This window comes from Gadus chalcogrammus, chromosome 23 (assembly GCF_026213295.1).
Source record: "Gadus chalcogrammus isolate NIFS_2021 chromosome 23, NIFS_Gcha_1.0, whole genome shotgun sequence".
NCBI classification, from domain to species: domain Eukaryota; kingdom Metazoa; phylum Chordata; class Actinopteri; order Gadiformes; family Gadidae; genus Gadus; species Gadus chalcogrammus.
Window position 1 is genome coordinate 1029049 of NC_079434.1, and position 144179 is coordinate 1173227.

Genomic DNA, 144179 nt, shown 5'->3' on the forward strand with positions numbered 1-144179 from the left:
AATACATCTTCAATCTCTCTTTGCTTCAGAGTATCAGTTTACCATACCGAAAATACTTTATACAAATAAAGTCTCTTTAAAGCTATTCCTTTGGATTCGAATACTTTCCCTGAAGAATTACGCAATACCGCTTCCTCAAACCTTCAAGAAGAGCATCAACAAGTGGCTTGCAAAATCTGAGTGACGGTCTGGACTTTTCAAGCTTGGTTTTGAGGGTGGTGATTGTCGGGAGCAGCCAGCCCATCTGAATGTTGACTTCACCTTGTAGTATGTTCAAGGACTTCGCAACTGGACTCATGGTGGTGACATATTCCCCTAAAAAGGCTATGTCAGCCGGACTGTACCTAATAGAAACAGAAGAAAATAAACAAACACATATTTCCACAAAATGTATACAGAACCACTGTGCAATGCTGGACATTTATTAATTTGTTTAGGTACCTACAGCAGATAATGTGGTAAGCATTATTCTAACAAATAAAGAACACAATTATACATTAACATAAGCTACTTACATTGGAACATTGAGTGCAGCACAGACCGTTCTCACAGACCCCTGTCCTTGGTCTTTAATGATTCTGACCACACGTTCCACGGCCATGAAAGACGAGTTCCATCGAGTTGAATTAGGCTGTACCAAGTGAAGCTTACAGTGTTCCTCTACAAGGTTGCCTATGTCAAAACATGGCAACTTTTGCATTCCTGCTATAACCACTAAGAGAGTAAACAAAGGGAAACGTAGACACACTGCTAACCTCACAAATCTCTTACATATTTCCTCCAAACCAAAAACAACCTTAAAGCCTATCAACAACACCATCAAGATGGGTCTACTTAATGTTAGGTCTCTTAATAACAAATCATTTTTAGTTAATGATTTTATTACCACCTCTAAACTGGATTTTATGTTTTTAACTGAAACATGGCTGGAACAAAATAACAGTGCAACCGTTCTGATAGAGACAGCTCCTCCCAACTATAACTTTTTTGATGCATGTAGATCTGGAAAAAGAGGTGGAGGGGTTGCTGTTATATTTAAAAATGATTTTCAGGGGAAACAGATGTTATTTGGTGATTTTCCATCATTCGAATACCTTTGTGCTGTATTGAAATGCTCCCCCAGAGTTCTCCTATTAATTATTTACAGGCCACCCACATACTCTGCAAATTTTTTCGATGAATTCACAGAATTATTGTCTAGCATCTCCACAGACTTTGACTGTCTAGTTATAACTGGTGACTTCAATTTTCATACTGATGATTTGAATGACAAGTGTGCAAAAAAACTTTTTACCATTTTGGACACATTTGAACTGTCCCAACATGTGAAAGAGACTACTCATTGTAAGGGCCACACTCTAGACCTGGTTATCACAAAGGGCCTCAATGTTTCTGATCTCTCTGTGACTGATCCTTCCTTGTCTGACCACTTTTGTGTTTTCTTTAATATATCGTTTATTCCCGACATACAGACAAAATCAAATACTGTCAAAAAACGGTATATCAATGAAGAATCGTATGTACTTTTTAGAAAGGCCATCTCCTTACTACCGCCTCTCAACCCATGTTCTGCTGATGATCTTGTAGAAAACTTTAATTTGAAAATTTTGAAAATCATGGATGTCATTGCACCTTATAAGGTTAAAACGATTTCTGGAAAGCAAAAGGCACCCTGGAGAAAAGCTGCCTCTGTAACAGCACAGAAAAAAGAATGCAGGAAGGTTGAACGCATCTGGCGTAAAACAAAACTTCAAATTCACCATGATATCTACAAAGAGAGCCTCCGTGCCTACAATTCTGACTTAAAAAGTGCTAGAGAAACATTTTTCTCCAATATCATTAAATCCAATAATAATAATGCAAAAACCCTATTTGCAACTGTTGACAGACTGACCAACCCCCCAACACAAATTCCACCTGATCTCCATTCCACGCAGAAATGCAATGAGTTTGCAGCTTTTTATACTGATAAAATTGAAGGCATCAGACGCGCCATCAATATCTCCACTTCAAACAAAAATGTTGGACTACCACCCTGTTCAGGCAAAAGTAACGTGGCAGGGATGGCATGCTTTAATGTTATTGACTCTAAAACTCTTGTGGAAACTGTTACACAACTAAAGCCATCCACCTGTTGCCTTGATTCTTTACCTACCAACCTCTTTAAGAATGTTTTTGACTGCCTAGCAATAGACATATTGCAGATAGTTAACAACTCTCTCCAGTCAGGCAACTTCCCAAAAGCCCTGAAAACTGCAGTTATTAAACCCCTTTTAAAAAAGCGGAGCCTAGATACCTCTATTATTAACAACTACAGACCAATATCAAATCTGCCCTTCATAAGTAAAATCATTGAGAAAGTTGTCCTCCAGCAACTTAATCACTTCCTGGCATCAACTGGTTGTTATGACACCTTCCAATCAGGATTTCGACCCCTGCACAGCACTGAGACCGCCCTCATTAAAGTTGTAAACGACATCCGTCTTAACACAGACTCTGGCAAAACCTCAATACTAATGCTACTAGACCTCAGTGCTGCATTCGACACTGTAGACCATACAATACTCTTGGACAGGTTAGAAAACTGGGTGGGGCTTTCAGGCACAGTCTTAAATTGGTTCAGATCCTACCTACAAAATAGGAACTACTTTGTTTCCATCGGCGACTTTGTATCAGAATCAACCAACGTGATGTGTGGAGTCCCACAAGGTTCGATCTTAGGACCCTCTTTATTCAACATCTACATGCTCCCACTAGGGCAAATCATGCATAATAACAATATTGACCATCATTGCTATGCTGATGACACGCAAATCTATGTATCGCTATCACCAAATGACTATCGGCCCATAGATCTGCTGTGCCAGTGCATTGAGCAAGTGAAAGACTGGATGTGCCGAAATTTCCTTCAGCTAAATGAGGATAAAACAGAGATAATTGTATTTGGTGCTAAAACGGAAAGGCTTAAAGTAACCCAACACCTTCACTCTCTGTCCCTGAAAACCTCAATCAAAGCCAGAAACCTAGGGGTTATCATGGATTCTGATTTACATTTCGAAAGTCACATCAAATCAGTTACAAAATCTGCATATTATCACCTTAAAAATGTAGCAAGACTTAGAGGGCTCATGTCCACAGAAGACTTACAAAAACTTGTACATGCCTTTATCACTAGTAAGCTTGATTACTGCAATGGTCTCCTTACAGGTCTCCCAAAACAAACTCTAAGGAAGCTTCAGCTTGTTCAGAATGCTGCTGCTAGAGTATTAACAAAGACCAAAAAATTTGAACATATTACACCAATTCTTAAATCGTTACATTGGCTTCCTGTAGGTCAGAGAATTGATTTTAAAATCATGTTGCTAACCTATAAATCCCTACATGGTTTAGGCCCAAAATATTTAACTGATATGCTTCCACTACATAAGCCTTCTAGAACACTAAGATCTTCTGAGACCATCTGTTAATTATCCCCCGAGTAAACACGAAACATGGGAAAGCAGGATTTAGTTACTATGCAACAAATAGCTGGAATAAACTCCCTGAGGATTTAAGACTTGCCCCAACTCTGAGCACCTTCAAAACAAGATTGAAGACTTTTATGTTTGCTTTAGCTTTCTGCTAAATCTTAAATACTTTAGCTTTATTTTACTAAAATGCCTTTTTAACTCACTTTCAATTTTACTTACTAAAAAGCCTTTTTAACTTTCTATTTTACTCATTTCTTTGCATATGTTTTCTTTTCTTTTTTTAATGTATAACAATGTTTATATGTGAAGCACTTTGAGTCTGCCTTGTGTATGAAAAGTGCTATATAAATAAAGTTGCCTTGCCTTGCCTTGCCTTGCCTATAAGCTCAGCATTTTGAGGAGACCTTGATGCTTTATTCCAGAGTGCCTGACACTTAGAAAAGGCTGATCTGGACAATTTCTTGTAAGCTTCTGTCGTATTAGCCTTATCAACATCGACTGTGGAAACTAAATTTAGTAAATGACATGCACACCGATGATGTTTCGGCAGCTGATACTGAAGCCCATCATCTTCCTCCAGAATGGCTTCCACATCAATGAGTTCCACCTCCTCTTCACCATCAGATGCATCACAATCTTCTCCTACTTCTTCGATTGTGCCTTCTGCAACTAACTCTTCATTGTTATTTTCGTCCTGCTGACCAAAGACACGGAACGCTTTGACGAAATTTGACCCGTTGTCTGTTGTAGTTCTAACAACCTTTAGACTTATTTCATACTCGGCATGAATGTCGGTCAAAACAGCTGCCAAGGCATCGAATGTGTGGGATTCTCTTAGTTGACGGCAAGCAAGGGCAGCTGAACGGCGTTCAAAACTGCAAGGATCGAGCCAGTGGGCTGTTACACCTATAAAGCTTCTTCTCCTGGCCGTCCAACAATCAGTAGTGGTGGCAATGTATGGTACCTCTTTCATTACGTTCTTGAGACTTTCTTTCATTTTAGATGTAGCTGAATCAATCTTACGCCGCACAGTTGTGCGGGACATGACAGCACTTCTCGGTTGCAATTCTACAATAAGGTCTTGAAAGGATGGTTTCTCAACCAGGGAGAAGGGCTGGAGACCTTGAACGATGAAGCGGAGGATAGCCTGATCAACCGTCTTCTGAGACACCTGCTTGGTCTCCAACAGCTTCATTTGCTTCCCCTTGAAGCCTGTTCCACCATCCGATGGCCTCTTGCAGGCTGTTGAAGTCAGTTTGGAGTATTTCTCCATATGTGTCTCATGCCTTCTCTGTAAAACAAAGTATAATATTTCAGTTTACACTATATAAAACTAATAAATATTAGGAAAGATTCCCATCATATAGCCTACATAGCAGTATTATTAATTATGAAGTGCTGGTTGTTCATAATTTTCCGATGGTTCCAGACTAACTTTTTAATTGGTTTTACTGGTGCAACTAACTTTAATTTACGGGGATCAGCAAACAGGGATGCAAACACATGTATAGTCAAAAAAGAGAGAGGTAATTGAAGCCCTCGCCCCGCAGATATCCATATAATCAGGATGCTACTGAGGCACACATGCACACTGCCTCACACACGCACAGTCTCTAGGTCCCTCTACCTCGTGCGCGCGCTACACAAATGCTAAAGCAAATATAATGAGCATACTGAGCCAATTTTCATACGGTTAAATCAATTAAAATTAGATGATATCTACTGTTGCATGTTCTTGAAGAAAGTTGTCCAATCCCGGGTTGCTTTGAACTCACTTCATTTATTATAAAGTCGTCGGCATGTTTCGGCATGGTAAGTGAAGCTATACGGAGGGAATTCTAGGAATTGTGTAGAACACGTGTGAGAGATAATAACTCTGGCTACTATGGGCCACGAGCAGAGGCCCGTGACCCTTCGCGGGTGTCGCTGAAAATCTCTCTCTCCTTCATTTCACCTTCGGTCCTTAGGTAGAGACCGTCAAGTGGGAGTGGGCGTGGTGGCTTCGGCTTCTTCAGGTGATGCCTTCTGTGGTGGAGCCGCCTTCAATAAGGTCTTGCTCCCATAGTGGCTATGTATAGTATTTACGGCTTATATGTTTGGCCCTGCTTCATTGGGTCTATGTGTGGGTAACTTAGATTCTTAAAATACGTAACAGGTTTGAGAGCATGATGTCAGAGCCAGAGCTAATTGCAGCAGCCATACTTGTTCCAAGGTTCAAAACCTCCTGGACCAGCAATGACACAGTCCTACAGCTTGGTAAGGAAAACGTTTTATTTTTGTTTGTTTGCTTGTTTTTTCAAAAACCTTTACATCCAACAATGATTCTATGCAGTTGCTTACTTACAGAGTAATAATAACAAAAATGTGTGTTTGTTGGTGTGATTCTGCTGTTTCTAATCAAGGCCTTAGTTACATCAAGACACATCTGCCAGAACATGATGAAGGTCTTCGGTCTCCTGATACCACAGCATCCTCTTCTGAAGATGATGACTTCTTCTCCAATGTCAAGCCGACACATTCCAATGAGATAAGTCAGCAACTTGATGGATACCTAGCCGCTACAGCTGATGGAGTGAATACACTGGCCCCCTATCCAGCTGTGCGTAACCTCTCACTAAAGCTCAACACAGCCCTGACCGCTTCAGCAGCGTGTGAAAGGCTTTTTAGCATTGCCGGTTTGCTTTTCACCCCAAGAAGGGGATCAATTCATTCACAGAATTTTGAGAACCAACTTCTCCTCAAGTTGAACAAGGAGTTCATGAAATTTGATTGAACTGAAGTACAACACACACACACACACACACACACACACACACACACACACACACACACACACACACACACACACACACACACACACACACACACACACACACACACAAATAATAATAATACAAATAATTTGGAGGTGTGGATGTTAGCCTTTCCACTTTTAAAGCATACTATGTCATTGTGAATTATACTAGTGTTGTCAATTATTTGATTTGAATGACGGCAGTTTTCCTAATTTTCAGCCTAATTAGTTTTCATACCAATCATTTCTATATTACTTTTCATATATCAGTGTACAGTGTTATAAAACTATGCCCATGCTGTTCTCATAACTGAAATCATTTACTTAATTACATTGTTTTGGAATTGTTTCTTGGGTAAGTAACATAGTTATTTTTCAGTGAGCAGTACTTGAGAGGTATGTTGAATGCAGTACTGTGCTGTATATCTTTGATATGTTGACACTGTAGCATAGTAGTCATTGAGTCATGAGTTGCTGTGTTTGAAATGAGTGTCATTCCCATGTGGTGAGCCAATTATTGTGTCCGATGAGATATAGTGCGAGTAGACACCACGCATTATCCTTTGTCACAACATGTGAAGCCTTGTGTTACGCACTTGTTAGGCAAGTGAGATGCTAAATAAAGCGTAAAAAGATAAATTACTTGATTTTACTTTCAATTCCTTTTACATTCTCCAAGGTATTAACATAAACATTTTTCATAACTCCATGTAGGACATTTCTATACATAAATGTACTGTAAGCACCGTGGCAGTAGTAATGCAATATTTAGAAAATGTACTCTTTTACTCATGATACTCAAGTACTTTTAAAAACAAGTACTTTAGTACTTTTACTTAAGTAGACATCTGACTGTAGTACTTTTACTTGTACTTGAGTAAAATTTAGCAAGGGGTATCTGTACTTTTACTCAAGTAAGGAATCTGTGTACTCTGTCGGCCTCTGATCACATCATGGTCACAAGCTTCTTCTACTGCATTAAAACCTATCTTTTCAATATACAAACAGACAATAAAAGTCATGGACCGGAAACCCATGAGATGGCATCAATGCGGCAATCTAAAAAAACACAACCTTTTCACCTTTGATTACTTTATTAATTTTAGTAATCTTCAATTGTTTTTCAAGTATGTAAATAACCATGTGTCACCACTGTTGTCTGAATTGGCCATCAGACGTCAGAGCTCTCGTCGGGCAAATACACGAGCCTCCATCAATGGTGATTGTCTTGTTCCCATGTACAGGACATCTTTCGGTCAGTCTGTCTTCTCTGCAAAGGGGGCAAAACTATGGAACCTCTTGCCCACTAGTCTAAAACTAGAGACTAACAGCAACACTTTTAACAGAGAACTTAAACAACGGCTCAAATCAAATAAACAGTGCTCACACAAATAATTTACAACTGGTTTATTGTTTGATCATGCTGCCTTTGTTTTTCTCTACGTAGCCTATGTATATATATTCGACTCATTATATTGCTGCTCTGTACTCAACTGCATTTTTACTCTTTTTAATTATCACTATCAGTTTTTTATCAGTATTTGATCTTGTTTCTGTCTTGTTTAGTTTCTTTTGTTGTTTTCAAAAAGCCTCCTGTGGACAGGTGTTGTAAACTAGCATTTATGCTAATACACTGTAAACAATGCATCTGGTTCGTCCAATGACATTGTCATGTCCATGTCCAAATAAAATCTACTATACTAAGGAGGCCCACCAGCATCCCATAGCCACTAGATGGCAGTATTGGACCGCGTAGCAGGACGCGAAGTGACAGTACCCCCCCCTAAGGACGTCTCTCGGCGGACGACCAACAGCCGACGGATGGTCCCAATGGAAATGCCGAACCAGCGAGGCATCCAGGATACTCCTCCGGGGAACCCAGGAGCGCTCCTCGGGCCCGTACCCCTCCCAGTCGACAAGATACTGGTGACCCCGGCCGCGGCGACGTACCTCCAGGAGGCGACAGACTGTCCACGCCGGATGGTTGTCGATGACCCTGGGCGGAGGTGGAGGTGGAGCGGGGGGAGACAACGGGCTGGTGGAGACAGGCTTGACCTGGGAGACATGGAAGGTCGGATGGACATGGAGAGATGGAGGGAGTCGGAGACGAACGGCACAGGGGTTGATGACAGACTCCACTTCGAAAGGCCTGATGAACCGGGGAGAGATCTTAGGGGAGATCCCCTTCAAGGGAAGATCCTTCGCCCGAAGCCACACCGACTGTCCGGGAGCGTACTGGGGGGCAGGCAGACGGCGCCTATTGGCCTGCATTTGGGAGCGGGAGGATGCGCGGAGCAGTGCGGTGCGTGTGCGCTTCCAAGTGCGCCGGCACCTGCGCATATGAGCCTGGACCGACGGGACAGAGATCTCCTCCTCCAATTCGGGGAACAAGGGCGGTTGGTAGCCCAGCGAGGCCATAAACGGGGACAAGCCGGTGGATGCGTTGACCAGCGTGTTGTGGGCATACTCAACCCAGGGAAGCTGAGAGTTCCAGGAGGAGAGATTGGCGTGGGAGACACAACGGAGCGCGGCCTCCATTTCTCAGATTGTCCATTGGACTGGGGGTGGAACCTGGAGGACAAGCTGGGCGTGGCCCCTAGAGCCGCACAGAACGCACGCCACACCTGAGAGGTGAACTGGGGGCCCTCCAGCCAATGCCGGCACTCCTCCAATGCGAGCTTGACGGCCAAGAGCTCGAGGTTGCCGACATCATAATTCCTCTCCGGCAGGGACAACCGGCGGGAGAAAAAGGCACAGGGGTGGAGCTTGTGGTCGGAGGGAGAGCGCTGGGAGAGGACCGCGCCCACTCCAGTGTCCGAAGAGTCGGCCTCCACCACGAACTGAAGGGCGGGATCAGGCTGGACGAGGATGAGAGCGAAAACAAAGCGTCTCTTGAGGCCCCGGAATGCGGTCTCCGCCTCTGGCGTCCACGAGAATGGGCTCTTGGTAGAGGTCAGCGCTGTGAGAGGTGCCGCGACCTGACTGTAGCCCCGAATGAACCGTCGATAAAAATTTGCGAATCCCAAGAACTGCTGCAGCCTCTTGCGGGTTGGAGGGGAGGCCCACTCGGCCACCGTTGAGACCTTGGAAGGATCCATCCTTATCTGGCCTTGACCGATTATGTAGCCCAGGAAGGAGACGGATGAGACGTGGAAGTCGCACTTCTCCGCCTTGACATAAAGTCGATTCTCCAGCAACCGCTGAAGCACCTGCCGGACGTGAATCCTGTGCTCCTCCACGGATCTCGAGAAGATCAGGATGTCGTCAATATATACGAATTCGGAGCGGTTCAACATGTCCCGGAGGACATCATTAACCAGAGACTGGAAGACAGCGGGGGCGTTGGTTAGTCCGAAAGGCATGACTAAGTATTCAAAATGACCCAAAGGCGTGTTGAACGCGGTCTTCCACTCATCCCCCTCCCGGATGCGGACCAAGTGGTATGCGTTGCGCAGATCGAGCTTGGTGAAAACCACGGCTCCGTGGAGGGGAACGAAGGCAGAACTAATCAGAGGCAAAGGATACCTGTTCTTCACGGTGATAGGGTTCAGCCCCCGGCAGTCAATGCAGGGACGAAGCGAACCGTCCTTCTTCCCCACAAAGAAGAACCCCGCTCCAACCGGTGAAGAGGAAGGGCGGATGATCCCAGCGGAGAGGGACTCCCCGATGTACTCCTCCATAGACTCACGCTCGGGCCGGGAGAGATTGAATAGACGACTCCCCGGAAGAGGAGCTCCGGAAAGGAGGTCGATGGCGCAGTCATAAGGACGGTGGGGGGGCAGGGACAAGGCGTGGGATTTACTGAACACCTCCCCAAGGTCGTGGTAATCATTCCGGAACGGAGGACAGGTCAGGAGGAACGGCGGCAGACTCGAGCTCCGGCGCCCGTGGTGACTGGGCGGACCGCAAAAGACAGTGTGTGCTCCAGGACACCACTCGACCGGTTCCCCAATCCATCTGGGTGTCTTGAGCCAGGGGTAACCCAGAACCACCAGAGAGAAGGGACTGGTAATCACTAGAAGCGAGATGGACTCGTGATGATTCCCCAAAACGAGCAGGTTGACCGGAACGGTGCGGCGCTCCACCCGCGTGAGGGTCCTCCCGTCCAGGGCCTGGGTCTCGATAGGAGGATCCAGAGGAACATTGTCGATCCCAAAACGAAGAACCAGCCCCCGATCAATAAAACTCTCTTCCGCTCCGGAGTCCAGGAGGATAGAGAGCGGAAGTGTCTGATCCTGCCACAGGAGAACGGCTTCCAGGAGGGGAAGGGACACCGAGGGGTTACAGGAGCGGCTCGCCAGGATCCCTCAGGTTACTGGCAAGCCCGATCTTTTCCCGAGAGAGCGGGGCAGCCAGACCGGAGATGGCCTGACAGGCCACAGTAGAGAGGCTCCGGAGCGCATACAGCGTTCCCTCTCCTCGGAGGAAAGATGTGTGCGTCCGATCTGCATGGGCTCGGGAGAGAGCCCCCGCTCGCGGCGAGGTGGAGCGGAGAACGAAGGAGAGGACCGAGGCGTTGCCGCTGACTCGAACGAGGGCGTGGGTGACGGACGTGAGCCTCTCTCTCTGCGGCGCTCACGTAAGCGATTGTCCATTCTAATGGAGAGAGCGATCAACTGATCCAGACCCACCTCCTCCTCCCGAGAAGTCAACTGGTCCTTAACCTCGTCGGAGAGCGCGCCCAGGAAAACCCCCTGTAGAGCCTCCTCGTTCCAGCCACTCTCAGCAGCATGGGTGTGGATCTCAACCACGAAGGAGGCGACGCTGCGGGATCCCTGGTGAAGGCGCAGAAGACGCTGAGAAGCCTCTCTTCCCCGGACCGGATGATCTAAAACCCTCTGCATCTCTTTGGTGAAGGCGGAGTAGTTGCACGAAACCGCAGAACCACGTTCCCACACGGCCGCCGCCCACGCGAGAGCCTCCCCTCGCAGGGAGCCGATCAGGTAAGCGATCCGCGACTTATCGGTGGGGTACGTCTGGGGCTGAAGTTCGAAGACCAAGGAGCACTGAAGCAGGAAGGACCGACAGGTTCCCAGGTCCCCCTCGTAGCGTTCCGGGGCCGGAATGAACGGATCCCGGGACGATGGCGCTGGGAGTGGTGGTGCCGGAGAGACGGGGCGCTGGGAGTGAATCGAAATGGTTAAATCCCGGAGGCTGGAAGTGATCTCCTGCAGGGTCCGATCGTGCTGCGTCAGGAGATCCACCTGACGGGAGACGACCTGGCGGAATACCTCTGCGTCAGCTGGGTCCATGTTGGCTAGTTCGTACTGTTAAGGAACAGTCGTGGGGACCCAAATGCTGGACACAGGGAGACGGAGACGGAATAAAGGAAAGGGGTTTTATTCCGTAGACAGGCGAGTAGTCGGGCAGGCAAGGGTCCGGTAACAAGCAGGTAGTCAGACAAGCAGGGATCAGGAACCGGCAGGAGAGTCAGACAGGCGGGGCTCGACGATGGACGGGTAGTCAGGCAGGCAGGGGTTCGGTAACAGGCAGGCAAGGGGACGACGGCAGGCGGTTATTCAGGCAGGCAGGGGTTCGGCGACCGGAGAATACTAGAGAGGGAAGGAGAGGGTTACTACAAGGACAGGCTACTGCTAATGCTCGAGAATGCTGGTTGGACCGATACTACCTAGGTAGACGTAACGACGAACTGGCGACGGCTGATAGGAAATCCCCGGCTGAAAAGGGACGATCAATACGGATAATTACGTCCAGGTGCGGGAGAAGGAGGCCCACCAGCGCCCCATAGCCACTAGATGGCGGTATTGGACCGCGTAGCAGGACGCGACGTGACAGCACGGATCCACAATGCATTGCGTGTCCGTCCCCATCCAAAGTCAATGGGGATCAGTCAACGGACGGAGGCAGTGGGCACGAGGCGTAACACAGATTTGCGTACTCGTAGACCCTATTTTGTGTTTACAATGGTAGAAAAAATATTAACGACTTCAAATGTACTGTTACACATTTGTGACTTTAGAGTACACATGCAAAATAAATATATACGACTTCAAATTTACTGTGACTTTAGTGTACTGTCAAATTCTGCAGTTACAGGTGCTAAAGACTTTTGCTACAATCATACCTTCATATAATACCTTCATAGTTGCCAGGCAGGTTTCAAAAAACATTTACGCTAATGTTGCCAACGAAGAAATAACGTAATACAGATAACACTTGTTTTTACTTTATATTTGTATTGTATTGAATTGATCTAGTAAACTGAGTGTTTAAAGTGTATCATAGTCTAGCTAGCTTGTGTTAATACACTCAGTTTACTAGATAAATGCGACAATTAAATACAATACAAATATAAAATTAGCAACGCTAATAAATGTAATTTGTAAAATAAGTTTAATCTGTTTAATGTTATTTCGTCTTGTGACGCTCACAAAGACGCGAACGTCCGTTGCCAGGCAACGTTCGACGCGATCGTCCGTTGCCAGGCAACGTTCGACGCGATCGTCCGTTGCCAGGCAACGTTCGACGCGATCGTCCGTTGCCAGGCAACGTTCGACGCGATCGTCTGTTGCCAGGCAGGTTTGGAATTTTCGAACGCAGATTACGTAGGCGGTACAATTTTCGCCCCCGGCACAATTTTGGTGTGACAGCACCCCAGGAAAGACACCTACTTCACCAAAATGATAAGTTGAACATGAAAGTGAATGAAGATATAATGATGGAGGATTCTGAATTATTGAGGTGGCCTTACCACCATGGACACGCCTGATCTTGTCTGATCTCGGAAGTTAAGCATGGTCGGGCCTGGTTAGTACCTGGATGGGAGACCGCCTGGGAATAGCAGGTGCTGTAAGTGGTGTCGGGTGGTGGCCTTTAGGTGGTACTCTTCCCTCTGGCCCCTTCACTCATCAATCCCGATGCCCCAGTGCAGTGACGGGGACACCGTCCTTTGGAGGAGACATAAAACCGAGGTCCTGACTCACTGAGGGCATAAAAAGATCCCAGGGCACTTATCGCAAAGAGTAGGGGTTTCCCCGGTGTCCGGGCTCATTCAATCTGGCACCCTAATCACCCTCCTGTATAATTGGTTGACTCATTAATTCCCTCACTCTCAAGCTGGTGTGTGGTGAGCGTTCTGGCGCAGATGGGCTGCCGTGCATCACCCAAGTGGGTGTTACACACTGGTGGTGGTTAGTGAGGTTCCCCCTTCCCTGTTAAATCCATTATTACTATTATTAAAGATATTCTAAAGTAAATTCATTATTGGAATGCAATTAACATAGATTCTTTCTCAAAATGAGAAAGATTATTAAAAATAGAAATGAAATAACAGGGAGGCAGGTCGGTGGGAGGGATGCAACCGCCTTCCTTTATGGAAGTAAATCGGATTTTGAAAATAAAAAGTCATTGAATTCTAAGCACTGAATACTTATGCATGGAAATGACATATCCAGATTTTTGCCTCTGAATTTAACTCAAATCAATTCAAAATCAAATATTCATATTTTCAACATCCCCAAATTCAACATGCAAAATTCAGCTGCAAAATTCAATGTCGGAAAATTCAGCGTTAACATCCTGGGACCCAAGGAAGAGCAATCGTTCCTAGATGCTAGATTGTGTCATGCAAGGCGAGCGGGAATAAGAGCGTCACTCGATTCTTCTATCTTGATATTAAACGTTAATTCTAAACAGCATTTTACCCAGAAGCCCATAATAGGAAATGCTCAAAGGTAAATCAACGTCAATAAACACTGACTGTAGCTTTTTATGGGGAGATAAGACACCAAAAAGTGTCACCCTAGGGGGCGCTGTTGCACATTTTCTGCAACATGCACGAGTTTGAAGCGTAGACAGGCATGAAGTTGTTCATGCCTGGAAACATGCCCAAGCTTAAAACTTAACGTTTGCATGTCACTCATCGATCACTCGGTTGAGTTGAATATTTGATTATGAATTTTTAACATTGAAAAATAAAGCAGAATATGATTTATTAAAAAATGTTAGGAGTTAAATTCAGAGGCAAAACATCCAGATACGTTATTTCAATGCATAAATATTCAGTGCTTAGAATTCAATGGCTTTTTATTTTCAAAATCCGATGGCACAGATTTACTTCCATATTCCTTCACCTTGCATACCGCCGGGAACCTTCCCATAGTTTATGCTATAAGATGTCTATGATCCTTCCCATATAACTTCTGCTCACCCCTTTCTGCTCGTTGTCTCTCCCACCTCTTTCCTTTTCCGTGTCCGTCATGCGCCTAAAAGGCGCAGTCTATTTGTACCCGTTACATGTATGAAGACAATCTATTCTCAATTTTACTTTACATCATTGGTAAAGCAAACTCGCAAATCAATTTGCAAAAATATCGTCCCTTTTCTAAAATGTTCGTGTGGCATAGGATTTCCCCTTGTTAATTAGGTTTGTGTAGAACCGAAAATCGGTTGCCATGGAACGTGATTTTACACTTTAGTAGCCTACTCTATAGTGAGACTCCGCACACGGGCTCTGCCGGTCTCAAATAAAAGCGGACATAAGACACTCCCCACAACATATCAAAACATTGCCCGGTTGGAATTACAACTTGATGTGTTTCTGACCAGTTCCGGCAGATGTTCTGAAGTCTCATGCATGCATGCGTTCCAATGCAGACGATCTGAAATACGCCTAATAGGCTACTTGCACAAACACTTCCTGATTCGCCGTAATACAGCTCACCAGCTTCCGGTTCCAAGATGGCAACGTTCTACACCCGGTGTTTACAGGAGCTGCCGACAATAAATATCACAGATTTGCATCGTTTATGTCGGGAAACAAAAACTCAGACAAGCAAATTGGAGAAGGGGTTTAGGCTGTTGCTTCGACCTACATTCACAGTTACGAAGGTAAGAAAACGACGTCTAACAGACGCTAGCTACTGTCAAAGTCTAATCTGTCAGTTAACTGTCACTGTCGAACGTGTATTACGATGCAGGAACAGCAAACGCCAACAAGATTTCTTAACGAGTGTTTTATATCAGCCTTGATGTTTGCCTGTTGTGTTGAGTAATAATAGTTTAAGTACAGCCACGGTTTTGTGTATATAAAAGTAACATTACTTAGCTACCTAACGTTTCTTTCCATGTAGTAACATGTTATAGATTTGATGATGCGAGTAACCCAGTACAATTGAAGCTTAATGAATTTGTATGTGTTATTTCATTCAGTGTCCAATAAAGACAAGCTGACAGTGCAGGTCAGCGTGAGAGCCTTGTGCTACAGGTCGATGGGGAAGAGCGAGGCACCACAGTTTGAGTCTAGGCAGGAAGCTGTGTTCATCCCTGTTCAGTGGTGTTTGTTTGGTTAAGCAGTAGCTAAGTGTAGTCCTCAAGGGCCACCAACTTGAATGTTTTTCATGTCTCCCTGTTTTTCACACACAATTTAATATAGTCAAGGTAATGAGTACAAGGCTACAACTTTTCAATAAACAAGATATTTATTGTCGTTTGCACAGCAGAAGTACAGGTACATTGGAATAATTGTGATTATAGGAGTCCGCTTTAAAAAAAAACACATCTTTATTTTAAGAGGGAGAGAATATAACAGTAAGCATTCAGGGTGTTAGGCTTTTTCTAGCACAGTTGAAGTACTTACCTTCATAAGAAACAAGTTGTTTTTGACACCCATGATGCTGAGGTTATATTTCTAATGATTTACCTTTTTCTCTTAGATCAAGCTTTGTGATTCATCAGCCAAGGGATGAAAAAAGAAAGAGTTAATCTATGGGCTGGAGCAGCTGTCTCTGAGAGGAAAAGAAAAAAAGTATAGCTCAAAAACAACAAATACAAATGCAATGGCATCACGTATAATTACATCTGTAACTACTTATAAAGTACTGTTGATGCACGTGCAGGTGCGACCACTTCTTTTTTCTGGGCAGCTGATTTGGTCTGGAAACACGGACCATCTTGTAGAGAAGGCTCAATCAAAGACCAAAAAAGCTATCAGATGGTTGTAGCTGGCAAATCTATTCACAAAAGACATCGCATAAAAAATTTCAATTAGAATTGTACATCAAAAGTATACATTGTTACCAAAATAATGTCAACAGTAACTAAGATTAAGATTTTATCGTATTTATAATATATATATATATATTATGTAGCAGGGTGACCTGTATTTCTCCCATATATCTGTTTCAGCATCAGTCACCTCCCTTTTACCTGTATTGTGACTTGTGCCACTACGCAACGGTTGCTCTACCGGATGGCGTCGTAACTAATCCCTGGCACTCAGCTGACAGGTTTGTTTAGTTTCCTCTTTGGGTGCAGTTCAATAACTGCACCAACTTCCTGTAAGACAACCTGATGTGTGTGGATATCTAATGCCCTAATGTGTTCTCTGTGCTCTCTTTTTAGAGTAGTGTTCTTGTCCGGGCCATATCTTTGGGAGGCGCGGTTTGGTGGTTTGCCGTGTACTTGTGTGTAGATAAGTAGGGTGTTACCTGCTCAATTCATACATTTTTACAATTGTTTATTAATAGTATTTTGTTCTAGGACCAGCATTGGTGGAGTTGGAGACGGTCACATTCTGGCGCTGGCGCTTCAGTGCTCCTATTTTCATCTCATAGAATAATAACACGACTTTTTTCAACCATTTAAAAATAAACTTTTGTAGACTTGAACTGGAAACACGTCTCTGTAAGTCTTTACACAAATCTGTATTATAAATGTTGTTTGTTTTTGTACTATTGGTGTGGTCACATTCATATATATAAATTCTGATAAGACATGGACATCCCCAACTCCAATTACACCATCTCTCAACATGCCACTACTTGTGTCCTATTAATCATTCACATTCACATTCACGGATGTCTGCGTCGGAGCCAGCAAACCGCTGCAGTCCAAACTCTCGCTGGAGACGTAACTCCTGTAGCTCCTTTCTCAGCTCCTGTACTTCATTTGAGACGCTTTCAGCAGCTGATGCGGACATATCCATGGCAGTCGGTTCAGAGAGAGCAGTAGTCTTGATCGTTGAATAGGAGATCAACTTCATCTTCCGGAGGGGCAGTTTCGACGAACCGATCAACTCTCTCCCACACGCCGCCCCTTGGGGTTTCGACTGTATACTGGTTCCACTCAAAAAGGGTCGCTACGGCACCTTTTGCAAGTCTCCTTCGACCCTGAGGAGTAGTTGGCTCAATCAACTTGTCGGGACTAAAGTGTCTGCTACAGACCTTGGAGTGAGTGGTGATGACATATGCATCCCGGCGTATGTTGACAATCCATCGACTCCTCACGTCAGTTTGGCTCGGAAAGCCATGAAAACTTAATACCCCGTTGAATTTTGCTGACGCTGTACAGTTCGGGACACATCTGTGCTCTGTATAGGTTGTCTCCTGCCTCTGAAAAGGTCCAGTTTTTAGATGTTTGCGGTCTTTATCCATGTTTACAGTATCAAAGTCAGCAGGCTAGCGCAATAAACACACAGACCGGAAGCAACCGAGCTGTATTATTTGAAACAGGAAGTACGTCACACAGCTTAGTGCATACACCCTATAAGATCCGTCGATGGACGCATGTGGGGGCAGGCGATCCAACAGGAGGCTCTAAACTCCTGACCGCTAGGGAGCAGAGAACCATTAGGAGGCTCCAAACTCCTGACCACTAGGGGGCAGAGAACCAACCGCACTGTTCTAAATTTACTCGACCACCATAGAGACACTGGTGTCGAATGGGCGGGTTTTTTGTGTTTCGTAAACATTCATCGCAAAAGTTAACAAGTGGATCCGTTTACAACGTGAACGTCGATGAGTAGCTTTGTTTCAGTGTAACGTGTATGAGGGTAAACGGATGGATCCACAGCCCTTCAGCAGTGTGCTGGTGCGGCGGCTCACTTTAAGCCGTTAAACTCATGGATTCGAAGCACCTCAAATCGGTAAGTAAATGTGCAATGTGTGCGTCACCTTTTTGTACGTGTAGGAAAGAAGGACTATGTGAGGTGGCTCATCCACACTAAAAACATGTCCTCTGTTGTGATTACCGTCATTACGGTACCGCTCGAACTAACAAACTTTAACCACAACAGCTATGGAAACCTCAACATGCCTTTCTACTTACTGTTTTAAATTGGATTGTTATCAGCCTTGCCCTAATTTGGCAAAACTGACTTAAATTGGGACTATATGACAACGAAACGAGACGAAAGGGTCTTTGCAGGACTATTCTGTGAACTTCACCACAACAGTGAATGGGAGGGTCTTCAGTCGAACATTTTAAACGTGCTGACGGTCCAGCATCACGACCGCAATGAAGGGTCAACTCAGTTCACTATCATACCCTGTGTCTCATCTCTCTACACATGTGTGTTCACAGAGCGGAGCATCTAGGAAACTCAACTTCCTGCCCAACAAGGAAATGTATGCTTTGATTTGCTTCCTTGTGTTCTGGTCAAATGTAATTTCAGGCCGTCCTAGTAATTGGGCTTTCCTAATTCGCCACCTGGCTTTCAGATCACCCAAGCAACGGGGGAGGGGGGTCCCTCTGGACGCGTTAGATGGGCTGCTTGACAATCTGGGTAAGTGTGGTGTGTGTGTGTGCACTTACACCAGACCAGCGGTTCTTTAAAATTGCAGTGGTTTTCAAACTGACGACCGTACCGTTTTAACCACTTAATCGTCAAATTCCGCCGGCGGGCAAGTTTTCGTTACACCAGCCCTTCCCCCCCATCATGCTGGGTCAATTTTCGGCATCATACAGTTGAGTGTTATAGTCATTTCATACACCGTTTGAAAGCTTAGAATCTCAGGAATGTCATCCAATGTCAACCATGTGGTGGAATAAATATGTTTAGCGAATATAGATCAAACATATCCTAGTGCAGGGGTACTCAAGTAGAAATGATGAGGGGCCACAATTTCTTTTTTCAGTGACTCAAGGGGCCGGTCGGTATACGTGTGACTGAGGCCGATATATGCTCTGTTTTAGACGTAACGCGCAAGCACGTAAGATACATAACCCCCCCTTGCGCGGTAAAATATCCCCCCTTACGTGCGTCGGCCAAAATTCCTGACTATGCGACTAAAACACTACGGCCCTACGCAGCTCGCAAAGACTGTGATTGGCCAGCTAACCACATCCTTTCAGGAGTCTCACATTTCCGGTTTTACAGCATAATAGCGCCATTTTTAAAAGGCTGTGACAGAAGCGAATGAAGAAGGAGAAGAAGAAAACACAAGAACGAATTATGATAATTATAAATATAAACAAGCCAGCGATTTCCACTTCCACGCCCACAGATTCGTTCGTTGCTCCCCCTACTGTTCTGGCGGAGAATCCCCTTGCAACACGCGCAATCCTTAAGGAACCTTAAAGGAACCGTAAATCAAAACTTGTCTAAAACAAGTCCCTTGTGTAAATTACGTGCTTACGTCTCTGCGTCTAAAACGACCCTAAATCGGCCTTGACTGCTGCTGAGATGGACTGTCTGCCTCGAGTTTGGGAGGGCTGGAGCGGTCTGTGGGCTGGAGTGCTATCTGTTTATCGTTGCAACCCCCAGCCTCGTATTGAGATCGCGGCGCGCGGTTTCAAAATAAGAGCGCCCAGCACGATTATTATTATTATTATTTTTTTTTTTTAATAATTAAAAAAACTTTTCAAAACAGCTCGAGGGCCATTAATAGACACCCCGCGGGCCACAAAAGGCCCGCGGGCCGCTACTTGAGTATGACTGTCCTAGTGTCTTAGGGCAAAATAGCCCCCCTCACCCTCCTCCTCCCTTGGTGGATTCTAACTTTATCGTCGTTGTGGATATCCTTAGCAATGAGTTGATACTTCATGTTGGGTCTTGGAATGTTCATAAGAGTCCGCAGAAATCGAATATCAATATTATTTTAGTCTAATTACATTATGTATATGCACAAGCCATCTTATACAAAGCAGCCGAAAAATAGAAAACCGAAACGCTGCAATGTTTTTTTGTAGAAAACTGCGATTCAGGGTTTGAATTCATTCAGCTATTGTCGTGTGATTCATTGAATCCACTGTGCTCGCCAGGGTCTCACGGTGACATAGAGCCCTCCCACATGTCTGTAAGACTTCCTTGTTTACAAGCCTTACAAGCCAATGAGGCGATCACTATCTACACGGGGCATGTATACTTTGACAGCTACACCAGCAGACAGCAAGGGTCGGGGACGGGCCTTAGATATCATAATAGCCAATGAAAAGACCTTTCTGACGATATCCAGCATGTCAAACCACGTCTCACGTGTGGTTGTGAAAACAAATGCGCAAGGGGTGTGCGTAAACTAGCAGGCTCTTCCCCCAGAGTGCGAGTGTGAAGCAAGTGGTTGATTAGCGCGCTCGTGTGTGGTTTTATTTTTATTTACTTTTGTGAGTTTGGTTTTATGAATATTTTGAAAGATGCCTAAACGCCCGGAGAATAAAGGAAGGGGAGGGAGGGAGGAAATCATGTAAATAGTTATTTTTGTTTATTTTCACATTGTTATTGTAATTTTACTTATTTTTGTTTATTTGTACATAGTTATTTATAGTATTTTTAATATTTCAGTTTTGGTGTTCATACAGTCTTCACTTTTTAAGTAAAGATAATAGCCAAAACACTTTGTTTGAGCTTTTTTTGGTCAAAATTGCATAGGCGGAATAGGCTAAAATTTTTAATTTTTGTGTCTGATTATACCTGTCTCATTACATATCAGAACATTTGGTATGATATTTAAATGGTTCACAAGAAAGCCCACAGGGTAACCTTTCATTTTAGACCAAGATTATGCTTCTACATGTTTGGGTTCACTTTTGTTTACAGTATGCATTTTGGGTAGCCAAAGCCCTTTTTTGGAGTCTCCAAAAGGACCCTGAACAGAACGAATGGACATATCATTACATAATCATAATAATATCATTGGTTGCCATGGTGACGGCGCGGCTGTGTCCAGACGCCGTCAGGGTCTCTATGTTTAGACTGTGCATTTTACCTATCTTTTTTACTGATGTGACTTTTAGTATGATCACATATGATCACCAAATGCTTTTAGAAATAAGGGATCAGTGCGGCATATTTTATGTTAGCACGTCTTTTGACAGCAAGTCGGCGTTTCCAGCTGAGATTCTCCGACAAACTGACAAACTGACGTTCATAACAGTAATAGCGACAAGCCCTGGAAACGGTCAAAACACAGAGGGAGAAGAGGGGGGATCCGGGACAGACTGAGGAGGAAGGACGCAGGCGGAGATGGCGCACACGTGTCGCGGGACCATAAACCTGGTCACGGCGCACATCGACACGGAGGACGCCTGCAACATCGTGCTGAGCAGCGGGGGGCGCACGTACCACCTGAAGGCCAGCACGGAGGTGGAGCGCCAGAGATGGGTCACAGCCCTAGAGCTGGCCAAGGCTAAAGCCATCCGCATGATGAATGACCAGTCAGCTGAGCGGACTATCAGAGCGTCCCTACCCAACGTGAAGGACATCTACCACAAGAGGGTGGAGTCGAGGGCAAAAAACATCAGGAGGGATGACACACACCCCAATGCCAGCCTCTTCACCCTGCTGCCGTCGGGTAGACGCCTACGAAGCCTTAACTCAAGGACTGAGAGACTTAAGAGAAGTTTTTATCCACAGGCAGTGAGAAACTTGAATTCAAATTTTTAATTCAACACCTTATTTTTAAATTTGGTTTTATTTACATTTTTTATTTTATCTAAATAAATTAACTAATTTATTTTATTTTATATTTTTATTTATTTTTGCACAGTGTGGAGCATTGACCCTTTAACATTTCACTTCAATTTATTGTATGTGACAAATAAAAACACTTGAACTTGAACTTGATAAAAGGAGCTGGAGACTTCATCTTTTATGCTTTGTTGATCTGCTTTTACACACAGCATCACAAGACCTAGGGCTAGGGCTCAGTAGTGTTTCCAAGGGATATGGAGTTACCCAGGGTACTACAATCAGCTTGGTTTTGGAGTTGTGTGTATGCGGCCGGGAGGAAAAACAATATTGTGGTCTTCCCAGCACTGTGAGAGTACATAATACAGTTATTCTGATAATGTCATAAGATTCTACAGGTTCTCAGCTTTCCAAAGAGACGAAGCATGTTATTAGTGGTCATACTATTTAGGAGCAGTTCTCTCTAGAGTAGGCGCAGTGCAAAAACAAAAAAATTGCAAAAAAATGGCCCGAAGACTAAGTGGTAGTAAGGACTTATTTTACTGCACAACCTATTTGATTGTTGGGCCATGGGGAGTCACTGCATGAACATTTTTACTCACCCCTGCCTGACTTTCTGCCATTCTTCAGATTCCTCCTTGGATGGCTTCAATATCATAATTCCGATGCCCATCACCACTTCTGGAGCGGAAGAGAAAGAGGAGGCCCCTTCTTCAGGAAATATCCAACCTTTCTCCGTGGTAGGACACTGTCCACACAGCAGTCTGGAGAAAAAAGCGTATTTTATGTTCCTATCTGAGAGCTCTTGAAATGTGTGAATATACCTCACCCGTTTAGGGCAGTCAAGTTGTTGACCGTTATGCACTTGTTCGACCAAATCACATTGTTTGGACAATTGGAGGGAAATATGCAGACATATATATTTTATTTTTGAGTGATGGGCTATATTGTGTCAGTAATACCATTTAATTATGAATTCAGAAACATATGGCATGAGTTAATATTTTTTGTAATATTTTGTGTAAAATATCGCGTTTACCGCTCAATAGACTTGAATGGGAACATTATAATGGGCCCTTTGTCCCGCAGCCTCATCCATAGTTAGCCATTAAGCACAAAACCAGAGTCTCACATGTCCGTCCACCACACTGTCCAGCTCAGCGCTCTTCCTCTGGTTCTGGGAGCTGCTTCACACTGAAGCTCTGCCCTAACCCAGCTGGACTCAGAGCCAGAGGTGATCTGAACCCAGCTGGAATCAGAGCCCGAGTGAGTCTGAACCCAGCTGGACTAAGACCCAGAGTGGGTCTGAACCCAGCTGGACTCCCCCCCATCGACCAATGGGTTGGATGAATATGTTGGTAGAATGTGAGTTAACCAAGATCTTCTTTGGTTGACTACAGCCCTATACTAGCCTTCATGTGCTGCGCTGTCTGATTTCATTTATGTGACCTGTTGTTGTGGTCTTTATAGGGTCCCAAAGGAGAACCTCAACCACCAGCGGGACCGGTGAAGAACAAAGAACATAACTTGGGTAGGAAGTTACATTACCAGCACTGTTGGTAATGTTTTACTTTTTCTTATGAAGCAATTGCACATGGCAGAACAGAGCATGTGTCTTCTACTGATTATTGTCTAGTTTGTGGATGGAAGCTGTCTTCAGTGTTGTATTGAATTGCTCTTCCCCTAGTTGGTCTAGAGGCCAGCAGTCTGTTGGTAGAGCACTACCCGATCAACACCTCCAGTCCCTTAGAGGCGAAGCACCAAAGGGTCATGGAGGCTTCCCCCGATCGCTTCCTCTGGGACCATGAGGGAGACCCTGAAGACCAGCCAAAGACCAGCAGGCCCTCCATGGCAAGGGACCACTCCTCTGAGCCTTTCCAGCAACCGTAAGCAGCATGTTGGGTTCGGCATTGGGGTTTTCACTGTGTTGGATTGGGCACTGGAGGTATTAAACAAAATCAGTTTAATTTTTTTAGGAAAACCATTGTTTTTAAAAAAATTATTTTTTAGTAATAATAAATATTAATTAATTGAACAGATGCATTTTTCCAGAGAAACCTATTAAATTATAAAATGTCTATTTGGAACGTGTATGATTGTTTCATAAGAAGGTTTTAAACATTTGTGTTTTCAGTGTGTTGATAAATGAGGGTGCACCTAACCTAAGGAGATTATATAATGAATATAATTAAGTACCGGTAATATAATGAATAAAAAAATAATTCATCATTCATAAGATTCAACAGTAGATTTAGCTTGGCTACTAGTTAACATTTCTTTTTTATGTTTGTTTTCTTATAAAAAAAACACATTATATTGTCTACTTAGCACTGTTTTTCTGTGAACGTACTTTGTCTGTTTGTGTATGGTCAACACTATAAACAAGGTCCACTTTTAATTACAACTGTGTTCGAGTGTGTGGCCTCGATGCTCTTACCGCTCTCCTTCCTCCATCTCAAACCACATCTAGTGCAGCCAGTTCAGAGCCGCCAGTGTGGAGACCGGGGACTAATCTCCCGTCCTCCTCCTCGGGGTCCAGGGCCTCCTTCATCCAGAAGCTCAGAGCCACCAGCCTCTCTAGAGCACCGCGGTGAGCTCACTGATCAGCTCTTTGATTCAGATTCAGACTCCTTTCAGTTTTTCCGCCTCTCCACGAAACAATCCAGCCATGGTATTGCTCTCCATATCTTTTGGAGTATACTCCCAGCGCGGGGAAGCAGTGACTGTCACCTGAAAATGATATGGCTGTAACTGCAGCTCAAATGCCAGCCACCAGAGGTTGCTAATTGAGACTTGCATAATGAGGGATAGCGTTGTAACAGTATGACAATTTCATATCACGATTAACGGGACCAAAATGGTCACGATATCAGTATTATCGTTATCAGTATTATTCCGGTATTGTTCAAATGTTCTGACATTTCTAAAAAAAACTGATTAACACACCCAAAGTGAATACTGAATACAGTATATCTACTTATTTGATGCCAATAAAGTGAAGTAGAGTAAAGATAGAGGTTTTAGTAGGTTTAGGTGAACCCATGCACATTTAATAGGGGTGTAACGATTCATGCGATGCATCGATGAATCGATTGTCAGTCCTACCGATTCAACTAAATCGATCTGCTAAAATAAATAAATAGAATGAATCGCTTTGGCTTCACCAATAATCGATATAGATGCTTTAAATCGTATGAATCGATTATGATTACCGTAATTTTCGGACTATAAGCCGCGCCTTTTTCCCCATTTTTCGATCCTTAAAAATATTTAAACTTTGACGCGACATTCGCTTGATGACAGCCAATCGGCGTTCAACAGCGTGGCCACTGAGTGACATGTGTGTAACGTAACAGCCATTCAGCGTTCAACCGGCCAACCCGGTGCAGTGCAGTCCGGGGTGAACTGCAGCATGGAGGAGAAACTGATTGTTGCCGTTTGCAACTCCCGGAGCTCTTTATATAATAGTAGGCCTATATAATATAATATAATTGTATAATAATATCACGGCCAAAAGCTCTGTGTGCCTCTGGATGGCCGTAGCGCGGGGAGCTCTCGTAGGGATTGGGCTTCTCAGGTTTGTTTACCGGCGTATGAATAGACTGCGTCAGGTTCTCCGACGTCTCTCCCTCTTCCACAAAAGGTAAAGACATGCAATGGTAGTTATCTCGGCCGGAATTTGGCAGTAATGGTGGAAAAAGTAACAGACCGGGGAACATAGAACCCTTTTTTTGAATAAGGGTCCTATGTTCCCTGGTCACATACATATCGGGGAACATAGGACCCTTTTTGGGAAAAGCGGGGAACATAGGACCTTTTTTTTTTAAAAAGGGTCCTATGTTCCCCAGTCTCGTACGAAGAGGGGAACATAGGACCCGGGAACATAGGACCCGGGGAACATAGACACGCTCCCACAAAATGCTAACCTTAGCTTAGTTGTTTGTTTACATTCGCTGTACAGCGCCGCGCCAATCAACTGTGACTGGCTTGCTGCAGAGCGTGAGCGCCTTGGGAATATCCAGACAATATAATGGATATAATATGGACACATAAGCCAATCAATATTCGGTATTTGTTATGGATTTATTGTACAAATTCCCTGAAAAGATGCACGTTCCAGGATGAATTGAAAAGCTCCCGTAAGGGCTGAGATGGCAGAGGACAGCTGATTTTGAACGGAACAACAGCTGTTCGCTTTCACGGGGAAAAACGAAGGAACTTCAACCTACTTAGGCCTACTAATTAACGTTCAAAAGCTAATAAATATTCGACAAAATATGCAGATACTGTCAAAATCGGTTCCAGGGAGTATATAGGGATTATTAATGTTGTTTTTGATGGTGTTTTTTTCTGGAACGAGTATTCGAATATTCGCTTGGAAAAACCAACGAGTATTCAAAGCCAGAAAAATGGCATTCGGGCCAGCCCTAATGGTAATTAAACATTAAAACACCTGCGGCTTATAGTCCAGTGCGGCTTGTATATGTACACATCATTCAATTTAGCTTAATTTATTTTGTGAAGTGCAGCTCGGTAATCTGTAACTCTGTCATCAGCTAGTCAGCTTGCAAGGAAGTCCCACAAGAGTTTTTTTTCTCCCTCACCCTCTACTGGTGCATTTCAAACATGGCAGAGAGCGGCAGCGAGATTGTTAATGCACCAGCAAACTTGAAATACAAAGTGTGGAAGCAATTTGGCTTCGCAAAGAATAATGGTAAAATTGACAAGGGGTGTCACATTATTGCATGTTTATTTCACGGATATAGAATTTTGGTTTAAAGTTACTGAATCGAATCGTGGTTTACATAATCGAATCGTTCCAAAAAAAATTGTCCTTGAATCGAATCGCCAACTACTGAATCGTTAATCGAATCGAATCGTCTGAAGCCAAAGATTCACACCCCTATCATTTAATAATAATAATAATTGATCCGTTTTTTATAGCCCTTTTCTAAGTACTCAAAGACGCTTCACAAATAAGAAAGGAATACATAGTCAGTACAGACAATCAAAAAAAATAGATTTTGGCAAAAGGTAGACTTGTAGATATCTTCAGAACCCAATGTATGTGTTATTTTTTTAAGTAAATGTACCTATTTCCCTTGAAACCCTCTGTTAGCTACTGAACATTGATTGTAATCACCATGTTCAGTTGTAAAATTGTTTATGGTGGCTTTATGTGATCAGACTAGGGATGCAAATTATCGAGTAATTCATTAATCGATAGTTGTTTCATCTTATTGATCGATGATCGATTAATTGATAAGCGGCAATTCTTCTGAGAAGCTGAATTTCCTTCTGAATGTGACACATTTAGGTGGTAATTCAACGAAGTCGTTTAGTTGTTGTACTTTAAAATACATTTACATTTAGGGCATTTAGCAGACGCTTTTATCCAAAGCGACTTACAATAAGTACATTTGTCAAAATACTTCCACATATTGTGCATTTGGCGTCTTTGTCGTCATTAACCAACTTAAATACCATACTGCACTCCGTTTTGCCCTCTTCATCGTGGTGTCCCGCTTTTCGTTTGTCTTGTTCTGCTTCGCTTGTGATCCCGCTTGTGTTCCCGCGTGTGCGTCAAGTACGTCTGGCGTCAAGCACGCCCTCACGTGGACGGTTGGGGAATTACGGGCTAAAAATGCGATTAATTGCAAGTAATTTATTTTAATCGAGTAATCTCTTATCGACAATTAATCGATAATCGATTAATTGTTTGCATCCCTAGATCAGACACATTTTGAGGACAAAAATAACAAATGCAGGACATAGCTTTGTTTGTGTAAAGAAAAAGACAATTGTTCTTCATTGTTTTTTGCTTCTAGTTCGGCGTCTCAGCTTTTATCATATATATATATATATATATATATATATATATAGTAGATATGATATTTCACATGATTGGTGTAGCTCAAATCACATGAAGAATATTGCTCTCTGCATGAAGTTATGACATTTTTGTTACACAATTAGTTTTTGTTTCGGGTTGGAATTGTCTTTTCGTGTAGCTTACACTGGCGTTGATAATCTAAGCTTTCTAGGGGTGTCTCACACAACCTTCTCATGTACCTTAAATCGTCTTTGCGCTCTACCCGGACACTTTGGGATGTATTAAACATGAGATCTGGCACAATGTGCCACATGTGTCCTTAAGGTAGCTACACTTGGTGCACATTACAGATAAGAGGGCCTTCTGGAAGGCTGATAAATCCCTGTAGTGCTGTCACCACCTTCGGCCATGTTTTTCATTGAATGCAAATAGCCTGGCGTTCCGTGCTGTGCCAGTTTCCGGGACACTGGCTAACTTTGGTTGAAGGGGATGAGGGATGAAAAGGTTACAGTACAGTTTCAACGGTAAACCGCAGTCAGATTATTACCATGGATTTAATGATAATTTGATTTTACACGGTAATAATAACCGTTGTGAGTTTTACCATGGTTGATCGTGGAACTGTTAACCATTTTATCCCTTAATCTTTGTATTTAGTTTCCCTGCAGTTGTATTTGATCTCTTTTTACTTTACTGCAGATCCTTTTATCAAGAAATCAGATAATTAATCGTGGTAATAAAGTCCTTCTAATGATGATTATTATCAGGAAGACCACTTATTTATCATCATTATTATGCCACTTCTCACTTCTCAGGGAGTCTCCGGTCAAGGAGCCAGAACCTTCCTGGGAGCCAGAGGAGGAGCCAGAGGAGGAGTTCCTGATCGGTGAAGATGACCCCCCTGCCTGGATCACCCTCCTCAGGAAGAAGAATCCAAGCAGCTACAAACAGAAATGTCCAGATGCTCTACCGGGTAGGAACGACTACGGCGTTGGCCAGCCGTCCTCTCCGAACTGGGCACTGGAGAGCGAGACAGGGCAGAAGGACGAGACACGGGCCCCCGGGCGCGGAGGGGAACCCGCCGGGTTGGAGGAGGGCAGGGCTTGGAACAAGAAGAAGGAGAAGAAGGAGAAAGCTGCCGCTCCATCACAGCCTTCACCTAAGAAGAGCGCTTGGAAGAGGGCTAAGTCAAAGGGGACAGACAGCCCAACGGAGATGGTAGAGCAGGAGCCCTCGCCCTTGATGGATGTGGTGAACAACGTAGAGTACTGTGATAAAAAGAAGCCGGGTAGGAAGAAGGTGACCAAGGAGAGGGTGCCAGCTCACAACAGGCCAAAGGTTCAACCCCAAAATCAAAGCAGCCCCAGCCAAGCGGTCAAATTAAAAACGGCTCCGACCTGGGAAAACAAGGAGCAAAGTTCTTCTTCTGTCCTGAAGAAGTCCAAATCTACCAAGGGCCCCCAACAAGAAATGGAGGAGAGAAAAAAGAAGACAAAGGCAGGAAAGGCTGTCAAGATGAGGAAGAGGGAAGAGATGCTGTTGTCTGAGTCTCCTGCCAGAAGCACTCAGGAGGAGCAGATCCAGCAGGAGAGCATGAACAATGAGGCAGATCATGTCAGTATTGGTAAGACACTTCGGTATTAACTTGTATGTTGATGTAAAAAGACTAGTATTCATTTGTTTGTACCCGATATGTTTCGACTACTTCCCTCAGTCTTCTTCAGAAGCGTCAGCTGTTGCTGTGACGCGTGTTGTGTCAGGTGATGTTACAGCCAAGTTATAGACTTCGGTATTATCTATCATTATTTCATCCATTCAGTTTAAGGGTTTTCATCCCTAAATCTTTAACTTTCCTGATTTTAATTTATTCTCGATGATGATGATAATAATGCTATCGTGATGATGTTATAATTATTGTCTTGAATATAAAAAAAAAAATAAGATTGGGGACCATTTATTATCAACCCCTCAGAACCTCCCTGGGAGCCAGAGGAGGAGCCAGATGAGGAGTTCCCGATCCGTGAAGAGGACCCCCCTGCCTGGATCACCCTCCTCAGGAAGAAGAATCCAAGCAGCTACAAACAGAAATGTCCAGACGCTCGGTTGGAGGAGGGCAGGGCTCGGAACAAGAAGGAGAAGAAGGAGAAAGCTGCTGCTCCATCACAGCCTTCACCTAAGAAGAGCGCTTGGAAGAGGGCTAAGTCAAAGGGGACAGACAGCCCAACGGAGATGGTAGAGCAGGAGCCCTCGCCCTTGAGGGATGCGCCGAACAACGTAGAGGACTGTGATAAAAAGAAGCCGGGTAGGAAGAAGGTGACCAAGGAGAGCATGCCATCTCACAACAGGCCAAAGGTTCAACCCCCACATCACAGCAGCCCCAGCCAAGCAGTCAAATTAAAAACGGCTCCAACCTGGGAAAACAAGGAGCAAAGTTCTTCTTCTGCCCTGAAGAAGTCCAAATCTACCAAGGGCCCCCAACAAGAGATGAAGGAGAGAAAAAAGAAGACAAAGGCAGGGAAGTTTGTCAAGAGGAGGAAGAGGGAAGAGATGCTGTTGTCCGAGTCTCCTGCCAGAAGCACTCAGGAGGAGCAGATCCAGCAGGATAGCATGAACAATGAGGCAGAACATGTCAGTATTGGTAAGACACTTCGGTATTAACTTGTATGTTGATGTAAAAAGACTAGTATTCATTTGTTTGTACCCGATATGTTTCGACTACTTCCTGCAGTCTTCTTCAGAAGCGTCAGCTGTTGCTGTGACGCGTGTTGTGTCAGGTGATGTTATAGACAAGTTATAGACTTCGGTATTATCTATCATTATTTCATCCATTCAGTTTCTTAAGGGTTTTCATCCCTAAATCTTTAACTTTCCTGATTTAAATTTATTCTCGATCATGATAATACTATCATGATGATGTTATAATTATTGTCATGAATATAAAAAAAAATAAGATTGGGGACCATTTATTATCAACCCCTCAGAACATGCAACATACAATAAGTGCGTAAGAGGGGTGTTTTAAGGAGTAAGGGAGGAGAAGGGGCGGTGGGGGGCCGAATCCAGGTGAACTCTGAACGAGTGAGTCTTGAGGCTCTTGCAGGAGCTGGTGAGCCACTCTGTGGTCCTGACATCGGCAGGGCGCTCGTTCCACCATTGCGGTGCCAAATTAGAGGGGAGTTTTGACTTTGTTGTTCGACCTTTGGTTGGTCTTAGTGATGGCGGTACTCTAACTTATTTTACCCTCATAAGGTCTGGCAATCCCTAAGGTTGGACCCCTGCTGACCTCTGAAGTCTCCAGCCATCCCCCTAGGAAGAGGCCTTGGGAGCGGGGCCTTAGCCTCCCCTCCAGCCCAGAGGAGCCAGGGGGACTGCCCGCTCTAAAAAAGCAGGCCCACAAGCAGAACCCAAGGAGACCCAAACCCCTCCTAGGTAAAATCCCCAAAGATTGTGTATGTGGACCTCCACCCCTCAGATGACCAGAATAAATCATTATTCATCATTATTCATTCATATTAAACTAACCCTAATTATTTATTTGCTGTACTTCAACCTGCCTAGTTTCTCTCTAAAGTGGCTTGATGACAGGGAGATACATTTGATTTAGCGGATGTCATAAATGTATGGTGGGCAGCATGGTGCATAAGGTCTACACATGTTGACATGCAACATGTATATTGAACTGTATATAAAAGAGTGCCTTTCAGCTGAGCCACTGAATCATTCTTCATGTGGTCTTTTGAAGGCTCCCCTGAACCGGCTCCAGACTGCGGGACTGGGAGGTGCCCCAGGATCAGAAACTGTCCTGGGGAATTGTGGAAGGTCTCAGACGCTCTCCCAGACGGGGATATCCTGCCACCAGTACCACTACCACCACCACCTGGCAGACCTCAGTCCAAGCAGCGAGGCAGACCGCAGTCCAAGCAGAGGAAATCCCTCAACCCGCCCACGGCCCCAGAATCCACCACCACGGCTGAGTCCAAGCCCGTCAAACAGGGCAAAATGTTTTCGGCTCCAAAGACCATCCGGCGCTCTCTGGCCACGTTCCATGACATCTTTAGCCAGTCAGCGGTGTCTCCTCCGGACAACACCCGGGAAGAGGCTGAGGGCGGCAAGAGGAGCCGGAGGAAGAGGTCCATTGGGGACTCCAACATCGGGCCCTTGGATGCCCTGAACAGCAGCGGGCCACCGCTGATCATAGAGGCCCCTGCAGGCCCCAGCTGCAGCACCAGGCTTAGTTGGCCCCCCAATATCGCACCCCCCCAGCCCACCAAGAGGCCCTCATCCAGCATGTAAGCAGGGGTTCAAACGCAGGGGGGGGGTAGGGGTGGACCCTCAGCCAGCCGGGTTCAGACACAGGGGGGTAGGGGTGGACCCTCAGCCAGCCGGGTTCAGACAAAGGGGGGTAGGGGTGGACCCTCAGCCAGCCTGGTTCATACACAGGGGGGTAGGGGTTGGTACCTCGCTCCAGTGCTCTGAAGCACAAGCTCTAGCAGGCTGCTGTTATCTTAGCGGCCAGAGGGGCCAATATTGAGATGAATTCCTGCTTCTTCCCCATGTACCCTTTAAAGGAACACTTCATCCATTTGCATTATGCTGTGTATCGTAAGAAACTTTTATATAATTTTGAATGGTAATGAATTATTCCCTAATTTTCCCCTGAGCCGGGAGAGATCCGTATCTACCTCTAACACTTGTGTAAGAGGTGGGGATTCTAGTAAGACTACAAACACATAGTTCCTCATTTTCAAACCCGCCTATATGGGGTGGGACCCACTGACGCTACAGATCTATAGTGCCAGTGGGTGGGACTTCACTTGCAGAAACCTGCAGAACCTAACATGTATCGACAATAGGGGAAGGTACTCGATCTTAGGGCTGGGCGATGTGGACCAAAATTCTCCTGGAGCAGAGCCCTGGCTGCGGCGCTCCGGCGGAGCAGCCCCATTGTGGTGCATTGTGGGAGTTGTTGTCTTGAATCCACAAGCGCCAAAAATGTCACTCTGCCTTTCTCGGTCGAGAAGAAGTAGAAACTAGTAGTCACTATTCGACTGCATAAATGACTGACTTTCAATAAAGATTCACGTTTCCTACGGTGAAATGCTCCTTTAACTGGCGCTGATGGGTCTGATTTGTGTGTTTTTGGGCAGGTTGAAGGGTTTCCAGAGCGGCCCGTCCTCCTTCGTAGACCTGGAACAGCATGAAGAGGATGAACTCGCATGTAGGTTTTATTCAGGATATTTATACATATGATATACAATCCCTTTTTCTATGTATTTTGTCCTTTAGTAGTTGAAAATGTATTTCTTCCACAAAGTCCACCAGCTTCCTGTAGAAAGATGCCCTCACCCTACCTGCACCTTAATCAACTTTATACCACGCCCTGGGAGAATGCTAGATTCTGATTGGCTGCATGGTGTGCACTGTGAATTAACTCCTGATATACGGACACCTACTAGTAGTTCCAGTCAAATGGTCTGTTCACCGTTCTTAATTAATGCGCTAGCTGGCGTATCGTATCAGCCTGTCTCAAAAATTAGTAACCATAGCAACGGGAACGCAGTCAAAGTACCTCCCGTTGCCAGGTCGTAGCTAGGGTTCGTCCTAATTACTGGAGTAGTGAACAAAGATCCGTAGCATAAGAGCCTTACGGGATAATGGTTGTTCCAGGAATTAGTCAAACCCACAGGCATTACCAGGGAAACAAAGTTATGGCTTGTGAAAAACGTTATATTTGTATTGTAAAACGCATGTGTTACAACTCCCTCTGTCTAGGGGTAGCGGGGGAGGTAACGGATGTTAAAATTAATGGGTTCATTAATTATGGGTGTAGATGAAGAAACAATAAAGGAATGACAACAGCAACGGATAAGGTTGAACATAGGTTTAATGGGGCTGATTGCAAGAACACAACAGTAACATACGACAAAAGCAGCGGACCTTGGGACTTGAGTGTTGCCAAAGAAAAGAACCCAACAAAACAAGCTAAGCTAACAGCTAATACAGCGGACCACACGTCCGCTAACCTAACTAAACTAAGCCAAAAGTACAGTGGGTAGCAACACTCCTAGCCTAGTGTTACTAAGAGCACTACGTGTAAATGTATAGAGGCCTCTGTCTTACCTGTCCCAAGGCCGCAAGGTAACCACAAAGACAAAAAAACATGGGGAAACTAACAAAGGGGCTCACAATTGGTGCAAGCAGGGGGAGAAAGGAAAACTAGGGGACAATATATGTATATCTCTTAGATATGTATATAATGAAAATGTTCTAACCATGCCACAGCAAAACCAGTCCACGAACGAGACAAAAAGGAGAGAGGATAAGGGACAAGTTAAACCGGCTTTTATGTGTGTGGCAGGCCTCCCCTGGCTGGAAACTGATGAGGTGATTGGTGGAAGCTGGTTGGTAGAGGCGGGATGATGTTGAGTTGTTAATGACTCGCACCTGCACATAACAGAAGGGGGAAACAAGAAGGAAGCAACAAACGAACAGTGGCCGTAACAGCATGAAAATAAATAAATGAATGGTCTTAATTTTATTTTATTTGGCTAGTGGCCATGGTATAAGTGGGATAATGCCCTTCGAGGTGTCCATTATCAGGAATTAATGGTCTTCGCGGAGGCGTGAACCGTCCGACGCGCAGCGGAGGACGGTGTCCTCCGAAGTCCATTAATTCCTGATAATGGACACCTCGAAAGGCATTATCCCTTACTTGTATTGAGATAATACTCAGTAACTGATCAATAACCATTAGCAACTTTTCTCTTGCAAAACCACATGGTACACCATCCATTGACCTGAACCCTTGTTGAAGTTTCCTAGTGCTGTGCTTCAAGGTCAGCTTGACACCAAGGGTGCTGTTGTATTGCAGCTCCCCAGTGGACCAGAACCCAGTCCTCCTACTGGCTGTCCTTGGGGCTCTACGCGGCCCCTTTGGTTCCCATGGTCCTGCAGGACCAAGATGCGGCCAACCTGGAGGAGTGGCTGGCCATGCTGTGGCCCGCCCCCGCCCAGGGTGAGGGACCCGCCTATCTACTAGGCCTGCAGCGGATTCGAATTGTATCCGAATCCGTTCGGTTCGTTTACCACAGTTCGGAGCATTCTGGAGATCCGCGGATTTCGGTTTCATGAAGGCATTGCCTTATGTAGCGTATTTTGCCTACTGTAGCCTACGTCCGATACAAAAGGGTGTTTAGGACCCAGCGGAATGCATTCTCTCCAGTGCTGCCCGAGCCAATGAGGTAGCTGTAATAGGTTGTTTTCTGAAGTTCAAGCGCACAATTCCTAAATTTAAAGAAAGTAATTGATACAATTATATTCTAAATATACGGGAGATAAATACAAACGGGTGATAAGCGGGATAACGGCCTTCGAGGTCGACCGGTTCGATGGAAATAATGGACAGGTAGAGGCAACTCTGGCTTCATGCTGCGCTCGTCGCCAGAGTTCTAAGCCTCGTCGGCCGTTATCCCTTACATGTGTCAGTGCACCATGTTTTCAAATGCATTTAGGGGAACATTTATTGCACAAAAAAGCCTTGCAAGTTGTCTGATTGCAGTCAATTAACACATTGCAAATAGCCTGTGGGTCTCATTCATTTTTGTGTTTCTCCCCCAAACCCTCCGTCAAAAAAAGTCCGCCTTTTTACTACCACGGACATGATCCTAATCCGAACCGTATCCGAAACCGAGGCCCAAAACGGTTATCTGAACCGAACCGTGGACACACTGATCCGTTTCACCCCTACTATCTACTGACTCACTAGCATCACAACCTACTGCCACCAAGTGCTTTACAATTTAAAAAACATTTGATGATTACCAGGTGTGACCTCTGTTGCTATGGGCATATACACACAAACAGAATCATGTTGAGGCCTTAAATACCATCTTTATTTTTAAAGCTTCTGCTGAGGACTAAATCTGCTTTCTTCTTCTCTGCTTTCAGAGCTGTCGAGCCAGGCGGGCTCGGAGGCCTTTGAGTGGTTCTGCCATCAAGGCCGGGTCATTGGCCTCCGGATGGACATGTGGTCAGAGTCCATGTGCAACGGAGAGATCATCCTGTCCTCCTCCATGAAGAAGCCCCTCTGGGTGGACCACTGCGCCACTACCGTAAGGAGTCCTCTGCTGGTTCCAGGTTCTGGTGCACTAGCACCACTGTAAGGAGCCACCATGTTCTCTCTGCTGGTTGGTGGCAGGTTCTCGTGCACTAGTATCACCGTAAGGAGCCACCATGTTCTGTGGTTGGTGCCAGGTTCTAGTGCACTAGCACCACCATAAGGAGCCACCATGTTCTCTCTGCTTGGTGCCAGGTTCTAGTGCACTATTACCCCCGTAAGGAGCCACCATGTTCTCTGGTCAGTTGTTAATAGGGATGGGTCAGAATATTCGATTATTCGTTCCCGAGGGTCAAAGTCGATTTTTAACATTTGGACCGTTAACATTTTTTCCAAATAAATGAAGACCATTCATTTATAGGGGGATTATTTGTTTATCAACACGACGGATGCGCGCGCAGAATGACCGCAAAAAGAGAATTTGTTTGACCAGTTGCCATGGTTATCTCCGTGTGGTTAATTTGCAGTTGCGGTGGTAATTAGCGGCGGATGGTAATTATTCGATGTGTCGGCACACATCGAATAATCGATTATTAATTCATACCACCCACCGATTATTCAACCATGAAATATTATTCACATCCCTAGTTAAGTCATTGTTCGTGCTACAGTCCTATTGAGAGTCTAAGGGGGCTTGGCAGATTTAAGTCATTGTCCATGCTACGGTCCTATCGACAGCCTTGGTAAGGGGGCGTGGCAGAGTTAAATCGTGGGTGCGTTTCAGATAAAGCATGTGTTGCGTTACCTTACATAACATAATGCATTCTGGGATCAAAACTTCAGAAATGCTGGTGATAACTTCCCCATGCGATATGTCAAATGGCTTTAAAAACTTGCGGAAGCTCCAGGGATAGACAACTCTATAAATAGCCTGCCCTGCATTTTCGTTGTGGTGCATTGATGCTAGATACAACCTATAGTAAAAAGAAAAAAAAAGCACAGCCATTAAACAACAGAGTGTGCCTGACAATCATTCCAATCAATGGCTTTCACAATTACGAGATGGTGTAAATTGTTACCTGCACAACATTCCAATGAAGGGAAAAACCACATTCTTTGGAGCAAAACACAGTATCAGACTGTGGAATGACTCCAGCGATGACGTCTGGTGATGATGGCTGAGTTTTGCTGCATCCTTCAGGACTTGTTTGTTAAGCAGTAGTTTCTCAGTGTTGTGAAGTGCAACTGACCCTTGAGTGAAAAAATAACACATGGTGAAATATCAGTGGCATAATTTTAGCACTGTGGATTTTCTGAGTAATGTTAATTTGGCACATACCAGGTTGTAGCCATTTGTTGGGGTCCCTCGAGGCTCGTTCAGGATGCAGACATTTGGGGAAAAGGGGGTCTTCATGATCATGAACATTTTGCAAGTGATTTAGCAGCGATGTCCACTTCGTCACTTTTTCCGGTCCAGTGGTTTATGACGTAGCGCACCAGTACACATGGTTCTTGATAGGGCCCGACCGATATTGATTTTTGAGTGCCGATGCCGATTATTTTCAGAGAAAAATTACGATTACGATTTAATCGGCAGTTTAAAAAAAAAAAAAAAAAAAAGCATATAAAACGTAGTTTCTGATACCTTAAATATACTTTAAACACTTTTGACGAATATGTGAATTGAATGCAGAACCTTTGAGTGTTTTAGAATACATTTACAGTAAAAATGAGTGTAATGTAAAATGTAAAATAAATAACTAACTCCCAATGTGCTGCACTCGTGAGCAGTGACTAACACGTGCGTGCTGAGCAGTATGGTCTCACCGTTAGAGTCTACAGTATAACAAATTAACATGGCCTGGGACCTAAAGAAAAACAGGCACAACATGCTCAAACAACGCGTCTTGTGTACATTGGTGAGGTGAGCGCGCAGCTGCCTGAGCGAGCGTGCTTTCATGTTGTACGGTAAAATTCAATCTCCTCTTTTCTACTCCAGCTAAAGTTGTTAGTTAGCAAGGTGAGCAGGAGCGCAATCTGCAGGCTACTAAGCGCAATAACATTTAAAAAAAACAAACAAAAAAACGGTTGTAATCTGCGTCTTTTTGGCCGATGCCGATTATTTTCAAAAAGGCTATAATCGGCCGATTAAATTGGCAGGCCGATGAATCGGTCGGGCCCTAGTTCTTGATGCTCTGCAGCCATTTCTTAAGAATGTCTTCTTTGTGCGATGCTTTCTCCAGTTTCCTAGACAAACCTTTTTACAACACACAACACAAACATGTTCCTAGAAGATTTGTAAGTAACTAACTAAAAGTGTAGGCTATGAATTAGTGAAACACTTTAGCTTTCTCAAAGTGCCAGACGTCATAGAACTGCGTGATGTTCCGTTCTCTCTGATATTTCTGGATCTGTGGATGGCGGTCCATAACAATGTAATCCGCCTTAAATCCGTTTGCCTCCAGATGATCTAGGCATCTTTTGAGTCACTCCTTCTCCATGTGGTCACTGCCGCCTACTTCATTGCACTGGTAGTGAGTGGGCATCACAAACAAAAAAAATAAGAGACAAATCACCAGTGTTGGTAATAACGCCGTTTAAAAGAACGGCGTTACGTAACGCGGTTATTTTTTCAGTAACGGGGTAATCTAACTAATTACTATTTCCGACGTTACAACGCCGTTACCGTTACTGTACGTACAATTCAGTGCGTTACTATGAATTGATTGAATAAACTGCGTAATCCGAACGCACCCCTGGCTCCTATCACAAACTGCTAGTGAGGAGACCGGGTGGATTAACAACGAGATAAGCGATTATGATTGGCTAAGGCAGAGTCATGTTTCATGGTAGCCAATCGGAGCCAGTGTTTTTATACAGAAGCCCGGACACGCGCGCCACACACACGCAAACGCACACACCAAACCGATTCGATGAAGCAGCAGAAATGGCGAGTCCGGAGCAATCCGATGAAAAGTTGGCATTTTCTGTAGTATCCACAGCCTTTGCAACCAAGCAAATTGAAATCCAGGCCCCATCCACACTAACCCGGGTAAATGTAAAAACGCACATGCGCAATGAAAATGATCTCCGTCCACACTATCGTTTTCATATCGTTTTCAGAATGTTTTGCATCCACGTTCCACACTGAAATTATTTTGATAAACAGTTACAGAGAGACGTTACTCCGCCACGCCTCTCTGTTTAGATTACAGGCGCGCGATCAGATGATATTTACAGTTGATCAGCTGGTTAATCATTTTCGACCCGGTCTTGTCCAGAAACGCTGCTCCAAGTAGGCTACGGTTTGAACTGTCGTCTTCCGTTTTTTTTTTACCATCACTTAAGAACATTAAGTACACCGCTCGCATACGGCGTTGGAGCAACGAATATTTTTGACTCAATATTTCGAGTTGTTTCTGGAGATAAATTAGTACAATGTACCGAGAGATCCTCATTTGCATTTCAACTGCCATTCTTTTGATGAGCTTCTCGGTCTCTAGTGCAAGCTTGTGGCAGTGTCATGGCAGTGTCGTGGCAATCGAACGTCGTCATATCTGAAAGCCTCCGTCTGTCCACACGACAACGCGAACCCAGCGTTTTCACATTTATCCACCTCAGCGATCGTTTTCGAAAAGCATCGTTTTCAGTGTCGGAATTCTCTGTTTTAGTTTGGACGGAAGGACTAAACAGATGAATATTGATGCATTTGTAGATTTACCCGGGTAAGTGTGGACGGTGCCTCAGTTGGAAGCATATCAGGGCCTTGAATTGGCAGTTCAACCATTTAACACATTAAGGCCATGTGAAAACTGCTCAGAAAAATCCAAATCTTTCACATATAGTAACTCTTTTTTTTTTTTTAAAGTAACGCAAATAGTTACTTTCCCTGGTAACTAGTTACTTTTATTATAGAGTAATTCAGTTACTAACTCAGTTACTTTTTGGAACAAGTAGTGAGTAACTATAACTAATTACTTTTTTAAAGTAACGTTCCCAACACTGCAAATCACACACACGTGTAATATTCAAATAATACAAATATATTTATGTCAGAGAAAGACCTGAACAAGCTGAATGTCCATAATGGTGTTGCTCTCCAGATTCATTAATGAGTAGCTGCCAAACTTAGCTGAGTGCCCTAAAAAAAAAAAATGCATTACAGAATGCTTTACAGCACACGTTCAAGGGACAACATATGTTTCAGAATGTAAACTACTAATTCAATTGTCAGACTTTCCCATTTCTACAAACCTGGAGAACCGCCCTCATATCTCCTCCCACTGCAACTGACCCACCAAGGCGCAACTGTTGCTGGAAATGATGCTGCTGATCCATCTTACACTTGTGAACAATAGCCGGTTCCATGTAATTCCTTGCATGCCTCCTGAAGGTGTCATACTGAAATATCTGGAGTTGCATGGCCTCACACACCTTTACATGAAAGGCACATAAGCGGTGTTTAAGAAAAGTCCAGTAGTGAGTTTCACATATTTGTATAATTGTAAAATGTTTACCTTTTGCAGTTGGATGAAGGAGGACCCTGTGAAGTAGGTAGCAGCCGAAAGTTGCAGGTTGCCGATGGGGGTATTTCCAACCATGGGCTGACTCTCCCAATGTCTGAAGTAACTGCAGTGTAGACATTGCTGAGTGAAAGCCACTTAGGTACCGATCCTTCGCTGTTGAAGATCACAGCCTCCCTTACACACGGGACAGTTTTCTAACAGCTGTTTGAGGCAACTTTCAAAGGCAATATACTTAGCCTCATTCGGTGTGGGCTGTGTCTCATACCTAACATAAGGCAGAAGACATAAGGCAGAATAATATTAGAAATACTGTAAAACTGGAAGCCATACTACCAATCCCTATTCAATGCTGCTTTTAGTACGATGCAGCCATTACTAAAAACTTACGAGACGTCAGTTTCCTCTGTAAGAACAGTCTCCAGGGTTGTATGCCGAGTCCAGCGGTTCTTTATGTGATTCATTTGAGGAGTCACTCCTCCCCTCCCTCCAACTCAAGCCGTGGTCTCTTGCTAGGTCGCCAGCCTGGGCCCTTTATTGGTGTTGAAGTCAGCAGTGAGTCTGGCAAATTAGCGTTTTTTCCGAAGTCTGCACTGACCGGAGACACCTGTGTGCATGGCTACAAATAACAGAAACAAATCGTATTAGAAACTGGAAATAATAATTTAGCTGTTGTTTTTTCCTTGGTATTGGAGTAACACTGCAGAGTAAACCTTTGTTACCCATCACACATACAAGAAGCCATTTGCAAATATAAATCATATCCTATTTGGTTATGAAGTTATTTAGCAGATGTTTTTATCGAATTGTTAGTAGAAAGTAATTATGTGATAAATGAACGTATGCAGGGCTGTACGCTTACTTTTGAAAATGGTAGCACTGGTGCTAGCAAGCGAAAAAATTCAGTAGCACAAAAATAATTTTGATAGCACGTATACTACAGTCAAAAAAATAAAAATACTATCTGAACAGAATAGGACGTATATACAAAAGTAACACTATGTGAACAAATTTAACAACAGTAAAGTGACAATTTTCTCTTTTAACCTCTTAAACCCGAATGCCCGCGGGGGCGGGGGCAGCTGCGCCAACGTGTGCTGTAAACAGCTGTAAACATCACCACCATGCTCCAACATATCCATGGTGCATACCCACGTAACGGGAAGAAGCTCGGCTAAAAGCCCATGATAACCATTTTTACCTAAACAAAACACAATTCTAACGCCAAGCAACTAAATGAGCCCATAGCAAAACACGCAAAACGTGCATGCGCTCATACTGGCCGCCGCCGATTTCGCTCCGTCATGCCAGCCACACAAACTATATGTCCTATGAAAGCTGAGGCTTCACAGATTCCAATGATATAACGGTCATCACTCTACGACGACAACTCACTGAACTAGCAGCCAAAGAAGAGCAAAATAAATAAACAAATACAAAACGTTATACAATGTGATACTTTTGATTGGCGAAATGTGTTTTTTTACATGGATTTGGGTCCATTGATTTGACTGTCCCTCGACTCTATTGGCTCTGACGGTTTGTTAGAGGGGTCAATCATCCAAATTGACCAATGGATACCCAAGATATCTTCCCGGGTTTGACTGGAAGGACAGCATAATTCGCGCAAGAAGCGCCGAGAACTTTCTGAACACTCTTCAGACACTCCGGCTAGATAGAGATATACGCTCCTACTACACGCTTATTTAAACGTTTGCATTTCTAGTTAGCTAGTTATTTTGTATTTTCTTGCGTTTTTCTTCTATTTGTTATTATTTTAAAATAAATAATGGCAGGCAGGAGAAAGACCTACACTTTTGCGGAGGCATTCAGTATCATCACTAGCGACAGTGGGGCTGCTCTAGTCCCTCTCGAGTCGTCATCTGACGACAGTGACTTGCTGTTGCCCGAACTGGACACGGACAACAGTGATTCAGAATATCGAATTCCATCCCCGGAAAGGTATGTAATCTCTGTTTCCGATTACTTATTGATTTGGTGTCAAATTAACGATCTATCTACCTTATTAGATATTATCTATATCGATCACCCTACTCACTCTACTCATTCCAAACACTCACTACCGGTATTCCTTGCCTTATATTTATATTTATGATATTATTTGCAATCATTATCATTCAATATTATATTTGACACTATCTCTATCCTTTCTTCTCTTTATTCCTTTTTTTTTTATAGTAGTTTGTTGGTGTGTGTGTGTGTGTGTGTGTGTGTGTGTGTGTGTGTGTGTGTGTGTGTGTGTGTGTGTGTGTGTGTGTGTGTGTGTGGTGTGTGTGTGTGTGTGTGTGTGGCATTGTTGAGAGGACCTAGCAAACCAAACATTGCTGTGCAAGTGATAAATAAACTTGGATTTGATTTATTATACTGCAATGAATTTAGTAAATGCACACACTCAAACTGGTGCAATCTGGATTGTTAGTTGACTTCCCCAGTACAGGTCTTGTTACCCCAACATATTGTTACTTGTCTGTTTGAAGTTACATTATTTTCTTTCTTCTTCTTGGGTTCCACAGCGATGATGATGCTGATTATGAGCCACCTTCATCCACTGCTCCTGCTCCAGCGTCAGCCCCCCCACCTCTGTTTATATATATATGTATATATATATATACATTAGGCCTGCAGCGGATTCGAATTGTATCCGAATCCGTTCGGTTCGTTTACCACAGTTCGGAGCATTCTGGAGATCCGCGGATTTCGGTTTCATGAAGGCATTGCCTTATGTAGCGTATTTTGCCGACTGTAGCCTACGTCCGATACAAAAGGGTGTTTAGGACCCAGCGGAATGCATTCTCTCCAGTGCTGCCCGAGCCAATGAGGTAGCTGTAATAGGTTGTTTTCTGAAGTTCAAGCGCACGATTCCTAAATTTAAAGAAAGTAATTGATACAATTATATTCTAAATATACGGGAGATAAATACAAACGGGTGATAAGCGGGATAACGGCCTTCGAGGTCGACCGGTTCGATGGAAATAATGGACAGGTAGAGGCAACTCTGGCTTCATGCTGCGCTCGTCGCCAGAGTTCTAAGCCTCGTCGGCCGTTATCCCTTACATGTGTCAGTGCACCATGTTTTCAAATGCATTTAGGGGAACATTTATTGCACAAAAAAGCCTTGCAAGTTGTCTGATTGCAGTCAATTAACACATTGCAAATAGCCTGTGGGTCTCATTAATTTTTGTGTTTCTCCCCCAAACCCTCCGTCAAAAAAAAGTCCGCCTTTTTACTACCACGGACATGATCCTAATCCGAACCGTATCCGAAACCGAGGCCCAAAACGGTTATCTGAACCGAACCGTGGACACACTGATCCGTTTCACCCCTAATATATATATATATGTATATTGTAACGTACTGGCTCTAGGTACGCCACATAGAAGGGGAGACCACGCAAATTTCAATCATATATCTTTATCCCTAGTGATTGTAGTTTTTAGCTGTGTTTTTACAGTTTGGTTTTATTATATGTTGTTCTCAAATATATCTGCTCCAGTTGGAGTCAAACTTCATTTCGATTGTATGGTTTTCTTTGACTGGGAAAATGTATAGAGTAGTAGTCCGGTAACTTGTCAACCCTAGTGTCTTCGGTTGCTAAGCAACGTCAACGTCTTTGGCGGACTATTTCTCTGCTGATCAACACTACGAATGCTGCTAACGAATAACTTGTAAAAAGACACACCATGTGAAGTTATTTGACTCCGTCCCATGACTCCGTCTCGGCCAACGGGAAAACGTACAAAAAAAGTGGGCATCCTTGCCAGATGCCCACTGGGCACCTGGTCGCTCAACTTTGGCCGCTGGTCGCTTTGGCCGCTGGTCGCTTTGGTCGCTCTTGCCCATAGAAAGTGAATGACTTCCGGCGATTTGGTCGCTCAATTCGCTTCTGGTGTGGACGTACAGTAAGGCAGACGCCAGCCACCCTTCTGAGAAAACTCATCTCGGCCGCTTGTACCCGCGATCTCATCCTTTCGATCATCACCCAACCCTCATGACCATAGGTGAGGATAGGAACGAAGATCGACCGGTAGATCGAGAGCTTTGCCTTGCGGCTAGCTCTCTCTTTTCGTAACAACGGTGCGGTTAAGCGAACGCAATACCGCCCCCGCTGCTCCGATTCTCCGGCCAATCTCACGCTCCATAGTTGAAATCGGGCTCCGGCTCATAATTACAGGGCACAACGAGTAAACCCCCTCGTCAAGTGTCAGTCACTTGTTGCATGGTCTGTGTGGGAGGCGGAGCCCTGGCACGTGTTTATTATTTTTTGAAGCGCAATCGCGTTTACATCCTTTTTATTTAGTGTTTCAATTTATTGTTTTTGGTGGTGTTTGGTTTTTATTCAAGAGCATTTTTTGCTAATAATAGATTGTCTTTGGTTGTTTTGTTAATTTATTCTGGTTATTTTAAATGTCTTCCAGACCTCCAGTTCCAGTGTTCTTTAAAAATAAAAGTTTATTGATCTTCGAAAGGGTGTACTTTATCATTATATTAGTTGAAAAACGGCAATATTATCGCTTATCGCAATAATTTCTGGGGCAATTAATCGCCCAGAAAAATTTGTTATCGTGACAGGCCTATGGATTGCATACTAAGACACTAAAAACTCAGTGGCTACCAGAGATGGAAATTAACTTTTTTGCCCACCAGCCACTGTGGCAGGTAGATTTAAAAATCTACCAGCCACTCATCTTTTTTACCAGCCACTTTTTATACGCTATATATTTTTTAATATATGCGTACATTTTAAACAATATAATGGTAACAATAGATAAGACAAGTGTTTTTCATACACATCAGTTGGTGTTACGATGACAAGTTTGGGGATAATTCATCTATACAAAGTATTTTCAATAAAAACGAATTGACATATTAATAATAAAACAACATGCATGGCTACACCATCATAAGTCAATAGGAACATTTGTTTTTTTGTATTTACATGTGACTGCATACAAATGTGTCCACACAGACATGGTAACTAACGTATGATAGTAAGCATTATATGCCCTTAACACTAATATTCAGAAGAAAATATGTGTGGCATTCAGTCCAATGCTGAAAATATATCTGTGGCATTCAGTAGGCCAATGCTGTGGTAAAGTGTGTAAAGTATGACCAAGTGTTTCTTTCTGTTCAATAGATAGAACTTTATCAATCCCCTGTAGGAGAAATTTGTTAATGTTTGTCCCTATAAAACAATAATGGTAAAATAATAAATACAAAACACGACGGTAACTGAGTAGGTCAAACCGTCCAATCTGAAGGCTCTACTTAACCACTCCCCCTACTCACTTCCACCAATGCGAAGCGAACAGAACTGAGTAGGGGAGGGCGTAGCCTAACTAGTTTGTGAACGACCCAGAGAAACGCAACTCAAATTCAATGTGAACATATGTGAGGCTTTAATAAAATCCCGGACGATTTTGAAATTCCGGCACACATTTTTTAAAAGTGTGTCAAAAAGAGGGCATGTCCGGGCAAAAGAGGACGTCTGGTTACCCTACGTGTGGCGTGTGTGCATGGGTTGAATTGCGTGTGTCTCACGCCGAACGCATGAGACTTGAGAGCCCTGTTACCGATATTATCCCGGATATTGACAGTCGCAGTTCAGCAAAAGAGGCGTAGAGGAAGAAGGGGCCCGGATGTTGACAGTAATGGTTGTGGAACTGTGCAGCGCCGTATAACGAATGTATTAGATATGCAAATTTGATCGGACCTGACTGGAAAGTATTACCCGCCACAGTGGCGGGTGAAGTGACACAATTCACCCGCCACCATACAAATCCACCCGCAAATGGCGTGTGGCGGGTGTTCATTTCCATCCCTGGTGGCTACATACCTTTGCTTCTTACGTGTGCCTTTAGCGATCCCATGGACAACTGTGTGCCGACTGATGTCGACTTCAGGGACTTTGTATTCCCACAGAATGCATTCCCACCGGCGAGTTTGTTTGGGTTCCCGTCGATATACTCTGAGGGGGGTCATCCCTATGTTCCCCGGGTCCTATGTTCCCCGGGTCCTATGTTCCCCGTTTTTCCCAAAAAGGGTCCTATGTTCCCCTATAGCCATTAGGGCTGGCCCGAATGCCATTTTTCAGGCTTCGAATACTCGCTGGTTTTTCCGAGCGAATATTCGAATACTCTGCATATTTTGTTGAAGATTTAATAGCTTTTGAACGTTAATTAGTAGGCCTAAGTTGGTTGAAGTTCCTTAGTTTTTCCCCGTGAAAGCGAACAGCTGTTGCTCCGTTCCAAATCAGCTGTTCTCTGCCATCTCAGCCCTTATGGGAGCTTTTAAATTCATCCTGGAATGTGCATCTTTTCAGGGAATTTGTACAAATCCATAACAAATACCGAATATTGATTGTCTTATGTGTCCATATTTTATCCATTATATTGACCGGGTATTCCCAAGACGCTCACGCTCTGCAGCAAGCCAGTCACAGTTGATTGGCGCGGGGCTGTACAAGCGAACGTAAACAAACAACTAAGCTAAGGTTTTAAGTATTACTTTTCCTCCAGAGATCCGGCTAATGTTGTGTTATAAAGTAAAGGGAAACAAGATATCTATTCTTCCTCCACCTCTCTCGCTTCTCTGCTTGGTGTCGCTGACGCATAGTTTGCCTCCCTCGCTCTGGTAACGTCACGTAGGCCTACGTGGAAAAACGAAGCTCCGAATACTGATTTAAGCTTCGAATATAAATTTTCCAAACGAGTACTCGAATATTCAAATAATTCGGGCCAGCCCTAGTAGCCATACATACCAGGGAGCATAGGACCCTTTTTGGGAAAAGTGGGGAACCCCGCAATCTATCAATATAAAAAATAAAAATATTTAAACTTTGACGCGACATTCGCGTGATGACAGCCAATCGCCGTTCAACAGCGTGGCCACTGAGTGACATGTGTAACGTAACAGCCAATCAGCGTTCAACCGGCCAACTCAGTGCAGTGCAGTCCGGGGTGAACTGCAGCATGGAGGAGAAAGTGATAGTTGCCGTTTGCGGCTCCTGGAGCTCTTTATATAATGGTATATAATATAATTGTATAATATCACGGCCAAAAGCTCGGTGCGCCTCCGGATGGCCGTAGCGCGGGGAGCTCTCGTAGGGATTGGGCTTCTCGGGGTTTGTTTACCGGCGTATGAATAGACTGTGTCAGGTTCTCCGACGTCTCTCCCTCTTCCTCAAAAGGTAAAGACATGCAATGGTAGTTATCTCGGCCGGAATTTGGCAGTAATGGTGGAAAAAGTAACAGACCGGGGAAAATAGAACCCTTTTTTTGAAAAAGGGTCCTATGTTCCCCGGTCACATACATATCAGGTAAACATACATGGGCGTCAGTTTGGTTGGAAATGTGCTGGGGACAGAGACGCATTCGGAAGTGCATTTTTAGAAGTGCTGGGTACAATGAGGATGCACTATTTTTCTTCTCTCTTTAGTGCCGGTAATGAAAGGTTCTGAAAGACGGCATAACCATGTAGCTAATTACTAAGGAATAGAATGTATACAAAATCTGTCTGGCACGTTTTATGGAGCAAACGTTTTCAAAAAGCATCGGACATATGACCCACTATGTTCTGCTCCATGTATCCAATGTTGACAACGTGACATGATATGGCTAAGCTAAAAACCTAAACAGGAGGAGCTAGGAAAGGAATTTAACTGCGTGTTTAAGTTCAGAAGGGCATTCATGGCTACACACAGCACTACAAAAGTCGTCAAGATTGAAAAAGAAAAAAATATTTGTTGCACAGCTGAACGCTGTATCACATCAGGTGCTGGCTGTTCTCAATTCACAACACGCATTCCATCAAAACTAGCCTACATCAGGCATTCTGACCAAAACTGACCATGAACCCCCCCCCCACAATTATTCCAAAATTCAAGCAAAGCAAGAATGACCAAATGTCACTTTGTGTCAACAAGAGACTGACTCCACCGACTATCAATTGCAAGTTAAAACAGCCGACCACTTGAGTGCAAAAAACACAAAAGACCTCGCCACAGCACCAGCAAATCTTAAGCAATAAATATTGCGTCTTACCTTTATTTATGTGGCAGTGGTCTGCAGATGCATCCCGTGGTGTAGCCTACCACATCCATTTAGTTAAACAGGTTATCGTTCTGATACTCTCCATGGTACTAGCAACCTGCTCTGGTGCTTCTTACGGGGCGGCAGTAGCTCAGGAGGTAGAGCGGGTTGGCTGGTAACCTGAAGGTTGTTGGTTCGAGGTGTCCTTGAGCAAGGCACCTAACCCTGACTGTTAGCTCCCGACGAGCTGGCTGTCGCCTTGCATGGTTGACTCCGCCGTCGGTGCGTGAATGGTGAATGTGAGGCAATATTGTAAAGCGCTTTGAGTGGCCAATGGTTAGAAAAGCGCTATATAAATGCAGTCCATTTACATTTACATTTACCTATGTTTTCAGGCTAAAATGACTTCATTGTCTGATGCCTCATCATCCCAGCCAAAGAGTATTGGTATTATTAGTAATGGCTACTTGCCAAATCGAAAGATATCTTCACACAGTGTGTCTTTTTCCAATGTATTTGTTATAATTCGTAGCGTTGATCAGCAGAGAAATAATTCGCCAAAGTCGTTGACGTCGCTTAGCAACCGAATACGAATGTAGTCTACAGCATTGAGAAGAGCCATGTAACAAGGAAGGGATAATGTATAGAATGCCGGTCATTATCGGGAAAATAAGCCCCGAAAGGGCGAACAGGACACCGATGCGCAGCGAGGATAATTGCTTCCCACTGAAGGGGCTTAATTTCGACCGGCGACGTTCTATACATTATCCCGTTTATTACACGGCTACGTGCCAAAACGAAAAAATGACTTCACATGGTGCGGTTGAAGTCATTCTTACAATTTATTTGTTACCAGCATTCGTAGTGTTGATCAGCAGAGAAATAGTCTGCCAAAGAGGTTGACGTCGCTTAGCAACCGAAGACGCTGGGGTTGAAAAGCCGGACTACTTGAGGAGTGATACCAAAGACGTCTTTATAGGCAAAAGGTCCTTTGTTTTCCTTGACAGCGGTCAATTTATATCTAGCATTCCCCGCAAAGTTGTGAAGAGCCCATGCAAGTGAACGGAGCATTCCACAGTATTGAGAAGACCCGTGTAATAATCCATAATAATTAAACTCAATTTATTATTATTATTTTTTTTTTTTAAAGTGGTGGGTACAAAATGATTCTTGACGAAATCTGGTGGGGACGTGTCCCCGGTGTAATCGACGCCTATGGGAACATGGGACCCTTTTTGGGAAAAGCGGGGAACATAGGACCCTTTTTTAGAAAAAGGGTCCTATGTTCCCCAGTCTCATACAAAGAGGGGAACATAGGACCCGGGGAACATAGGACCCGGGGAACATAGACACGCTCCCCTCTGAGGCGTGTCAGTCTGGCATCCGACGGTTTGGAAGGGGCGATAATGGGCACTGCAGTCCTGCTAAAATTATCACACATAAATCACGACGAAAATGAATTTACACAGTACAAACTAACAACATCTGAAACTGTGACCATTTAACCCACCTAATAGTAACACCTCACATAGCTAATGCTAGCTCTCATTTTACAGACAGTTTAGAATTGTAGTTTGACATCCCGTGAAAAATGTGGAAGATTAACCAGCCTCGCGACAAGACTAGCAGCTAGCTACATAATGGATTATTTTATGGTAGGAAATGGTAGAGTAAATACCCCAACTAACATTAAGCTTACACACACAACACAGCCACTTTTGTTATTTTCACTATCGGTTTACTTACATGTTGAGAGACATCTTCATCCATTGGGCCACACAGTGTTGGAACAGCATCTTCCCTAAGAGCTAGCAGTTTCGCAAATCCAGTGCTGAACAAACGCAGGTTGCTGAGCAATCATCCGTGAAGTGGAGGCGACACAGAAAATCTAGCCAACGGCCACGTGAAGGCTCTGCCTTTGGCAAATCATACAAGGGAGAGGTCCCTTCACAACCAAGAAAACACTTTCTAACCATTGTTAACAAAAGCTTGCTGGGAGCAGCGAAATCTAACTATTCTTCTGACTGATTCCGGCAGTTTAGACGCTGATCAGCGTAGTACTGCCCTCCATAGGTCAGATGTTGAACTCGATTTTTACATACAGTCCACTGCAGAAATGCCTTGAAGATCAATTGGTGGTGTCCAAACAAAGATCTTTCTTTCTTTCTTTCTTTCTTTCTTTCTTTCTTTCTTTCTTTCTTTCTTTCTTTCTCTGTCTCTGTCTCTGTGTGTGTGTCTCCATTCTGATCCATTCCCCCCAACCCCAGCGTGTCCAGGAACGCAGCAACATTGACTCCCAGCAAAAGTATATGCTTACGTCACCATGCACCGGAAGTAAAAGAAAGCCGCGGAGAGAACCCCAACGAGCCGTTTCTATGCAGCTCGGTAAAAGTGATTTGCGGTACTAATTTACTCCCCCTTGTGGGAATGTTATGGTATTGTAACTTTGCCAACCATTTATATACCCCAAAACATATGTAAAGCGCAATAGGTGAAGGAAAAAACGGAAAAGCATGATAGGCCCCTTTAAATTAAACAGAACCCCCCTTTATAGGCCTTTATACAACAACCATGGCGACCCGACTTTACGTATTTGTGTGATACTGCACGTAGAGAAAGGCAGGAGCTGTTGACAAAAGTCCACAAAAGATTGAAGACGCCGAGCTCTGAGACTTTGCTGTTTAATGCAAGTAGAGTCTCTGATGAGGCTACTTCGCCTACAGCTCTTCTAACGGTGAGTAGGCTAGGAACGGAGGTTTGTGTGTGTGTGCGCAGTCACTCAGCACCCGACATGGTTTGTGTATGTGTGCGTGTGTGTAGTCAATCAGCACCCGCCGTGTGTGGTGTAAGAGTTTTTAGGTACGCACTACTGCCCGTTCTCCAGCATAAGGCCTTTCTACACTGCCAAGCCGGATCGGTCAAGGCTTGGCACGCCTGGCGATTTCACCGTCTTATCTCAAGTTTCCTGTGTAAAACCGAGGGGGTAAAATCCCCCGTTCGTCACGTTGCGGGCTTTCTTGGTTCACTGGGGAAGGCGGGGCTTCCCCTCTTTAGAATAATTTGCATATTCCCGAATGTTTTAATTTTTTTATGAATGAGGAAAACCGCATGCAAGAATGAGTTTGAGTTTGAGTGTAGGCTACAAACACGATTAACTATGGCCAAACTTAGTTGCCGACTCCTGCCCTGGTTGGTTGGAATAACCACGTGGAACTCTTTTCAAAGAGGTGTGCCCTCTCCCAAACTATGCTTATTAAATTAGACGACTTGGTGAACATTCACTTCGTCACTTAAATTAATTTTTAATGACGGAAAGGGGTTTCAGACTGTTTTCAATGATACGACAAAATCCCTTGGCTGCAAAAAAGTTGACCTCCATTGTGATTACTTATTTACCTAAACACCTTCCTAGAATACGGTTGGCGTTAGTGTAGTGCGATGAAGCCCCGCTAGAAGAGAACAGTGCTGGCGCAGAAAGCAAGCGCTACTGGGTGGGCCATCTTCTTTGTTCAAACTACTAGAAGTGCACCTGTGTCCGACTTGACGTGGTGGGAGCTTGACGTGTTTCCGACTAGTTCCGGCGGAACTTATCAAGTCTTGTGCATGCATGCGTTCAAATGCAGGCGTTCTGAAACGCAGCCATTGTCCTTGCTACAGTCCTTTTGAGAGTCTTAGGCCCAATCCCAATTCAGCCCTTGGCCGTAGCCCTCGGTCCAAACCCGCACTTTTGCTCGGGGTTGGATTAAGGGCTAGGAGTAGGGTAGGGCTGTTCAAATAGTAATTTCATTGAGGGGTAGGGCTAAAGGAAGGGCTAACTAGCCCATGAATGTACGAATTTCGAGAGGCACACTCAAAAGCGAGGGTTGTGAGAAATGTCCACAATACCTTGCAAGAAAACAGAAAATCAAGAAATCAGGCAGCGAGAGATGCGACAGGATCGAAAACCACAAGTGTAAGTGTTTCTTCGTTATAAACATATAAAAAATAATGATGACCATCGCATTATCATTATTCTGTTTCAATGTATTTTAGACTTTTTCTTTATAACAAGCATAACCACAAAATCGCTAGTATGCATGGCTCTAGCTAGGGAACTTGCTAGCTAGCGAACTTTAAAACATTGATAGTGCATGACAGTACTGGACATATGTAAACATTGATGACAGTTCATGACAGTACTGGTCATATTACCATGTCCCATTTCCCCCTTTTGATGGCATGTCGATTGATGCTGTGAAACTTGCACATGTTCAGGAAACTTGAACATGTTCCATGTTCTAGGGACTCCAGATTTGAAGATTAGCTATGATCACTTGCCAAGTAATGCAATAGTTATTGTTTTAAAAATGCTATGTAGCCTGGAGAATGAGTCTTATTTCATTTATTATCATAGATAGATCTATCTATCTATCCATCCATCTATCAGTTATAATATATTGTCCATAACATAATAATAATAAATACAATTTATATAGCGCTTAATATGGTACTCTAAGACGCTTAAACTTACTTAAACATATGGCCATATCAGCCAGTTCTGCCATATAATTCCTTATCATATGTAATGTTTTATTTCAGGACATCGTTGAGGCCGCTGCCACCACAGAGCCCACCCCTCCACCTCAGACACCTCTTTTGCAATGGTAGCCCTTAGCCCAACAACCCCTAGGGAAGTAGCGTAGCGTGGATTGTTCAATAGGGTGGACTTTGGTGAAGTAGGGTGTGCCCCTATTTTGGACATTCAATTTTTTTGATTCAAATATAGGCAGTAAAGCAATTGTCCCAAAATTAAACACATGATTTCATCCCTGATTAGGCGATTAATTAATTCATCCCCAGGGGGGATTTAAGGCGCAACATACATGCATGTGATTTTTAATATCGAACATAGACTTGTGAAGTAGCTAGTCAACGCCATGGAGAAGAGAACCACAGAAAGTAGCCTGTGCTAAATATTAACAAAAGGTTGCGAGCGCTTTGTAAACATCTTACAAAAACAACACGGCCTGTACTGCCTGAACCCAAAACATTGATTCTTAAGAAGGTACTACTCAAAATAACCAAACATAACAGAAGAACTTCTGACCAGGCTGTTGAGTTCAAAAAACATTTCAGGGCTTTACAATTCCATGCATGTGTGCTGGATGTGGATAGGTCTGACTCAGAGAGGGCTGGGGCTAGGACTGGACTGGGTAGACAGGTCGGCAGGCGGACCCCTGGACTGACTAGCAGAAGGGTCTGGAGTACTACTCGCACTCTGAGGCATTAAGAGAGCTGAACAACAAGGACTGGAGTTGGTTGTGGGCAAGGTTTAAGACAACGAGACTGAGTCATCGTTGTCGGCATTGATCCTTTCTGTAGGGGTAAATTCAAATCTTGGTTTCTTAAATAATGACACAAACTGTTTTTTTTTAATACAGAATAGCTGGAAGTTCCAGCGATGTGGACACAGTATACGGACGCACACACACACACCTACATAGCTTTACCCAATCAAAATTAAGCGCAGAATATTAAATGAACAAAGTAAGCTTTACTGTAAATATGTGTAACATATGATACTTTATTGAAACAAAATAGTTCTCACGCAACTTTGTATGACATGATAATATGGGCTATTTTTCTTCGTTCCTTGAATCCAAGTTAATTCCCGGCACTTCCAATAGGGTGGGCCAGCTGTCAATCATAGTGGCACTGGCCCACGTTGGCCCTTATGTTTCTTCGCGCCGGAAGAAAGAAAGATGAAGCAGCCGCTGATGGTCTAAAACCGACCGTTTTTTGGCCCCCTCTGAAAAAGTTACTGTATCATTAAAATGTGATTGTTAATGCCTTTTTGTAACATGCAATATTAGTTCCATTAAATTAGTTTTTTGTTTGGATGATATTTACACATTGATCGCACACTACCTCAAGTTATGTTTATTCTGGTTTTATATAATATCTTTTGGTACAATGTATGATGCAAAATAAAGATTTTGAGCATAAATAATATTTGTATCTGGTTTAATATACATCTATTGATTCACTTAGACACATCATCAGTGATGGAACCTGGGGTCATTGGGTGTTTCGGGTCTTTCAACATCATACACCCTCACCCAGGCGACCCAGCCGAGATTGATAAAGTCTCTACTTGTGTCTCAGTAGCTTGTACCCACAGATCGCCCCTCTTGATCCACAGCAATCTAAAGGCCTTCTCCGCTGTCTCTGTGGTGTTCTTCGAGGCCTTTCTCTTGCATGCACCTGTGATTCCAAGCAGGCGGTTTGCTTTGCAGCGAGATCGCGCTGCGATTCCTCTACAGCCCACCTCTAATGGCACACACCGGGCACGCCACCCCCCGTGGCGGCACACCTCCACTAAGTTGGCATGCCTGGCATGCTTACTCATTGGCTTCTTCCATGCGATCCTCCCAGGGAACTGACAACTCCAGTAGGACCACCTGTTATATTGAATCCGAGAACAGGACTTTTTCCCAATTTTTCTTCACATTTCTCAGATTCGTAACCGCCAAAATAAGTTTTAATACAAAGACCGGCTTCTTTGTTAATGAAGCCGGTATTGTGAAACTCAAAACAACCGCCACAAACTCATTGCGTGTATTTACGTTAACTTCATAGACGACTACTGACGTAACTGGGTCTTGTAGGGGAAGAATTCCCATTCAAAAGCGAGGGCTCACTCAAAAGTGTGGGGTAGGGCCAAGGGGTGAATTGGGATTGGGCCTTAGTAAGTGGGCGTGGCAGAGAATAGTCATTGTCTGTGCTACTGTCCTATTGACAGTCTTCGTAAGTGGGCATGGCAGAGTAAAGTTGTTGAAGGGGTGGAGTGGATATGCAAGGGTATGGGGAAACTAGTCTAACAATGGGGCAGGTGAGCTTCTGCAGAAGACTGCTGCACCTGGGGAAGAAGCTGTCCTAGAAACTGGGAAGGCGAGATGCCGCTGGGGTGGTTTGTTTGCTTTTCACTGGCAATGACTCTGGATAGCCTCCCTGTCCTGGGCTGTTCTGTTGCCGCCCCAGACTTGGATGACTCCGGTCAGTACGCATTCAATGATGCTGCGGTATGAGTTCCTAAGTGTTAGTGTGCTCAAGCCCCATCTTCCTAAGCCCTTAGAGAGCAGTGGCGTTTTTTTCTTCAGGAGGCCTCTGTATTGTGGGTCCAGGGTAGGTCGCCTGAGAGCTGCATCCATAGGAAACTGAAGCAGCTGAGGTCCTCTACCATGAATTGAGATCAGGGAGTGACTCCTTGTTCCTTTATTGATATAACCCATCATCTCTTTTGACGTGCTGACGTTCAGGGATAGGTAGTTTACCATACACCATGACACCTCCCGCCTTTAAGGCAAATTCAGAGGGATCATTGCAGGAGGTCCAGTCATCTGGGTCAGTGATGTAATAAAAATGTCTCAGGAGCCAGCTGGGTAGCCAGGCTGTTTAAGTCTCTGGATGAAATGCCATGGGGGCCAAGATCTCTAGGTGGTACACGCATGCAGACCTCTTTTTAGTTGTGTGGTCTACAGACCACTTTGCTTTTGGTTTGGTCTGCAGACCTCTTTAGAGTTGGTTTGGTCTACAAACCTCTTTGGAGATGGTTCGTCTACAGACCTCTCTAGTTATTTTGGTCTGCAGACCTCTCTGTAGTTGGTTTTGGTCTGCAGACCTCTCTTAGTAGTTGGTTTGGTCTACAGACCTCTCTGTAGTTGGTTTCGTCTGCAGACCTCTTTGTAGTTGGTTTGGTCTGCAGACCTCTCTTAGCAGTTGTTTTTGTCTGCAAACCGCTTTGTAGTTGGTTTGCAGACCTCTTTGTAGTTGGTTTGGTTTTCAGACCTCTTTGTAGTTGGTTTGGTTTTCAGACCTCTTTGTAGTTGGTTTGGTTTGCAGACTTCTCTGTAGTTGGTTTGGTTTGCAGACCTCTCTGTAGTTGGTTTGGTCTACAGACCTCTGTAGTTGGTTTGGTCTGCAGACCTCTGTAGTTGGTTTGGTCTGCAGACCTCTGTGTAGTTGGTTTGGTCTGCAGACCTCTTTGTAGTTGGTTTGGTCTGCAGACCTCTTTGTAGTTGGTTTGGTTTGAAGAGCTCTGTGTATTTGGTTTAGTCTGCAGACCTCTTTGTAGTAGGTTTGGTCTACAGACCTCTCTGTAGTTGGTTTGGTCTACAGACCTCTCTTTGTAGTTGATGATGGCGTGCAGACCTCTTCGAAGTTGGTTTGGTCTGCAGACCTCTCTGTAGTTGGTTTAGTTTGCAGACCTCTCTGTAGTTGGTTTGGTCTACAGACCTCTGTAGTTGGTTTGGTCTGCAGACCTCTGTGTAGTTGGTTTGGTCTGCAGACCTCTTTGTAGTTGGTTTGGTTTGAAGACCTCTGTAGTTGGTTTGGTCTACAGACCTCTCGGTAGTTGGTTTGGTCTGCAGACTTCTCTTTGTAGTTGATGATGGCGTGCAGACCTCTTCGAAGTTGGTTTGGTCTGCAGACCTCTCTTTGTAGTTGGTTTGGTCTGCAAACCGCTCTGTAGTTGGTGTGGTCTGCAGACCTCTCTCTGGTTGATTTCGTCTACAGACCTCTCTGTAGTTGGTTTCGTCAGCAGACCTCTTTGTAGTTGGTGTGGCTTGCAGACCTCTCTGTAGTTGGTTTGGTCTACAGACCTCTCTGTAGTTGGTTTGGTCTACAGACCTCTCTGTAGTTGGTTTGGTCTACAGACCTCTCTGTATTTGGTTTGGTCTGCAGACCTCTCTTTGTAGCTGATGATGGTGTGCAGACCTCTTTAAAGTTGGTTTGGTCTACAGACCTCTCTTTGTAGTTGGTTTGGTCCGCTGACATCTCTTTATAGTTGTTTTCAGGATTCTTTGGTCAGGAACCCCCTGGTTTTTATGCTTGGATTGCAGCTGCTGTTGAAATTCTTCAGTGGCAGAATCAGCATAACATTACGGTCCGTAGCAGAAGTTTTAAAATGGCCTCAGTGGAGAACATTAATTACCGTTCAAATTATAACTCTTTGTTTGCATTTCGGTTGTTGATCTGAATTCTGGCCCCTTGTCAACATTTCTGTTGTGTGTTTTCCAGGTCTTCTACGTGTCGACCAGCCATGTGCTTCTGACCCTGAACGCGGTGGACTTCCGCTACAAGGGCGGCCAATCCTTCGTGGTCCCATGTGGTAAGTGTCTTGTCTCCTGCATGATCACCTCCTGGTTGCAGCTCCAGCCATCAGTGTGGATAAACTGGACTTTGGCAGCCCACCACACACAAGTTTTTCCTATCACCGCTTTCCAGTGAGGCCGTATTCCATTCAGTGTTCTCCCTGTACTTGTGCAAGCAAAACAAAATTATAAAATAGATTGCACTATTTTGCAATATGAAATTGCAATATATTGCATTATAAATTTTTGTTTGCAATATAGAATGGTCTAGCAGAGGTTCGGAGAGGCTCAGGCTGACCTGATCCATCAACTTGCGCAACCGTACGTTCCGCGGTTGCGCAAGATGTAATATCTCCAAAACAACAAGCGGCGATAATCTGTATTGTGGGCCAAAAAACACGAAAACCGGAAATAGCAGGTCCTCTCTAGACCAAAACACAGAGCACAGCGACGGTCTATCCTCCACCATGGCGATGAATTGTTTCTCGAGCTCTTCGATCCACATTATTCAATCCAAGGTCAACAATAAAACGATGCCAAACAATGCGTTGAGAGCGTGTGTCGACATCTTCTTCGATTACACTTTTTATCTGGTATGTTTACCATCCTCACTTCCGGGCTTCACTGATTTGCTAGTCAAGCTGCTAGCCCTCCACCAATCAGAATGGTAAAAGAATGACCGACTAGAATGGCCGATTACACATGTTGAATCGGCTGAAATGAAAGCCGACGTGGCCGATTTGAGCGACCACACCAAATAGACTCATGTTACCAACGCCGATTTTCTCACCGACTCTGATTTTCGGTCCGGTGTGGGCTTGCCTTAAATCATGGTTTCTCAACGGGGGCGGTACCGAAATTGTTGCTAAAGAAAAATGTTTATTGACATTTCTTTAAAAATAAATTCCTTAAAAATAAGTTGCGATATATTTTTCAAAACTAAAGGTTGCAGTAAGACCACAAAGAGCCCATGCCTACATGGAAAACGTTTTTGGGCTCTAGAGTCAATAATGGCAACGCTATTGAAATTGTTCCTAAATAAAAAAATCCTCAAGAAAGGATTTTTTTTGTTCCTGTGTGTTCGCACAACCTAGGGGGGTGCTGGGAACGTGATTCCAATTTTCGGGGGGGGTTTTAAACTTTTTTTTTATTATTATTATTATTTTTGGTGAAATAGGCTACCTGAAATGAATAGCCTATTTTCATTTATTGGTTTCTAACCCCGCTACCGTCTCAGCTACTTTTTTACTGTCTATGCGCAGTGGAACATTGATAATACAGGTATCGTCATGATCTCTATAGTAACGCTGATAAACATAACCCAAGTTCGCGGGTTAACAGGTCAATAACCAACACAACACAATCAAACATGGCCGATAGCAAGAAAAAAATATCAAAATTTGTTTCATAGCCCGTTTTACTTCTTCCTCTTGTTCAGTTCCAGCTGCTCTGAGCGTAGTCTCCACGAAAAGGCTGTTGCATTTCAAATACAAAATATATAGGCCTTGTTAGGCCTCTGCGTGCGATCTGTTTCGTGGAGTGGCATTGCGGGAGTCGCGGGAGACGTGGGAGTGGTCGCAGTGCCCAAGGTCATGGTGCCCGGGCCGCAGGGTGCCGCGGCACGACGGGAGAAGTGGCAGCCGGGAGTCGCGGGAGTGCCCGCACTGCGGTCACGGTGAATGAATGAATGAATGCATTCTCTCTCTCTCTCTCCCCCCTCTCCCCTCCCCCTCTCCATGTCATGAACATTCATTAATATTTTTTTGCACCAAAACCGACTTGGAGGGCATTCACTGCTATTAGTGATCAATGAAAAACGATGCACTGACAACTTTAAGCAATATAACACGAGTGTGAGTGGGGTTGTTAGTTTATTTTTATTTTTTTATTGGAGGGGGGGGGCGCCAGAGGATCAGGGTAAGGTCAGGGGGGCGTTTGCTCAAAAAAGGTTGAGAACCACTGCCTTAAATGAACCTGGTCGGTGTCAGGCTAACTGTCCAGCTTACTTGAGCGGTGTTTTGTAATTTTCTTTATATCAGAGAAATTAGGCAATTTCTCTGATATAAAGAAGAAATTAAACAATTGACTTTTTATATAATAAATATGTCTTACAATATCCCTAGAACCCAAATATAACTTGCACTGCTGCATGGGAAATTGCAGCCACATAAATTCCATTCAGGTGAGTTTCTCGGCAGGCAGCCAAGAAAAATACTATGGTCAGTCAATTTAGAATATTCAAAGAAATGGGAAATAAATGGCATGAAACGCTGATTACAAATATGCGGTCAATATTACATTGAATTGTGTTACGCTTAACACTACTTATTCATTCAAAAGATCTGCGATTTTATTGCCAGGCGGCCTCCCTGTTTTTATTAATGGTTACGGTGTTCCCTTTTTGAGTTATTCTATGCTCCTCATAGACCTCCACAAGCAGCTTCTGTTCGCCGCTGAAAAAGATTTTGCTCGGTCCTTTTCGGACATTTGATCCATGATTCGACATTCACGGTTCTTGGCTGGTTACATATCTTGTGAGCGAGCGTAATCCACGATAACGTAAGCCTGGCTTGAACTAACCTGAGCAAGCTGAACTGGGTTGATGGAACAGATTTAGCCTCAAGTGGAAGTTGGCGTTAGTTCTAACCGGGCTTAATCAACTAAGCGCTGCTTTCGTTAGCGACTTTGATGGAATACCCCCTAGGTCTGTTGTCTTTTTGTGTTTGTTTGTGTCGATGTTGGTCCAGTGTTTCCCCTAATATGCACTTGCTAAGTGAATATAGGCCGCCTATATGCCGCAACTACTGAGCGGAGAGGAGAGCTTCAACTTATCTCTTTAAAAAATAAATGTTATATTATTTTGCGCTATGGACGCTTCATATCCAGGTCAATTCACACACTAGTGAGTAAAGCATATAAACGGAGAGGAGGGGAGAGGAGAGCTCCGTCTTATCTCTTTAAAAAACTAATGTTATATTATTTTGCGCTTCGGACACTTCATATCCAGGTCAACTCACACTTGGTAGTAAAGCATATGAATGGAGAGGAGAGGAGAGCTCCGTCTTCTCTTTAGAAACAAATATTATTTTGCGCTACAGACGCTTCATATCCAGGTCAATTCACACACCTGTGATTAAAGCATATAAACGGAGAGGAACATCTGTAAGGTTGGAAATAAATTGGCAGATTCTGAGTTTGCGGTTCAATAGATCAGTGAAACATCGTTGCGAAACAATTGACACCTCTAGCTAAATGTAGTAACCTAGAGAACCAGTTACAATCTTGTTTTTATCCAAACGAGGCGTCTTTAGCGATCAATGCATTGCATTGGCTCTATGAGCTGTCGGCTTTCAGACAAGAGCTTAGGGACCGTCTGCAAAGTGCAAAACTGAATATTCAATAGCGTCGCCATTATTGACTCTTGAGCCCCGAAATCGTTCCATAGAGGGATGGCCTCTTTATGTTCCTACAACCTATAGTTTTATAAAATATATATTTTCTTGAGGATTTTTTTATTTAGGAACAATTTCAATAGCGTTGCCATTATTGACTAGAGCCCAAAAACGTTTTCCATGTAGGCATGGGCTCTTTGTGGTCTACTTGCAACCTTTAGTTTTGAAAAATATATCGCAACTTATTTTTAAGGAATTTATTTTTAAAGAAATGTCAATAAACATTTTTCTTTAGCAACAATTTCAAGTGTCGCCATTGACTCGAGACCCAAAACTTGTTCGATATGGGCATGGCCTCTTTACGGTCCTACTATACAACCTTTGTGATGGAGAGAGTGGGAAGATGCATGGGTTTGTGGCACAGACGTTTGATTGTTGGGGTATTTGTTATGTCATTTTACTGTATAGGGTGGTTGTTGATATAATATATTTGTTAAATAAATGTAAATTGTTTTAAAGATTATACTTGTTCAATCTCTGCATATTTCCCCTGCTCATTAGTGTGCATAAATGTCTTGTAAGTACTTGGCCTCAAGAGCCCTTCTGGTGCCGGCAGATGCATAGACACCTCCCGGCAGGGTGCGCTTTGTGAGCGCACCAAAGAATTTGCGAGCGGGAAAAAAAACATTTCACCTCTGCTGCTGCAACTCCATCCTAGCGGAAACACTGGTCTTGATGTGTTGATGTTGTTCAGTTGTGTTGTGATGATGTTTCTCTGTCTTGTGTTGACGTGTTGTTTTGTTGTGTACAGGACAAGCCTACAGCCTTGAGAACTCGGGAGACGAGCCTGCTCTCCTCTTCTTCTCACGGGTACAGGTCTAGAGCCCGGGGTGGCCGTGTGGTCCAGGACACGCACACAGGTTATGTTTAGTTATTTTGTTAAGTATTTAGCAGTTTGCCTCTAGGTGGCAATGTTTACCCCTTCTTATAAATAAAATCAGATTCAAGTCCAGAACAAGTGCTGCTACATTTATTGAGAAACATTTGTTATCAAGGAATGAAGGTACATTTTTGTATGAGTTGTATTTTTGTCATTGTTATGACCGCATTGCTCAAGCATGACATAACAAATAGTAGCGTGTTATGGACTGGTGTAGTGAGAATGTGCAACAAAACTAAAATAAAGAAGAAGAGGGTTTGGCAACAGCAGCTGCTGTCACCCAGGCAGCGAGAGACCGAAAGGCTGGATGTCTTCCTCTTATAGGCCAATCAGGTGCACCTGCTGCATCCCCCACCCCACAGGGTGTGGTGGGGGACCGCCATGGTATGAGGTACCAGGGGGACGTAACACCCTCCCCCTTAAAACAGAGGCCCAATATATGTGGCATCTGTTGTGTACAAGCCCTATACCAATCCCTCATGTTCCTCATCTCAACCCCTCAGCAACTTGGTACCTAGAAGCATTTAAGAGAGATCAGGACAAACAACTAAGACAGACAGGAAACATATAAGCATGTACAGTAAGACGAAGCGTCAGCCATTATATCCTCAGAGCCTTTTATATGGCGAATATCCAGACTAAATGGCTGCAAGAACAACACCTACATCATCCAAGTCTCTTAGCAAGCAATAGTAGCTTGTGGCTACCAATGTGCTTGTAGATTTCAAAATAATCATTTAGAGGCCTATACTGACAATAACATCCAATAACAGTAACCAATAACCTATTATCAGCTATAATGCCTCGACTCAGAACGGTGAGTAAAGCACAGTAGGGATAACTATCAGAACTGTACCGTATCTAACTGGATGTAGAAGTCCCTATCTAGCTACCAACTAGTCTTCGGTGTGCCCTCATGCAATTTGATTTCTAGCAACTCTGGGTGTAACGGTACATGTATTTGTATTGAACCGTTTCGGTACGGGGTGCTCGGTTCGGTGCGGAGGCGTACCGAAAGAGTTTCAATACGGACATATTAAGTAGAGGACCGCATGTGTGGAACATGCTGCGGCCGCACATGCACAGTTGCGCACACCGTAGCTGTGTTCGAAATCGTTCCCTATTCACTCACTCACTATTCCCTAGTGTTCATGATATAGTGCACTATTTAGGGAACGAACAAACGAGAATTCGGATACTACGCTGAACATTTCTAAACGTCATTTGCGTCAGTAAATGTGCCGGGTATTTGTGTGACGCAGACAGATGCGCCCACGTCATGTAAACAAACCGGGCACTCACGAGGAAAGCTGGAGGTTGTATTGATGTTGAATGTTACATTTCCTTGTTCAAGTTTTTTTTTTATTAATTTTGAATGTTAAATATTTTATGTTAAATCCCAAATAAAAGGTTGAGATTTCTAAACGAAAACCGGAGACTCCATTAAATATATTCGTTTTCGCGGTTATTCAGCTTCTTCGAGTAAAAAATAATCTGAGCAACAACTGGAAACTTTAGTGTTGCAATTGTTCATTGTTGCACATTGGATTGAGAAAAGATTTGTTTTTAAAGAAACAGTCTGAGCCTTATTCATGTTATTTAATCTGAGCAACAAATTGAAACTGTTTAGTGTAGCAATTGTTCATTGTTGCACATTAGATAATATATTTTTTAAAAAAGTCTGAGCCAATGTTATTTATTTTATTTCTACATTTCAGAATCTTTATATTTTTTAGCAGAATTATATTTTTGTATTGTCTAATGTTCCTATTGTAAAAAGCACAAGTGTGTTATGAACAACTTGAAGCACATGTTATGAAGCACATTTCTATTATTTAGCATTTTGATTTCTTACTGTACCGAAAATGAACCGAACCGTGACCTCAAAACAGAGGTACGTACCGAACCGAGATTTTTGTGTACCGTTACACCCCTACTAGCAACCCCAGCGCGTTCGACACACCTAATAACAAACAAAACAAAAACAGCGTTAAGCGCTCTACTCCTACACGGGGGTTCACTCGTATCTAACCAACTCGCTTCAGTGACGTTTAACAAAACAATCCCATGCCACTCACCGACCAGCCGAGGATCATAACCAGTAACCAGGTCACCAGAAAGGAAGGAAAACTCCCACCAATCCTTCCCACAAGCTCTCCCTTTCTGCAATCCGCAAGCCAAACAAATCAATTAGTTAAATCAGTAGTAATGTAAACAAACAGGCCAACTCAATAACCCATATTCAAACAAACAAAAGATCCAAACTACCAATTAACCAAATATGCAACCAAGCAAAACAATTAACCAACTACTCAAACACTGCGAGTCTCCCAACAATATCACTCTCAAACTAACTATACGGGCTTTGGTGTAATATGAAAAAAACCTTACCAAGTCCTATCCCAGACCAGCCCCCAATTTGTTATGACCGCATGGCTCAAGCATGACATAACAAATAGGGAGACACGCAGTGAACAAGTTTCTGTACATTTATTCAGAATATAAGCCCTAACAAGGAAATTAAGTATCAGTGTAGATGGCAGCTTAACTATATGTAGTGTGTTATAGACTGGTGTAGTGAGAATGTGCAACAAAACCAAAATAAAGAAGAGGGTTTGGCAACAGCAGCTGCTCTCACCCAGGCAGCGAGAGACCGAAAGGCTGGATGTCTTCCTCCTTTATAGGCCAATCAGGCAAATCAGGTGCACCTGCTGCATAAAAGGGAAGAGCCAAATGGCCCAAGTGGGAAAACAGCGCCGCCATGGTATGAGTTACCAGGGGGACGTAACAGTCATACTGTCCTGACCTGTTGTAAGATTAAGAAAAAAACTGAAATAGTTTGAATCATTGGGTGTATCATAACCCTTTTTTTATTTTATTTTTGAAGAGTATAGTCAAAGAGAAAGAAAGTTAGAGAGAAAGATATAAAGTGGGGAAATTAAAGGGGAACAGTGCCTGTATGGGGACAATCCACAGTACATACAAACAGATTTTACATGTCTTTATTTTTTTAAATGTACATTAACCATTTATCCCAGCCTTTAGAAAATGAGTCTTCCTTAGTTTTTAGTCTATATGTGAGTCTCTTGTTTGAATGTCACCGATAATGTTGAGCCATTGTCTGCAGTCAGGTGCAACCGACTGGAGCCAGTTCTTAGTGATGACCTTTTTTTTCTGCAGCAAGAAGAATCTTAATCAAATATTGGTCACCTTTGTGCACAGTTCCTTCCGTATGTCCCAGGGATAGGACAAGACAAGTTTGGGGGATTTTGTATCCTAGAACCTCGCACAGCACGACATGGATATGTTCCCAGAATGGTTGAATTTTACTGCAGCTACAAAACACATGTGTATGGTTAGGATCCATATAATTGCACAGTCTCCAGCACGGTTGTTGTGAATTCATTTGTTTGGTAGTAATCTTGGGCGTAATAAAGAAACGCATTTGTTTTTTCCGAGTGAATTTTCTCCATCCATGTGACTGTGTAGTTGTCTGGTGTATTTTCCACATATCATTCCACATGGTGTCCGGGATCTCTTCACTCAGTTCTTTTCCCCATTTAGCTTTGACATATAATGTTGAATCTTTCTTAGCTTCCATCAAACAAGAATACAGAGTTGACACAGCTCTGGGAGTGACACCATTGTAGGATTGAACAACCACTTTTACCATAGGATGTATCTCATCAGCGTGTTTCTTAATTATTTTTATATAGTGACGTGTGTCCCGATAGGACTCACTATATTGATGCACCTAGCCGTTCCAGAATCACTCCGGAATCATGCTGTGACACCATGCTTTCAACAAGGTCACCATATAACTTTTTGTGTATCTCATATCTTATGATAAAGAAAATTGGTTTCTTTATAACTTTTTGTGTATCTCTTATGATAAAGAAAATTGGTTTCTTTATAACTTATTGTGTATCAAGTATATTTTATGATAAGGTAAATTGATTACCTTATAACTTCCTTAATGCTTACGTATATTTTATGATAAGGTAAATTGATTACCTTATAACTTCCTTAATGCTTACGTATATTTTATGATAAGGTAAATTGTTTACCTTATAACTTCTTCAATGCTTACATATATTTTATGATAAGGTAAATTGTTTACCTTATAACTTCTTTAATGCTTACATATATTTTATGATAAGGTAAATTGTTTACCTTATAACTTCTTCAATGCTTACATATATTTTAGGATAAAGAAAATTGGTTTCTTTATAACTGCTTGTGTGAAAGTAAATTGCTTACTTTAGATTTTCTTATGTGTTAAGATTATGTGCCTTAAAATGTCTTACCATAGGGCTAACTGGTTACATTATATACACTTTTATGTAGTAAATTGAATGCTTAAACATGTCTCCTCGTGGAGAAACATTGGAGGAATACAAAGAACATGTGTCCCTTTAGACCCCATGATGTATGAACACAACTTCAAGCTCCTTGTGTTGCCCCTCGGGCAAAATAAGGGAAACTCTGGAACGTTTATCAAAGGATCTTTTGTTATCAGGAGAGTAAAACAGGGAAATCTGCAGAGAAATCCCACTCGTGCTCGCTCGTCCTTTTTGGTTCTTCTGCTGCTGGTGTGGTGCCGTGTGTTCTCGCTCTGCTCTGCTCCTGCTCTTCTGCTTCCAAAAAACAGCAGCCTTCATAGCAATAGGTTTTTTAGCTTAAAAAGACTCTGACACCGTAAGCGCTCGGTTCAGACTCTATTTTCTTTTTAGTTTAGATTTAGAAAATCCAACCTCAAGCTCCTCTTGACGAAAAGTTGGTAGTTTAGTCCTAGAACCGTCTTCCCGAAAGAAAAAGGCAGCTCTCGGGGTCGTGCGTTGGATTGAGGCACGAGAGTTTGCTTTAACGTAAAATTCCTGGGCTCCACTCGGGAAACGTTGGTAGTGTAGTTCTAAAAACCCACCTGCCTTGAGCTCCTCTCGAGAATAGTGGGTGGCTTTTTAGTAGATTTAGTCATAAAACACCGTCCTCGAGCCACTCGAGTGCATTTGGTAGTTTTAATAGGATTTCCCTCCCCTACTTACAAGCGCTGCCTACCCCTCCTGGGTAAGGCTCAATTAGGATCCCCTCTTAGAATTAGCAATAGTTTAGGTTAAAAGTCCTGTCCATTCTTCATCTATTTTCTTCTTCTTTTTACTGTCTTTTCTTTTCAAATCTATACTCAGTTGTAAAAGTGATTTTGTTTATTGGACCTAAGAATAAATCTACCTGACTACATTTGTAGTAGGTTAACTCAATCGTTCGAGTCCTTTCCCCTGTCGACTCCTCGACACAGGCAAAGCAGAACGACACACGCTCTCCCAGCTGATCCCCTCACGGTGAGTGGCGCATTGTACAGGCAATGGTTGATTGTGACTGACGTGTATAGGGGGTGACAAGGCAAAAAAGATACATCATCATTTCGTGTTAACTATTATTATTGTTTCGAGAGACTTTGGTCCCGCTAAACGGACGGGTCTGAATTCGTAATTAAAGTAAAAACTGTTGTGAAGGGACTTAACAGAGTGACCTGGGTCGGACCGGATTACGACTGAGCCGAGCCGGACCGAGCGCCTCCGTGAAACCGACGATTCACGGAAACAAGCGGGCTCGACCTAGGTTGGTCCCGGGGAGCGTACGTGCGACACCCAGACTCACACACACACAAACACAAAGCACACCCCTGCGGAGCGGTGTGTGTGTGTCGTACGCGATCGTTCCTATAAATCACCGCGAGTGCGGTGTCCAACACTCGACAATAGTAATCCCTCATTTGTAAGAATCTGAATAAGTCCTGATTTTTTAGGCCATAGGTCTCTTTTTAATCTTGAAAGTTTCTCATTTCACCCTTTTGGATAACCTTGCACATCACGGTTATACCCATCTCAGTCCACTGTTTGAATCTTGTATCAGAAGTTCCCGGTGTGAATTCTTTATCAAAAGCTACCCATTTTAATGGACCAAGTTCCCTTCCCACTTTAAGTAGTTTGATAAAAGTGGGTATTTAAGGTAAAAGTTGTTATTGGGTCTAATTCTTCCTCTTCTTTAGTATGGGCGGGAATTTCTCTTTGACCTATGTGTGGCTGAACCAGGGGCCCAGATGTAGGCATTTCAATATCTTTGCAACGAGCTACTTAATCAACATTACGTCAGTAAATAAGCGGCCGAGATTGTGCTGCATTAAAGTCCTCCCTGAAGTTAGGAAGTGCCAACCCCCCCCCCCCCCCCTTGTCTTTTTTTGCAAGGGGGGGTTGTCATTTTCACTGCATTCATCCTGTCGGTAAGGCTCAGTGGATAAGTTGACCACTTTTCAATATCTTTCCATATGTTGCCATCAATATGGTCATCAGTTGTTCGGAAAAGCTGTGACAAGTTTTTGGTTATGCGAATGCATAAATATTGAATTGATTTAGCTTTCCAATTTAATTTTAATTCTTCAAGTTCTTCATTTGGAGAGCAGTAAAACATAAAATTTGAGTTTTAGATATGTTTATTTTGTAACCCGAGTACACCAGAATGTTCTAAAATTTGAATAAGTTTCATAAAGGAGTTTACTGGATCTTTTAATATGAACAAAACGTTGTCCGAACACTTATAGTATGGTTTTGGTCATTGATATCTATTCCTGTTATTACATCCTCTTGTCTAATCATTTGGGCTAATGGTTATATATAGAGAGCAAACAAGGTAGGGCTGAGACAGCAGCCCTGACTGGTTCCTCTTTCCAAAGTAAATCTGTCCGATAGTGAGCCATTTACTTTAATTCTAGCTGTCGGTTTGCTATAGAGCAGGGGTCTCAAACTCGCGGCCCGGGGGCCAATTGAGACCCGCGGGATGATATTTTGTGGCCCCCTACTTGACATCAAAGTTTAGTGTTGGTGCAGCCCGCGCGTTGTTGTCAAACGCACATTTGTTGCTGAGTCGCTTGCCACGCTTTTCTATCACTTGTGATAGGGTGACCAGATGGGACAGTCCCAATTCTGAGATGCGTGTCTTGAGTCCCGTCAAACGCCAAAGAACGCTAAAAATGTCCCGGTTTCCACCAATCACTATGAAATGTCCCCTGTTGTCAGCGATTACATAGCCAACGTGATTTAATTATAGCCCGATCATTAACTTAGATTGGGTGAGTTGTGCTACTTTTTTTTGTGGAATACTTGATGTGGCGCAGCCTGACCCCAGACTCTACCTCCAGCGGCCCCCAGGTAAGTTGAGTTGAGACCCCTGCTATAGAGTGATTTGATGCATAGAATTATTTTCTCATTAAATCCAAATTTTTCTAAGGTTAATTATAGAAAATCCCATTTCACCCTATCAAATGCCTTTTCGGAGGCTGTTCAATGCTGCTGGTATTTTATGAGTTTGTCGACATAAGACAAAGCCAGTATGGTCCTCATCTATTAAATCTGATACTATTGTTTGGAGCCTGACTTGTTGGCTGGGACTTGGCTCGCTGGGACTTTGTCAGAGGGCTTGTGTGAAAATCACGAACGCAAATGAATTAAACGTTATAAATCAACACGAATCATTTTAGCAATAATGTGACGCATGATACCCACCTACTACACGGCAACTCTATAGCTACCTTTCTGTAAGTACAAACATTAGCTCACTCGTCTTCTAAAAGCCCCTGTCAAACTGTTATGTGTCACAGGGGCTACTGTAGTAAATCCTTTTTGTATTTATTATATTTTATAACGTTATGTATAGCGCATCGCAGTGCTTTCGGCAGCTGGTGATTGTTTAAAAAAAAAAAAAATTCTAATTGCTTGTCCATGTCTTGATATTTCCATTAAGATTCCATTACGTTCTGTTTCTAGAAGTGGTGAGCATAATGGCAGGATTTATTAAAGCTTGAAAAATTTGCCAGACCCATGTCAACTTTGAGGAGATGGAGCTGCTGGAGGTTAGGTGTAGATGGATAAGAATAAAACAAAAAAAAGTGTTATTAAAGCAAGGTTAATGTCAAACTTATTATGTTAACGGTGGTCCAGGTCTTGTTAGGCTGTTAGCAAACAAATAATGTGTTCCATTGGTGTTCCAACCCCTTTTTCCCATTTAGTAGTACAGAGGGTATAGACAAACAACCTCTTCTGGGTGGGTTTTAAATGTATATGTCCCATTGGCAAAGTTTAGTTGTAGGCTATTGGGCAAAAACATCACCTAAACAATTTAAACAAACAACATTTAAATCAGTAAAATGAAATCAACTCTTCCCTGAGGACTATCAACACCATATCTGTCAATTTGAGTCTCTTGAGGGCGAGAACTGCAACATTTCTCTTAAAGTAAGACTTCACACGGAGGTTCGCAGATGGCTTCAAGCCTTTAAGAAGTCATCACAAACGACATGGCGGGTGAACAAAAGCTACCCTGCGGAACGACAAAGGTAGAACATGTACAGAGTAAGTGATTCCATAGCAGATGCCTTCATTTATTTTTGCAAGGGTTGAGCCAAAACCTTAATTTAATGTGTTTTGAAGGTGGACCTAAGAAGCCAACACAACACGTGGAATTCATCCTAAAAAAAAATGCATCCTGCCCTGCTGTGATGTATGTCGTTCTCAAGAGGCAATGCTTTTCAAAGAACAGAAAGTCCAGGTTAGATCTAAAAATAGATTTGCTACCCCAAAAAAACAGCTTGCTGTTTTGTTGTCCTCAGATCTGCTGATGTACGCATCAATGAAGGATTGTGTCTCTACATCACCCTGAAACATACACATCACCTGCTCATGTGTGCTGAGGCTATTGCAGAGTTCTTCAAGGAAAGTGGTCAAATCCAAAGGATAGCTTTTAAGAGACTTTATTTGGTATAAAGTAATTTCGGTATGGTAAACTGATACTATGGAGCAAAAAGAGGTTGAAAGTGTGTCTAGCACGTGCCGAGCGTCTCCTAGCTTACCAAAACATTATTAACCCTATCGTATGGGCTGCCGAGAGATTCTGGCCTGCTCTGGCTCAAACCATCTGTTAAGCCGTTTCTCAATTCCTAGCACGCGTACTACGGACTCGATGACTTGCAAGTACGTACTTCAAGCAGAGACTTGTGAGCACGCGAGTACGTACCTGCAATTGGAACAGCAGCGGACTCGATGACGTCACCACCTCTGCTCGTCCGTTAACTGTGCTACGGCCTCATTTAGGCATATACTACTGAACAATATAAACAAATCATATAAAACAAAATCCCAGCCTCTTTCATTTTCAAATAGTATGTAAATATTCTGAATGAATAAAAATGAATGAATAAAAATGTAAAAACGCATAAAGATATGCTTTTCCTGTCATGTGTATAAGCTATATACACACGACTTTATATATATTTATATATTATCTTATATTATTATTATTATTATTATATTATATATTATATAAATATATATATAAGTTAAGAGTAACTTAAGCTACAGTTGTGCGTCTTCTCCATATTGTCTGCCATCGTACTGCTGCGAGTGCGAAATGCATCCTGGGATTTATAGCGGTTGCAAGCACACACGAGCCACCTCCGATGCATGATCGGTGAAACGGCGAGATCGAGCACGCATCAAGAACACTTCCGGGTTTTAAGACAGTACTCGCTTGATGCGTGCTTCGAATTGGGACAGTGCTCGGGCAACGACTGATGACCTTTCACGAGTCCACGAGCACACGAGCACGCACAAGTACGCAAATTGAGAAACGGCTATAGGGGCTGTTTCCCAAAGTGAAGGCTGCAGCCTTGCTAGGACGCGTCCTTGCTAGTCGCGTCCTATGGAGATTAGACTAGAGTGCTAGCTCGAGTGCTTCCTAGCGTTTGTAACGTCTGACTTTGGGAACGACTTGGTAGTGTGGAAGCGCTTCCGCTTCCGCTTTTTAATACTGCGTGTCCGCTTGTAAACACTTGTGCGCTTATGAATAAAACATGGCAGCAATCAAGCTGATCGATATTTATTTGACTTTTGTCTGTTATGAATGCGGTCATGTCTCCGTCGCATGGAGCCTCTTTGGGGAAGTCACAAAAGCTTTGTTGTGGTTGATCGAATTGTCTTTTTTAAAAGGAAAATCCATTCAATTTTTATAAAACTAAGTGAAATTGTCTGAGAACTTAATTCATGCATCACATTTACAGTACGGTTGATTACTATTATGCAGGGGGAAAAAGACAAAGAAAGAGATGATAAACGTGTATTTATTTGGATATGATCTGATACATTCATTCATATATGCCTACAATCTACCAGTGCTTTGAACACATAAGTATATCATATAAAATACAATTATATACGTTCATTAAAAATTACCAACATTTCAAATGATCGGTTGTGCATTAATTTTACAACATTGGATAGTGGCACTATCCCTTCCACCGGCAAACAAATGTTTGTGCGCCACCCTAAGGCGCACAAAAGCCTCCGTTTGCTGGGCTGACCCTAAAAAAACCGTAAAACATAAATAGGTATGCATAAATAATGTAATCTTGTGAGCGAGTAAATTGACATTGGTGACAGTGGTGTTTAACACCAGCTACGTCCATGCAAAATATAGCAACGTATCATTAAGTTGCAAAAACATTTGAAAAGTGGCACAGGCCTTTAGGCTTGATTATTTGCATTAACATGATGAATCTATAAAAAGCAATACGGCACAAAATATTTCTGAAAACTAATATAACTTCACTTCGTTTGAACGTGTACTTCTCTGCCATTTTCAAGAACCCGCCCAGTGAACGCAGAGGATTGTGGGTAGTTTTGGCTCGTCTAGGATGCAGCGATGCATCCTTGAAAAATCTCGGAATTCTCAAAAACGAAGGACCCGAAAAGGGGGCGTATTTCGAGTGTCCTCAACATTGGAACAGTGCTTGTCGGCGTTCGATGACGTAGCGTCCTTAAAAGGGCGGCCGTTGAGCATGCTTCCTTGACATTGGGAAACAGCCATGGTATGGATCCGCATGACCCGGAAGGAATGGGCGGAGCCGGTGTGACGTATCACCTTCGGCCTCCTCACCTGTCTGTGGTGCTGCCTTCTGTGGATGGAGCCGTTATTGCAGCCTTCAGTAAGGTCCTGCTCCCCTTGTGGCTATGTATAGTATTTACAGCTTATATGTTTGGTCCTGCTTCCTAGTGGCTATGTGAGGGTAATGCAGCTTCTTAAAATACTTAAAACTATGCTGTACCGAGATGTAGCACCAGAGACCAGCAATAAACGGGAGTGTGTCTATGTTCCCCGGGTCCTATGTTCCCCGGGTCCTATGTTCCCCTCTTTGTATGAGACTGGGGAACATAGGACCCTTTTTTTTAAAAAAAGGGTCCTATGTTCCCCGCTTTTCCCAAAAAGGGTCCTATGTTCCCCTCTTTGTATGTGACCGGGGAACATAGGACCCTTTTTAAAAAAAAAGGGTTCTATGTTCCCCGGTCTGTTCCGGCCGAGATAACCACCATTGCATGTCTTTACCTTTTGTGGAAGAGGGAGAGACGTCGGAGAACCTGACGCAGTCTATTCATACGCCGGTAAACAAACCCCGAGAAGCCCAATCCCTACGAGAGCTCCCCGCGCTACGGCCATCCGGAGGCGCACAGAGCTTTTGGCCGTGATATTATTATACAATTATATTATATTATATTATATACTATTATATAAAGAGCTCCGGGAGGTGCAAACGGCAACAATCACTTTCTCCTCCATGCTGCAGTCCACCCCGGACTGCACTGCACTGAGTTGGCCGGTTGCATGTCACTCAGTGGCCACGCTGTTGAACGCCGATTGGCTGTCATCACGCGAATGTCGCATCAAAGTTTAAATATTTTTAAAGATTGATAGATTGCGGGGAACATAGGACCCTATTCCCAGAAAAGGGTCCTATGCTCCCCGCTTTTCCCAAAAAGGGTCCTATGCTCCCCGGTATGTATTGCTACAGGGGAACATAGGACCCTTTTTGGGAAAAACGGGGAACATAGGACCTTTTTTTGGAAAAACGGGGAACATAGGACCCGGGGAACATAGGGATGACCCCCAATAAACTGCAGACTCTTTTTGAAAGTGGCCACTCTCCCTCTTCTGCTCTTACCACACTAAAATACGACCTTCAGGAAGAGATGGGTGACTCATACGTCTTTGCAGCTGCTGATCGCTCCATTTGGCCCAGATCTCAGTTTCTGTTTTAGGTAAGTAATAGTAAAACATACAATTGGAACATTTTAAGAATGTGACAACTATTATCAAGTGAAAGATTCTGTGATAATGTTGGTAATGTACGTGATATAATGTACTAAATCCTGTGTATAATTGTAATTTCAGGCTTTATTACAACATTTTCAAGCGGTCGTATGGGGAGTTATCCGGGGACGCCATGCTCTCCAGCCTTCACTTGATGCGTACAACAAAAAGGAAGGGGCAGAGTGCGGGAAGATTGCAGATTCTAAGAACGGCATCATTGTTTCATGCAGTCCGCTCATGAGGCGAGTCCATTCAATGGTCCCTGAGAGTGCAGAGATTGTTTTTGTGGACTCTTCTGGGAATTGTGACAGAACTTATAGCAGAGTGTTCCTGATCTTGACCCACTCAGCCATTGGAGGACTGCCCTTGGGTGTGATGATGACATAATCCGAGTCTCAAATTGTCATCGCTGCAGGACTGCAGCTCCTCAAGAGCATTCTTCCGGAGGACGCATTTCTTCGCAGACGAGAGCTCGGTCCACAAGTGGTGATGACTGATGACTGCCAGGCATTACGGCAGGCCCTCAGCGAGTGTTATCCACAGACTACGCCCATCCTCTGTGTTTTCCACATTTTGCAGGCGATGTGGAGGTGGCTGTGGGATGCACACAATGTGGTACCAAAGTCTGACCGTCAACACCTGCTACAGCTCTTCTTCTAAGGCTATGGTGTACGCAAAAAATCCGGGAGAACTTGAGGCCTCATATCATGGGGCATTAGAGGACTCCACGGCAAAGCTTCACCCACGATACTGCAAATATCTAACAGGTATTTTCAGCAGACGTGAGGCCTCGGATGTCTCCTTTGATGTGACACTGTAGGAGGATGAGGTGAACTTCATGGTTGACACCCACAAAGAACAGAAACTCACACCAGCTGCCAGGAAGGGATTTTATAAAATTGCCACAGGTATAGTATCTTGGTCCATAACTTTGTTTGTGTTGTGGCAAATGTTGTTGTCCCTTTTTCTATATGGACAGCACATGGGGATCTCTAAGACAGGGCTATGGGTCCATTTACACCAGATTTGCCCTTCATCGAATGCTTTATGTATTTTGATACAGTATAGCAAGAAATAACATCTTCCTCTGCCCTACAAAGGAAAGAACAACATACCAGACAACTGGTACAGGGGAATGACTGAAGATCAGAATGCAGACCAGTCTGTCACAGCTAAATAACTTTGAATGAATACACTGTTCATTCGACAATCAGCCATAGTTTCATTAAAAATATATATAATTCCTTTAAATTTTTCTTTATTTAGATTCCCTTTGTGCAGCTGCAGCGGAGAGCCTAGAAAGCCCAGCCCGTGGAGTGGACGAGGCTGGCGATAGTGATGGCTGCTCAGCTGGTGAGGAATCATCGGCACAAACCAGGCAGAGGTGGGCAGAATTCAAATTTAAAGTGTTTTAATGTTATGTGGTCTTACACCGAAACAGGACAGCAGAGAAATAATTAAAAAAATCAGTGGGAGAGAGTTGGATGGGATAGGCTTGCTCTGATAGTGACCTTCAGGTCATCTGTATTGTTGGGTGTGCTGTAACTCATCAGAAATTATGTGTGTTTGAGGGGGGCTGGTGACACGCACACACACACACACACACACAAACACACACCAGAAGTTACTACCATTTACACACACACACATCAGAAGTTCAGATTCAGATTTTATTTGTCACATACACAATACATTGCAGTGAAATGAACCAGTTACATTCCGTCCAAGAAACATAAAAGACAGTGTGGGGAGACAGGACGGAGAGACTGTCGGGCGCTTTTTCAACAAGAACCATGCGGCCCGCGTTAGATAAGAAAGTTTAAAAAGCTAAACAAGAGGGTGACGAGGGGAAAAAAATAATTTGTCAATACCCCAAACTATGCTCCTTTAAGGGGGGCACAGTGTAGGGATTAGCAAAAAAAAACACCTCAACACATAAGCATCACATCAAAAACATCACAAACACATATGGGAGGGGGGAAGGGAGTTGGGAAGGGGAGGTGTCACAACTCAGACACCGGGAGGCGGACGCAGCCAACAGGCGCATCACATCACTCACGGCATACTGTGCTGCAACGAGGGAAGGGGAGGGAGAAGTTACTACCATTTACACACACGCACAATCACAAAAAATGAACTTGTTAATAGTAGTAACCATTGACCAATACTTGTTGATGTACTTGTATGTTGTTGTTCCCGTTCCCATTGCCAGGTTACACCAGCAGGCTGGAAATTCGGGTCAGGGGGATGATGGAGGGCATCATTGGAAATTTACAGTCTGGGTTTGACTTGTACAAGGCTCCCATGGAGAAGATGCTGGCCTCCTATGACAGAATGACAACAGACAGCCAGCTAATCTCTGCACTGGCCACATTTGGCTGGCAAAGTGCCCCTGCCGGATCAGGGGCTTGGAGGATGGCGAGAAGGGGCATGCAAACAAGCATGAAGATTGGAGTGCAGCCGACAGCTGTGGCTCGTCGGAAGACGCCACTTTTAGGCAGGCGCGCCCTCATTACTGGGCGGCCAACAAAAAGCTCAATAAGGCCACGTTTATACGTAGCAGGGTATTTATGGAAACGAATATTTCCCCCCCTCCGTTTTCCAAAATAACATTGGGCATGCAACATCGTTTTCAAAAAAGTTGTCATTTACAGCAAAACGCATAAATACGCCGTCGAGCGCCATTATAACTATGCCAAACCTATGGGCGGCAGTGTAGGGAGAAGGATAAAGCCATGAAAGCCAATCAGAATCCTCAGAATCAACAACAACGAATAACACGAGGGTCTTCCTGTAACAAACAAACTGTAAACATAGGGCGCTCATATGACGTTAAGCATTTCCTGGCGCATAATGTGACACTTCAGAACCTAAAACTGTTTCTCTCCGTTGACACGACAACACGTAACCGGCGTTTTCAGAAATCTCCACTTCGGCCGGAGTTTTCGTGTAAATGAGAGGCCAAACCTCGTGGAAATATCTGCGTTTTCCCTTTGTGTAAACGGGGCCTAAGAGAGCACAACTATGGAAGGGAAAAGGGCAATTCACTGCCCAAATCAGTGTGTCACTGATTGTGTTGCACTTGGCAAAAATCACAGTAAAATATAGACAAGAGTTTTTTCGTTTACAAACACGTCCTTCTAATTGCATTGAATCCAGCCTTATACATTTGTTTTTTTATTATTATTGTTCTTGTTTAAATGTTTAGCTGTCATTCGTTTACAAACAGGTCCTTCAAATTGCATTGAATGCAGCCTTATACAAATATTTTTATTTTTATTATTGTTCTTGTTTGAATGTATAGCTGTCATTAGTTTACAAACGTGTCCTTATAATTGCATTGAATGCAGCCTTATACTTTTGAATACATTTTGTTACTTTTGTTCAATGTTTGTTGTCTCCCATTTGATCCGCCGTAATGACATTTTTTCCACATGGCAATAGATTTACTAAAAACTAAAAAAGAAACTGTAAGAAACTGTATGATTTCTGATATTTGTTCATAGTGGTTCTGCCACACCCCACAACCAATTACATTATAGAAAGAAGGGCCATAAAATCTGTAGGCCTATCCATAGAATATTTTCGCATAGGGCTACATGAATTTTAATATTGATTTTCACGAGCGCTGTCAGTTAAACGCGTTATTAACGGTGTTAACGCAAACCAATTTTATCGGCGTTAACACTTTTTATTTATTTTTTTTGGCTCAAAACAAAGTAGCAGTAGCCTGACTGCTATGGTCAAGGCAGTTTCTTTGTATGTTCATCGTTTAATTGCACTAGAGGCTTTTTTTTTGTATCATCCTGTTTTGATCAGTATATGGCAATGTTGTTATCAATAAAAAAACATTTGCACAAGGCAAGCCGTTGCACTTCTCCATTTTGTTAAAATAATTTTGTTGAAAAATGTATGGGACAAAGAAATCAAGGGTTATTTAGCGTAGAATAAAGAATTGCGATTAATCGGGAGTTAACTATAGCATTAATGTGATTCATCGCGATTAAATATTTTAATCGCCTGACAGCACTAATTTTCACCTATCAATCCACCTACTACACGGCAACTCTATAGCTACCTTTCTGTAAGTGCCAAAACAAACGTCAGCTCGTAATGCTAACTCGTCTAAAAACAAGTACTGTATTACATGTGTCACACTATTGTTACAATAATTTGTGTTGATTTATAACAACGTCTCATTTATTTGTGTTCGTGATTTTCACAAGCCCTCTGTTTTCACAAGCCCTCTGACAAAGTCCCAGCGAGCCAAGTCCCAGCCAATGAGGGATGAGTTCCCTCATGAATATTCACGAGCCAACTCCCAGCCAATGAGGGATGACTTCCCTCATGAATATTCACGAGCTTCCCACTACCACCCTGCAAAAAATAAACTCGCGATCGGCTCGGGGGTCCTAGATGCTCAATAATGACGCACTTCCTGTAAACGATGTCATTAAATGCGCATGCGCGTCACTCAGTAGCCGGTGTGCCAGCGTTTTTCCGCTCTCATGTCAGTGTTTGTGCCGGTGTGTGAATCCAAACACATACACTGCAATTCACATACACACATACAGCTAAATGTGGTAACACATTATATACCTTCTATATAGTCTAGTCGTAATCTCCATAGGCCCAATAGTAAACCCAGAAATGTTGAGTACCCTAAAGTTTTATTGCAGAAATGTCATCTATAGACCTAGTGGATGGAATTTAACTTGGTTGCTAAAAGTTGCACTTTGGGGAATTAGCATAAATAGGCAATTAAGGCGAGACACTGCAAGTGAATAGGGTAAAAAAATAAATAAATAGATATCACCATGAAACTTTCTGAGTTGATTACCTATATTAAGATGAGAAAGAAATGTATTGCATGTTTTGTGTATTTAATGTTTACATATGCAAATGAGGCCCTATCTCGTTAAATATGCTCTAATTTGCATACACACAAAATCCGATCGTGTGATAAAGCCAGGCTCAAAATAATTTTTCCATGGGGGACTGAGTTGGTGAAAACCTTTGAAAACCACTCACCCTGACACAATCCATTCAGCAGCACATCAGTGGCACACACAATCAGACAACAGTAGGACTCGCCGTGAAGCTCCACCATAAGTACGGTAGCCGTACATCATCGAGACCCTCAATGATCATGGCCTTGTAACCAAATATGATGAAGTTCTACGCTTCCACAAATCTGCAGCTGTTTGTTTCAAAGAACCCTGCTGATTATCGCAAAAATCTTGTTCTGACTACTGAGTTGGGCCCTATATTCAGCTGGGCAGACAACTATGACCCTCTACATCGCAAGTCCGAATGGAACCAAGAGCACACATGCCATGGTTTCTGAGTTTACACAACATCCAGCACCCAGCACCATCATGACCGGAAACATTGGAGTGATGCAGCTGAAGATCCCAAGGCTAAAGTGGTCTGAGGATAGGTCTTTACGACTCACTCACCAGTCTCTACAACTGTAGCACTACACTGGTCCCCCTAAGTTTAAACCACCAGCACTTCCCGTGAAGATTCTTTCTCCAGGAGAAGCACACCAGGTTGCCGCCAGCTTGACAAGCTTCTATCACAGCTCTTCTACTCAAATCCAGTGGACTGGGCTGGCTATAACACATACGAAGACAGAAAATCACAAACTACCAACAAGCCTAAAACTATTATAGTGTTTGGGCCCCTTATCGATTCTCCACCTTCACACCCGGATACCGTGCTCACAACCCTAGTCTACCTTGAGAGATCACTGAAGAGCTTTGGCATGAAGGGCCCTATCTTGCATCCGGCGCAAGTGACTTAGTCACTGGCGCATGTGTCGTTGCTAGTTTAGAACTGGCACAGAGCGTTCTTTTCCCACCACCGCCACTCGCCGGTAAATTAGGGATTGATAATGCGCCCCAGGGGGCGGTTCGGCGGAAGGAGGAGGCGTGTTCTGGCGCAAACGGTATTTTGCCGTTTCTGAATACCATTGCGCTACTGACCAGGAAATACCTAGTTTAAAGTCAGTGGCGCGTTGTTCAGATGCTATTTTAAGGCCGCATGCATACGGATTGCTTGTGCACCTCGCGCATACACTTTGCTTCTCCCATCTACCTAGCCGCACATTCTTGGTCAATTATTTGATAAAGAACAGCTGATGCAGCGGTAATAAGTTGTACTTTTAAATCAATGCATCTGCAAACACCGTACAGCAAACACATCTTTTCTTGACAGAGACATCGTGTAGGCCTACATGCCCATAACTTTTAGGATTGATGAGTATTTGATCGTGAAAAACATTGTTTTACCGCGAGTGAGTGTTAAAAAGAATGAATGAATGCGGGCGCGCGTGTGTGCTCTGTTTAAACACACGCAAACTAAACACGTAACGCATAATACAATCAATGGCAATGTCTATTACCGCGGGGACACATTCAAGATTCAAGATTCAAAAAGCTTTATTGTCTAGTATGTTGCCATACTAGAAAATTGTCTTTTGACTGAAGGCTTGGAGGTGTGTGTGTGTGTGTGTGTGTGTGTGTGTGTGTGTGTGTGTGTGTGTGTGTGTGTGTGTGTGTGTGTGTGTGTGTGTGTGTGTGTGTGTGTGTGTGTGTGTGTGTGTGTGTGTGTGTGTGTTATTTGTGTGAGTTCTTTGAGGAATGAGTGTTCTGTGTGTGTATAGCTATGGGGATGAATGATTTTTTGTAGATAGCTTTCCTGGCCAAAGGCATTCTGAATCTTCTGCCAGAAGGAAGTAGATCAAAACAAGGATGGAGTGGGTGGGAGGGATCTAAGAGGATGGAGTTGGTCTTCCTTCCCACTGCCTGAATATACAGATCCTCCAGCGCTTTCTGGTGTATTCCTATTAGCTTGCTTGCTTGCTTAGTTAATCTATTAAGTCTGCTTTTGCTTGCGTTTGTGAGGAAGCCGTACTAGGATGTAATGTTGCAAGTGATGATGGATTCCACCAGAGATTGGTAGGCAGTTGACAAAATGTCTTTGCTGACATTGAAGGTGTCTAGTTTCCTCAGGAGATACATACGTTGTTGTCCCTTCTTGTAAACCCCATCTGCATGCTGGCTAAAGGACAGACGTTGGTCGATCTCTGTGCCAAGGTATTTGAACTTCACCACCTGTTCAACCACTTGTCCTTCCAGGGTCAAAGGTGAGGAAAGTCGATGTGGGGTGTTGGATGCCCTCCTCCTATGGCAACACAGTTCTTTGGTTTTGCTGATGTTCAACTGCAGTGAGCTTTCTTTGAACCACAGGGCCATTTCAGTGATATATTGGGTGTACTTGGACAGGGTGCTTTGATCTGTCAGTTTGGCCACCAAGGCCAGATCATCTGCATATTTAAATAGCTTGAATCCACTGATGTTGCATGTGATCTCATTGGTGTATATTGAGAACAAGATGGGAGACAAGACACAACCCTGTGGGACTCCAGTGTTAAGGATGATGTTGGACGATGTTACACCCTGGACCTTTACATGCTGGGGTCTGTCCTTTAAAAACTCCTTGATCCAAAGTGTCAGTGCTGGGTTGACCTGAAGCTGCTGAAGGCGATGCAGGAGTGTGTTGATGTTAACTGTATTAAATGCTGACGAGAAGTCCATGAATAAGACCCTGACCAAGGAGTTCTGGGAGTCCAGGTGCTTTGTGATGGTATCCAGTAGATGTAATGTAGCGTCCTCCACACCTCGTTTTGGCTTGTAGGCAAACTGCAGTGGATCCAGATTCTCACCGATGGTGGTGGTGAGCTCTCCTGCAACAACTCTCTCCATGCATTTGCACAGGATAGAGGTGAGTGCCACTGGTCTGAAGTCGTTCAGAGCTTTAGCCCGGGGCTTTTTGGGAACAGGGATGATGGTGGTCTCCTTCCACGCCCTGGGAACAAAACTGGCATCTAGGAAGAGCTGAAACATTTCCGTCATTACACCGCCCAGCTGACTTGCACACTCCTTCAGTATTCTGCCCTTCAGCCCATCTGGTCCAGGAGCTTTGGAGGAATGGAGATGGGAAAAGATGGATATAACCCGCTTCTCTTCTATGCAGATAGATTCTGGGGGGTATAGGAGAGTGACCATTTCCTCCATAGAGTCAGTGTTGTTGAATCTGGCATAGAAGGTGTTGAGTTCTTCAGCAAAGGCAGCAGGGTCTGGGCATGGTACTGCAGCAGTGTTCTTATTCCTGCCCATCATGGTGTTTAGGCTCCTCCATGCATGCCTTATATCTCCACTGATGAACTTCTCCTCCATTTTGTTTTTGTAGTTGAGCTTGGCCAGCTTGGTCTTCTGCTTTAGCTCCTTTTTCAGCTCTTTAACTCTCTGCTGGTCACCCTGGATGAATGCAAACTTTTTTAAATTGAGACAGTTCTTAAGGTCTTTGGTTATCCATGGCTTATTGTTTGTATGACACATGCATATTAGGATAGCATACAATGCTGATAAGAAACAATGTTTATAATGTATTGCGTATATCATTAAATAGAACCACAGTTGCCGCATATCATATGTTATATCATATACGTTTTCTTTGCCGAAATTTATTTGAGGACTCAGTATTTCTGAAGTTGTGGAAGAAAACCCCTTATTCCATGTGTGAATTAGGCCATATTATTTGGCAATAAACTGAGCCATTTGCAGTTTGAAATTCATTCAAGTCTGCAGTCTCATCGGAGACTGCAGACGCGCTGTCAAAATATCAACTTGTCCGATTCAAATGCGCTCATGGCTCTTAAAGGGGATGGGAGCTGGCACTCTCATTGGTTTGTTGGACGTTACGCCCAAACCACACCTACGGGTAACTAGGCTGCTTCAGACCAACCCTTTTGACACTTGCGCCGCGACGCAAGTGTCATTTATCCGCCTGTAAAATAGCGATAGCGCCGTAGAACCGCCCACAAAGCTACTTGCGCTTTGCGCTTCCCACTTGCGTTTCAGACCGTTAAAATAGGGCCCGAAGTATGCACACATCAGAGGGGACCGGCAGCTCTACATTGTGGCGTGTCTAATCCAATGGAGTGATCCAATGCGATGGAAGTCTGTCACCATCCATCCTGGAATGATGCACACTCTGATGTGATTCCTTGGCTGCATTGGATTCTTGATGAAGGGTTCTGTCATGGAACAACTGCTTGCCGTGGCATTTGGTGGCATCGCTAACATTCTCAATGGAAAATCCTGGACAAATGCACTGCGTGCATTAGGGGTGGGGAAAATAATCGATTCTTCGATGCAGATAAATTAATGATCAGATTTTATTTACTTTTTTGCCTGCTGCACCAGAGAGGGGTAATTTTTGTAATTTTAAAATTATTGAATTTATCTTCAGTCTGTATTGGCCAATCTGATTTGTCTTGACACGATTGCGATTCAGCCTACGCATAGCATGCGCGCAAACTCACAGCCAGACACAAAAACTCCTTCTAATTCAAGAGCAGCTTTTCCTTTAATGACATAGAAAATAAATATTAGAAATAAAATAAAACGGAACCCTATTTTTTGCATGCTTCCATATTGTGTTAGAATGCAAGCTGCATTGATTATTGCATTGTTCATAGAAAGTCATATTTACGACAAAAGATTTCTCTCTTATGAAATATTAGATAAGTTAATTAATCTGTTGATGTCTTTAATGATCATCACAAAAGAAGGAAGTGATTAGCAAACTCTGAGTAGCAAACCCAGATGTATATATATATTTTTGAAAATCACACATGGAAATGTACATAAAAAAAATTGTTTCATCGAGATGCATCGATAATCGCATCAGAATCGAATCGTAATGTGCCAAGAGATTCCCACCCCTAGCGTGCATATCGGATGCTTATGGCTGTACTCCTGCAAGATGGACCAGAGACTGATGCTGCTATCACAGAATTCTGGACAAGGCACGTGATCACCCCACAGGCAGGCTTTGGGTGGACTGCCTGATTCGTCCCACCTCCATCGCACTTAATTTCCTTCGTGCAGAGAGACAGGGAGACTTCTTCCTACAGCAGCACTGTCTCGGGCAGAGTTCTTTGCTGCTGGGCACCATAATTATGGGTGGTATATCACTTGGTACCTAAGGATGGCGCAGAACCTTCCACATGATGCCAAGGATAACCTCTTAGCAGGGGCTCACGTCTGTCGCCATTCTGATGGTGGAACTGCTGTACCTGCTGACCAGTTTGGTGAGCAGACCTACATTACATACATGGAGGCCCTCTTTGCTCGACTCTTAGTCGTGGGGCAGCAGCGTGGCATAGAGTTGAAATATGTTTTTGATCATGAGCTCAGTCCAGTTCCACCATCACTCATTGATGAATTTGGTTGCCTGAGGAAGGGTGACAACAAGTCTGTCCTTGTCAAAAGATTGGGAGTACCTGATGAAAATGCTCCACTTCCCAATGTTGTTCTAGTTGATGGAAGTCAGTTGCTCTATCACATTGTCTGGCCAGTGGCAGGTACGATTAAGGACATTACCTCAAGCATCAATACTCTCCAATGTCTATACTGCAGTTGGAGTTAATGAGACCCTCGTCATCTTTGACCGGTACAATGATGAACCCACTGCTAAGGATCATGAGAGGAGAAGGCGAGGAGGAATTGGTGCAATTGATTATAAGCTGACAGTCAACACACCCCTTCCTTGTCGAGAAGCTGTGATGAAGAGCACATCAACTAAGACACAGTTATCGCGCCTTCTGTGCACATTTGACCTCACCACTACTAACATTTTATTTGTGAACCACACATTGTGAAGCATGAGGAGGCTGACATCAACCTCATTAGCTACATGCTGCAAGCAGCTGAAGCAGGGGCTCTGACAATACGTATCCTAAATGATGACACTGACGTATTTGTTCTGTTGGTGTACTGGGCATGGAAGGCCAATGTTCAATCAACAGTGCAGATGGAGAAGTGGAATGGCACCATCCTGGATATAAATACCATCAGAGGATTGGGTGACAGATGTCAAGGTCTCCTGGGGATGCATGCGCTGTCGGGATGTGACACTGCTTCCTATCCCTGTGGGAAGGGCAAGACATCTGTGCTGAAAGTAATCCTAGGAAAAAACATTCCTGGTCTCAATACATCGCTTGGGGAACCTGATGCCACTCATTGTGACCTAAAAGATACTGGAACCGAGTTCTTTATCGCACTGTATGGGCAGAAGCAGGCCAAGTCGATGAATAACACTCACTACCAGATCTACAGTCGCAGCAAAAAGCCTCCCAAACTTAAGAAGCTTCCTCCAACTGATGCCAACCTGATGCTGCACATACTGCGTGCTCATCTTCAGGTCATGTTGTGGAAGGCTGCAGGTCAGAGAGAGCCTCCTGCAGGGGCCAGAGACATCAGTAAGTTTTGGTTGGAGGTTGCTAAAGAAGGGGCTGTCATGCCTGCTCTTGCCATCCAGGCAGTGGCTCCAATTAATCTGCTTGATGTCACAAGCTGTAGCTGCAGCACATTGAAGGCCTGCAGCAAAGGAAACTGCAGCTGCCATGCTGCAAGTATCAGTTGCACTGACTACTGCAAGTGTGAAGGGGGTGAGGTCTGCTGCTGCAACCCATTCACAATACATGTACATACCCAAAAATACCAAGAAGATGAGACTGAAGGGAATGAGGAAACAAATGATGAAGATGGTGAAGCCTATCGAGTGGGATTGTGTGGTTCTTGTTGTAAATATGTGTTTGTGTGTGTGATCGCCATGACTGTGAAAGTAAACGGGTGACGTCACGAACACTGGTTCGTCATTGAAAAGAATAAAAAATATTAGCCTCGCCCCACCTGTTTTTGTAGAAACGCCACTGGTTATCTTTGGTAATGGTCCAATTAAAGGCTCTAAGTAATACTGGCAAGTTATTTTTCAAGTTTTTTGTACCACTCGGATGGAAATCCGTCACTACCGGGAGTCTTGTTTGTTTTAAATTTTATTATTGCCTTTTGGATTTCATCTGTAGATATCTTTGCTGTTATGCGGTCATTTTGCACTTTACCTATAGAGGGCAGATCCAAGGAGTATAGACATTTTTTGGTATCCTTATGATTTGTTGTCGATGTTTGGGCGTAAAGATCTTTGTAATAATCCCTGAACATATTTTTAATTTCTTTTGGTTCATATTTAATTTGGTTGGTATTAGGATCACATAGTTTATTGACTGTATTTCCTGCCTGCTGCTTATATATATGTTCACCATTGTAACCATAGCTTGGTAAATTGTTCCTTTTACAATATTATAATGTCCCTCTTTATCTTTTAATTCTTTTTGACATTCAAATTTGCAGGAATTAGGAATTAGTATTGCAACACCTCTTTTGCGGTTGTAAGAATGGGAGCTATAGAAAGTGTTTTTAAATCCAAATCTTTTCAACTTTTCATGTACCGTTTGTGAAAGGTGGGTTTCTTGCAGAAAGTTAATCTGCGTCCTCTCCTTTTTAATTTAAACTATCATTTTTTGGGTGTTTCCTAAGCCTTTATCATTTAGAGACATACGTTTAATACATTCTTGTTTGGTATTCATAGGCTGTTTTTGGTCTGTTCACATTGTGGTGTCTCCCGCTCCGGCTAACAGTGCAATAACCATAGGCACTTAACATCATATGAAACAAACATATGAAAAAATAACGTAACATAACTATAAACAGAAAAAGCGACCTCCAAAAAGAGAAAAAGAGACAACCCTCATATGTTGACCCTCATTTAGTTTTGAGGGAAAATGCCTTCCACAAGAGAAGGGCCCTGTCAGGTTTCACCCAATGGCAGACGAGAACCCAATAGCACGACACGGGAAACAGTTCAGGTGAAGAAATAGTGTTTATTCCTAGGGGCAGGCAACAGGGAAGGTCCAAAGTCCAAGCAGGCAGGTCAATCCGGTAGGAGCAGGCAAAAGGAAGGTCCAAAGTCCAAAAGGGCAGGTTGATACACAGGCAGGTTCAGGATCAGGATCAGAAGACGCGGGAGAGCTAGGTTTACACACTAGACAATCTGGCAGGGAATGTTTGGGAGGAGAGGACTGATATAGAGGGAGCTCAGGTGACGGTGGTTGGTTAATTAGGAGAGATCAGGGTGGCAGACAGGTGAATGGGAACAGCAGGTAATGCAGAGCAGGGGGGAGTGGCAATGTGTTAGTGTGGCAAAACAGGGAACAGACAAATGAAAACTACAGCCTTGCTGAAGTTGTGACAGAACCCTCCCCTCTAGGGACGGCTCCTGACGTCCCACCGGACTGGTCAGGATGGTCCCTATGGAAAGCTGAGATGAGGTCAGGGTCCAAGATGTTACGAGCCGGGACCCATGAGCGCTCCTCAGGGCCATAACCCTCCCAATCGACGAGGTATTGGAAAACCCTCCCCCGCTGTCGCGACTTGATGAGGCGATGGACAGAGTAAGCAGGGCCCCCATCAATGAGCCGGGGGGGTGGTGGGGGTCTGGAGGAGGGCTGGAGCCGACTTTCCTTAACGGGTTTGACCTTGGAGACGTGGAAGGTGGGATGAATCTTCATAGAGCGAGGAAGGCGGAGACGGACTGCAGCAGGGTTGATGACCTTAGTGATGGAGAACGGGCCCACAAACCTTGGGGCCAACTTCCTAGACTCCACCCGGAGTGGGAGGTCACGTGTGGACAGCAAAACCTTCTGACCTGGTACCGGTTGGACGAACGCAGGAGAGCAGAACGGGCCCGCAACCAGGTGCGCCGACAGCGCTGGATGAACGCCTGGACAGACGGGACACTGGCCTCTCGCTCCTGCTCAGGGAACAGTGGAGGTTGATATCCCCGAGAGCACTGGAAAGGAGAAAGCCCTGTTGCAGAGCTTGGAAGTGTATTGTGAGCATATTCCACCCACACAAGCTGTTTGGACCAGGAGGATGGTGTCTGGGACGCAATGCAACGCAAGGCAGTCTCCATCTCCTGGTTCATCCGTTCAGTCTGTCCATTGGATTGAGGATGGAAACCAGAGGAAAGGCTGACCGTGGCCCCCCAACAGTTGGCAAAAGTCTGTCCAAAAACGAGAAGTGAACTGTGGCCCCCGATCTGAGACAATGTCACAGGGGAGGCCGTGCAGACGGAAAACATGATGCAACATAAGTTCAGCAGTTTCTTTGGCAGATGGTAATTTGGGCAATGGAACAAACTGAGCAGATTTAGAAAATCTGTCCACAATCTTCAGAATGGTGGTATTACCCTCTGAGGGAGGCAGTCCGGTGACGAAGTCGAGTGAAATGTGGGACCATGGACGATGAGGAATAGGCAGTGGCTGAAGAAGACCAGAAGGGGCATGGCGAGCAGTCTTGTGCTGAGAGCAAATCTGGCAAGCAGCGATAAACTCCTTGGTGTCCTCTTCGATGGAAGTCCACCAGAAACGTTGCTTCAGCAGAGCTAGGGTGCGCCTAACACCAGGGTGACAGGCAAGGCGAGAAGAGTGTCCCCACTGGGGGACCTGAGAGCGGAGACTCACAGGCACATACAGGCGATTATCAGGGCAAGCACTGGGGATCGGTTGGTCGGCCTTAGACTGTTTTACCTTGTCCACAATATCCCAGGTAACTGCGCCAATGACCACCTTAGTGGGGAGGATCCTCTCATGTTGTGTGGGACTGTTGTCGGACTGGAACTGACGGGACAGGGAGTCTGGTTTGACATTCCTTGTACCTGGGTGAAGTCAAAGCGATTAAAGAACAACGCCCATCTGGCCTGACGGGAGTTCAACCGTTTGGCCGACCGGATGTACTCGAGGTTCTTGTGGTCTGTCCATACAACAAACGGATGTTTTGCCCCCTCCAACCAGTGCCTCCACTCCTCGAGAGCCAGCTTGACAGCCAATAACTCCCGGTTTCTGACGTCGTAATTTCTTTCTGCTGGGGACAATTTGCGGGAGAAAAAGGCACACGGATGTAACTTTTGGTCCTCTGCTGACCGCTGAGACAGGACTGCCCCCACCCCGGAGTCTGACGCATCCACTTCCACAACAAACTGGCAGTCTAGATCCGGAAGGATGAGAATGGGAGCAGAAGAGAACCGTGACTTTAACTCACTGAACCTTTCTTCTGCAGCAGGGGACCATTTGAAGGCTACCTTCTGGGAGGTGAGGGCTGTCAGGGGAGCTGCCACAGAACTATAGTTGCAGATAAACCTACGGTAGAAATTGGCAAACCCCAGGAACTGTTGAAGCTTCTTCCGAGAGGTGGGAACCGGCCAATCCGCCACTGCTTTAACCTTGTCGGGATCCATGTGAATACGTCCGACTGAAATGATGTATCCCAGGAACGACACCTCAGTGGCATGGAACTCAGACTTCTCCACCTTCACAAACAGTTGGTTCTCAAGGAGTCTCTGGAGAACACTACGGACATGCTGCACATGTTCCTGTTCAGACTTTGAGAAGATTAAGATATCATCAATATATACGAACACAAACACATTGAGAAAATCCCGGAGCACACCATTCACTAAGGCTTGGAATATTGCTGGAGCATTAGTAAGTCCGAAAGGCATAACCAGGTACTCATAGTGGCCTCTAGGGGTGTTGAACGCCGTTTTCCACTCATCCCCCACCCGAATGCGAACAAGGTGATAGGCATTCCTGAGAACAAGCTTGGTAAACACAGAAGACCCTTGCAGCAGTTCAAATGCAGAAGAGATGAGTGGGAGGGGGTACCTGTTCTTAATGGTGACATCATTCAGACCGCCGTAATCGATGCAGGGTCAGAGGGATTTGTCCTTCTTATCCACAAAGAAAAATCCAGCTCCCGCAGGAGATGAAGAGGGACGGATGATGCCTGCTGCCAGTCAGTTTTTAATGTATTCGTCCATGACCTTGGTTTCAGGGGCTGACAGAGAGAAGAGTCTCCCCCTTGGTGGTGATGAGCCAGGGAGGAGGTCAATGGCACAATCATATGGGCGGTGTGGGGGAAGCGAGGTGGCCCGTACCTTGTTAAACACCTCCTTTAAGTCCAAGTACTCGGATGGTACGCCTGAGAGATCTGAGAGCTCATTAGAGGAAGAGGTGTTGAAGGCAGGTAACAAAGCAGATTTCAGACAGACCGCATGGCAATGTTCACTCCATTGTAGAATGGAACCAGTCCTCCAGTCAATATGTGGGTTATGTTTTACTAACCAGGGAAACCCCAGGATGACTGGCTGCTGAGGAGCATCTATCAGGTGAAAGGTAATTGACTCGGTGTGGTTACCTGAAATGCCCAGACGAAGAGGAACAGTGCGGTGGGTAACTGTGCAGAGGAGGCGCCCATCCAGAGCAGTAGCTTCGACAGGCTTGACCAAGGGTTCCTGGTTAACACCCAGCTGCATGGAAAGACCACGATCCAAAAGGTTGGTGTCGGCCCCGGAGTCAATGAGGACAGAGACGGTGTGTGATTGTCCATTACAGTTGAGCTGGGCATGAAGTAGTGCACGAGAGTGTTTCAGAGTTCAGAATACGGCTCACCAGCGCCCTCTGGATTCCTGGTGAGCCCTGTCTTTTACTGGACAGGAAGACACGTAATGACCTCCCTGCCCGCAGTACATGCAGCAGTTCTCCCTTTGGCGCCGCTGTCGTTCTGCAGCTGACAGCCTGGTCCGGCCAAGTTGCATGGGCTCAACCGGGTCTCTTGGGGCACCGACGGGAGGTGACACTGGAGGACGTGGAAAGCTCCGGGGAGTACTGGTCAGCACTCTCTCTCGTCCCCTTTCCTGGAGACGTCCATCGATGCGGATGGCCGTGGCAACGAGCGCATCTAAATCTGTCGGAGGGTCCCGAGCCGCCAGTTCATCCTTGATATCATCAGAAAGGCTGTTGTAAAAAGCAGAGAGGAAGAGAGTCAGTCAGAGAGAAAGCGTGTGGCGGGGTTCCGGACCCGGGGCAGTGGGAGGCGAAACCGCTGGCGGTCGACTGGCCTGCATGAGCTGCTGGAGCTGACCGCTCAGAGTCTCCAAATGTTGGTTGTGGCGTGCAGAAGCCTTCCGGAAAGCCACCTCCATAGCGGTGAATTGCTTCTCATGCTGGTGTAGAGCAGCAGCTTGAGCTGCTATTTCCTGATTCACCTTGTCCATGTCGGCTGGGTTCATTTTTGGCCAGATTGTACTGTCAGGTTTCACCAAATGGCAGACGAGAATACAATAGCACGACACGGGAAACAGTTCAGGTGAAGAAATTGTGTTTATTCCTAGGGGCAGGCAACAGGGAAGGTCCAAAGTCCAAGCAGGCAGGTCAATCCGGTAGGAGCAGGCAAAAGGAAGGTCCAAAGTCCAAAAGGGCAGGTCGATACACAGGCAGGCAGGTTCAGGATCAGGATCATAAGACGCAGGAGAGCTAGGTTTACACACTAGACAATCTGGCAGGGAATGTTTGGGAGGAGAGGACTGATATAGGGGGAGCACAGGTGCGGTGGTTGGTTAATTAGGAGAGATCAGGGTGGCAGACAGGTGAATGGGAACAGCAGGTAATGCAGAGCAGGGGGGAGTGGCAGAGTCTGAAATGACATGTGTTAGTGTGGCAAAACAGGGAACAGACAAATGAAAAACTACAGCCTTGCTGAAGTTGGGACAGGCCCCCAGCGAGTAGTAAGATGTAACCCATAAGGGGTAGATCTGCCCATACTAGACTATGTTGTAGGCAGCTGTGCTTCAGTCCCTTTGAGCCAACAAATCTGTTATTAAATCCCTTAAGGTCGAATTAAACACCAACCTTTTTCTTTTTTTGACCACTTTAAGGATATGTTATTCACATTTATACTTAGAGTCAGGTATTCATCTCGCGTTGTTGTCCTCGCGTTGGAATTCTTGCAGTCGTCCTTTCGCTCGTATGCCTGCCTGCGAGGTTCGGTCTCGTTCCCTCCCGACGAGTGCCCAAGGCACCAGCCCACTTGGCTGGAGCCTATCACGGGCTGTAGCGCCTCTGGTATGGCTGATGTCATCCACTTCATATCTTTTTCTCATGTCACCAACTGCTTCCTCGCCTTCATTCCACTAGCCCAGTAGATACGCATCTTGTTGAGCAGTGTCTGAAAGCGGATGCCTTCCCCCTTTAGAATCTTCTTCACGTTCGCGTACGCTTTGCGTTGTTGCAGCATCCTCACAGAGTAGTCATGATCAAAATAAATCCTACTTTCTCCGAGCTTGACCGTTTTCTTTCCCCACGCCTCTTTCAAAACCATCTCCTTCACATTAAACTGTTGAAAGTTGAGGACAATCGACCTTGGTGGTTGTCCTTTCTTCGGCTTCGGAGCCAGGGCTCGGGGGGCTCGTTGAATCTGGAGGTCTGTTTCAATTGAAAGCTTGTCTTTTAACCATTTTTCAATAAATACCACGACTGAATCACTTCTCAGCTCTGCATCTTCTAGAATGCCGTATATTTGCAGGTTGTTCCCCCTGGATCTCGATTCTAAGTCATCTAGCTTATCCATCATTATTTTCTGTTCCTTTAGTATGTCCTTCAGTGAACGTTTTGCTTCAGTACTCCACTACTCTTATCATTTTGCTCTTTTACATCTGCGTTTATTTTGACAAGTTTCTGGTTATTGTCCTCCTTAAACTCAGCCAGTTCGTTTTTCACTTGAGTAGTGATGTCGTCTTTGACAGTTTTCAGGTCAATTTTCAGCTCTTTTTGCATGGCTTGGATTTGCTTGCCAATGCTATCTAAGCTAGCTTGCGGTGTAACCATAGCTGAAGGTTCAGTTAGCTTGTCTAATTCCTCGTCAGAACGACTTCACAAAATCACATTGCATCCGGGATTGATGAAATTGTCAACCGATCATGGGTCGACGATTTTTATTTATGACATCGCCGGCATTGTCAGTGTGTTTCCGCCCCAGGCAGCAACATGGACAGGCAGGATTTAGAAGCACAGGGATATGGCCATTTAATAGGCAGATATTCCAGGAATGTGACTTTGCACTGTCCTCTTCCACCTCCTGCTCCACCTCCTCCTACAGGGCCACAAATCTATCCTCCACTGTCATCCTTACAGACACTCCTGAGAAGGAGGCACTTGAGATAACTGCTGCAGAAGGCAAAAAAAAGAATCTGACAAAAGAAAACCACAAAGAAAGGTGTTCAGAAAACCAAGATTCAGCCCACAGAAAAAGAGAAGAATCCAAGAGGAAGAAGAGGAAGAAGAAGTGTGCATTGTGTAGCTGGAGAACTTCTTAGGTGCAGGGCAGTGTGGCTGCAGTGTGGAGGTGGAGGTCCTGGGCACATGGAGATTACATAGGTGGAAGGGATTCCTACACATGCCACAACTGGGACTCTTATTGTTGATTGAACAGGTTTCATGTTCGGTTATGAATCTGTGACAAGGGAAAGGGTGGCTTAATAGCCGGGTCATTTTGGGCTGTCTGCCTTTCAGGAAACCCAAGGGTAGTAAAGGGTACAGGTTATTACTTGGTAATACAGGGTGGTACAGGGTAGTACAGGGTACAGGGTAGTACAAGGTACAGGGTAGTACTGGGTACAAGGTGGTAAAGGGTAGTACAAGGTCCTGGTGAACTTCTACCGATGCATCATCGAGAGCATCCTTACCAAGTGTGTCACAGTATGGTATGGCAACTGCTCTGTATCTGAACGGAAAGCACTGCAGAGGGTGGTGAAAACTGCCCAACGCATCATCGGTTCCTCACTCCCCTCCATCGAGACTGTCCAGAGCAAGGGATGCCTGCGAAAGACGCGCGGCATCTGCAAGGACTGTTCTCACCCAAACCACAGACAGGTCTCTCCGAACCCGGACTAGCAGGTTATGGGGAAGCTTTTTCCCTGTGGCTGTCACCCTTCTAAACTCTACCCCCCCCCCCACCCCCTGTATCAACACCCATAGTACTCTATTTATTTTATTATATTAATATATACTGCACTTACTGTACCTCTATGCTGCTCTGATACTATATAATTCATGTACAAACTGCACCTCACTGCTCTTTTGCACTTCTGGTTGGTCACAAAACCTAATTTTGTTGTACTCTGCACAATGACAATAAAGTAAATCCAATCCAAGGTACAAGGTAGGTATGAGGGGAAAAACGGTCTGTCTAGTTACTGGACCAGATGAAATGAGACGGAGAGGTAATAAAGTCTGTCGGCACGAGGACCTTGGATTTATTAAGTAAAGTGGCAACGGTTATACAGAGTCATAAAGCGTGAGAAATCGAATATGTCTAAGTCCCTAATCAGCGCTGATGGTTCGTCCAGAGCTTCGCCTCCGTGGAAGGTCTGCTCCAGAAGAAGGTCCAGAGTCCCTGTGTGATACAGTTTTATGCTGTATCCTCCTCTCGATGAGGTGTGTGCGTTTGAGGTGTGTGTGGTTCTGTGTGTTTTTGCTCGGCCTTGGCTCCCAGGCCCTGGGAGAGCTTCGAAATGTCTCCTGTGTGATAAATTAAAACGGGGGAGTGCCCCCCCGAAATGTCTCCTGTGTGATAATTTAATGTGGCTCTCCCGTTCTTGAGGATGACTGGTGCATTGTCTGAGTGTCTACCATTTGCCTGCTTGGGAAATGGGGCCTTGGCTCTGGCCTTGACCTGACTATATTATCATGTTTGTGTTATGTGTTAAAAGTTTAGAACAAGAGTTGACTATATTGTAATGTGACTGCCATGTGATGTGCTCATCAGGCTAGGGTAGGAGTTAGCTATATTTGTAATGTACATGTGATGTACTCAGCAGGTTATTTTTCCCAACAGGTACGGGGCAGGCCGTTATCTAAAGCAGTGTTAGTTCCCAGTTGTTACGTTTATTTACCTCCGACCAAAGTGGAGTCCAAAGGAAAAGCTCCACGCCTGGCTAAACTTAACAAGTTTAAGTGGAAAGAGAGGGCGAGATAGGTGGCAAGAGGGGGTGAATAATGTATTTGCACATCAAGTTTATCGCTGCTCTTGCTAACGAAATGCACTTCTCTGCTCGCTGCTGCCTCTTTATGCAATTGAGCATTACTTTTTAAACCAGTATGTCCCATTATGCTAACTTATTTAGCTGCCATCCACTGAACACTGAATAGTTTTAAAGGGCAACATTTTTGCCCTTACAATTGTTCAGCTCACGAAGAGTTTAAACAGCTGAAAAATTCAGAGCATAAAATATGTAAAGATTTCTGTAAATACAAATAAGAGATGGTCAGGTGATGTGAATAATGTGATCTGAGGAGCAGATGACTCATCAGCCTGACCTGCAGTTGGTGTCATGGTTAACTCTGAAAACTTGTGGGGAGACCATGCTAGAGGTCAAAGTTATAGAATTCTCAGATAAATCCTTTGAAATACTTTATGAGCCTCATTGAAACTGAAATATTTTTTTCACTTTGTGATCGAAAGCAAAGCAATATGCCATTAACGGGAAAGAAACACATTTACAAGTGAGGCTGATTGAAAAATTAAACATGTATGATGGATTAATTGAAAAGACAAGCGTGCCAGGGCACAGTGCCCAGTGCCCAGGCTGCCTTCCATCCTAATGTACCAGTGAGGGTCTCGATGATTTAGTAAGCACAGCGACAGCCCAGTGGTCTCAACTGAGACGTCTGATAGGACGGCTGTGTGCTGGGGACTCAAACAGGAAGGAGAGGGAACTCTGTGGTATCACACTGTATCCATTCTATGATACAAAGGTATATTCTGGGTTCTGTGATGTATGATCCTACACTGTAACACTGTCATCTACTTTCATCTACTGTATTTAGGTTTTAAAGTACAATGCTGTGAAACACTGTGCATTGTGGGAGTCTCAATGATCGTTCAAGCGATTCATCGGTCAATGTTTACTTTAACAGCAATATACTGCCAAGAGCAAAGAGTCTTGGGAAAATAACGTTTGCCTCAAATGTCGCACCTTTGATTAAACTAATTTGGCGATAAGGGTTAGCTAATATTTCATATATAATTAGGTGAGTGCTGCAAGCAGTGCTCAACTATTGTTATTCTTAGGCTTTGTTCTCTTTCTTTCTTGCTTCATTATACCCTACACATTTTGATAGCTAACTACTATTTCCACTAGAGACTCCATTCCACATTACACATTTTCTCGATTGTAAACACAAAAAATGGAACTATGCGCACAAATCTGAAAACTTGAAGCTCCTCTATCAACTACAAGATATCAAATCACATTTTTGCAAAACTCTAAGCACAATTCTCATCATTTGGCACACTTGGTTCACCTGGAAACAATGACCTTCAAAACGCAACAACTAATTACCAATAAGTCTAACTCACTTCTCACATGTTCAAACTCAACTGGCAAACATATTTAAATAGCATTTAGATGGAAATGTTTTGAAATGATCACACCAGTCTTTAATTGATGCTCTTAGATATTCATTGGATAGCTGTGTTTACTGTTTGGTGGAAAAAATCGGTTTTGAGAAGAATTTGTTATTTTTTGACAAAAAGATTAACCCTTCTCAGGTTTGTGTTTAGAGTTTTGAGATATTGAGCTATATTTTCAGAAAACGTGTTTAAACGATTGAGAGAAACTGCAAACTTTTCATATTTACTTTTAAAATTGTGGCCACCATGGGAGTGGATGCGGGTTCTGAGTGCCACAAAGGATCCTGGGAGGGTTCGGACTATTATTAGTCAGACCTCCTGGGTCCTGGGTCCTTCAGCTTTCTCCTGGGACCTTTAGCGCCTTCCTGGGTCATTGGTCTTTTAGCGTCCTCCTGGGTCCTTTAGCGCCCTCCTTGGTCTTTTAGCGCCCTCCTGTGTCCTTTAGCGCCCTCCTGGGTCCCGGATCCTTTAGCGCCCTCCTGGGTCCTGGGTAATTTAGGGTCCTCCTGGGTCCTTTAATGCCTTCCTGAAACCTTTAGCGTTCTCCTGGGTGCTTTAGCGGCCTACTTGGTCTTTAAGCACCCCCCTTGGTCCTTTAGACTAAAGGACCATGGAGGGCGCAAAAAGTCCAAGGAGGCCGCTGTAATTATTGTAATACTACAGAGGCATGCTATTTATTTAGATTGCAGCAATCTAGCTATATTTATATGATACAGTAGTACTACTGTAGATAAACGGTAACATACTGGCGAAACTGGTGCCAGTACTTTACTGCAATTTTGCGGTGAATATTTCTGCAGTGTATATAACACAGCACCACACCAAAATAATGAGGTCTTCATCAGGAGGGAAGGGAGGCCTGGGCCACATCATTATATATATATATCATCATTATGTATGAAATATATAATAAACGGCTATCCATGTCTTCTTCAACAATACCGGCGGACAGAAAAATTGAATTATTTGAATTAAAGCAGCTTCTGTTCATATATTATACAAGGTAACTGTATAATATTGTATTCAATTGTACAGGGTAACTGTATAAAGGGACTCAACAGAAGCATGGCCTTGGCCATCGCTCCATGAGTTCAGCTGATCCATGATGTCCCATCGCTTTGCCCCTACTCTCCTGACACCTGGTGTGTCCTCTATGGACCAGATCCCCTCAGATACTACTCCTAGAACAAGCTGATTGGCTTATCTTCCCTGCCATTCATAATACTTGAGAGTTACCCAAGCTTTGGTGAGGGAACCAGTGGGGGTTTCCCTTCACCAGTATTCAGTGTAAACCATATTGTACACCATTTTGATTTTTCTTGATGATTCCATTAAATCATGAATTGACTCTTAGGGTCTGTTAAACAGTCTGTCCCCCTGATTATCTCACGTCAATTTATTGACCACTTCCATGAGTTTCCTCTCCTTCAGGTCCAGGAAGGACGGTTCTTATTTTAGTCCCCAATCAAAGTCGGCCACTGGCCCCCTGGCGTGAAATGTCCTGGGAGAAACAAAAGCACTAAAGAGCCTGAGAGAACGTGTGTCTCTCCACGTCACGATCTTAACAAGAACCAATCCCAGAAAACTATGTTGAACGCTCGCTATAGGATGGCCTTGTAAGAGGGGTGGAGGGGCTGCTAGAGGAGAGGGGTGCACCTGCTGCAGGCTCCTCTCTGGGGTCCTTGTGTTGCTCTTTGTGTTGGCACAGCTTCCACTTCTGAGACTTCAGTGGACCTGAAAGATCATTGACTGTAATGAATCATCTGTGTTGTTGACACATTGCTGTAAACAGACAAGATGTGGTCAGAGGAATTGATGGAAGAAGATAAGGAGATGGGGATGAACAGAGGAAACTGGTTTCCTCTGTTCTTTAGGGTGCTTCTTCAGAGGGCTTTAACCACTTTATCACTTTATCTGCCATTGATTTGATCAAATATTTCTTCAAAGAATGTAATTAAAACTGCCATGGGCTGGGTTGCATCTATCTTATATCACCTATTTTTAATTGGTTTAGTTAACATTATGTTGAATTCATATTTAAGGAATGCATTCAGAATGCATCATCTAATTTGCAAAGGATTTGTCATGAGTAAATAAATAGTATCTACATTGAAAGCATAGTTTCAACGACCCTTTGAGGGACCGACGTGTTCACCCCGAGTATCTGGGATAGAAAAGCGAGGGTTTGCAATTCCGTTTGGAAAGAGTGAAGTTTAATTTCCTTCAAACAAAACCTAAAATAAATCCACGGTTCAAAAGCTTGGCATAATCACAGCATAAATTAGCATAACATACTTTAGGAGAGCAACAATAAAATGAGACACCCCTTAAATAAGGACAGGAAATTGGATCCATCAAGGCCAGTTGGGCCATACCACTACCATCGGGGGAAATTTCTTGGCCAAGGCTAGATGGACTGACCCAGAGCCATAGAGAGAGAAGAGTTGCGTCACTCTGGTCTCGCCGGCAGGGTGGTCACGTTGTTCATGTATATATAGCCTGTATAGTTCCAAAACACGCCGCGCTGCCATGTTCTTCTATGGGACTGACAGCAGCGATTGCAATATTGAATGGTAAATATAAATTTAAAAAAACATACCCAAGTACTTTTCTGACTATTGTTGCATATTTGTAAATGTCAGTTTTACATTTGGAGTGGTAGGGTGACAACTGCAAGCTACTTAGATACGTTTTTAAGTGTGAGGGAAAGCTTCACGTTTGTGTTTGCATGGGTAGCACTAGGCTAATGACTTTAGTGGCTTAACCATAACTTTTACCTTACATCTGTTCTGAAATCAAAGACGATTCAAGACGTTCATTTTTGCGCAACTGGACTATTGGATTTCCTTGATTTTGCTTGTAATTCCTATTCACTTACCCGTGGTCAGAGAGTGATTGAGAAAGCAGAGTAGCAACGGTCCATTTAGAATTTAGTTTCCAGTCAACTTCTTCTGATGAGCCAGGAGCTGACCACAAAACCATGATACTTTTAAGACTAAGCCTTACACAAAGTATCACATATATTAAAGAATAACAAATCATTACGCTTGGATGAATGAAATAGTATTTTTTTATTAAACAATGGGTAAGACAACAAGAATGTGTGTGTGTGTATCCAACTTGAAAAACAAGAAGAAAGTGAAGGAATGGGGATAAATATTGTATATACAAGTGTTAACAAGAGAGGAATACAGTGAGGAAAGGAGACAATTAAAAAAGCAATACAAGTAAAATGGACCACTTGTTATAAAACCCTCCAGCCAATGCCTAACATCTGCACGCTGCAGAGGAGGATGCACCATTGCCGCTTTTCCACTGCCAGCTCGACACGACTCGACTCGACTCGACTCAGCTCGCATTTTTTGCGTTTCCACCGCGAAAACATGGTATCTGGTACCTGAAGTGGCTGCTTTTTCTAGTACCGCCTCGCTCTAGGTTCCAAGCGGCTGAGCCGATGCTAAAAGGTGACGTCGGCAGACGGCCGGCAACTGATTGGCCAGAGAGTGTGACGAAGTCACGAGAGCGACATGGCAACCATGCTGGTAACAGCCATAGCAGCGCCGCAGCCAACATATTCCACTTCTTCAACTTCTTCAACATGCCTGCTAATAATAGTAATGTTATCGATGTCCTCCATTGTTGTTATGTTGGTTCTCTCCATGTGTAGGTTGCGTAGGTGTTGTTTGCGTCGCGTACAAAAATACGTCACGGCCCTTTCGCGCAGCCGACCCCGCCCACGTCCAGGAGGTACTATTTGCGGTGGAAAACGACCCGTGCTGCTGCCGTGTCGAGTCGTGTCGAGTCGTGTCGAGTCGAGTCGAGTCGAGCTACATGTGCGGTGGAAAAGCGGCACATATAAAGCTGGACCCAGCGTTTGAGATGCTGCGTGTTTAGAAAAAAATCCTCTCCACATATATCAGGCTGAGGTTTGTGGAACCAATAATAAGTGGGATGAAGGACTAAGAACCACGAAGCAAACATACAGTGGCCCAATCCCAATTTCCGGAATGAAGGACTCACAGACTTTATTGCCCATTCTCGCGAAATTATTAAGGCTTTAGGGCTGTACCAATGTCGAATTCCAAAGGGCGTGAGGGTTTGTTTCCACACTTATCGAGCCCTTTCCGTGAGTCTGCATCAGTGCAGACTCTGCCTAAGGGAATTACCCACAGTTGAAAGCGTTTCAACGTTTACCGCGAGGACCATAGGGAAATCTGGACATTAGGAAGGTAAACAAGACGACGCTACTGTCAATGCGCGATCAGAAGGAAATTTCGGCCTAATTTGAATGAGCCGATCATTTGGATCAGCTCACCAACAAGAGCCTGCTTTTTCGCTCCCAAACGGTTATTCATATTACTATTAATACCTGTCATGTGCGGAGGCATTAACCGTGGATAACGTGTAGGTTTCATTAATAGAACAACTCGTTTATTTCCGGACACATGGATATGACGTCGCAGGTATGGCACTACGGTGGCCCATACATTCATATATCACTACATTTCCCCCTTTTAAGTCATTGAGATATCCCATGCATTACCCAAAACAGGACAGGCATAATTTCCATAACAGGGTCACATAGAACTAGGATTTTGGGGTAGACTGCCTGCCATCCACAGCAACGTAGGGATTATTCTGCCCTCAATAGTTGCTGTCCCTATTGCTCTGAAACAGTCCAAAAAGTCCATGGGTTTCCGACTTCGGCAACAGCCATACAGTCCAATTCCATTTCATAACTCAAAAGTGCATTTTTTTATAACAACCGTATGAAAGGGTAACCCTATGAAAACAGTCAGAATCTCAACAATAACGTTTCAACTAAATAACATAACCAATCCCTGCTTTAATTTGAAGTGTATCATAAGTGTATTAAAGCAGGCCTAAGAGTTAAGTGTCCCTATACCTGTAAGGAAGTCTGACCTCACGACCTCTGGAAGTCACCTGTACCCCCCCCCCGGCGGTGTATGCGGGTATGCATGCCCCACGGCTCGGTCTGGTGACATCTGGTCGGGTGGCTTGTCGCTGAGGGCAGGACTGGCTGCAGAAGAAGACCCGCTTGGCAGTGGTGTAGGTCTCGCCCGCAGCTGCTGTTCTTCTGACGAATCTGCAGACCCCGGCAAGGCCTGCAGGTGTCTCCGGTTGCGACGCAGCACTGCGCCGCTGTCCATCTTCACCAGGTACGACCGGGGCTCTTTGCACTGGCCAACGACTGTAGCAGGAGTTTTCCACCCCTTATCTCCATCAATCTTGACTCTGACGTCCTGGCCCTGATGAAGTGGTGGAAGTGGACATGCAGAGTGGCGGCGGTCGTAGTAGAACCGGTAGGACGACTTTGGCCGTGTGTCTTTTTCCTGAACCTGTTGCCTGTCAACAGGTGCAGGCTGTAGCTTCTCTTCCAACATAGGAAGTGTAGTTCTGATGCGTCTCCCAGTAATGAGCTGACCTGGGCTCACACCGGTTGCTGCACTAGGAGTAGCTCTGTAACACAACAGAGCGAGATGTGGATCGGGCTGCTTCAGGATGTGCTTGGCCGTCTGAACAGCCCGTTCTGCTGCACCGTTCGCCTGGGGGTAGTGAGGGCTAGTTGTAGTATGGGCAAAACCATACTTCTCACTAAAGTCTTTGAACTCCCCAGATGTGAACTGTGGGCCGTTGCCACTCACCAGTTCAAGTGGTATCCCCCATCTCACGAACATGGCTTTGAGCCTGTTGATGACTTGTACGGTGGACGTTGAAGAGAGGTGGGCTATTTCAAGGTCCCTTGAGTAATAGTCCATCACCACGAGGTAACTCTTCTTTTCCAGTTCGCAGAGGTCTGCTGCAATGCGCTGCCATGGGCCCTCTGGTAGGGCTGTGGTGAGTAGTGGCTCACGCCGCTGAGTGGGTCTGTTTTCGACGCAGAATCGGCATGCTGAGACTTTCTGTGTTATCTCACCACTGATGCGTGGCCACCACACTGACATCCTGGCTCGCGCACGGCACCTTGTCAGGCCCTAATGGCCTCCATGAATCTGCTCCTGTATGGCAGATCTCAGCGCAACAGGGATAACGATCCTATCCTGATATAGCACCAACCCATCTGTTTCGGAGAGATGAGCCCCAGCAGAAAAATAAGGCTGTAGAGATGGTAGCATCCGTGACTTGGGCGGCCACCCATTTCTGATAAAGGCTATGATCTGCAGCAGCTCACCGTCCTGTTGAGTAGCTGTGCGGATCTCGCTGAGTCTTTGTGATGAGACTGGAGCATTGGCAACGACTGATTCCACGTAGGCCTGTACCTCGTGCTCCAGCTCCCCATCACTCACCTCGGACAAGGGCTGTCTGGAGAGTGTGTCGCGATGACTAACTGTTTCCCTGGAATGTGCTCGGCCACCACATTAAAACGAAGAAGGTGCATGAGAAGCCTCTGACACCTAGGAGGAGCTTTGTCCAGGTCGTAGGTATTGATAAGCGGCACAAGAGGTTTGTGGTCTGTGTGCACGTGAAAACTGTCCATACCTTGTACGTAGCGTGCAAACCTCTCGCAGGCCCACACACACGGCAGGCACTCCTTTTCAATTTGTGAGTACCTTTTCTCGGCCTCTGACAGTGTACGAGAACAGAATGGCACTGGCTTCCACTCGCCGCCATGTTCCTGCATTAACGCAGCCCCTAAGGGGGTTGTCGTAGTGATGGACGACATTCTGCTCGCGTCTGCACTGAGGACAGTCTTCCTGTTAGCTTCGTAGTATGCCAGAGCAGGTAGTAGCAGAGCAGTCTCAAACCCTCTTTCCTGTGCCTCACTCCAGACCCAGTCGTTTTCCCTCTTCAGCAGATCAGTGATCGGATGCAGTTTGGTGGAGGGATCAGGCAGAAATCTCCCAACATAGTTGATGAGGCCCAGGACCTGACGCAGTTCCTCGACACTTTTTGGACTGGCCATTTGGGTGACTGCCTTCACCTTGCTGGGGTCCGGCCTCAGGCCATCCGCACTGATGAGGTGTCCAAAGTACTGAATTTCTGACTTGCCAAAGTGGCATTTGGCCCTGTTCCATTTCAGTCCACTGTCTTTGACAGTCCTTAAAACTGCATTCAGACTACGGTCATGCTCCTCGGTCATGGCTCCATACACCAGAATGTCGTCCATCACTACGACAACCCCCTCGTGGTCCTTAAGCAAAGTGGACATCTGTCTTTGAAAAATTTCTGGGGCGGACGTTATCCCGAATGGGAGTCTAAGGAAACAGAACCTGCCAATGGGAGTAATGAACGTTGTCAGCTTGCGGCTATTCTCCTACAACGGGATTTGCCAAAATCCGAATGAAGTGTCGAGAGTGGAGAATATCTTTGCTCCAGCCAGCTTTGGAGCGATGTCTTCAAGGGTTGGCAAAATGTACCTCTCACGCTTTACTGCCTTGTTCAGGCGTTTTAGGTCTACGCACACTACTTCTTTGTTCTTCTTTTCGACAGGGACCATCGGGGCACACCAATCCATGGGGTCCGTGACCGCCTCGATTATGCCAAGGGACAGCATGCGTCGCAATTCGGCTTCAACTTTTGGCAGGAGAGGAAACGGGATACGGCGCAGCGTTGTCAGAGTGTAGGGCTCTGCATCCGGCTTCAATTCAATCTTCACAGGATCACACTTGAACAAGCCGATGTCCCCAAATACACCCTCTAGCAGATCTGATGCAACAGCATTGACTCTCATCACCACACATTGCATTTCACCTCCTGGGCTGGTAACGAGTGGTTTTGGCCCAGTCATGACCAATCGTGGGCGCCGCGCTAGCCTATTGAAAGCAGTCTGTGACATTACTGTAATGTCTGCACCAGTGTCTATTTTAAATTCAACAGGACTGCCATTTACATGCAATTCCACCAGCCACTCATTTTCGGAGCCAGGCTGCTCAATCACGTCTGTTGTCGCCTCCATTACAGCACCAACGAAAAATGCATCTTCACTGTACTCCTCGTTACAGTCAGACGTGACATTGACTTCTTTTAGTGATTTACTTTGACAGACGGCCTCGAAGTGCCCTAATTTGTTGCATTTCCTGCATCTCTTATCTTTAGCTGGGCAGGGGCGTGCGTTCCCATGCTGACCATTGCAACGTGAACAGGCAAACTGCCTTGACTCACCCCTGTCGTCCCTTCTCTGCCACTGCGGTCTATCCTTCGTGCCATTTCTTCCATTGGATTGCCCTGTCTCATAGCATCCATTGCACAGTCACTGTCAGCACGCAAACTCACGTTTTGCTGTTTTATTTGCTCACTCTGATGAGTTATTTGAATTGCTTTCTCAAGCGACAGTTCTGGCTCCAACTGTAACTTTTCTGAAACCTGCTTATGAAAGCATGCCCGTTCGTGTATTACGTTTCTCTTCGGCACAAAATGCTCGCGAAACTTCTCTATCACAATGTCGTAATCATTCTCAGGGCATACTTCGTCATCATCGCCTTCAAGGGCTACGCTCCGGTCAAACACAAACGAATCGTATATAGCCTCCGCCTCACTTCCCATAGCATAGAGAAGCGTGTTCACCTGCACTACACCACTGTCCCGGTCTAGTTTCGTTGCCACTCGATAGCGATCAAAACGTCGGCGCCACATCGGCCACTCAGCCGGACGAGTGGAATCAAACTTTTCTGGAGGTCCCAACTTCGCCATTGTAACTTAAAAAATCGTAAATCGGCCACTTCTGACACCATGTCATGTGCGAAGGCATTAACCGTGACTACCGTGTAGGTTTCATTAATAGAACAACTCGTTTATTTCCGGACACATGGATATGACGTCACAGGTATGGCACTACGGTGGCCCATACATTCATATATCACTACAATACCTATTATAATTCAGCCGTTCTGATTCATGTTTAGTATGTGTAGGTCAATAATCACCTAAATTATTCAATGCATCCTTTATACTGAAGTATTCAAAAGTAAAAATTATATTTTCTAACATCAATAAATTGCTGTAGCCGATGGTTTTCATTGCATTTACAAAAGATATAAAAAAAAATATATATATTAGAATTCCCAAACCGGCAAGTGTCAGCAACATCTTTGTCATTAAACGTGGCCATGTGGCTACACGCACTCGCTCACTTAGCACCTGAGATCAATTAAGTCTGTGAGTCCTTACGGCCCGATTCCACCGGACGCGTTACGGCCACGTTACGGCTGGCCGCGGTCACTGCAGCGGATAGCTTCCACTCTAATCAATGAGACCATTTCCACCGGGCGCGGCTGCGGAACGTCTCAGCAGCGAGTGATCCCAGGAGTGGATCGCCGCAGCGCTATCATTTCGTAGCATTTCTATTTTTGACGCGAGCCGTTGCTGAACCGCGTCAATTTCAACAGAGCAGATTGAGCCGGGCAGGAAGTGAAAAAGTAAAAGCCATAGAGCATCCGGTAAATTTCCAAAATAAAGCACAATACTTATTATTACGTCATGACCGGTGGCACCAGGTCAGCAGTCAATCAATCAAAGGGTCTCAGAGGGTCGGCAACATGGACGACGAGAGACTCATTATCGAAGTTCAGCAACGTGAAGTCATTTATGTACCAAATAATCCGTTTTATAAGGACAATAGCCGGAAGGACAAACGTGGCATTCAATTGCAGTAGTTTTGGGAGTGGAAGGTGAGTACATTAGGTTTAGGATTATCGCGTGATCTCGTGATCTCGCGTGAATACGGCCGGCTCGCAAGGCAGCGCTCTGCTGCCGTAACGCGCCCGGTGGAAATGCACGCAGGGCTGAAGTCGCAGCCGTTCCGCGCCGCAGCCGTAACGCGGCCGTAACGCGTCCGGTGGAATCCCGGCGTTAGTCCTCAGGGCTCACTTTGGGTTTGGGCCAGTAAGTGTGAACAAGAACAGCAAAGTAGAGCCAGGGGGTATCAATAAATAAAACAAAGTATGGAACAAGAACAACAAATGTGTAAACAGGTGTGCGTGCATTTCTAACTTGTAAAACAAGAACAAAGTGAAGGAACAGGTTAATAAGTTATTAATAAACAAAGAAATTCCAAAAATACTCCACATACATCAGGCTGATGTTAAGGATGGCAAAGTGCATCTGGTTGAAAGGAAGGACAACATTCCAAGCCGTCGCCACCACCACCAGCACCGCCACCAGCCACCAGCAGTCGCCACCACAAACAGCCGTCGCCAGCACAAGCCGCCACCACTAGCTGCAGAAGTTGCCACCACCAGCCAGCTCAAGCAGCCATCGCCTCAAGCAGCAGTGACCTGCAGCAGCAGTGTTTGCCTGCACCAGCCAGCTCAAGCCACCAGCAGCAGCAACCGCCATCAGCATCCACCAGCAGCAGCAACCGCCATCAGCATCCACCGTCAGCAGCATCCACCATCAGCCGCATCCACCGTCAGCCGCATCCACCATCAGCTGCAGCAGCCGCCGCCACCACCAGCACCAGCAGCCACCACCTGCAGGAGAGTGAAAATAATCAGACAAGGCCTTGAATAGCCTGTACATTACATTACATTATGAAAAAAAAGAATGACAATACTGTCTGTGTAATAACATTTGAAAGCTCGTCATTATGGCTTATATATTCCTACTAGCTACGGTGGCGTTTTCTCCCGGAGGCCAAGGGAAGCCAGGCTTCCCTGTTTTTTTAGGCTTTTTTATTTTATTTTTTTTATATAGTTTTATAAAGCCTATTCACTTTTTGTGGCATCAGTTTGTCCTCTTATGTTTATGAAATGATATTGTTGTTATAATGGCAGCTACTTCCAAAAGGGGAAATGTTTGAATGTTTTCATTTCATTGGTTTAAAGGACCACTGAGGCCATGTAAACGGCACTGATTATCCTTATTTTGTTATTTTAAGTTTTATAGATCCTTAGCACTTCTTGTCAGTGTATCCAGTAATAGTCGTTTCAATAAATACAGCTCTGTATGAATTGAGTTGCTTTGAGTTAACAATTGAACACACTATCCAGATCACATACTGGTAATGGCTTAATTTTTTTTTAACAGTGTTCAGTGAAAATTCGCAATGCATCGCAATGCATCGCAATAATTCAAGTATCGCGATGCATCGTGATAGAATCGCATCGTGGCATGTGAATCGTGATACGAATCGAATCGTGACTTCTTTGGCAATACCCACCCCTAGTGTCAGGAGGGTCCCAAGGGAAGCCACTCGGCCCTTGGCTTCACACCAATCAAATCAAAGCATCATTATCAACGTCACCGAAAAAACAAATTCACATGTTTGAATTGTTCTCATTTTTGAGTAGCCTAGTTAGCAAAATGCAGTTATGGAGGGTGGAGATTTAGATTTAGTAGATTATTTGCTTAAAAATTATTTTGCTAATCTACCACAACAGCAGCGACTCCAAATAAAATCAGATGGTAGGCCAACACCGAAGCTGAAACTGCGCTTGGAGAGAAAGCAAGGCTTTCGGACGTTCAATGAAGCGAACTATACTCGAACGGAGTGGCTAGCTGGCAGAAACAAACTCCAGCGACTATTTTGCTGGCCGTGTATTCTTTTTGATAAGGATTTGTGCTCCCTCAACAATCCCTGGGTCACTACAGGATTCGTTGACCTTGCCAACTTGTCCCGGGCAATCGAGAGGCACGGTAAATCCAAAAGCCACATCGACTGCGCTGTGAAACTGGCACTGTTTGGACGTGTCAGGATTGATGAGGCTCTGGATTTGGCAAGAAGCATCAGCGTAAAGAAGCACAATGAACAGGTTACAAAGAATCGTGATATTTTGAGGAGACTTATTGTAACAGCCTTGTACCTTGCTCGCCAAGAACAAGTTTGACACTACAGTTGCAGAGCACTTGGGATCGTCAACAGTCTTCAGCGGTATGTCTAACACCATACAGAATGAGATAATCGAAAGCATAGCTCGAGTCATCCAGGATGAGACTGATACAGAAATAAACATGTCCCCTTTCATTGCTGTACAAGTGGATGACACGTCCGACATATCAAACAAGTGCCAACTCACTGTCATCATCAGATATGTTAATGAGAAAGGCAGTGTGTGTGAGCGTTTTTTGGGCTTTTTCGATGTCAGCAAAGAAAGAGATGCAAAAGCCATAACATCAGTTGTGATGAGAGCCATCGATAACTACGGTCCAACTGAAAAACTAATTTGTCAGACGTACGATGGAGCGAGCTGCATGAGTGGACAACACGGTGGCGTGCAGGCTTTGGTGAAACAACACTGCCCCAATGCGCTATTCATCCATTGTTATGCGCACAAGCTATATTTGGTTTTAGCACAAGGCACAAATAACGTTCAAGCAGCCAAACTGTTCTTTGCCGATCTGGATGCCTTTCACAATTTTTTCTCACGTTCATGTAAGCGATCAGCATTACTGTGTGAAGTGGATCAGGCTGTGCGTGTACCAGGGGGCTCCGCTGTGAGGTGGAACTTTAAAAGCCGCGCGGTACATGCCATTCATGAAGGCCGCACATCGTTATGTGTGGCCTTTGACAAGATGACGACAGAGCCCGGATGGGACAAGGAGACTGTTGCACAGAGCTCGGCCTTGAAGAAAAAACTGGAGGATTTTGACTTCACCTTACTGCTCGGGGTCTTTCAGTCAATTTTCGGCCTCACAGAACCACTCTTCCAAGTACTGCAGAGCAAGACGGTGGACATCAAAAAATGCCAGGATCGCATCAAGAGCACGATCAGTGCTCTCAATGCAACACAAACAGATGAGACGTTCACTGGCATTTATGATGAAGCAGTCCAGGCAGTCGGAGAACCAGTGTCCCGACGTTTTCGTCGTCGTCGCGGCTGGGATGACCTAGAGCAGGGGTTCAACGAGCAGCGCCGAGAAGGAGAGGAGGACGCTGTGGCATCTTACAGACGTCTGTACTTCCAGATTGTGGATGGCATAGTATTGCACATGACCCAGAGGTTTGCCGATATGGAGCACCTGAGCTTTTTCCGTGTACTGGAGCACACATCCTTTGCGTCTTTCAGCAAGCCTGCTTCATTTCCCACCAGTGAACTTGCTCAGTTGCTGAAGACGTATCCCTTCTTTGACGAGCAGAGGTTGAGGAATGAGCTGCACACCCTGTACAACAACACGTTGTTTTACAAGCCACCTGGAGACTTCCTACAGCTCCTTATTGAGGATGACCTACAGGGCACACTCTCCGAGATCTACAAACTGCTGCAGCTCATGCTCACAATACCAGCCATCAGCAGAGCGCTCGTTTTCCTGTCTGAAAAGGATCAAAACATACCTGAGGAACACATGTGGACAGGACAGACTTGTGAACCTAGCGAAAATTTCCATTGACTCAGTAGTTGTGGAGGACCTGAAGGTCAAAGGGAATTTCTATGACAAAGTTATGGACCACTTCGCCACCATGAAAGACCGGAGAATGGCCTTCCTCTACAAATAGGGTGAGTAAAATACACACCTTCTCCCGTTGCGGCTCTAATGTTTCCTGAACTTATGGGGAAAGAAGCAACGGTGATTGACCGTACTAAACAGCTTATCAATACTATGGGTCTGTGAAATGCTAATGAAATCAAATGTATTTATTAAGCACATTTAATACGGTGTGCAATTATTTATTTATGTTTTTGTTATAATGCCCACCGTTTTTATTTGTATGCCCACCGTTATTTTTTATTTTTTTTGAGGATGGACACTGGGGTTTCAGCGGCCCTCACAACCCCACCACCCCCCCTTCCCGTGAGGATGGACACTGGGGTTTCAGCGACCCTCACAACCCTCATCACCACCCCGACCCCCCCCCCCCCCCCCCCCCCCCTTCCCATGAGAATGGACACTGGGGTTTCAGCGGCCCTCACAACCCCCACCACCACCCCACCCCTTTCAAGTGTGCATATTGTATATAGTTGTATTGTATATAGTTCTCTGCAAACCTATGGTGGCATCATGCCTTCAGTGTGCATATTGTATATAGTTCTCTGCAAACCTATGGTGGCATCATGCCTTCAGTGTGCATATTGTATATAGTTCTCTGCAAACCTATGGTGGCATCATGCCTTCAGTGTGCATATTGTATACACGTTCCCCGGCCCCATTTAACCACTGTCGCAGACATGAATAATTGTGTGCAAATACAGATATGAGGACGACAAATGACCTGAAAACATTTGGTTGGGGTCGTTTGACTCATTTTCCCCGCATTTACAGTGTGGTCGCAGATTTCGACGGTCTGCTGTCATGAATTGTGACCCATCGGGGATTGCGACCTGCTGCTTGTGGACTCTGTGATGATTGCAGACATGAATAATTGTGTGCAAATACAGATATGAGGACGACAAATGACCTGAAAACATTTGGTTTGGGTTTGCCTCATTTTCCCTGCATTTACAGTGTGGGCGCAGAATTCGACGGTGCGCTAGATTGATTGTTGCATCGTTGATTGCGACCTGCGTTGCTTGAGGACTCTGTGATGATCGCAGACATGAATAATTGTGGCATTAGTTCATATTTATTTCATAAACGGCAGTAAAAAATAATAATAACGGTGGGCATACAAATAAAAACGGTGGACATTATAACAAAAACATAAATAAATAATTGCACACAGTATTAAATGTGCTTAATAAAAATACATTTGATTTCATTAGCATTTCACAGACCCATAGTATGGATAAGGTGTTTAGTACGGTCAATCACCGTTGCTTCTTTCCCCATAAGACGCTACAGTCAGTAAGACGCTTTCAAGAAAGAAAGTATTGCCCGGTGTCACAAAACGAATGTACCCATTCCGAGTCTAGCTTCAAACTCGTGCATGTTGCAGAAAATGTGCTTGTTCTGGGTTGTCTTGGTGTTGTCTTTTAAGTAGTGTTGAATAGTTAACATTTATTTTGGCCTAGTTTTACGAAAAGGATGTATATCAAATACTGTGATTGTGTGAGTCGTGTTACACGTGAACATGAAACTTGAAATAGCCGACAGCCGCGCTGTCGATTCTTTGACCATTTAGCGGCTTGTGCATTTCGGTCGGGGAGGGGTTGTATTTATAATAAAATGTATAATTTAGTGAGATGTTTGGGAGGACTGTGTGTGTGTGTGTGTGTGTGTGTGTGTGTGTGTGTGTGTGTGTGTGTGTGTGTGTGTGTGTGTGTGTGTGTGTGTGTGTGTGTGTGTGCGAGAGAGAGAGAGCGCGAGAGAGAGAGCGCAGGAGCGAGAGAGAGAGAGAGAGCGTGTGTCGTGTCGGTCAGATAACCGGTGTGTGTAAGTCCTGGTAAATGACCAGGCGCTCAAATAGCTGTTGTAGTTGCATTAACTAAAAAAAATCCCCACCCCACACCACTGACTAGCTATAGCATCAGACACACAGTATTCAAACACCGTAGCTAACACCGTCTGGTTCAGCAGATTAAACCCATTGTTAATCAACCTTATTGATCCTAGTAATCCTATATCAATAACTAACTAAATAAAAGTTGTCAGAGATTCACTACTTAACTTCTGGTGCAGTTTTACCTTCACAGCTGGCGAAATCGAGCTGACTAACTAGCAGGCAATGACTGAAAATCGGTCGTCTACCAAGATAAAAATATATATAATTACGCTGTGCACATACAAATAAAGATCAGTATATGCATCATAAAGGCCCCCTGATATAATATAGAGAGTTTACTATTCAAAAGAGGTAGCAATTTAATGAATTTACCCCCGGAGATACCTTCACAGATGGCGAAGTCAAACTCACAAACTAGCAGGCAATCGGTCATCTGGAAAGATAAAAATATACATAATTACGCTGTGCATATACAAATAAATATCAGTATATGCATCATAAAGGGCCTCTGATACAATATAGACAGTTGAAAATTCAACAGAGGTAGCTATTTATTGCACCTACCTCAGAAGTTACTCGACGGCTAGCAATGGAAATGAATGATCTCCTACGCCGTAAATGGATGTTTTGGAACTATGCGAGGCTCCATACCCCGGAAGTAGGCGGCAAAAAAAGCTACAAAGGAGTACAATGGAAGTGTCCCCACTCTGTGATATCTATCACTCTGGAATGACCTATTGCCCCCATACTGCGGCAGAAGTAAAATCCAACCATCAGTTCGCTGGTTAGTGAGACAGTGCGAAGGGGTTTCACTTTTCTCCCCTCCTCCTCTGGAGTTTCGCCAACAGGTTGGTGGGACAAAAAGAGGCTCCAACTCTGGTTTATAGAGCCTCTAACACATAGTTACTGGTGGACAGACTCCGATGCTTCGTTAAGGTTGGACAGACTCTGACGCTTCTTTAAAGGAGCATTTCACCGGTGGAGGCATGAATATGTATTGAAATTGGGTCCTATATGTAGCCGAATAATAAAAGAAAATTCTAATTTGGTGCCGTCTTGACCGAGAAAAGGCAGAAAGTGACTTTTTGGCACTTGTGGAATGAAGACTACAACTCCCACCATGCACCACGATGCACAGCTTCGCTGGCCACTCCCGCTGATCTAGATCTCCGCCAGCGGACACCTCGCTGTTCCATCTACCAAGCTGATACCGCAAGACTGCTTGAAAATCATTTCACACACCATTTCTAGTGAGGAGTATTAGTTGGTGAACTCCAGTGTCTGCGCTAAGGGGGGGCATTTGGGGGCCGTGCCCCCCCTAGCGGTCATTAATGCCCCTCCTACCACAGGTCATTATTTTATTTATTTTCCCGATAATGACCGGCGTTCTATACAGGCACGTGCACAGATAGACCCCAAGTGGTGCTCAATCACCAGCCCTTGTGCCCTGGTTGAGAAAAAGTGCCCTTTTTTTTCCTGAGCCCAATTTTTTTTTTTTTTTTTTCAGGAGCTGGAGAAAACTGTAGTCTCCCTTCTACAGAAGAATGGTCTGGAGGTGAAAAATATGTATGGCCAGGGCTATGATGGAGCAGCCAACACGAGTGGCATGTACAATGGCCTTCAAGCCAGAATACGCACACTGAATGAGAAGGCCCTCTATGTGCACTGCAAAGCACACTGCCTGAACTTGGACCTGGTGGAAGCCTCAAAGTCAAACAAGCACTTTGTGACCTTCTTCAACCTGGTTGAGAAGCTGTATGCCTTTTGCAGTGGCTCCTCAAAGCGCCATGCTGCTTTAGTCAGATTGCAGCAGTCCCTGCATCCAAAGGGACGTATTGTGGAGCTCAAGAGGCTTTCAGATACCCGTTGGGCTTGCAGGGAACAAGCACTGAAGGCCCTTCAGAAAAATCTGGAGGCTATTATGATGCTCCTCAATGAGATCTGTGAAAGAATTCCACCTGACCTGGCCCTAGGGGATGCAAAAATGTACAGTAATGCGATTAACTTCGCATTCATCCTCTGCATGGAAATCACCACCCCAGCATTTGAAGTCACTGCTCTTGCATCAAACGCTCTGCAAGAAGAAGGACTGGACCACTCCACAGCCTACAAGCTAATTGATGGTGTTATTCACACAATACAAGCATTGAGGTCTGAGGAGAAGTTTGCCGAGATATTTCAAGGTGCGTCAGAGAAGGCAGAGGCTCTCAACATTCCTTTACCTACCGTTGTGCCTGGCCAGGAGAGGAAACGGAAAGTGCCAGTGCGTTTCAACCAAAGCACAACTGCATCACAAGTGAGTGATGAGATTGACTCTTTGGAGTCATACTACAGGAAGAATGTGTACTACACATTTATTGATACCTTGACTGCAGAGCTCAACAGGAGATTCCATAGGAGCATCACTGGAAGTCCAACTTGCTCAATCATACGGTCCTTCCATTCTCTAACAGTGTGTGCCAACTGGACAAGCACCCCAAACCCAGAGGCAGAGGAAGCTGTCCATGTTCTTTGTGACTTCTATGAGGAAAATGAGGACCAGCTGAAGACAGAGGTAAAGGTGTTCCACTCCAGCTTTCCCTCGAAGAACCTGCAAGAAATCCTTGCCATTGTGGAGGAGAACTCTGGCCAGCTCATCTTTCCAACATTTGTGAAGATGGTAAGGATCTATGCAACACTGCCAGTGACAACAGCTTCAGTGGAAAGATCCTTTTCAAAACTGAAGATTATAAAGAACAGGCTCAGGAGTCTCTGTGGGGAAGAAAGACTCTCTGACCTTCTCCTGCTTGCCATTGAGCAAGACATTGAAATAAATCACAGTGAAGTGATACAAATCTTCCAAGACATGGCACCAAGGAGGATGCTCCTGTGAAGATCCTTTCATTTATCCAGAGCAGAGGTTTGATAAGTTTTAAGTTAGAATATTGTTCGATTATTTAACATACTATTTGCTTATACAATATGGCCTTGTTTTGTCTGTTTATGCCTGTTATTCATTTATTTATTCAATTTGATCATTTGATCTAGTTTGTTAACACAAATAAATATATAAGTTGAAAACCTCCTTCTGTGTTTTTTTTATTTAATTTCATAAATAATTTTGGCGATGGGTGCCCTTTTTTTTTTTTTGAGCACCTGCCCCCCAAAATGTCTGTGCACGTGCCTGGTTCTATACATTATCCCTTATATTACACGGGTCTTCTTAATGCTGTGGAACGCTCCGTTCACTTGCATGGGTCCTTCAGGCCAAGTATGACCGCTGTCAAGGTAAACAAAGGATTTTTTGCCTCTCATGACGTCTTTGGTATCACTCCGCAAGTATTCCGTAACTTGTCAACCCCAGAGTCTTCGGTTGCTTAGCAACGTCTTTGGCGGACTAATTCTCTGCCCTTACATGTGCAAACTGTAACTTAAATGAACGGGGAAATCACATCAATTTGGTTGTGCATGCATAGCAGGTTAGGCTTGGTTAATGCTCATTGGTTGCTGAGTAAACTTGTTACATTTGATTTCAAAATAACGTTGTTGAGCTGCAGTGCGCAGCCGCAGAATCCTGGTATTAATCGAAAATTACAGTTGGTCCTCCTATCATAGACGAAAGTTAGCCTAACTAGCTAATTATCACCAAACATGGATTTACGAAAATGGCTTAGACCTCCTGCTCCTCCTCAGCCAGTAGCAGACTGTGACACTCCGGCCACGACCACTAGTACAGCCACGGTCTCTGAAAGCTGAGCTGGCCCTTCTGCTAACGCAAGCTCCGGGCAACCGCCAACGGATTTAGCCCGCGCAGCCATAGAGCAACGACGATCTACAAGCCCCCCAAGTCAGCGGACAGCGGTCGATGATCTCGGGACTGACAGGCCTGTCAAAACTGTTAAAACAGTATCCTGTAACTCTTTACAATGGTAAGGGGAGATGTTTTCCGGTTGTTAATTTATTCACTTCTTGAAGCCAGCCCTGGCTTTCATTATAAGGCCTACTAAGCAGGTAAATTGTTGATTAATGTTTGCTTTGTCTATCTATTGGTGTTTAATAGGCTTGTATACCTATGGCATTGTGTCATTTCTGCCTGGTGCGTGGCTTGTTCAATAGGCTACTTTCTGCCACAATGCGTGCCTTCTGTCAGCGGTCCTGTTCTGTTACAGTTCAAAAGACCAAAGATTCACCTTGCAACGGCTTGCAACGAGACGGTTTTAGAACGTCGCAGGGGCGGTGTGAACGGGTCGTTGCAAGGAGTCGCAAGGAGTTGCAAGGAATCGCCAGAGATTGAACATGTCAAATCGCAAGGTCCAGTTTTAGAACGCGGCAATTTAACTATTTCTCTTCAGCCAATCACAGCACAGAACAACTTGTATGTCACGGTCTTACTCTCCCGGTACTGTACTGTCCACTCCAGCATAAGAATATCTGATTGAAATATCCGATATCCGGAGAATGATAAAACACAGTAACTCCTAGCCTACTCTCAAGCAAAATAAAAATAAAACTAATTGCAAACCTAACTAATCGCAAACCTAACTAATCTAACCTAACCTACGCAAATAATGCTGTTGCGGCGCTCAGCTGTGCCAGAGCGTTCACAGTTGCTAGGGAAACCACCTAGCATCGCGTTGCAGCCAGTGTGAACGGCCCAGTTTTAGAACGTTGCAGCCCGTCTCGTCGTATGGAGTCGCAAGGAGTTGCGAGTTGCAAGCCGTTGCAAGGTGAAACTTTGGTCTGAACTGGGCTTTATATGTTGTCAGGGGTGTTTTTGATTATTGTGGAGGCTGTTCTCTAGGTTTATAAACAGTGCCAGGCCTAGTTAATGTTTTTTTGGAGGTTCATAAACTGTTGATGTGAATAAACTATGACATAGCAGAGGTGGTTAAACTGCATTTATTTGCGTTTAGCATCCATGACAGCCCTCCCCCTTTTTTTGCGTTAAAATATTTCACAAACGGCAGTGCCCCGACCGGTAGATCTGCTCTGGAGCCGACTCTGGTGAACTCTTTTTGCATGGTGCCATCTTCTATGTCAGATCCAGTACCTTCCGCCATTGTACTTGCACTGCCTCTGTTAGCTTAGTTTCAGATGCTGTGGATGTTAGTTTCTGCTGGTGAAGTCCCACCCACTGGCACAGCTCTAATAGGTCTGTAGCATCAGTGGGTCCCTACCCCTATAGAGGGGTGGGACTAGTGCTTGTAGTCTTACGAGAATCCTCCCCTCTTACACTTCCTATTTACTTCTACGCAAAAATCGTCATAGTGCGTCATCTTAAACAGGAAGTGTTGGAGATCGATACGGATCTCTCCAGTCTCTCCAGAAAATAAGGGAATGATACACGACCATTCCAAAATGGTTGGGAGTGGGTTTCTAACAATACAAAGCTTAATGGAAATGGGTGAAGTTTCCCTTTAAGGCTGGACAGACTCTGACGCTTCGTTATGGGTGGACAGACTCCTATGCTTAGTTAAGAGTGGACAGACTCCGACGCTTCGTTATGGGTGGACAGACTCCGACACTTCGATAAGGGTGGACAGACTCCGACGGTTCCTTCGTGGTGGACAGACTCCGACCTTTGGTGGACAGACTCCGACCTTTCCTTCTTAGTGGACGGACTCCCGACAGTTCCTTCTTGGTGGACGGACTCTGACAGTTTGTGATGGTTGAACAGACTCCGACAGTTTGTGATGGTTGGACAGACTCCGACTGTTCGTGCTGGTTGGACAGACTCCGACTGTTCGTGATCCTCTCCTAGCTTGGGGATGGCTGCCCATGGCAAGGTCACGGGCGCTACTGTTGCAGGTAATGGGGCCGGTGAAGGTGCATGTGGAGGTGCCGGAGCTGTTGCAGGTGTCGATTCAGGTGCTGGAGCCGGATCAGGAGCTGGTTCAGCTGCATCTTGACACTCCTCGCTGCTCCTGCTTGAACGCCTCTGGACTGCCTTTGTTCCATTCTGCTCCAGATTCAGCCTCTACCTCGCTGTCCACCTCTTCTTCCCCCTCGTCTCTCCAGTTTCTCAGATGGCGTCACGATCCCATCCCTAGCACCAAATGTGAGGGACCGATGTGGTCCCCCCGATTATTTGGGATCACTAGACTGGAGAGTTTGGACAAAAACGAGGGGTGGCAAGCTCATTTGGAAAAAAGAGTGATGTTTGGTTTCCTTCAACAAAGGCAAAAAAAGTCCAGGGTTCAAAACATAAATTAATGTTTCCAAAAAGATAGCTGTTAGTAATTTAGCAAAGCATACATTTGCATAGCATACTTTAGCATACCATAACATAAAATAGCTTTACTAATACTGGCCTCACAACAAGCCAGCACCTATCATCACTCAACTCAACACAAAATGAGACACCCCTTAAATAAGGCCAGAAAATCGGACCAATGAAGGCCAGTTTGGCCATACCATTACAATGGGGGAACATTTGCTGGCCAAGGCTAGATGAAATGACCTACTGCCCCCTACTGCGGCGGAGGTAAAATCCAGCCATCAGTTTGCTGGTTATTGAGACAGTGAGAAGGGGTTTCACTTGCTCACAGACCCGTTTAACCAACTGATAGTCCTAACGCTTTAGAGATTTTACAGCAATTTTTAATAAACTCTCCCTCTGTGAATGGCTTGCATGCTCCTGCTATTTCCTCCGCTATTATAAAGCTTGCCTTCACAGCTCCCTTAGACTGACTGTTGATGCGAGAAAACATGTTTTGCTGTTGTTGAAGGTTGCGAGTTCACTGTTCTACTGCACATTCCTACGACCGAGCACACGCACAAAACAAGGATTCAAACTGGTTGGCTGTTAGCCTGCTGTGAGCGGGTCGTACCACGTTGACTTTACAAAGTGACCTTCAGAGTCACTTTGGATGGTGGTTGTGATGAGTTGTTATACGGTAACACATAGAGTAACCTAGATACGGTCATATAGATATTTAGAGGGTATGAACCGGTAATTGTAAAGAAATTGTGTTGTTACGTTATATTATATTAGCCCGACAGCCAGATGTATTGATTTGAAAATGTGTTAATGTGTTAGGCCGCGTTCACATCTAGCGTTTTTTAAAATCTGCCAGCGCTTGTTTGACATTATATTCCTCTGGAAAAAGTCCCAGCCGTTTTATCAAACGCCTCTCCCAGCGTACGAAGCCATACGGAGCGTTGAAAAAAGTTCAACTTTCAGGAAGAAAGCGGCTGACGTCAGGCGTCTTTTGGGCAACTGACCAATCACAAGCGGAACCGGGGTATCACACTTCTCAGCCTCCCTGGTAAAGTCTACTCCAAGGTGCTGGAAAGGAGGGTTCGGCCGATCGTCGAACCTCAGATTGAAGAGGAATAATGCGGTTTTCGCCCCGGACGTGGAACTACGGACCAGCTCTTCACTCTCGCAAGGATCCTGGAGGGGGCCTGGGAGTATGCCCATCCGGTCTACATGTGTTTTGTGGATCTGGAGAAGGCGTATGACCGGGTCCCCTGGGAGAAACTGTGGGAGGTGCTGCGGGAGTATGGGGTAAGGGGGTCTATCCTCAGGGCCATCCAATCTTTGTACTCCCAAAGCGAGAGCTGTGTTCGTGTTCTCGGCAGCCAGTCAGTTTCGTTCTCAGTGGGTTCTGGTCTCCGCCAGGGCTGCGCCTTGTCACCAATCCTGTTTGTGATATACATGGACAGGATATCGAGGCGTAGTCGTGGTGGGGAGGGGTTGCAGTTCGGTGGTCTGAGGATCTCGTCACTGCTTTTTGCGGATGATGTGGTCCTCATTGGATCATCGGCCTGTGACCTTCAGCACTCACTGGATCGGCTGGCGGCCGAGTGTGAAGCGGCTGGGATGAGGATCAGCACAGCTAAATCTGAGGCCATGACTCTTAGCAGGAAACCGGTGGATTGCTTACTCCGGGTAGGAAATGAGTCCTTAGCCCAAGTGAAGGAGTTCAAGTACCTCGGGGTCTTGTTCGCGAGTGAGGGTACTATGGAGCGTGAGATTGGCCGGAGAATCGGAGCAGCGGGGTGGTATTGCGTTTGCTTTACCGCACCGTTGTAACGAAAAGAGAGCTGAGCCGCAAGGCAAAGCTCTCGATCTACCGGTCGATCTTCGTTCCTATCCTCACCTATGGTCATGAGGGCTGGGTGATGACCGAAAGGACGAGATCGCGGGTACAAGCGGCCGAGATGAGTTTAATCAGAAGGGTGGCTGGCGTCTCCCTTAGGGATAGGGTGAGAAGCTCAGCCATCCGTGAGGAACTCGGATTAGAGCCGCTGCTCCTTTACTTAGAAAGGAGTCAGCTGAGGTGGTTCGGGCATCTGGTAAGGATGCCCACTGGGCGCCTTCCTTGGGAGGTGTTTCAGGCACGTCCAGTGGGGAGGAGACCTCGGGGAAGACCCAGGACTAGGTGGAGAGATTATATCTCAACACTGGCCTGGGAACGCCTCGGGATCCCCCCGTCAGAGCTGGTCAATGTGGCCCGGGAAAGGGAAGTCTGGGGCCCCCTGCTTGAGCTGCTCCCCCCGCGACCCGACCCCGGATAAGCGGATGACGATGAGGAGGATGAGGATGAGGAGGGTGGGGAGGTCGTGCCTCTGACAAGGTAATAACTTTAGATTCTGGCTTTTTGGGTAAACTTGAGCATGGTGACGAGATCCTTGCAGATAGAGAGGATTTGGCCAGTGTAGGAGCAACATTAAGAATACCAAGTTTCACGAAGGGGAAATCTCAGTTGCCAGGTTCTTGTGTTGACACTTCACGTCAGTTGTCAAGAATCTGCATACATGTGGAACGAGTTATTGGTCAGCTTAAAACCTTTAAGATACTGAACACTGTCATACCCATCAGCCAAGTCGATATGCTAGATGACATTTTGACCATATGTGCTGGTCTTACGAACCTTAGGGGGGCTGTGGTGGCCCGGCGATAACTGTGTTCAGAGTCAAGGAGGTGCACATTATTTTCCATGATTGTGTCAGGCTTTTAAGGGCTAATGAGGGCAATGGTGGTCACTTACTACTTGCTCTCACTGTCTCTCTCACTTACTCATCACTCTCTTTCTCTCTGACTATAAAATTAATACCAGTTATGAATAACTCAATTTGATCAGACAGGATCATTCAGAGTACAAAAAGGTTGAGAACCACGCACGCAGAACTATTTCATTTATTTATGATAATGGAGAAACTGCGTTTAAAGCTGACATGGCAAATATTGAACATGAACTGAATGTTGTAAATGCAATATATTGAAGGCAATGCAATTAAAATTAAATGTACATCCCAACAATGAATGAGTGTACATAATTAATACTATATGAACTCATTTAACATTTATACCTGGATTTTTTTTTTTTTCTAGCTTTCAACTATGTTTTGAGTATTATCATTGTCTGCCGAACTGAAACTGCACTTCTTTCTGGCGATGAACAATATATATCAGTGCTGTTTGTGATTTTACGTAAATGTACATTCAGAAAAAAATAAATGAACACTTAAAGAGTCAGATGTGTTGTTTGTTTGTTGTTGTGTTGACAGTAATGAAGTCAGTTCGATTTTGTCAGGTGTACCAATCCATCTTTGCTCATTACATCAGTTTTTTCTTAAATGCTGTTGTCCAGCATCCAGTATTTACCATTGTTGGATGTATCTATTTGCATCCACATTTCCATTTTTTGGAGTATCTGGTAATGTTCACACATGGATAGTAAAAGTGTTGGCAGCAGTCTGTGCACTTGATCATTTTGCCAAAGCTTGGCTTTTTGCAGTACAGACATTTGATCTCTTCTGCCAGGTCAGGGTCTTTGCAGCGGCAGACAAGTTCTGGGAGGAGGTGGTCCATGAAGAAAGATTCAGCCTCGGGAAGAGTTTCTTGTAGAAAGGGCTCATCTCTCCGTAGCCGGCAAATGATGCTGCTTGTCTTCGTCCACACCATGAAGTCACACATGTCCATTTGAGAAACATACATTTGTAACTGGATCTGTGAGTAATATGGGTGGGTGGGTCGCAGGTCATAGTTTCCATCAAGGCAAAAGGATGCATCAGTCTCTGACCCCTCTAGTCCCTCCCTGTACTTGTATGGACACTTTATCTCTAGCAGGCCTGTTCTACAGCAGTCACAGGAGAATACCCCATCAGGAGAAGCAGCCAGGTACGGCTCATCTGCTCTCACTGTTAGACCCACTGCTTTTACATTAAAGTTCATGTGTATTTTCTTCATTTCTGTTTCATAATTTTTACGTGCTGTGTCCCCCATTTGCTTTCCCCACATGACAGCGGGTACAGTAAGATCTGTGGCATCATATTGCATGATCAGTTTCATTACACTGTCAGCTGAGCTGTCTTTGCATTTAATAATTCTGTGAAAATTGCTGCCAGTTACGCGGCCCACTCTATGGAGTCCCCAGGTTGTGCACTTTGCCTGCTCTTTCGTAACATCCTGTAGGTGCTCTAGTCTGTCAGTTGTGCATTGCCCTCTCATTTTCTCATAGATCTTTTTACACTTCTCCTGGAGGTCAGTTGTCGACAGGTCCCTAGCAGATGGGTCAAACATGGCTGTCAGGGGCTCAGGTAGTTCACATCCTGATTCTGATGCTGTGTCTGTGTCCGAGTCTGCAGCTGTGTTGATGGATGTGAATATAGCAGCTTCTGGACAAATGTTTTTGAGGGCCTGAAGATCTTCCGTTGTAATTGCTGAGTGAAGGAGGAAATGTATTTGTAAGGATTGTCACATAAGAGGGAGCAATTTAAAAAAGAACATATAAAATAACATTTAGGCTATGATTTTATTAAAATGCTTGATCTGTAAATATTGCGTTTAATTTATACCTGCAGAAAAAAAAGTGAAATTATTTGTGCATTATTACATAAATTCAGTGTGCGAAATACTCGTCAATATTCGGGGGGTTTGTAGGCCTATTTCTTCCTCACTAGTTTTTATTTTTTATATGCGGATCGAGAGCGAGCGAGTATGCGAGAGAAAAACAGGTGCGCACCAGATTTCACGTTGCAGACCGACACCGGCAAAAACTGAAACAATTAGTTGAAGAGAGGAAAAACACAGAATATACAGAGGTTTATGCATTTATATGTCCAAGAGACGTCAGGACGTGAACGAGGGAGGATTGGATGGTGGCTCAGGTTTAGTGAAACTGTCACTGTCAGCAGCACATCTGTCAGCAGCTGCTCCAATCACACACGTCACAAACTTTATTTTGAAGGTACAGACAGATGTTGATTTTGGTAACAGTGACTTTGTTGCCCACACACATTACGTATGTCGGCTTTTGTCTTATCCTCTGCAATCGCCTTTTATTTTTTTTTTTTTTTTTTTTGGGGGGGGGTGTTTCGCACACTGCCTAAATTATACCAATATATAATAGGCTAATAGCCGTCACTCTCCTGAAGATTCAATCCACTGCGGACGGTTGTGCGTAATAGTTCACATGTATCAGCGCGTTCACTCTCATAGGCTACCTGGTATGTTTTGGGGTGTTGGTGTATGATGGACTTCAGGCAGCTCAGTCAGGTGTCGCTTTGGTCGGCTGAAGTTGATGTTTTTCAACTTTTGTGGCTCAACCCTTTTGCGGGACATGTCCTTCCACTTGTTTGGTTGGGAAGTGCAGGCGACCTCCTCCTCGGTGCGTCTGCGCCCTGTTAACTCAACCTGGCACATGATGGCTGCAGCATGGCTGCAACAAGAAGCAAGACTGGTGCAATGGATAGATCTATTAGTAAAAGTAAGTGAATTCAGAAGCTCACAATATCTGCTGTGTGAGACTTACCCTGCCATGCATGTGCAGTTAGCTGTCAGGATGTACCCTAGATCCCTGTGCACGTACACCCAGGCATCATAAGGTTTTGCCTTTAGTCCCTGTCTCTGACTGGGCAGGACACCTGCCCTCAAAGCGCAAAACCCTTAACTTGTGTCAAAACATTTTAAGTTTTGCACATGACCACAAAGAACATAATTATATGCGTCCAAAGATTTGTATGCACGCAAACTGTCCTTAGTGTACACACTAGGCTTCTCAATCAGATAACTGTATATATCGGGCCATGTTATAGCTGGCCATTTGGACATATCTGCAATCCATTCCTCACTCGGAATACTATATGGGTCTGGTAATTTCTCACCAGTGCTGAGGACCAGTTTGTTCAGGTAATCGGTGCAGTCTGAGCTGCTGAGGCTGTTGATGTAATTAGTCTGAGCCATCTCTGTCAAGACCTAGCTAACAAGCTGTCAGACCTGTAGTGTAAAACTATATTTACAGTGACATTGGCGTTTTTTAAATGTTGGCAGGCCGTAAAGTAGCCTCGCCGTAAACATTTTTACTTTAACTCTGTTAGCGTTAACTAACATTACGACCGTGCTCCTGATATTGGAAACATCTAAAACAACCGTCAAAACCTGGTAAGTTGAGTGAAATTCATGGACATTTCAGTAAGTGTTTTTATGATTTGTGATGCAATGAAAAACTAGAACTCCAAGCAGTTATGCAGGGGTCCAAGAAGTGTGCATTTCGCCGGCACAACGCGACAAGAAATGTGCGTTTCGCCGGCACAACGCGAAGCATGTGTTCAAAACGCTACCCTGAACCTGTGGATACAAAGGATTTGACTGTGGTAGGAGTAGCGAGAAGTCAGTGTAGCGTTTTCGCGGCGAAATTTTGTAGAAGATATGCAATTTCCTCGTTTATTGCGCCCCCTAATGGCGAAATTTTCCGAATTTTTTATCCAACGTCATTAAGGTTAGCACCAACATGTGTGTAGAATTTGGACTCGATCCGATGTCTAATTTTGGATTTTTTTGGATTTTTAATTTTCCACGTCTAATTTAGCTAATATACCAATATTCCAAGCGCTACCGTTTCGTTGTCGAAGGTCGGATCAAAAAAGTGTTCGAATTTTATTTTTTGTGTGCGTCTGACGATGTCGTGTGCAAAGTTTGGTGTTGATTGGTCAAGAAATGTGGGAGGAGTAGGGAAAAAACAGTTTTGCGATTTTCGCGATTTAGCGAAAAATATTCACAGACGCAAATGGGCGTGGCCTAGGCCAAAAGATGCAGCAAACTCCAGTGCATCTGTGTGTACAAGTTTTTGGACTGTGGGAGGTTCGGTGTGGGAGTTATAGCCCCAAACGCGTATTCCTTGGTATAGCGCCACCTAGGGACCGGCGTGTCTGGATTTTGTTATCTGAGTAGCGGTGCCGATTCTGGATCTAGTCATGTAATTGGCGCGTGTGCACCATTTACGGTTTGGGCTGTAGTTCCACTTTCACCGCGGGAAGAATAAGAAGAATCGCTACAAAAAATAATAGGGATCCAACCTGTTGGCTTGGACCCCTAATAAACACTACAAAAACAATAGGGATCCAACCTGTTGGCTTGGACCCCTAACTAGAACTGCAAGCAGTTATGCAGGGGTCCAAGAAGTGTGCATTTCGCCGGCACAACGCGACAAGAAATGTGAATTTCGCCGGCACAACGCGAAGCATGTGTTCAAAACGCTACCCTGAACCTGTGGATACAAAGGATTTGACTGTGGTAGGAGTAGCGAGAAGTCAGTGTAGCGTTTTCGCGGCGACATTTTGTAGAAGATATACAATTTCCTCGTTTATTGCGCCCCCTAACGGCGAAATTGTCCGAAAATTGTATCGAACGTCATTAAGGTTAGCACCAACATGTTTGTAGAATTTGGACTCGATCCGATGTCTACTTTTGGATTTTTTTGGATTTTTAATTTTCCACGTCTAATTTAGCTAATAAACAAATATTCAAAACTCTACCGTTTCGTCGTCGAAGGTCGGATCAAAAAACTGTTGATGATTTCTTTGCGTGTGCGTCTGAAGAAGCCGTGTGCAAAGTTTGGTGTCGATTGGTCAAGAAATGTGGGAGGAGTAGGGAAAAAACAGTTTTGCAGTTTTCGCGATTTAGCGAAAAATATTCATAGACGCAAATGGGCGTGGCCTAGGCCAAAAGATGCGGCAGACTCCAGTGAATCTGTGCGTATAACGTTTTGGAATGTGGGAGGTTCGGTGTGGGAGTTATAGCCCCAAACGCGTATTCCTTGGTATAGCGCCACCTAGTGACCGCCGTGTATGGATTTTGTTTTCTGAGTAGCGGTGCCGGACCTGGATCTAGCCATGCTATTGGCATGTCCGCACCATTTACGGTTTGGGCTGTGGGCCCACTTTTAGCGCGGGTAGTATAAAAAGAAGAAGAATCCTTACAAAAACAATAGGGATCCAACCTGTTGGCTTGGACCCCTAACAAAGCGATTTTTCAGTAAAATGACATTTTATTGCAACTGTGTCAGGGAGAACTTACAAGCAATGCGGCATCTACATTGATATCAGTTCACCCCGAAGCAGGCTTTTGCCCCCTGGCTGCGCGCGCACCTAGTATTGTTTGTACACAAGAAACCCGTCTATAGTTGTAATAACATATCGAGATATACGACATGTCTAATGGGCTCTACCACAACACCCACCACAAAAAGTCGATATGAAAGCAGATCGGGTTGATCCATGAATGTCCATGTAAGTATAAAAAGTATTTTCAACTATTCCGGTAGGTAGCTTACACAGCCGTTTAGAGTGGTAGGTTATGTTGTTGGAGACGGTTGATAAATGTGTTCTGGGAGATTGTTTAAAGAAATAAAGTTTATCTGATTACAGTGCACAACAAGCAGACCTAGATCCAGACGTAGCTAACTGTTGTTTACCTATCTACATAGGGGAGGCCTGTCAGGCTAAATGGAAGTATTTGAGGGACACGTACCGGAGGCAGAGAAAAGAGCAAAAAGAAAGAAAAAGTGGATCAGAGGGAGGCACCAAACGTCCGTGGAAGTATATGGGGATCCTGTCTTTCTTGGAACCCCACGTCCAGGACAGAGAAACAACTTCTAACTACTCTAAACCTCAGGAAGAAATTACAGAGACAGCAGAGAGTTTATTCAATTCCATATACGAGAGTGGAGGAGAAGGAACAGCAGGAGTGAGGTAAAGTAGGTTAAATCAAGAGTCATGATGTCAAATGTAGCTGAAGCTGTAGGATATTGCAGTAGGTGATTTTAAGACAGTAGCCTGCTGTGATGCTATGACACTGAAGGGTTATATCTGTTAACAAGTCTCACCTGGTATGGTAATAGTATGAGCCGTGAAGGTTCATTTATTTAATTGTGTTTTCTGGTCCCTGACAGGCTGCAAAGGACCATCCTCCGCATGTGGGAAAGACGTGAATTAAAAACGTTCTTCTCCCCAGTGTTGTGGCCTGGCCTGGGTAAGGGCGCATGATGTTTTGGCGCAATGGAAATGCCTCATCTGCCAGGAACACATATGGCATTGGCCCAAGATGTTCTGCGCCTGGGAGAGGGGAGTCTGCAGGAATCCCCATGGTGTTCTGACCCAGGGCAGTACCAAAGGGTTGAGGCCGACAGTGTCAGTGGAGGCTTCTCCATTGAGGAGAGGGAGGAAGATCCTCCCTAACATTGTTGAGAATAAAAAATTTAGATTGCCCCGACTATTGTAATGAATTAATGCCCTTAAATATGACTACTTTATTGCCTTTGAATATATAATGTTCGTTTGCCTGGGTAAAGGGACATTAGCACCCCCTATCGCCTATTGACAATTACTTCAGGGAGGAAGGTCCTCCCTCCGCCACCGTCCACTCCCATTCATTTTCCCGAAAGTACTGGCGGCCGGTGGATAACATGGGTTTCAATGGGAGAGAGGAGGAAAATCCTCCTCTGAGTGGGTGGGACCTTAAGGGGTCTGATTCGCGCAAAAATCTATCCGTCTGCGCTATGAACCAATAAGCAGGATCCCTGGATGTTGAGCAGCGTTGCCAGATTGGTCCGATTTCCCACCCAATTGGGCTACTTTTAACCATGTTAGGCTGGAAAAATTATCATTGGGCGGGAAATCTGCCCAATCTGGCAACGCTGTCGATAACAAACCCGGTCTGCATTGCCGCGGTGCTCAGTCTGAGAGACGCAGAAGTGAAATCTGCGATAGCGAGATCCTAAATGCACAATGGAAACATTGGAGACGGAGGACATTGTTAACGTCTTATTACAAAAACCATTCCATTCATTCAGAAAGAGGTAGACCACTTCCCAAAATCAAGGTCATCAGAAGTAATGGCAACGTCAGTGTTGTGAGTGCTACATGGTTTGCTAGGTACGCATGACTTACTGGTAGCATTACAAGCAATTGTAACTGAAAATAAACATAGCTAAATAACTTCAGTCAGTGAGGGCAAAAATAGGCCCAATAATAGGCCCAGATTTTTTTATTTACTTTTACAAATCAATAGTAGGCCTGATTTGACTAATATGCTTTGCATCCTTTCCTTCTCAAATTACAGTGATGCCACTGGTGGCTTTGTATACATTTTGTTCACATAACTCCCTCCCTGCTATTTTGTAGTTCACCAAAACACCCTGAAACAACTTGAGTCTCACATTCTTATGCCACCATACACCAACAGTGCAAGCAGGCCAATGGCAACCAAGCGCGCAGTCCTTCCTCCCTCACTTTAAAAACCACCAGCCGCCACTGGACAGTGTGCCCCCATCGCTGTTCCTCCCATAGGCACCGATATCCACCACCCTGAATCGGTACTTTGCATCTACTGCTGCAAGGAGCACGATGGAAAATGTTCCTTTGTAGTTGTAATACAAAGAACCACTGGTAACCCTTCCTTTTACAGTCCCCTAATTACTAGGTATTTACCCGGTACATACATGGTAAATTATAGTGTATTACTGGGTAATTAACACAGGTAATAAGAAGGTAAATACAGAGGTAGTAACCCGGTAAATACATGGTAAATCATAGTGTATTACTGGGTAATTACCACTGGTAATAAGAAGGTAAATACAGAGGTAGTTACCCGGTAAATACATGGTAAATCATAGTGTATTACTGGGTAATTACCACTGGTAATAAGAAGGTAAATACAGAGGAATTATCCGGTAAATTATAGTGTATTACTGTGTAATTACCACTGGTAATAAGAAGGTAAATACAGAGGAATTACAGCTGATGTACCAAGTAAAACCTCCACTATTACCCATCAACTCAACTAAGTAGCGTGTAGTTGTAACTGTTTTAGGTTGGTAATAACTCCGATATTGTGTACTTCCTAGGAAATTAGGCAACCAATTCTTAGAAACACCTATTATCCAAGGTTTATGTTGGTAACAGCCCAAATTTAATGATGTATCTAGAAATGAGCATAGTACTATCCAATAAAATACTTTTTCTTAGTTATTATTCATAGCTACACCCATTTAGAAAGGGTTTATTCAGTTTACCACCATGGAATTACTTACCTGGTAACAACCTCTGCAGGAAGTTTTCCTCTAGTGTCATGGTACATCTTCTTAAATACTGGGTACGAAGCCGTTTGTTTCCATGGTATTACCAGGTTCTTACCATATCATTTATAATAGATACATTCCATTGTCCATGCAGTCAACACAAACTTGTACCATGTACGTTCTGCGACGTTACCAAGTAAAACACGACAATTTACCCAGTAAGTAAGCTGAAACTGTACTGTAAAAGGAAGCCTCGTTTGTTTCCATGGTATTACCAGGTTCTTACCATATAATTTGTAATACATTATTCCCTTTTCCATGCAGTCAACACAAACTTGTACCATGTACGTTCTGCGACGTTACCAAGTAAAACACGACAATTTACCCAGTAATTAAGCTGAAACTGTACTGTAAAAGGAAGCCTTGTTTGTTTCCATGGTATTACCAGGTTCTTACCATATAATTTGTAATACATTATTCCCTTTTCCATGCAGTCAACACAAACTTGTACCATGTACGTTCTGCGACGTTACCAAGTAAAACACGACAATTTACCCAGTAAGTAAGCTGAAACTGTACTGTAAAAGGAAGCCTAGTTTGTTTCCATGGTATTACCAGGTTCTTACCATATAATTTGTAATACATTATTCCCTTTTCCATGCAGTCAACACAAACTTGTACCATGTACGTTCTGCGACGTTACCAAGTAAAACACGACAATTTACCCAGTAATTAAGCTGAAACTGTACTGTAAAAGGAAGCCTCGTTTGTTTCCATGGTATTACCAGGTTCTTACCATATCATTTGTATTACATTATTCCCTTTTCCATGCAGTCAACACAATCTTGTACCATGTACGTTCTGCGACATTACCAAGTAAAACACGACAATTTACCCAGTAATTAAGCTGAAACTGTACTGTAAAAGGAAGCCTTGTTTGTTTCCATGGTATTACCAGGTTCTTACCATATAATTTGTAATACATTATTCCCTTTTCCATGCAGTCAACACAAACTTGTACCATGTATGTTCTGCGACGTTACCAAGTAAAACACGACAATTTACCCAGTAAGTAAGCTGAAACTGTACTGTAAAAGGAAGCCTCGTTTGTTTCCATGGTATTACCAGGTTCTTACCATATAATTTGTAATACATTATTCCCTTTTCCATGCAGTCAACACAAACTTGTACCATGTACGTTCTGCGACGTTACCAAGTAAAACACGACAATTTACCCAGTAAGTAAGCTGAAACTGTACTGTAAAAGGAAGCCTCGTTTGTTTCCATGGTATTACCAGGTTCTTACCATATAATTTGTAATACATTATTCCCTTTTCCATGCAGTCAACACAAACTTGTACCATGTACGTTCTGCGACGTTACCAAGTAAAACACGACAATTTACCCAGTAATTAAGCTGAAACTGTACTGTAAAAGGAAGCCTCGTTTGTTTCCATGGTATTACCAGGCTCTTACCATACAAGTTGTAACTGGTTATTCCCTTTTCCATGCAATCAACACAAACCATATATGTTCTGCAACATCGTTCACCAGTAGTTAAGCACTTTAATTGTTGTTGTAAAACCCCAAACCACTGTTGATGAAAGACATATTAAAATTAAATAAAATCAAAGGCTTATCTTTCAAACAATGCATATCTCACAAACAGGCACTGAACACTGAAGAAATCGGACAAACAAAAGAGCCGTCCACATCAACTCAATTTAAATGTTACTGATGGTGTTTCCATAAAACACATGACAGTGTTATGGCAAGTGACCACAAGGAAGACTGCTTCAACCTCTACAATTTGAATAAGTGGTGAATGCCATGCAGCAATCTGCCTATGGGAGCATCTTCGTGGTCATTCGCAAACCAATGAGTCCACTCGATGAATGAGAGATGACTCTTTAGTGTCTTCTCTGTGAGGTATCCCTGCAGTCTCCACATCTGGGATTTGAAGGCTGACCAAGACCTGACCAGGTACCTCCAAATCTCCCCTTCAAGAATCAGAAGACAAGAAAATAAACGTTAGGACTGTCAATTAATGAACATTTCTAGAACATGTAGAACTCAAAGATTATTTTGTTTATCAGTTAAGAAAGGATGCTGGTCCTCTGGCCATTGTGTTTGGTCATATTGAAAAGAGAAAAAGGCATAGCCATAAATACAGTTAATAGGACGGGAGGGGACAGGCCGTTAGCTCCGGTTAGCCCTTTAGCATCGAGCTAGCGGAGCTTCTGTCATTCAAATAACTCGGACATGTTGTCTAAAACCTATAACACCCAATTTATCAAAATATCCGGAATTAATCGGGCTCTCTCCCATAAGTACAGTTAATAGGACGGGAAGAGACAGGCTCTGTTAGCCCCGGTTAGCGCGATGCTAAAGAGCAGCTCTACCGGAGCATGCCACCTCAACAGGTGCAAGTTAGCCTCCGGTTTGATATTCGCCGGATATTCGGTTTACCACCCAATCGGATGCATCAACATAAGTGCAATACATTACGGGCTTAGTATGTTGAGGACGGTTTAGGACACCGTATCGCGAAAAATCACAAACACATGTTGTCGCCATCGATGTCTGTGCAACTACGTCATTTACGTTCTCTGGCTGCTACCTGTTTTAGGGACCGTCAACAAGTTACACTCACCGACTGGTGGCAGAGACGTTACCATGGAATTGTTTCTGGAAATAAATCATATAAAATAACATAAAAATCACAAAAAAATACATTTTGTCATCTGATTGTAGTAGTAGTTGCCAATGGTGGGCTGCTACTTACTGCAGGTAACTTTGCTAATATATTGCATTATTGTTAAACGGGATGCAATTAATAATTTCAAATATAGTTTGGTCGATTTTTGTCGAATATTAAACTATTAACTGCATTATGATTAACTATATTGCAATATATTTGTGTGACAATTCCATGGTAACGTCTCACCGACTCTAACAGTCGGTGAGTGTAATTTGTTGACGGTCCCTAAAACAGGTAGCAGCCAGAACGTAAATGACGTTGTTGCACAGACATTGATGGCGACAACATGTGTTTGTGATTTTTCGCGATACGGTGTCCTAAACCGTCCTCAACATACTAAGCCCGTAATGTATTGCACTTATGTTGATGCATCCGATTGGGTGGTAAACCGAATATCCGGCGAATATCAAACCGGAGGCTAACTTGCACCTGTTGAGGTGGCATGCTCCGGTAGAGCTGCTCTTTAGCATCGCGCTAACCGGGGCTAACAGAGCCTGTCTCTTCCCGTCCTATTAACTGTACTTATGGGAGAGAGCCCGATTAATTCCGGATATTTTGATAAATTGGGTGTTATAGGTTTTAGACAACATGTCCGAGTTATTTGAATGACAGAAGCTCCGCTAGCTCGATGCTAAAGGGCTAACCGGAGCTAACTGCCTGTCCCCTCCCGTCCTATTAACTGTATTTATGGCTATGCCTTTTTCTCTTTTCAATATGACCAAATACAATGGCCAGAGGACCAGCATCCTTTCTTAACTGATAAACAAAATAATCTTTGAGTTCTACATGTTCTAGAAATGTTCATTAATTGACAGTCCTAACGTTTATTTTCTTGTCTTCTGATTCTTGAAGGGGAGATTTGGAGGTACCTGGTCAGGTCTTGGTCAGCCTTCAAATCCCAGATGTGGAGACTGCAGGGATACCTCACAGAGAAGACACTAAAGAGTCATCTCTCATTCATCGAGTGGACTCATTGGTTTGCGAATGACCACAAAGATGCTCCCATAGGCAGATTGCTGCATGGCATTCACCACTTATTCAAATTGTAGTGGTTGAAGCAGTCTTCCTTGTGGTCACTTGCCATAACACTGTCATGTGTTTTATGAAAACACCATCAGTAACATTTAAATTGAGTTGATGTGGACGGCTCTTTTTTTAGGCCAATTTCTTCAGTGTTCAGTGCCTGTTTGTGAGATATGCATTTGTTTGAAAGATAAGCCCTTGATTTTGTTTAATTTTAATATGTCTTTCATCAACAGTGGTTTGGGGTTTTATAATAACAATTAAAGTGCTTAACTACTGGTGAACGATGTTGCAGAACATATATGGTTTGTGTTGACTGCATGGAAAAGGGAATAATGTATTACAAATTATATGGTAAGAACCTGGTAATACCATGGAAACAAACAAGGCTTCCTTTTACAGTACAGTTTCAGCTTAATTACTGGGTAAATTGTCGTGTTTTACTTGGTAACGTCGCAGAACGTACATGGTACAAGTTTGTGTTGACTGCATGGAAAAGGGAATTATGTATTACAAATTATGTGGTAAGAACCTGGTAATACCATGGAAACAAACTAGGCTTCCTTTTACAGTACAGTTTCAGCTTAATTACTGGGTAAATTGGTGTGTTTTACTTGGTAACGTCGCAGAACGTACGTGGTACAAGTTTGTGTTGACTGCATGGAAAAGGGAATAATGTATTACAAATTATATGGTAAGAACATGGTAATACCATGGAAACAAACAAGGCTTCCTTTTACAGTACAGTTTCAGCTTAATTACTGGGTAAATTGTCGTGTTTTACTTGGTAACGTTGCAGAACGTACATGGTACAAGTTTGTGTTGACTGCATGGAAAAGGGAATTATGTATTACAAATTATATGGTAAGAACCTGGTAATACCATGGAAACAAACGAGGCTTCCTTTTACAGTACAGTTTCAGCTTAATTACTGGGTAAATTGTCGTGTTTTACTTGGTAACGTTGCAGAACGTACATGGTACAAGTTTGTGTTGACTGCATGGAAAAGGGAATTATGTATTACAAATTATATGGTAAGAACCTGGTAATACCATGGAAACAAACAAGGCTTCCTTTTACAGTACAGTTTCAGCTTAATTACTGGGTAAATTGGTGTGTTTTACTTGGTAACGTCGCAGAACGTACATGGTACAAGTTTGTGTTGACTGCATGGAAAAGGGAATAATGTATTACAAATTATATGGTAAGAACCTGGTAATACCATGGAAACAAACGAGGCTTCCTTTTACAGTACAGTTTCAGCTTACTTACTGGGTAAATTGTCGTGTTTTACTTGGTAACGTCGCAGAACGTACATGGTACAAGTTTGTGTTGACTGCATGGAAAAGGGAATTATGTATTACAAATTATATGGTAAGAACCTGGTAATACCATGGAAACAAACAAGGCTTCCTTTTACAGTACAGTTTCAGCTTAATTACTGGGTAAATTGGTGTGTTTTACTTGGTAACGTCGCAGAACGTACATGGTACAAGTTTGTGTTGACTGCATGGAAAAGGGAATAATGTATTACAAATTATATGGTAAGAACCTGGTAATACCATGGAAACAAACGAGGCTTCCTTTTACAGTACAGTTTCAGCTTACTTACTGGGTAAATTGTCGTGTTTTACTTGGTAACGTCGCAGAACGTACATGGTACAAGTTTGTGTTGACTGCATGGACAATGGAATGTATCTATTATAAATGATATGGTAAGAACCTGGTAATACCATGGAAACAAACGGCTTCGTACCCAGTATTTAAGAAGATGTACCATGACACTAGAGGAAAACTTCCTGCAGAGGTTGTTACCAGGTAAGTAATTCCATAGTGGTAAATTGAATAAACCCTTTCTAAATGGGTGTAGCTATGAATAATAACTAAGAAAAAGTATTTTATTGGAAAGTACTATGCTAATTTCTAGATAGTACATCATTAAATTTGGACTGTTACCAACATAAACCTTGGATAATAGGTTTTTCTAAGAATTGGTTGCCTAATTTCCTAGGAAGTACACAATATCGGAGTTATTACCAACCTAAAACAGTTACAACTACACGCTACTTAGTTGAGTTGATGGGTAATAGTGGAGGTTTTACTTGGTACATCAGCTGTAATTCCTCTGTATTTACCTTCTTATTACCAGTGGTAATTACACAGTAATACACTATAATTTACCGGATAATTCCTCTGTATTTACCTTCTTATTACCAGTGGTAATTACCCAGTAATACACTATGATTTACCATGTATTTACCGGGTAACTACCTCTGTATTTACCTTCTTATTACCAGTGGTAATTACCCAGTAATACACTATGATTTACCATGTATTTACCGGGTAACTACCTCTGTATTTACCTTCTTATTACCAGTGGTAATTACCCAGTAATACACTATAATTTACCATGCATGTACCGGGTAAATACCTAGTAATTAGGGGACTGTAAAAGGAAGGGTTACCGAACCACTGGATGGAGGAGCTTCGATGACAACGTGTTTCCCATCCATTGCACCAAGGCAATTGGGAAAAGCAAAGTTGCTGAACTCAGCAGCTATCTTCCTCCACTCTGCTGCATCTGGCCTGGGCATGTAATCAGCCAGGAGAGAGTTCCAAATCGCCGCACACACCTCGTTCACTATTTCAGCCGCAGTGATGGCACCCACCCTGAAGCAAAAGTCAACAGACCTGAATGAATCTCATGTTGCCAAGTATCTGTACAGTAAAAGCAATTCTGTTATATATGTACTTGACCATGTATTCACGTAATGATTTCTCTTACATTTTAAAGACTAAATACACTTACATTTTAAACGCCCTTGTAAATCTAGGCTGTGCATTTCAGATTTGACTTTAGGCCTATAGGCTACTGTACAGTTTTGGGCATCTTGTAAAATGATACTGACTTCACTATAATCATGACATGGTAGGCTAGATCAAAGAGGGAAGTTAGCAAGTACAACTCACCGTAGACAAATGCAGAGCTGTTCTTCTGGGCTAATGGCCTCTCTGAACTTGGTGTCCAGCTTCGCGATGGATGGCGCAACGGTCCGCAACAGCTGTTCAAACTGACATTTGTTCAGTCTAAAGTACGCCGCAAATCGCGCATCATCGAAACGAAGCTCCTGGACTAAATTATGGTAGGCACCTTGCTGCTGCCTTCCCGGAGTGATATCGTGCAACCACAAACGTGTAGTTACATGCTTCTCCTCGTCGTCAGCTAGGGCCAATGCAAGTGCCAAAAGCCTGTTTCTTGCCATTTTGTAGCAGAACAGTGGGTAGCCTGGGTTCGTTGCTAGGCGATAGAAAAAACGCTCTCGGCGCTTTTAGGACAAAAAACGCTGCCAGCTTTTTTTTTATTTTTATAACGGTCAGCTCAACTTATCCCTATTACAAAAAACGCTAGATGTGAACGTGGCCTTAAAACGCATGGTCCAACCCAATTAATTAATGTTCGAACCAGAATAACTGAACATAGCCAAACTGTTATTGATCATATTATGGTATCTGACACATGTAAAACGCTAGATGTGAACGTGGCCTTATACTGAAGGTCCACTGTATAAACTGAAGGTCCACTGTACAATGGCTCTTGTGACTTCTTAAAAACGCATGGTCCAACCCAATTAATTAATGTTCGAACCAGAATAACTGAACATAGCCAAACTGTTATTGATCATATTATGGTATCTGACACATGTAAAATCCTACAAAGTGGTTTCATTGTGTATGGAATTAAGAGGGCTCGGATAAAATGTCACAAATCTCTGAAGATGTTGTCACCATGTCCACCACGTCACCATGTTGCCATGGTGACGGCGCGGCTGTGTCCAGACGCCGTCAAGGTCTCTATGTTTAGACTGTGCATTTTACCTATTTTTTTTATATTTAATCTTTTTTAATGATGTGACTTTTAGTATGATCACATATGATCACCAAATGCTTTTAGAAATAAGGGATCAGTGCGGCATATTTTATGTTAGCACGTCTTTTGACAGCAAGTCGGCGTTTCCAGCTGAGATTCTCAGACAAACTGACGGTCATAACAGTAATAGCGACAAGCCCTGGAAACGGTCAAAACACAGAGGGAGAAGAGGGGGGATCCGGGACAGACTGAGGAGGAAGAGGGCGCTCGGCAGGGCGCAGCGGGGCGGCCCGGACTCAACAGGCTTGGAGTGCAACACCGTAACTCTTCCCCCGCAGACAGTCCTAAAGTATCGTTCTCCGGAGCAGCAGCCGCCGCTCCGCGCTGCTGTCACCATGTCGAGCAGAAAGCCCCGCGCGGTGGCGAATCCTTTGGAGACCACCACGACCGCACCCGGGGAGCGCATTCTGAAGGAGTGCCACAATCTGTACGTCGACAGCGAACACGGTCTGGTGAAGATCGCCAGCAGTGTGGACGTGCATCTCCTACCTCCACGGAAGAAGATCTTCGTGATGATAAATGGGAAACCACTCGGCAGGGAAGAGCTCCTTCATCAACTGGTATATTGAGGAGCACATTCAGAAGACCGGCGTGGCTATTGAGACTCAAGGCTTCACCTTCATCACAAGCGGTTGCAAGAGAGAATCACTGACGGGCAACGCCACCTTGCACCTCTACCCCCACTTCCGACCCTTCCTTGAGTTCAAAGGTGTGACCGACTACCTGTCCGCTGAGGTCTCCAGCTCCAAGCAGAAGAAGTTCAGCCTGCTGACCTTCGTGGACACGCCCGGCCTGGTGGACGGAGACATGGTGTACCCCTTCAGCGTCAACAGCGCCATCACCTCATCAATACCTTATTTTTAAATTTGATTTTATTTACATTTTTTTTTATTTTATCTAAATAAATTAAATAATTTATTTTATTTTATATTTTTATTTATTTTTGCACAGTGTGGAGCATTGACCCTTTAACATTTCACTTCAATTTATTGTATGTGACAAATAAAAACACTTGAACTTGAACTTGAAGAGCAGAAGTTTAAAACTGTATGATCTTCACAATTTCAGGACATACTTAATAATATTGACTGGATTGAAATTACCAATGAATGTGATGTTGATATAGCATGGGATTAACAGAGATATCAGCCTTGGATAAATAATGATATCTTGGACACCATTCACTTGAGAGATAAAATCTTAAGTGAATTTAAAATAACCAAAATGCCTTTTTAAAGAGTATAAAACACTTAGAAATAAGGTACAGCTCATGGTGGATGAGGCGAATTTTTTTAGGTCTAAAATTGAGGAGCATAAAAAGGATCCCAAGAAATTGTGGGCAACTCTTAGGCCTTTTGAGACGAAAGAATACCCTAAGAAAAAACATAGGCCTAGCTATAAATGGTTCCATATCATATGATAAAAAAAATTGTGGCAAATACCTTTAAAAGGTTCTTCGCAACAATTGCAAGTAACCTGGTGCAGAAGCTTCCCTCTACTTCTGGCATTTATTTTATCCACAGAAGGTGCACACGTTTTATGAAGAGAAGGGAGTCCAGCCAACCACCTTTTATTTCAAACAAGTAACAGAGGAGTTGGTACAAAAAAAAACCTCAAAGTCCTGAATCCTTATATACGGGTATTTAGCAGAGCAGAACCTCTTATTTGACTTCGAATCAGGCTTTAGAAAAGCCCATTCCACTGATATCTGTCTGCTCCATCTTACAGACTTCATCAGCTGCAATTGTTGGCTGTGTTAGTGAGGGGAAGGAGGAGGAGTACAGGAGCGTTGTGGACTCCTTTATCGAGTGGTGTGCAACTAACCATCTGCTTATCAACCCCACCAAGACTAAGGCGCTGGTGGTGGATTTCCGCAGGAGGAAATCTGCCCCTACACCCATCTCCATCAACGGTGTGATTGTGGATGTTGTCCAGGATTACAAATACCTTGGAGTATACCTGGATAACAAACTGGACTGGGCCAAGAAGACCGAGGCTGTTTACAAGAAGGGCCAGAGTCTACTCTATTTCTTGAGGAAGCTCCGGTCATTCAAAGTATGTAACATCATGCTGAGGATGTTCTACCAGTCGATGATAACCAGTGCCATCTTTTTTGCAGTTGTGTGCTGGGGCAGCAGGCTGAGGGCAGCAGATACCAGGAAGATCAGTAGGATCATCAGGAAGGCTGGCTCCATCCTGGGGGTCCAGCTGGACTCTTTGGTGGTGGTGTCTGAGAGGAGGATGCTGTGTATACTGCACAATATCCTGGTCAACAATGCTCACCCTCTCCACCTGGTGCTGACCTCGAGCAGAAGCACCTTCAGCAACAGACTAATCCTCCCCCGGTGTAACACAGAACGCCAGAGGAAGTCTTTTCTTCCTGTGGCCATCAGACTGTTCAATGCATTTACCTCCGGCTGCAGAAGGGACCGTGGAGACACTATGCCCTGAGACCAATGTCACTGAGCTACCTCCACGTGGTGTTCCCTGGACAACGTCTCTGACGGCTAACTGCTCATAAACCAGTCCCGACATCTCGTACCTGCAATGACTAAGCAACCCAGCCATAGAATCTTTCAAGAGACTACGGGCCCCTGTATCCTACAGCTCAACGTTGAAGGACTTACACGTTCCAAATGTGAAGTGATTGAACGCCTTGCTACAAAGCACTCAGCCCAAGTCCACCTTCTACAAGAAACCCACACTAAGGAGGACAAGGAGATTAAGATCTACGGCTACCACCTTGCAGCTTCAATTCACTCTCAACATCATGGAATAGCCACGCTAGTGAAAAATTGACACACCTACTCCATACTGGATTCCTCGCATAGCAGCGATCAACAATGGATTGCTGTATCAATCGGAGATACCACAGTGGTAAATGTATACAAACCACCAAAAACAAGTTTCTCCAACCTGCCGGCCTACGACCATCCTGTTATCTACTCTGGCGACTTTAACTGCCAAAACGAACAATGGGGTTACAAATACACAACACCAGACGGAGAAGCACTTGCAAACTGGGCATCCACCAACAACTTAACAATCCTCTACGACAGCAAACAACCATGCTCCTTTACCTGTGGCCGATGGCAAACCGGCACCAACCCTGACCTGGCCTTCTGCAGCTCCCAAGATCACTCTACAGCACAGCGTACTGTTATCAGTAAGTTCCCACGCTCACAGCATAGACCTTCTCTCATCACTCACCCAGCTCTTTTAACTCCAACTACATCAATGCCACAGTCTAGATGGAATTTAAAAAAAGCAAACTGGGACATTTTCAGAGAAGAACTTAACAAACACCCCCCACTAGACCTAGCAGAACAAGACCAAGATACTACCTACAAGCACTTTAGCAACTCCATCATAAACGCAGCAAAAGCAAGCATACCTCGTGGCCACCGCAGAGTATATGTTCCTGGCTGGGATGAAGAATGTGAAACATATGCTCTTCTCCATGACAATGCAACCTCCTACGAGGAATCCCAAGAAGCTGCCACCGCTCTCCTCAACCATCTTGACAACCGACGCAGAGAGAAATGGATAGAAGAAACTGAAGATATTAACTTCACACACTCCAGCAGACAAGCGTGGAGCAAACTGAACAGGCTAATTGGAAATGTCAAACCTTTCACCTCACAAACTCCAGTTAAGGCCAATGACATAGCTAACAACCTGATAAATAATGGGAAGTTCAATACACCAAACAAAGACTTTACCTTCAAGATCAATAGACACTTGAAAGAAGCATGGAACGCACCATCAGCTGACCAAGATCTGTGCTCTGACTTCTCCATGGCTGAGGTCAAAGCAGCCATTGCCACACTCAAACAAAACAAAGCTCCAGGACCAGACTCCCTACACCCAGAATTCTTCCAACACCTCCCAGAATTGACCCTACTATGGCTGAAGATTTTTTTCAACACGTGTCTCAGGACAGTGAAGATCCAGAACAAACCAGATAGCCAAAAAGCCAAAAAGCTACCGACCAATTAGCCTACTCTGCATCAGCTTCAAACTCCTTGAAAGACTGATCCTCAACCGCATCTATGACACCGTTGATGAGAACCTCCCTAAGGAACAAGCCGGTTTCAGAAAAGGCTACTCTACCACTGACCAAGTTGCCCGACTTACTGAGGATATCACAACTGCATTTCAATGCAAAGAAAAGGCTGGTGCAGTATTTGTAGACCTGAGTGCTGCATATGACACCATATGGCATCGTGGCCTTGCCTTGAAGCTGCTACAAACAATACCAAGCAAACACATGGTAAAACTTATCATGCAGATGACGACAAACAGAAGCTTCACACTGCACAACGACCATCAAAAAACCAAAAAGAAAATGCTAAAGAATGGCGTGCCCCAGGGATCTGTTCTAGCTCCAATCTGCTTCAACATCTATACCTCGGATTTACCAAAAACAAGCAGCAAAAAATACACCTATGCAGACGACATCGCACTCCTAACTACCGGAACTTGCTTTAGCTCACTAAATGACACCTGATGATCTTACTAATCTGAACAAATACTTTATCAACTGGCGACTGAAAATGAATGAAACCAAAACTGTCAGCAGCACCTTCCATCTTGCCAACTGACTAGCCAACATCCAACTACAAGTCAAATGTGCAGGAAACATCATCCCATTTTAAAAGTCACCAAAATACTTGGGTGTTACTCTGGATAGAACCCTAACCTATAAACAACACCTCCTGCAAGTCAGAGCCAAGGTGGAAGCAAGAAACTGCCTCATTCACCGTCTGCGGAACCTCGTGGGGAGCAAGTTTCCCTGTACTCCGGACTGCTACTCTAGCACTTGCCTACTCAACAGCAGAATACTGTGCACCTATTTGGTGCAAATCCACTCACACCTCCAAGCTTGACACAGCCCTCAACCACAGCATGCGGATAGTTTCAGGATGCATAAAATCTACACCAACCTCATACTTACCAATCCTCAGCGGAATCCCACCACCAGCAATCCGTCATGAAGCAGCCTGCCTTAACCTTGCACAGAGAGCTCAACGCAGAGCTAGCCACCTACTCCACCACGACATCAACTCAAACGACCCACCACCACGCCTACCGTCGAGGGAACCAATCTCTGCAAGACTCCGGGGCCTGCTGCATGAGGCAAATGGCCAGCCGCCTCGGTCCTGGACCATCACACAATGGACCAAACAGTGGGGCCAAGCCAACACCAAGCTACATGGCTACATCAAAACACCGTCCACAAGGCCTGCAGGACACAACCTCAACCGAAAATCCTGGGTACGACTTAACAGATGCCGGACAGGACATGGACGCTTCAGAGCCAACATGCACAGGATGAACCTTTGTGTTGCCCCTGACTGCCCCTGTGGAGCCCCAGAGCAAACGGCTGATCACATCATAAACGACTGCACCAAGTACCAGTGCCCTGGTCTCCAGGCACTGTTTACCCTGAACAGTGAAGCACTGGCATGGCTAGAGGACACAAGCTTAGTCATTTAACAGTATTGAGATGTACTTTGTGACATACGAATATATATATACTTCATCACTTTAGTTAATTTATGCTGCCAACAATTGCTGCTATAATATTTATCACTTTATCACTTTACCACTTTTACCACTAATACCACTTTATCCAATCGCTCCTTTTCACTTATTTAGTTTGTACTTATTTTATTTCCATCTATTTGATCTATTTTGACTCCAACCCTGTATTACTTTCCCACCTTTGCATTGTAACTGTTGCACAGTAATTTTCCTCGGGATAAATAAAGCATCTTGAATCTTGAATCTTGAAAACCCTAGCCAATGCCCTTGTTCAATGCCATTTTTACTATGCCTGTACATATTGGTAGACTGGCACTACTAAAGGCCTCAAAGATAAGCTACAGATCTGTCATAATAAACTGATCAGAGTGGTCCTCAAACTCCATCCCAGAACACATCTTCCTAACCACCTCTCCAGTCTTAGGTGGCGCAGAGTGGAGGAGAGAGTTTCCCAACTCAAACTGTGTTTAGTCTACAAGATAAGAAATAACCTGGCACCCAAGTACCTACGACATTACTTTTCTAAAATAAGTGACACACACAATTACTCCACCAGGGGGTGTGCCACTGATTTCAGGCTCTGCCGTTTTAAGAGCTGTATGGGAAAGGTCTCTTTCCTATACTCGACAGCTGTCTTGTGGAATGGCCTACCTTTAAACCTTAAATTGTTGAGCTCCTCCTACTTTCATTAAATATTGAATAAAAAAATGGTTATTTAACTCATGAACAAAATCAAAAGATCCCTAAAGTACTAGGAATATTGTACTGTCTGTGTGTCTGCTTGTCTGTCTGGGAACTTATCCCTTGGTTTATTTATTTACTTTCCCTTTTTTCCTCAACGTTGTAGTCCATGTGCTGTGTGTTGTTTCTCCATGTTTTAGTCCATGTGTTATTTCTCCCTTCCCATCTAAAGGACCACAATGGAAACAAGCCTTCGGGCTTTATTGTGTTTTTTAATCCTTTTGAATACTTCAATTCAATTCAATTTTATTTGTGTAGCCCATAATCACCATTACAGTCTCAAAGGGCTTAACAGGCCAAATATGTATGACACCCCCCTTTACCCAAGCCCCCACAAGGGCAAGAAAAAACTCCTTTGATATTAGCAAGGAAGAAATCTTGAGAAGAAACGAATAGTGGGTGCTATAATTGACATACAGGTAAATACATGCACATCATATTAAAATGGTGATGTGGTGCTGGCCGGTTAACCATGAGGAGAGTCCAGGCATCCAGTCCAGTCGCCGCAACACGCTAGAACAGACAGAATAGTGAATTAGAACGGAAGAGTACATAGTGGGAATGTATACTGTATTAAAGGCCCACTATGCACGATCGGGCATTTCTTCGCTGTTTTTTCTTGGTTTGGCACGCACTTTTCTCTACACAGCGCCCCCTACAGATTCGTAGTAGATATTTTACAACACTGTCGTAACAACTCGTTGACGACCCTTCCCCATGCACTTCTACGCGAGCCATGTGCATTTGTTTTCAAAGAAGCCGGAGAATGCGTGGACCCATGTCCGAAGTAGATGTTCATAAAGTGTAGACAAGGTTATAAATTTTTTAAATGGTGTATTTGTATTGCAATAAACATGGAGGCCTTCCGGGATATGATATCCTGGAGTACTCCTGACTCGGTTGCAGGGTACCGACAGGCTCGAAGGGCTGCTGCCGTGTCGGAGGCTAAGCAGCGGGTGTGGGAGAAGTTCGGAGAGGCCATGGAGAAGGACTTTCGGTCGGCACCAAAGTGTTTCTGGAAGACTATCCGGCACCTCAGGAGGGGGAAACGGGGAACCATCCAAGCTGTGTACAGTAAGGATGGGACTCTGTTGACCTCAACTGAGGAGGTCGTCGGACGTTGGAAGGAACACTTTGAGGAACATCTGAATCCGAATAACACGCCCTCTATGTTGGAGGCAGAGCTCGAGGTCGATGGTGTTTCGTCGTCAATTTCCCTGGTGGAGGTCACTGAGGTAGTCAAACATCTCCGCAGTGGCAAAGCCCCAGGGATTGATGAGATCCAGCCAGAAATGCTAAAGGCTCTGGGTGTTGAGGGGCTGTCATGGTTGACACGCCTATTCAACATCGCGTGGGAGTCGGGTACAGTGCC

The 144179-nt window shown here is 44.2% G+C and overlaps 1 protein-coding gene and 1 pseudogene across 5 annotated transcripts; both read left to right on the forward strand.

The window, feature by feature from the left end:
- The first annotated feature begins 12962 nt into the window (after positions 1–12962).
- Positions 12963–13081, forward strand: LOC130377796 (5S ribosomal RNA; annotated as a pseudogene).
- Positions 13082–14661: 1580 nt separating this feature from the next.
- Positions 14662–65774, forward strand: si:ch211-161h7.4 (titin). Of its 5 annotated transcripts, none has more exons than XM_056583655.1 (17): positions 14662–16511; positions 16627–18148; positions 18586–18629; positions 18723–18787; positions 22538–22647; positions 23378–23438; positions 23595–23793; positions 24378–24497; positions 28556–29364; positions 29713–30378; positions 30990–31169; positions 31483–32029; positions 32888–32958; positions 34612–34755; positions 35688–35851; positions 57428–57518; positions 61705–65771. In XM_056583655.1, exons 2-17 carry the CDS (start codon positions 18125–18127, stop codon positions 61773–61775), a joined length of 3366 nt encoding a protein of 1121 aa, XP_056439630.1. In that variant the 5' UTR covers positions 14662–16511; positions 16627–18124; the 3' UTR covers positions 61776–65771. The 5 variants fall into 5 exon arrangements, with proteins under 5 accessions (XP_056439630.1, XP_056439629.1, XP_056439628.1 ...); XM_056583654.1 differs by having other exon boundaries at positions 14662–16030; positions 16411–18148; XM_056583653.1 differs by having other exon boundaries at positions 14662–15114; positions 15939–18148.
- The last annotated feature ends 78405 nt before the right edge of the window (positions 65775–144179 follow it).

Coding starts and splice junctions, on each gene's coding strand:
- si:ch211-161h7.4 (XM_056583655.1), top strand. CDS start 18,125: ATGGATTCGAAGCACCTCAAATCG. Junction 18,630..18,722: donor TTCCTGCCCAACAAGGAAAT/GTATGCTTTGAT, acceptor CCTGGCTTTCAG/ATCACCCAAGCAACGGGGGA. Junction 57,519..61,704: donor ATCCTTCGTGGTCCCATGTG/GTAAGTGTCTTG, acceptor TGTTGTGTACAG/GACAAGCCTACAGCCTTGAG.